General features: G+C 37.4%; 1 protein-coding gene across 1 annotated transcript; it reads right to left on the bottom strand.

Moving 5' to 3' along the window:
* Nucleotides 1-3,903: 3,903 nt before the first annotated feature.
* On the bottom strand, nucleotides 3,904-92,510 carry SGCG (sarcoglycan gamma). Its single transcript, XM_079138879.1, has 8 exons — nucleotides 92,330-92,510; nucleotides 68,319-68,513; nucleotides 54,443-54,544; nucleotides 43,092-43,179; nucleotides 27,668-27,787; nucleotides 14,808-14,880; nucleotides 7,600-7,723; nucleotides 3,904-4,707 (listed from the first exon to the last, which is right to left on the bottom strand). Exons 2-8 carry the CDS (start codon nucleotides 68,511-68,513, stop codon nucleotides 4,534-4,536), a joined length of 876 nt encoding a protein of 291 aa, XP_078995005.1. The 5' UTR covers nucleotides 92,330-92,510; the 3' UTR covers nucleotides 3,904-4,533.
* Between the last annotated feature and the right edge of the window lie 29,386 nt (nucleotides 92,511-121,896).

Below are 121,896 nucleotides of genomic sequence, written 5' to 3'. Positions count from 1 at the left end.
CCACCAGCAATGTATGAGTGTACCTTTTCCTCCACATTTTCACCAACATTTATTGTTACTTGCATTCTATTTAATAATTGCCAGAGAATGTTCATTATATCTGAGGCACAAAGTCAGGCAGATGAGGCCAAGCAGCTCTCTCTTCTGGGGTTACCCAAATTCTGTCAAGCTTTATTTAAAAAGTGCTTGCTGCTTTGAAGCTTAGACTCAGCACTTAGAACATTTTTTGTTGTTTTTCAGTATTAAAAATTATACAGAAAACCTTGTTTGATTTTATTAAGTTGATCTAATTGGATTTTTGTGTTTTTCTAAAATTTAAAAAGCTATACAATATAAGTTCACAATCATGTATATGAAATACTCAGATCCAAATGAGTTTCAGGATTTGATTTTAGAAAGTGAATATGAGGGCATATATGTGTTTATAATGATTACAGGCAGCACACTGTAGTCAAACCTACCAGTATTTCTGCAGAAACCCTATGAATATCCACACTTAAGTTGAATACATAAACCTGACAAATAGCTTCATATAAAGTCAGGTCAGGTTTTGCCACCAGTAGTTTGTAACTGACATATTTGAAAATATTTCATTTTTCAGATATCTTTAGATTTTGAAATGGAGGCTAAGAAATTTTGATCCTGAACTCAATTTATGTATTTTGCTATTTATGCTTTAAAAAATTTCCCCATGTTTTCTTTTTAAAGGACAGTGGAACACGGGTGCCCCTGAGTAGCAGGGGTGGAGTAGTGCCCTGCCATGGGGCAGGGGAGAGGGCATCCCTAGCAAGATGACCAACTTGTACATAGTTTCTGTGCCAAAATGGGCTAGAAACCTGCATGATGCGTTTAGTTAATGAAGCAGGGTTAGGGAGCAGGGACTGCTGTGAGCGCAAGAAAAACTGGGGTAGAATGTTACAGTGTTCAGCGAAACAATGGGAAGTTGTTCACAGGTCTCAATGGGAGGGATTTACTTCTTCCTTGAGTGTCAGTTGACATTTACTCTACCTTGAATGTTTTGTAGGTCTCCAGAATGATGTCTGCAGTGCTGGTAGACCAAATCAGCAGTCATAGATGATTTTAGCCATTTTCAATCCAGATTCTACCAGAGAAACAACCAGTGGGGGAAAAGGAGAGAAAGAGAAAAAGATACTGATTTAGTGCCAAGAATTGTCTTCTAATCGTGGAGCTGGCAAGTTCAAAATCTGTTGTACAGGCCTGCAGGCTAGAAAGGCTTGGACAGGAGCCAAACCTTGAAGTCTATGGGTGGAATTCTTAAAACTTTGGTTTCTTAATTTTGTTTTAATTTCTCTTGTGTTAAGAGACCTGACTTAAAGTAGTGTCATTCAGGTGAAGCAAAATAAAAAGTAAAACACCTGAGCATATTGCAGATATTACATGTGGTAGGTGCTGGGATATGGTAGGCACATTCCCTTCCATGAATCTAACCAGCCTGATGTGATTTATCTATTAACATGAAATTAGTCAACTTATATTCTAAATCCAAATTTGTTAAATTTATTTATTTATTTAAATAATGAGTTTAAAACTTGTGCTTTTTTGGTTTTGTTTTGTATCAGAGGTTGAACCCAGGGGTGCTTAACCACTGAACCATATCCCCAGCCCATTCTTATTTTTTTGTTTTTTAAATTTTGAGACAGCGTCTTGCTAAGTTGCTGAGGCTGGCTTTGAGCTTGTGATTCTCCTGCCTCAGCCTCTCAAGCCACTGGGATTGCAGGTGTGTGCCACTGCACCTGGTTGTCTTTCTCTTTTATAATTGACAAGTGGTTCTGGAAGTACTCTCCTTTACCATGAATACAAAACCTGGCTTCTGAGAAGACAGAATTGAAGTCATGGTGTTTGTTTAGTTGAAAATATGCTTTCTACAAAATTTATTTGACTTCCAAACCACAGCGATATTAAATGGCATTTTAAGTGGCATTTAAAATCCAGAGAAGACTGAGAGCCAAGTAAGAAGCAATGCTATTTTAAATCAGGGAAAAAAGGGGACGAAGAACCATATGAAGCAGACACAAAAACACTAGTGTTCAGGGTTTCAGAACTTCTGCCCTCATTCACTCCTCCCTAAAGAAGTAAGGCTTTCAAACCCAAAAAAACAAAGACCGAATGTTTTCTCTGATATGTGGATGCTAATTCACATAGGGAAGAATAGTTACTTTAGGTAGAGGGGAGTGCAGGGAGGGAAAGGGGTATGGGAGTAGGGAGGATAGTAGAGTGAAACATTATTACTTCATGTACATACATGACTGCATGACCTATGTGATCCTACAGTATGTACAATCAGAAAAATGAGAAATTATACTCCCATTTATGTATGATTTATCAAAATGCAAGAATGCATTCTACTGTCATGTATAACTAATTAGATCAAATAATAAATAAAAAAAAATTAAAAGCAAATGAAAAAAAAAAAAAAAAGAAAGAAAAAAGAAGTAAGGCTTGCCCAGTAGGTGAACTGGGGAGAAGGGCTCTAACTTTTTAGTGTGTTTGGTGGCCTTCAGAAAAGGTGGTCTTTCCCTTCCCTATGTAGGGAACCATGAGCATTAGGAGCCTGCAGTTCTGCCTGTGATTCCAGAGTTCCTTTTATTCATTCCTCCTCTTTGCTGCAAGCTCAATGTCTCCACAATTAAAGTTTATATTTTTATCTTCATCTTTTTGATTCATGTGTCTACATTTTAGCTGGTTCATAAAGGTGTTATATTTGGATCCCTAAAACATCAACACTCCATAGTCTACAACCACTTAATATGAGTCTGTCTATACACCTAATTAGGTGTGTTTATCATTATGTTGGACCTTCAGTGAAAATTTAAATCATCATATAAAATATTAATAATTTTAGGATACAGCCCATCTAAGTTTTTCATTCTAACAAGGGATAAATTCCTTATTGCTCTGGAGAATGCAGCTTGAAGACGTTTGTTTTGTACAGACATGGAACAGGAGAGTAAATATGAAAAAGCAGAATGATTTACTATGACTATAGGAATGTTGTGATAAGAATGCAGTATTAATTTTAAAATTCAGGATTTAACTAAATGGAAAAGGTGGATACCAATTTATAATTAGAAGCATCCCCCCACCCCCCGCAAAACTTTAGGAACATTGCATTTAGAATTTTCTCTTAACTGCTTAAGGAACACCTTATATTTTGCAACTGTATGAGTGTATGTATACTAACTACTTAAAAATCAGGGAGTTGTAAGTGGCTACACTGTTAAATGAGCATCTCATTAAAGCAGCATAGACATAGTTCTTTCTCCTGATTCTGAGACTGGAATATGAACTTGAACTTGGTATACATCCTATAATTAGGATGTTCCAATACTGTTAGTCTTGCTGCATCTTTAGCTGTTTGGGGATTCTTATTATAGCACTGATTATAACAAAACAAAAACAAATCCCATCACTTTCTGTAGTGGGGCACATTTTTCAAAGTGCATGCCAGGCATCCACAAAATGGACCTGCTTTCATAGGTTTGGATCCTCCCAAATGGTTTGATCAACCCACATGACTACTTGTCACATTAAACATACTTTCACCAAAGGTCACAAGGGATTTAGAATGTTGTATCCAGTCTTTGTGGTATAGAGGGAAGCATGCAGCCTGAGCAGGTAGGGTCCCACCCACTCACTCGCTGATCCTGGAAGATGAAAAAAACACTTTGGGCTTCAGTTTCTTTATTTGTCCAATTAGCCCTATCTCATTTGTACAGTTATTATACAGTCTGATGTTTTGGGTAGAATGACAGTGTATCAGTGTTTCCAGAGAAAATAGCTATGCTGGTCATATTGTGGATGAATTCCAGTAGTTCTCTGTGACCTGTGACTTGCCCTGAGTCTTTGTCATCAGTATCTTGAGGGAGAATATTATTAAGTAGGTTGATTTTTATTGCTCATTGATTATATATATATATATATATATATATATATATATATATAAAATAACTAATTTGTTCCCTTGACTACATATTGAAAATCAGATCAATCTAAATTCCCTTTGAAACCTGAAAAGTTTCTTGTGAAGACAGACACACTGCATTAAACTGAAGGGAGAATATGAGTTGCTATAAAGGAGACTCTGTACAGACTTTGGGGCATTTTAGTATTGACCAGCTCTACTTTTGGGGAGAGTTAGATATCCACAGTTGAACAAATTAAATTAATTCCACATCACAATTCAACGTTTCGTTGGACATTGACATGTATGAGAGATGGAGAAGGAGGCTAAGAAAAGTCACAATTGTTGAGCTGAAAATTAATCCAGTGGAATAAACATTCTTCTGACATTTTGGTTTTTGTATCTAACATCCACGTGTCACTTTGAGGTCGCGTCGTCTGTCTGAATACTTCCATGACATTGTTCCTCATGCGTTCCTTTGGAAAGCCTGTCCTCCTCCCACATCTCATCCTCTCAGTGTTGTAGGACATCTCGCTGCTCCCTAAGTGGAAGGGTTCAAGGCCACGCTTCCCAGGGAAATGAGGCAGGTTCTCTGTGGAAGCAGCAGTGGTTCAGAGACAGATGTGGCTGTGTTCCTGGCACGTGGTACCCACGCCAGCCACGGACAGGTACAGCTTCCCATCGGGACACACGCAGATTTCAAAGAGTCCCTGGGAGGCACCAGAGGGACCCCAAGTCCCCTGTACCAGCTTGGGTAAACAAATGGTTTCAGCATCGAGCATCAGCTGTTTGAGAGAAAGTAAGGGATGAGATGTTAAGGAGGAATGAAATGGATCAACAGGAAACTCATTCTCACAATATTTCAAGAAGATTAGTTTCTTCTCATAGAAAATAAAACAGGCACCTGACTTTACTTAAGCCACAACACAATTGTCTGGTTATAGAAAAACCTAGTTCACATTTGCACACAGGCAGGGGCTTGACAATTCCTCCTCCAAATTGCGGGGAGGCCACTCTTTCCTTTACCCATTGAGTTTGTCCAGCTGGGAAAACTGACCACTCATGACACCAATGCTTTGCCCTTACAATTTGTGTGTTCAATAAACTGGATTGCTTTTTGGTACTATGATGCTACACTCCTAAAAATTCCTTTGAGAATTATTTGACAAAACCACAGTTCTTTGCCAATTCACATGTATCTTGGGATCCACTTTGACTTCATGTTAAATCATCTCCTTATTAGGATGACATAGATTTCATAGAAATAGATTCATCTTGATAATTTTTACCTGCTAATGTTGGAATTTATCCTGATATTATTTGATTTTGTTTTCCTTTGAGAGACAATTAAATTCACCATATCAACCATTGCCCTAACATTTTAATATTGTTTGAATTTCCACTTCTCCCAGATGCTGAAAACAATAGACTTACCTGATGAAAGCCAATTCAAATACAATGAAAGTGAGTGGATTGTGTGGTCATATTATAATTTAGTTAAACTGAAATGCAAGCACATAGCCATTGATGGAAGCTTGGAGACATTTTTGATAAGGAAATAAGAATCATCACACTGAGCAGGAGCTGCTAGCTAATCCTGACCCATTCCAGTATGCTCACTTGTTGGAATTAAAATATGTTGTGGGTAGGCATAATTTTCTTTCTTGCTGACAAGGTTAGGTCCTCCCTTTATTTCATATACCTGTAACCCATGAATTTCAGTCTTAATCAACTGGTGTCTGCTTTCTTCATTCTCCCTGAGATGCTGCCCCTGTGTGCATGGTGCTAGCAGCAGGACAGGCAGATCTTGCCTTGCGTGGCCTGGCACGTTGTTAGAGTAGAGGAAATCAAATGGGAGTTATTGTTAGAAACACAGTTGTCCAGTGCCCTTTGGGCACTTGCTTTTCCCCGGTGTGTTTTTAACTTGTTGGCCTCTCCCTTCCCTTTCCTTGTGGTTAATTGAACAATTTTTTTCTACTTGTTTTTTAGCTGTTAATTTTCTCTTTCTACTCCTCTGGCAAACTGTAGCCACTGGCAGCCCACGTACCACTTCCTTGCTCATTTTCATTTGCCCTTAGGGGATAATATTTGGTGGGGGGCTGAAAATCTGCCTCTTCACTTTGAACTAGCTCCTAGTAATAAGAAATATCAACTCTAATTATGGATCTGGTTGTGTGCTATTTGTAAAAAGGATGCCTAATTCATGAAAATAAGTAATATTATTTCAAAATTAAGATCAGTTTAACATTTTTGAGGGTGATATATTAACAGTGGGATTCCAAAATTCTTGCTTTCCATTTCTGTCTTTTTCTGCTCCTTGAAAGCTCCAACTGGGGGCTTCTCCAGGTGACTGCTAGCTATTAGGTGCTGTCCACTCACCCTGAAGCAACCTCTCATGGTCTGCTGGAGGATGGTATCTCCTCCATGTTCATCTCAACTGTGCCTTCCGATTTATATTAATGTCATTTCAAAATATTACATTAATGTCTCCAGACCCTGTAACATAGTTAAGCAAATATTTTCCCTGCTTGATAAATGAGGAGACAGGCCCAGGAGGGCCAGTGAACTTTTCTGAACTTGGGTAATAATTTAGCAGTAGAACTTGGGGCTTTTTGACTGGCAGCTGAATGCTCAGCCCATTGCACTGTGCTATATGTGCAGGGTCTGCACGTTTTCACAGGCGTGATGATGTGGCAGGGCTGGGGAAGGAGTGTGGGGATCCATGTACCCTCCCCTGTACCAACAGCTTCCACAGACTTATTCCAATTCATGCGCTGGAGGCATAACCAACATAACATGCACCATTCACTGCAAATTGTAGTTAAGTTGGAAGTTTTAAAAGAAAATCCATGGACCAGTGCCTGAACACACATGAAAATACCTAGGGACAGGTGAGAGAAGATGAGATCAGATATTTGTGCACATTTGTAAGACTGTATCATGTAATTGGAATCAGGTTTTTTTTTTTTTTTTTTTTTTTTTGCCAAATCCTGGGTTTTTTCCTAGAGCTTTAGGAACATCTCTAGCATACCTGATTTTTCTGGCTGACTGAAATTGTGGCCATTCCTTTTAAAAAATAAACACTATCCAACAAGTGACACTGAGTGACATGTGCTTCATTGTCTCATTGTGATTTTGACTTGTAAGGGTAGTGATTTATTTCTAGACTTGAAGTTCCAGATTGTATCCTTACTGTAGCTGACTTTCAAAAAAACATTCTTATTCTTTCATCTTTCATCTCATTTAAACTTAATCCTGTGTGAGCAGCCGTAGTGCCCTGGGTACTACCAGAGAATGTCTGTCATTCACACGTCACCCCCAGTGGCGGCCAGCCTGAGAGTAGTTGGGTCACTAGGAAACGGTAAATATGTTTTCTGTAAGCCCTGAAAGTTTCTAACGTTTTTACAAAGTTGAAAAAAGAAAAACAAACAAACAAAAACAAAACCACAAGTGATTGGATAGCACAAATGCCAAAGAAAGCGTCCTGACCTAAGGTAGAATACTTCTCACCTTTCTTGACCCTTTCAAAGCTGAAGTGTCTATTGCTTTCCTTTCACTTTGTCTACAATATGCCTTTCGTAATGTTTCATTGAAACAACCAGGAATTTAATATCTGAAACCTCGATGGACATGGCTCAGGAAGATTATCACCAGGACATACAATCGGATGAACTCACCATTCCATCACTGCTCTGAAAAATGATGTCCATTTGAGAAAGTGCCTCGATTTTCCCAGCATGAGCTTTAATATGAACCCCCCTTGGGGCATCCATGCTCAAACTCCGTGTGGGGGATTCTAACCTGAAATGAGAAAAAGAAGCCAAGAAAAGACATTATTTAAAAAGTCAGCTTTGAACCAGGTGTAGTGCCCAGCTGTTTGGGAGGCGGAGCCAGAAGCATCACTTGAACTCAGGGGAAAGGAAAAAACAGTCACCCTAACCATCCCTCAAGCAATAGCTTAGTAGAGAAGATAGAATTAACAAAGGATGCAGAATCTTCAGGTTGTTCCTAAATGCCGACATACTGTGCATTATTAATTGATAAATCAAAAACTAATGTGTAGTAAAGAAATAAATGTGCTAAAATGTGCTATCAACAAGAGCCTATGAAATTAGTGTCCTTTAAAAATTTTAGTCCTAATCCTGTGCAGGGTTCAGCTGGTATAATTAAACAGTGGTATTTCATACCAGAAGAAAAATGCCATTTGTGAATAATTTCATAAAACTATTAGAATATTTATTTAATACACCAACTTATTTGGAAAACAAAAGACTGATTTAAGAACAACACCTGCATTGGACCTATGTTTGGCCTAGGTTTCTTTATCCTTCCTTCTTTTTTTCCTTCTTTCCTCCTTCCTTCCTTTTTTCCTCCCTTGCTCCTTCTCTCCTTCCTCCCTCCCTTTATTTAATTTAGAAAGATTACAGGGCAGATGAAAAAATTTCTTTTGGAAAAACACTGAACTGATAAAGCCAATAGAATGGAGTTGACCTCAGCTGGCTTTGTTTTAGTAAAATTTATCAGAATAAGATCTAGGACTATACAGGGCCAGAAAAATCTTTATTTTCCTCTACCTGGAGAAAAATAAATTTCCACCAGATGGCACAATGTGAGCACTTGAAATATTTTTCAGCTGTTTAGCCCAAAAGTTTGAAAAGCTGATTTCACACTAATGTGTAAAGATCAGTGAGAGGTTCAACAGTCAGAAATGCAATTCAAAATCCTTTGCAATGCAGGGTAGGACTGGATGGGAATAGGGTTAGAAAGGAGAGAGAAAGGGATGTGGTTTAAGGAGAGATACCCTAAGAATGAATTTGATTTTGAATGATATTTATTTGATGGATTTTTTTTTTTTTTTTTTTTTTTTTTTTTTTTAATGCTGGGGTTCCAACTCAGGGCCTCACATGTGGTAGGTAAACACTGCACCACTGAGTTATATCCCTTGGTAGAGTTTTAAATCAGATGGATACTACCTTTAATTGTTAATTATTTTCCCATCATTATTATAGAAGATGAAGTTTCATTTTTGTACAGATATCTGAGCACATAAAATTTTACTTGCCTCACATTTTAAAATCTTGAGTATGAGAAAACTCTTAAAAGATATTTATGGAATTTATTTGTCAAATTAGGTCAGGCTCAACTTATGAGGAAACACTTTGTTGTGTCTAAATGTACTCGCTCTGGTCCAGCCTGCCAGTTTGACCTCTGCTAATTGCTTATACTTTCCTTGTCTGGGCAGAAGGGAAGGCAGAGCACATAGGCAACTCTGAGAGACCTGGTCCGTTTCAGGCCATCCATGCATGCCCTTGAAGATCCTAGTGAGGTCGAATGTTTCCAAGACCAGTCATTAATGGACAACAAAATGAGTTCAAAATGACCATTTACTCCTGCAGGGTGGAAAGATGTGATCCCTTTTCTAACCATCAAAAAGGTCATGGCCAACACATCTCCAACAATAGACAGGTTCACAAGAGAAAAGCATAGCAGATTTGTTTAGTCAAGTTTTACATGGCATGGGTGCATTCAAGAAGGGAGACCCAAGACCCAGGGAGAACTGTCTATTGTATGCTTAGAGTTGATGAAGAATGGACAGCCAGGTAGAAATGTGGCTGGGTGAAAGGGTATGACACAGTGGTCACAGAGTGTACTTATACAAGCTAAGATGGCTATGGCCTCAGCAGGCGATATAATCTTTTCCTCCCCACATTTTTTATTAGTGCATTATAGTTGTACATAATGGTGGGATTTATTACATATTCATACCTGCACACACTATAATAATAGAATTTGGCCAATATCATTCTCCAGCAATCCCCCTTCCTACCCTATTCGTGATATAATCTTCACATATGCAGCCTGCCCTTGACAGAAACATCCTAATGATTGTAAAGAACTATATCCAAATGCTTATATGCACATTTGTGTGTATATATTTTCTTTCCATATCAAATATTTTTGTCACTTCATAGCAGTTTTCTCTTCAGAACATGAGACCTTGACTTTTCTTTCAGAATTTGAGTCTCTTCTTGTTAATTCAACCAAAGATGTCTTTGAAAGAGAAGTTGGCTTTGGGAGACCTCACAGTTGAAGTATTACCAAAAAAAAGAAAAAATAATAATAATCAATTAGTATGATTTCCTTCTAAAGTAGATGAATCTTCAATTATGCTTCTTTTTAAATAAAAATAAAAATAAATAGAATTCAGTAATTTTTCCCAAAACTTTGTTGATATTCACTTTTAGTTGAGGTTTTAGAACATGGCTAGTCAATAATGTATGACCTTAATATGCATTGTTCATGTCATGAAGTGCCATTCAAAAAAAGGACAAAAGTTATGGGAAAATAGGGGTAATATCTCAGTTTTAAACATTTTCAAACTTAGAGTAAGCCAAAATTTGGTAAGTATGATGAGAGACCAGAAAGCACAAGTACAAATATGATAAGGAAATAGCTTTCATTTGGGGACGAGAACTTCATGGGTTTATCAAGAGCTGAAGGATGAGTAATTAATTTATAGACCATACAATAATTTCCAATATTTGAAAAGTTGAAATTTAATAAATATACTTTATAGTAAAGATAAACAACATGAATTTATATTTCTTTAGAAATTTCCTAAAAATAATAAGTGTTTTTGGAAACATCATTTTATTTTCAAATATTACATTTGGGAAAAAAAAAACTTTATACAAAAATAATAACTCCACATTTATAATTTTAGGTATGAAAATGACATTCAAAAATGAAAACTGATTAACACTTCCATACTTACTATGTGTCTTAAAAATCTTTGTAGCGTCAAGTACAATTATTCTTAAACTTTTGTCCCTTTCTAGTTTTTAAAACACCTAACCAACCAGATTTCCTCCTCTGTAAAAAAACCTTGAAACTGAGCAGTGAGCATCTTGAGGTTTTTTTTTTTTTTGTTTTGTTTTGTTTTTTTTTTTTTTTTTATGAATTGGCATTGAGAATGAGAAAGTTAGGGATTACCATGGGACAAAGGGCAGATGTGCTCCTGAGGCTCAACTCATGACCGTGTTACCCATTAAAAGTACCACAAAAACTGGGGGAGCCTGAGCTCTCAATTATGATAGGGACTTAGATTGCCTGTGCTAAAACACACTTGGGCCTGCAGGTGCCCAATGGGTAATTGAAAGAAGGATAATTCCTGGCATCTGTGCCTTCATTTTGTATCAGTCCCCTTTGCCTTCAACTGTGAGTCAGATTTCTGCTCAGTTCTTCATGAAGACATGTTAATCACTCAAGGAGTATCTAAAACCTGGTAATACAAGGTTTTCTAGCCCAAAATTTACCTAATCAGTCTCACCCCACGTTAAGTGGAAGACACCAAGATAAGTTATTTTCAAGATTTGCAGGGTCATTGACCTGCCATCTTTTATAACATTCTGTCCCAGACACCCTGAAGTGGCACCTGGATATCTCCAGTCATTGCCCTAAACCTGCAGTCATCTTGGATTCCAGAATAGCAGAGCCAGACCACCATAATGAGAGTACCGCCCCGACAAGAGGGAGCAGTTCCCTATGACGGAGCTGAGACTGCCCTCAACATCAAGGAAATGATGAATGTTTAAGGAGGTGGAAATGCTAATTAAACTGATGTTGAACATTTTACATTGTGTGTGTGTGTGTGTATATATATATATATACACATATATATAATTATCACATTGAGCCTCAACTAAATATAATTAAAAGAAATAATCATGGTAGAAATAAAAATACTATAAATATTTCAAAATTCTTGTCATTTCTGCTTACTTTTTCATCAGTTATTTAATGAATTCATTTTTAGCTTTTGAACCTTGTTTACTTTTTTCATTATATCTTTCCTATTGATACCTGATTTAACTGATTATGATGGTGACAATGATTTAATTGGTTGTAGACCTAGGACTGCTGGGGATGACTCTATTGGATACACCTGTTTCATAGGACCAGGACTTAGGAGTCATCTCAGCCCAGGCTTTTCATGCACACTGGGCATCTCAGTCCCTGTATCCCCACTAAAGTCCCAGTCCCTAGTCTATGGGATTTCCCATGGGTACCTTGACTCAGTTTCCCCTCTGCTCTGACCATGAGCTTTTTCTTTATTACTGGGACCTGGAAAATATTCTCTTTTAGTTTCTAGTTGAGCTTAATGCTTATAAACTCTTATTAAATAAGTTTCAGTATTTACAAGTATTTGCAAAGGAGCAAATGTTTCCGTGTTTGATCATTTTACGTAGCTGATGAAGAAAGACTCAGTGCTAGACGTTACTCCCAGAAATTTACAAATAATAATTTGGCTATGTGGTTGTAGAGGATTCAAATGTTTTCTTGCCTGGGACGTCACTTCAGATCACCCTAGGAGATTTTATTTCATCCTTCTGTTCCCTTTCATCAGAGCAACTAATTACACTGGTCACTTGTGAGCATGTTTCTTTTTCTAGTTGGTTGTTAACTCATTAAGATCAGAAACAGTGTCTTTGATCCCATACAACTACCATGTATCATAGATTCTGGTGCATAAACGCTTCAATATATTTTTGCTGATTTTTTGGAAAAGAATAAATTATATCATGTATGACTGAAAGCTAGCTTTAAAGTGACATATCAGAGTTCCCACTTACCTGTGAATGATTTCTCCAGAGATCATATAAATTTAGCTTCCATACAAGTTGTTTATTTTTTATTCAAGAAAATAATAACTCTTCCTTCTATGACTAACATTCAACAAATAAACTTTAAATTGTAATAAACCTGTATATTTCAGAGATATATTTATAAAGGCACTGTGATCCAAACCTTCCAAAAATCATACTAAATATTTTCTTAGGTCCATTAGGATATTTTGGAATCTTTTTCATGTACTCAGGTCAGGAATAGTAATGCTACTGGACCCAGAAATAAAAAAGTGAAAGAATTTATGTTAAGAGTTTGCAGAAGAAAATAGGACCATTGGGCAATCAATCAATGAAAACTGAAAGTAAATAAAAGAACAAATCATTCAAGAGTCCACTTGGTGCTGGGGACAGTGATTAGGAGTACACGGCCTCTAGAGTTGGAGATGAATTTGAACTATGGAACAACTACATTTTTAGTTTTGTAACTTAGAACACAGTACTATCTCGATCTCATTTTCCTCCTTTACAAAATGGGGACAATATTGTTTACATTTTAATGCTGGATTGACGATTAAATGAGATATATTTTGTGAAAGCCCCAGGCAGTCACTGGTATTCAGTGAATTGGTTAATACCTTCCATCCTTACCAATGCCTCAAGTAATTCCTTGTGATATCAATATTTACTTGATCTCTTTGGTCATAACACTTGGATTATATAATCCTAAGTAACACCTTTTAGAAAGCAACAGAATATTCTTTTGTCTTCTTTTTAAATAAGAGTCTGTGGTAAAAGCTAGCAGGTTTATGTCCTAATAGGAAAACATAAGATGAATTATTTTTGAGAGCTACATATTTTAAACTTTACTTTTGAAAGTGTTTTAGTATCTCCAGAACTTATATTATTTTGCTCTTTCAAAATGGTGTTAATGGGATTATTTTTAAAGATATTGAATAATTTTTCTGTCTTCAGAATGTAAAATATTTTCTTCCTTATAATAATTCTTTAATATCAATCTTATGGTCCTTTATCAAAATTAATGAACATTAGAGTAATTTAATTATATCCACACTTTATTTTTATGTTACAAATGTTCTGTAAGGGATATGATAAATTGAAGTTCTATTTGCCTTTAATATTGAATTAGATATTAAATAAAATAAAAAAAATGTTTAATTTCCTAACTCCTATTAGTGTGAATATCTATTTAATATAACAATAATAAAAATGACAGGTAGGGACTACTATTAATATTTATAATGCCAATTGGATGAAAAAAAATCTCAAAAAATTAGTTTGACCAAGGTCATCTGGCTGGTCCATGTAAAGCTGGGATCCCTATGGAACCTTGTTTTCCCTGTTATACACAATGCATTATAATACGGTAATTGTCCTATAAACACTTCAACTTTTAAATGTGATTTAAAGTGATATATTCAGACTTTAATATCATGTATTTTAAAGAATATTATTTGTTTTTTGATATAAAACACAAATATCTTATTGGAATTGACAGATACCACTTAGTAACTTAGTAGCCTAGTGATAGGTGAAATATACACAGGCACACAGACTCTGACGAGAGGAAAAAAATCAAAGTAAACTAACATTTTTAAGACTGCCTTTTGCAAATTTCAAAGTTGTATGGGTACCATTCTCTTTCACTAAAAGGTGCAAAGATTTTGCCTTGTCTGCAGATGGGGTAGAGATGGATGGTATAGCAAGAAAGGCCCTCCAGCCAGTTGGAACAACTTGTGCAAAAGTAAGGGGTGGGAGGGCATGGCAGCCACTCAAGCCTGGGAGGGCAGATAAGGAGGAGACAGCTGCCAGTCACAGTCCAGAGCATGAAAGGCCATGAGCACCCACTTTTGGGCTTATGGATTTTCCTATGGCTGATGCAGAATCAATGAAGTATTTTAAACGGTTCTCAATGAGAAAAGTCACTCTGATACCAATGTGGAGAGGAACAAGCTGGAGTGAGGAGTAGGCTGTTAAAATGGTACAGAGTCTGAATAAAGCAGCGGGGACAGGGAGAGTGAAGAGGCATGGTACTCAGAGAAAAGAGTAGTGGATAATCAATAGAACTTTAGTCTTATTTTGGAGTTCAATAAATAATGACTGGTTACATGCAGCAATTCAAGAAAATAAAGCCAACTAATGCAGTAAGAAATAATCTGGCAACAAAAGCTAGCATATTATTGTACCATACCCATTTATCTTCTGTAAGAGTTTGTTTAAATTGGAACAAAAATTCTTACCTAAGGTCTTGAAATGGGTCGGCTCTGACAAGGGGTGTCTCCACCGAGTGTTCAAAAAGAGCTCCTTCAGGCCCTGAATAAAAACCAAAGATGTATCCAGAACCAAAGCAAAATAAGTGGCATGCAAAGAAATAAAACATTCAGTTGACACAGATTGAGCATCCCTTATCTGGAAATCCAAAATGTTCCAAAATCTGAAACTTTTCGAGCACTGACAAGGTGTCACAAGTGGAAAAGTTCACAGCTCACCTAATGGGACAGGTCACAGTCAAAAATGTAATATTACCTTCAGCTACGTGTTTAAGGTACATATGAAACATGAATGACTTTCACCTTCTGACTTGGCTCTCATCCCCAAGATTTCTCATCATCTATTAACATTTTTTAAAAATCTGAAACATTTCTGGTCCAGGCATTTTGGACAAGGGACTCTCAACCTGTAGATTTTGTTGTTTGTTGCTGAATTTGTGCAGATGTTTCAGTCAGAAAAAAAAAAAAAAAAAAGGCACAGATTTTATTGTTTGTTGTTGAATTTGTACAGATGTTTCAGTACAGATGTTTCGTTTAAAAAAAAAAGGCACAACTGCTTGGTTACTTTTCTAGGCTACAACAATATCCTATCAACAAAGTGTGATTTTCAAAATGATTCAAAATCTGCAGGTTTATTTTTAAACTAGAGTACAATATCAGCTATCAAATTGAAAAGAATTCATGCTGAAAGATGCATAGGCCTTTATTTTGTAGGTAACAATAAGTTAACTAATTATCTAGATTTTATGTGTAAAAGTTGTGTTGTGCCACTTGTGTCTAATGCACAGAAAAAAATTAAATATTTAAAATAGACCTTCTAATTCTAGGAATTGGTACATTTGTATTTTCATTAGTCTGAAAACTTAATTAAATGCCAGACATTCTGTCATTTGGGGTAAAGAGATACAGTTGAAAATGACACAGTTTGTTATGTCCTATCTTAATATTTTGACCCTTATGAATAAGATAATATTTTCCCAACAAGGAAACTGAGGAACAGAAAGGTTAATTTGCTTTCCTAGGATAGGACAGCTAACTGCAGAACTGAACTTTGAACCTGGAGCCCACATTTTAATCTATATGCTATTGGGTTTTTCATACACAAATAACCAATGATATATGATGTGCCAGTAGCAAAGTGCAACTCAATTATTTTGGAGGTCATAGGCAGGGAAGAATTACTTTAAGAGAGCTGAGAAGATTTGATATGGAAAAAGGTATTTAGTCTGAACCTTAAAATGTATAGACATTTATGAATGTAGCTCATGGGCAAGTACTGGAAGATAAACCGTAAACCAGGGCAGGAAAGTGTCATGAGTATACATTATGGAAATATAAAGGATCCAACATGGAAATGCAACTTCATTATTCATATTATGTCTAAAATATTTCTCCTCTTGCGTATTATGGATGGACATGCCTGCATGTACCTGTCATGATTTACCTTGGTGGCTGGAGCCTGCCTCAGGCCCCACCCCTAGTTCAGGCCCTGCCTTGTCTCAGGCCTCCTCTGGTTTAGGCCCCTCCCCCTGGTTTAGGGATGTTGCTGTAGTTTACAAGTAATATATATCTCACTCTTGATTCCACAGGGATCTCAGAACTTATCTTCATACTGTGCAGTCTTTCTTCTTTAGGAAACACTGAAATAATTAAAATGTTTATTTTCTAATCTACCATTGTATTGGTTTTGATATCAGACATTCAGAAACAAATGCCCTTGTGAAAGTTTCCTGGACTAGGTTGAGAAATTATCATGCTGGGCTAAAGGTCTCAGAAGCAGCCCTTGCTAATTAAACAATTCCTAATACCTTCACATTCTTTTTTTTTTTTTTTTCCTATGCTGGGGACCAAACCCAGGGCCTTGCACATGCTAGGGAAGTACTCTAAAACTGTGCTACACTTCCAGCCCCGATACCTTTATGCTTTCTTCACAATTTTATGAACTATATTAGTTTTGTTATTATAATTATTATTTTCTTTGTGGTTTTACTTAAATGTCAAGACATGATAAAAAGTCACATTGAAAGTCTTCATTCAAGAAATAATAGCTTTTGGTACATAAGTCAAAGAGACTTAAATAAGCACAAAATGAAAATTTAAAACTACAACCAGATTTAGTAGCATGATTAACATAAAAACTAGCATCAGCTGAAATAAAGGAACACATAAATGAAGGTTAATGGTTCATGAAAATTATAATTCATGCAAATTATATTCAGATGAGAAACAGATCCCAGTATATTCTATAACAAGTCACATCTCCTTAAACTACCACTTAAGCAAACTTAAATGATAATGGGGACCATTATGTAAAGTAAGGCTATACTAAGCATTGGAGTTCCCACAATGAATTGTGCCAATCAAATTTTATAGTACCATGTTTAATTTGCCTGAAGTATAGACAACGTTTTGTGTTTGGCGGAGGCAGGAAATAATTCAACTCAGTAATGATACTTGTATCCTTTTTATTTTTTTTCTTTCCTCTGCTTCTTCTGATTTGCAAAATATAAAAGAAAAAGTAAAAAAGTCACAATTCAATCATTAGGCAGAGATATCCTAAGTATAGTTTTATGTGAGAAGTAGATTTTCTGTGGTTTAAAAATCATTGCTGAGACATGAATAGTGCTTTGGTATGAGGGACCTAGGATAAGCTTTACAAATACAGATGGTCCCCAAACTAGAATGTTTCTTCTTAGAATTGTTTAAATTTATGCTGGTGTGAAAGCAATATGCATGCAGTAAAATCAGTACTTGAATTTGAATCTTCCTGTAATAGCGATATGGGGTGTTAGATGGTGTGGCCCAGCTGTAGGCTAATGTAAGTGTTCTGAGCACTTTTCAGGTAAGTTAAATTAATCTGGGAAGCTCAGTAGGTTAGGTGTGTTGAAAGCATTTAACTTGCAGTATTTCCAATGTATGATGGGTTTATTGGGATATATTGCAAGTCAAGGAACATCTATAATTTAAAAAACAATTTCTTTCCTTAACTAAGTAATAGAAAAAAAAAGGAATGTGGACCTTAAACTTCTGTGTCATTATTTTATCTATTTTTATATAAACAAAATAGTAAGATGACTGAAAAGAAGTGCTAAGACATTTTAATCTCTACAAACACATACCCGTTGTAAAACCAAACTGGAAATTGCAGTGTATTTCAGTTGCACAAGCAATTTTATTTTTCCTGGTGTGGGAACTGAATACAAGGCTTTACCTAACACTGAGCTACACCCTCAGGCAATTTTTATTTGAGGACATCTTCTATTCTTTCCCTGCAATGAGCTGAAATTATTCAGTGTCAGTTGCACTATGTTACAAGGAAATATAACTCAATAATCAGTTTTTACATGCATACTGACTACTTCTGATATGACAATAATTAGTGATATTTTCATGTGATTATGGTAGTGTACATAGAGATAGGTATACAACCTTTAAATAGGAGCAGCAGTTTTTCTATCACTGAAATTGTAAATGCCCACATTATATGATCTTAAATATATCATTACCATTCAGCCTTAAAGTATATATTCCTCAGAACTTATTTGTATATAATAAAATGGATTTTCCTGCATGGTTTCATAAAATGATTCTCAGTAAGTGGTTGTTCATCTTCAATATAAATATATTTCCTTTATTTTTGTACTCCAATTTCAATATTGCCAAACAAAATTTGATAAAAAAATATAATTGGAGAAACATTTGTTCCTTGTGGAAAACAGAATGCATTCATCTGAGGTCGTACAACCTAAATTTTATATAGGAAGAATTCTACTATAAGATAGGTTTCATTAAATAAACCATGAATTAAAATAACCCTGTATAAAATGTGTATTATTAATACAGGAAGTATAACCTAAAAGGAAAAAAAAGACAAAAAGACAAATCCTAGTTTTATAATGCTGACCTTTTTTTTTTTAAGATTATGTACCCAGATTGGACATGATGGTCTGGTCATTTCCACAGTGAAGTATTAGTATTTGTATGACAACATTCTTCTCTTCTGGATCCTAGAACATTTTATGCTAAATGACACTTGTGTGGAGGTCTGTAGTAAGACTGTGGTAGAAGATGGATTGAAATGGTGGCCAGAGCAGGTGAAGTGTTCATGTGATAGCGTCCAACAATCAGGGAGTTCATGGTCAGAACCCAACAACTGGGGGGAAAATGGCTCCTATTTGCTCCATTCTTCCCAACATGCTGCTGTTTCTAGGTTCCTCAGTTATGGAAAAAACCAGAATTCACTATTAATACTTCTGTTCAAACAGGGGGTAATATGCACTCAGATTTTTGTATCTAAACTGATGACTATGGAGGTTAATGTCACACATTCACTGAGCATTTATGGACTGATACGGGCTTTTTGTTTGAAGCAAAGTAATTCCATTCCCCCCCCCCCCCCCATGTGCCAAACTACCTCCCATTCTACTCACATAACCATTTCAAACTGTCTCTGCTCTTTAATGAATATGCTCTTTGTCAAGGTAGCAATGACTTCCATGATGATACGCCCAAGGACAATTTCTGTCATTTTCTTTTGGATCCAAATTCTGGGAGCACGGTCTCTATGGGTACTAGGAAAACGACTACTGAGATATCCCTCCCACCACACTGTCTCCCATTTTTACTTTCCTTCCGTGACTCTCTTCTTCATGTGGCCTGTAATATTGGCATTTTTCAGAGTTCAATTGGTGTAGGAAGTTCGCATTTTTATCTCCAACCTAGACTTCTCTTCTGATCAATAGCCAGATCACATCCCAATAGCTACTAAACTGACACATCCATGTGGCTGTGTCACAGGTATCTTCAAATTACATGTCTAAAATATGAAAAGTTGATGCTTTCTGCTGTGCAAATATATTCCTCCTCAGACTTATCCATTATCCAGAGAATAATCCATTATCCAGCAACAAATATCAATCTTTGATTCTCTCCCTGGACATCTGCGACCTACTTGATCCACTTGCAAGCTCTACATGTTGGATCTTAATTTGGAGTAATTCACTTCTCTCTGTACCACTGCTACCGCATAGTCAGGTCACCATCATTGATCGCTTGTACTGCATTTAATGCCATCCTGTCTTAATGCTTCAATTCTTGCCTCCAAACAATCTATTTGCTCTTGCAATGATTAGATTGATCTTAAAATGTCTGATGAGCATGCTGTTCAAAACAGTTCAATGTCTTTCCATTGCATTTGAACAAATCCCACATCTCCATAATGACCAACAAGCCCTGCCATGATCTGATCCCTTTTTATCTCCCCTCACATCAGGCTTATTTCGAACTCAAACTTCAAAAGATTAAAAACATAAAGACCATGAAATAATTATGATGTAGATAAACCCCAATAGAGCAGTTATCAAAATGAATATGAATGCCTTAAAATTCTTTTAGATTGGGTTAACAAAAATAAAATCAAGCTAAATGCCACTTAGGAAAGCAAGCCATTGAAGATGAGAATTCTAGGCTGGAAGGGTAACTTAGAGGCCATTTCCAGGGGCTACTGAGGTCTTCTTATAGATATTTAGAGTGGAAGTAATTACAAAGGGAGGTGATGCTTGGAATTGACAGATGCATTTTGCATTCACAAGGGGATGTCAAAGTAGTTCCTGAGAGAAAAACATGGAATGAAATATTACTTGGGCCCTAAATTACTTAGCCTGAAGCTACCCTCCTCCAGACTTCTTGAGACAATTATGGCCTTGTCGTTAGAACCAGTTCAGCAGTGGCATGAGGTTCATCAGCCATCCACAGGCTGCCTCTCAAAGTTTCCAGTGATCTTGGGTATGGGCTTGAAGGATATGGTGATCTTTAAGAACTTTCCAGATGTCTGTCTTCATGTCTCTGTATGTGACCTGGACTTACCCTTGCTTATTTTCACTTCTTCAGTTGTTGAAATCTTCCTTCTTTAGGTCTGCTTTTGTCAGCAGTGGAGAATTTGTGGGTGACTCCAGCATTTCTACAAGATCACTCTGACTTAGTATAATCCTGCTTAGCTGCTCAGAAAGGCATAAAGAAGTTGGCCTATCACTAGAGCTTATTAGTGGTAGGAATTGGACACCTATTATTTTTAGATAGGACCCTATTATTTTAAACAATATTGGGGAATAGAATCAAACTAGCAAATTATTACCAAGGAGCTAAAATATATTTGGGTCAGCCTAACTAACAATTTATTATCTGGCAGAAGTCATTTCTGACAATGGTATGGAATAGTTCCTTTTGAAGACAAAAAAAAAATTGATGTTATTCCTATAATATGTTCTGTAACTGGGGTTAAGAAGAGAAACACATTTACCTGGTCACTTGGCAACCAATTCTACTTTGAAGGGGGGATGAGGCCTAGGTTAATCCAACTGAGCTGGTGAAAATATTTAATTTTCTCCCTGCATCTTACTTAAAACTATTCTGTAAACTCCTAGTTGACTAAGTCTATGAAAGGTGTTTAAAAATTAACAAGGAGTTTCATCTTATTCTCTGGCATTATTTGAATAACAGAGGAACACTCAATGGCAAGGAAACATTTCTCTGAGTCCAGTGAGGATTTAGAATGAGTTAAAAGTTCAGAGGACACTGTCTTAAATTAAGAGCACCTCCCCTCTCCTGTAGCCCCATGCTGAGAGTAGCTGTCTCAGCGACCAGTGGGAAGAAGAGCGAAGCACAGTGTTCCATTTCCTTTCTTAGTCCCCAGAGTGAGGCTCTCTCCTCTCCTACTGGTCTTTCCTTGGCTGTCACCTGTTGCTACTTTTGCGGGTCTAAGAAAATCCAAAGGCTATTTAGAGTCAATTCACTTAGATAAGGATCAAAATATCAGAGGAAATAGTGGAGAAAAGGTTTTGTGTGAGTTTATCTTGAGAAACTTAGGTTCATAAAAAACATTCTATTATATTGAACAAAACTTAGTCATAATTGTAGTAACTATGAAATTACCTAAGTAAAGAATGAATCACATTTGGTTCCGTTTGGTGTGGTACTATTTTCCCACCATAGTTGGAATGGCATGATGGCTGTATTTTCTATTTCTGTGTTAATAATTATGACAAACTTAGCTGCTAGAAACCATGTCCATTTGTTAGCCCCCGGTGCTGTAAATCCCAGGTCCTACCCACTGGGTTTGGCAGGGTTTTAAGCTCAGGGTCTCCCTAGGCAGCAGCTGGAAAGGAATCTCACCTGGCTGCTTCGGACAAGAGGCTGCTTCCCAGCTCATTTAGGTAGTTGGCAGAACTCAAGTTCCCTGTGATCGTAGGGCAGAGACTCTGTTTTCTTGCTGTCTGCATTTGCCCTCTTTCAGTTTCCAGAAGCCACAATTACCTTGTCACAGAGCCCCCTCCATCTTCCTGAAAGCAGAGCTTGCTTTTGAACTTCTCTAGCTCCCTTTCTGTTATCAGGCAGAAAATCTCCCTGCTCATGAAGGGTTCATGTGGTCAGATTAGGCCACCCAGATTATTTCCCTCTTGCCATATAAATAACACAATCACAAGAGTGACATACTCACAGATTCCCCCTTCACTCACAGGGGAGGGAATCATAACAAGAGCAAAGGCCATCCTTAGAAGTTTGCACCATGCCACAGTAGCACAATATGGCATTGTTTACTTAATATTTAACACTAGCTGTAAAACAATAATAGCCATATTGAGAGCACCGTCAGTCATCTCAAGAGTGAATATTAATCTGCAATATTAAAATGATCCCTCTTTGAAGTAGTATCTGTGAGGTCATCCTTGTGGTTGATTTGTAACCTACTTCTTCAGGGCTGGTAAGTCTAACTCTCCTGTTCTTTAGTTAGTGGTTTTTCAGTGATCACAGCATTTCTACTCCATTTTTGGCTTCCTGAAATCCTGTATTTTTTGCAAGACTTGCAATTTAATATGACAACCAGTTGTTGTTGGATGCTATACAATATCCTACAATCAGTGACCAGTGGATACCAATGTTTGTAATGTGAAGCACTGAGAGGGGAAGTACTCACTCAAGGTCACATGCCTGCTCACTGCAGCAGCTACGGTTGGACTCAGTCTGATTCTTAAATGTTAACCAGTGCTATTTTTAGCAATTATTTATTAATATCCATTCATGCTCTACATTCTGTGTAGAACAATAACCCTAATTTTTTCTTCTGACAAACTCATACCCATCATTCTAGAACTTCTTTTTCCTTGGGAAATCTCTGACTCACTTGGTCTCTCTTCCCATTACACCGTGGCAGAACTGACCCTTTTCTCTAGGTTGCTCCTGAATTCCTTTGCCCAGACATCTTTTACTGCCCTTAACAGAATATATCCAACAAGTTAGCTTGTGTTTCCATCTCCCTAGCCAAAATGTAAACATTGTGTGAAAGGTATCTTAATTAGGTATTTAGCTTAATTATGGACACATAATAAACACTAAACAAGTGCTAATGAATTCCAGAGAAACTATAGATTTAGGATAGACCACAGGTTCCCAGCTGGGGTTGATTTTACTCCCTTTCTCCCTGGAATTTTTGGCAGTGAATTGAAATATTTTTGGTTGTCCTAAAGGATGCAGTGAAGATGCTATTGGTATCTAGTGTACAGGAGCTAGAAATGCTGTGATGCACAGAACTGTCCCCTTATCCACACCAAAAGCACTATTCAGATTGGAATGTTAATATTGTTATGGTTGAGAAAGGCCGAGCTACACAATATATAGAGTGAGTCAGACATTGTAGACAAACAAGAAAAGTCAGAATTGAAGAATTTTTTTTCTTTAATTACAATTTGGGGAAGCCAAGAACATATTGGAGAACTGAGAAGAGGTAAGATCTGGTTACCCAGGCATTGCTCATGGTTGCCATGGCAACAAGAACTTCTCCTTAGTGTAATGACATAATGACAAGGAAGGCACAGTCAGTAGAGGTGGGGTATATCTCCTTTAGTTCACCTCACTGGGAAAAAAAAAAAAAAGGAGTTTGGGAGAATTTTGTGCCTTAGACCAAAATAAATAAATAAATAAATAAATAAATAAATAAATAAAGACTGTGATTTATTTATTTTTAAAGGATAACTTGAAAGTAAGTGTCTTCATGTTACTTGACCTGTTGCTTTTTCTATTAACTCTGACCAAGTTAGCGTAGGGCAGTTGTTCTCAGTGTGGTGCCCGAAAATGTAGCACCAGTATCACCTAAAGCTTGTTCAATGGCAGATTCTCAAGACCAGTTCCAGACCTACTGAATCAGAAACTCTGCGGGTGAATATAATAAATATGAGTATAACATATCCAGGTGGTTCTCATGCATGCATGCAGGTAATAAATAATATAGTTGCTCTCAGTTTTTTCATCTGCTCCACTATGATGTTATTGCCAGGAATGAACTCTGGGCCAGGGAAAGTAATTTCCTAATTCTCTGTGAAAGATGGCTTGGGGCTGAAGCTGTGTAAGCTGATGTGCAGACTGTTTTCCCTGTGGATTCTTTTGCCCTGTATTGCAGTAATACTCTGCCCAGAACTCTGTTCTCCTTTGCACACAGCAATCCATTTGATCCAGCAGTAGATGAAGAATAAAGCTGCTATTAACAATCCACTCTTGGAAGTGAAGAAACAGCCAACAGAGACGAAGTAACTTCTTGAGGCCATGCAACTACGACTTGTTGAGGTAGGAATAGATTCTAGATCGGCAAAACTTGTATTTCTTATACAGAGGCTCTTTGACTTGTGAGGGGGTTTATCCCAATAAACTCATCACAATTAAAAATATTGCAATTAAAAGTGCCTGTAATACTATTAGGCTATACTGAACATCATAGTGTAGCAACAGAACACACAGTGTTAGTCGATTGCTGACTAGGAGCTGTGGTCACCACTGCTGCTGCCCAGCATCATCAGAGAGGATCTGAACACACGCTGCTTCCCAGGGAGAGGTCCGATTCAAAACTCAAAATGGGGCTTCAACTCAGTGTGCCTGGCTCTCACCCCATCATAAAGCTGAAAACCCGTGAGTAGAACCATGTCGGTCTACCAGGCAATAATCAATTTTCTTTAATATACTTTCTTTTTTTTTTTTCTTTTTTTTCTTTTTTTTTTATTGTAAACAAATGGGATACATGTTGTTTCTCTGTTTGTACATGGCGTAAAGGCATACCATTTGTGTATTCATAAATTTACATAGAGTAATGTTGTTTGATTCATTCTGTCATTTTTTCCCTTCCCCCCCACCCCTCCCACCCCTCTTTACCCTCTATACAGTACTTTCTTCCTCCATACTTGCCCCCCTCCCTAACCCTAACTCTAACCCTAACATTAACCCTTCCCTCCCCCCCTTTATGTGTTATCCTCCACTTATTAGCGATATCATTCGTCCTTTGGCTTTTTGAGATTGGCTTATCTCACTTAGCATGATATTCTTCAATTTCATCCATTTGCCTGCAAATGCCATAATTTTGTCATTCTTTATGCCTGAGTAATATTCCATTGTGTATATATACCGCAGTTTCTTTATCCACTCATCAATTGAAGGGCATCTAGGTTGGTTCCATAGTCTGGCTATTGTGAATTGAGCAGCTATGAACATTGATGTGGCTGTATCTCTGTAGTATGCTGATTTTAAGTCCTTTGGGTATAGGCCAAGGAGTGGGATAGCTGGGTCAAATGGAGGGTCCATTCCAAGTTTTCTAAGGAATCTCCACACTGCTTTCCAGAGTGGCTGCACTAATTTGCAGCCCCACCAGCAATGTATGAGTGTACCTTTTTCCCCACATCCTCGCCAACACCTGTTGTTGCTTGTGTTCTTGATAATTGCCATTCTAATTGGGGTGAGATGGAATCTTAGGGTGGTTTTGATTTGCATTTCTCTTATTACTAGAGATGTTGAACATTTTTTCATATGTTTATTGATTGCTTGTACATCTTCTTCTGTGAAGTGTCTGTTCATTTCCTTAGCCCATTTGTCGACTGGATTATTTGAATTCTTGGAGTAGAGTTTTTTGAGTTCTTTATAGATTCTGGAGATTAGTGCTCTATCTGAAGTATGATTGGCAAAGATATTCTCCCACTCTGTAGGCTCTTTCTTCACATTACTGATAGTTTCCTTTGCTGAGAGAAAGCTTTTTAATTTGAATCTATCCCAGTTATTGATTCTTGCTTTTATTTCTTGTGCTATGGGAGTCCTGTTAAGGAAGTCTGGTCCTAGCCCGACATGTTGAAGATCGGGACCTACTTTTTCTTCTATAATCTGCAGAGTCTCTGGTCTGATTCCAAGGTCCTTGATCCATTTTGAGTTGAGTTTTGTGCAGGGTGAAAGATATGGGTTTAGTTTCATTCTGTTGTATATGGATTTCCAATTCTCCCAGCACCATTTGTTGAAGAGGCTATCTTTTCTCCATTGCATATTTCTGGCGCCTTTGTCTAGTATTAGAAAGTTGTATTTATTTGGGTTTGTGTCCGTGTCCTCTATTCTGTACCATTGATCTACCTGTCTATTTTGGTACCAGTACCATGCCGTCTTTGTTACTATTGCTTTGTAATAAAGTTGAAGTTCGGGTATTGCGATACCCCCTGCTTCATTTTTCCTGCGAAGGATTGCTTTAGCTATTCTGGGTTTCTTATTCTTCCAGATGAATTTCATGATTGCTTGCTCTATTTCTGTAAGGTACGTCATTGGGATTTTAATTGGGATTGCATTGAATCTGCATAGCACTTTTGGTAGTATGGCCATTTTGACAATATTAATTCAGCCTATCCAAGAACATGGGAGATCTTTCCATCTTCTAAGGTGTTCTTTAATATCTTTCTTTAGTGTTCTGTAGTTCTCATTGTAGAGGTCTTTCACCTCTTTTGTGAGATTGATTCCCAAGTATTTTATTTTTTTCGATGCTATTGTGAATGGGGTAGTTTTCATAATTTCTCTTTCTGAGGATTCATCACTTATGTATAAAAATGCATTGGATTTATGAGCATTGATCTTGTAACCTGCCACTTTACTGAATTCACTTATGAGTTCTAACAGTTTTCTGGTGGAATTTCCTGGTTCCTCTAAGTATATAATCATATCATCCGCAAATAGGGATAGTTTGATATACTTTCAAGTGTCATTCATTCTGTAATGATACCAGAGACACTATTGCCTAGAATAGACTGCAATATTATGTTATGAATTTTACAGTTTGTTTTGTTAAGGATAATACAAATTACATAAAACTATGTTAGGGTGGAGTCTACTTTCTAGGTCAAGAAACATCTCATTTTCACTTGAGAATTTGATAATATTGGTGAGAGAATAATGTTGCTATTGGTTTTCAGAATGAAACAGAAAAGTATGGAATAGATTCAACAAGTGTCTGATTGTTTATGCCCTTCTTCTCTTTACAGAAGTTTAGCAAGTGAATTTAGAATATGTCCTGAAAAATTCTTTTCATTAAATTTCATCTTTTTAATGTTAAATATGAGTACTGAGAAGTTTATTCTACTTTTAGTTCACCAAAATTGCTTTTTTTTCTTCTTCTTATTTATTTATTTATTTTTTTTTGTAGAAATGTAGGAAATCCAAATACTTGATATAATGGGAATAAAATTAACTTGAAAAACAGATAATTGAATTACATAAGTGTTAGAGGAATAGATGATAAGCCTTTGGGTTGCACCAGTTGGAAAGAGAGAAAGGGTAAAATATGGTGGAAGAAAGGAATGGGCAGAGATTTCATTTTCCTAGGAGAGTATAACAAGAATTTCAAAAGTTATGCCACCAAGAAAAGTTAACAGATTCATACTACTTTTTCTTATCTGTCTAATAAAGAGTACAGAATAAAGTTACCAAAAATACAAATGCAGAAGCGCACTCCATGAGATATTGTTCTTCTTAAGGTTACTACATACCAGTCACTCGAAGTTTATCTGTGCCAACCACAGCTTCCTTTTCATCAACAGTAAAGAGTGGCTTTCCATCTTTGGAGTTGATCTGAAACTGCTGACTCTGGACTTCTACCATTTTAGGACCTGAAGGATCAATTATAACAGTTTATTATAAAGTATTTACTATAATCTATGTTGAAATCCCTACTTTTTACATATGCCACGTCACCCAGTAGCAAATAACTAAACATATAGAATGTGCTATATCAATAGTTCTATTGATTCTGTGATTAAGGTTTGCAAGTCATAAGTGGAAATCTATAATTAAAATTAATTTGTCAAGCATATGCTAATCTATGTCAAATAGATGTATGACTACATTATTCAAAAGTTTATTTTTTTCATATTTATAACATAATAATATAATTCTTCTATTAATAATTAAATGTGTATTCTTATTAACCAGCTGAGGACTTTGTATTCTCAAGTGCAAGGTTTGTAAAAGACCATCTTACAAACTGCTCACTTAAGGGGTCCAAGTTCACCCAGAAGATGAATCAACCTTGACTCTCTCCTTTCATTGTTCTCAGAAGACAGCCTCCCTTGCTACTCATGGGGAAAACAAACACTGCCATGCAAGAACTCTCTTGCTTTTTTGCCCTTCCCCTGCCTCTAGGAAATTTGTGTCTTCTTCATGCCCTCTTTCTTTCTTTTTCACTTTTGCCTCCAACCTCAATCCCTTCACCTGAGCTCTAGACCCACAAACTTCTGGCTCATTAATTTATTCCATAGATGACTAACAGGAGCCCTCCATATGCTGGGCACTGGAGACACTGTGCCCTCTGGGGCATATTCCCTCATGTTCAGTTTCTTACCCTTCTCATGTCTATGCCCAGCTATGAATGGACCCCAGGCACTCATCCCTGTGTGTGTGTGTGTGTGTGTTCCAGTTTCTGGGCTTCCAGTCTCTTCAACCCATGTAGCAGCATGGATTCATGTCTCCAGAACATACCTTTCATTATTTGCTTAAGAAACTGCAAGAATTCTCCAGTTATTTTATGCCAGCTTCATATTCTTGTCTATAAAGGTAAGTTTATTGAGCAAATGCATTATATCTTATAATTGTTTTTGTGTTATCAAATCCTTCATAGTACTTATCAACATTTGGGGATAGAAATGAAATAAATTTTGTTTGTTTGTCTGTTTTTTTGCAGTTCTGGGGATCAAACTCAGGGCCTTGTGCTTGTGAGGCAAGCACTCTACCAACTGCGCTATCTCCCCAGCCCTGAAATAAATCTTTTAACTTAATGTATTAATTAGTCTTAGACATGATCACCAGAGTATTTTTATATAATTTTATTAATTCCTACTTAAAAACCTCCAGTAATAAATAATAAATAAAGGTTTTGTTGAGAGAAGTAGTCGTAGTTATAATTTAAAGTTTGTTTTCCCCTGTCTCATTTTTCTTAAGGAAGCCTGACTTTAGGTTTTGATAATTGTATTTTTCCTTCACTAAGACTCAAGGTCAGTGTTTCCCATCTCTTGGTTACTGGTATGTCTTACATATTTATTATATAAATATGGATTGGTATTGAATGATAAACATAAACTTATCTGAGATGAATTCTAGGAAAGAACTGGTATAATTTACTCATTACAAGTTCACAGTTTTGTTGATTAGAAGTTCTTATGACAACTCCAGGAGATTTTGTTGAGTGTCAGGGATTAAATTTAATTGACTAATATTTTTCTGAAACAATGATTTCCTGTACATTGATAAATACCCAACAAATGAATCTACCTGCTTATTTACTCAAAGAAAGTGCAAGAAAATCAATCTATTCTATTCAATTCATTTATTGCATACTTTTAAAGATACCAAGCTAAGCACGGAGGATGTATAGATGAATGAGAAATAGCTCACGACTGGTAGGAGTTCTAGGCCACTAAGGAGAAAAGCATTAAGCCTAATTCAGGACAATCTGGTAAGTGCTGTGATACAAGCATGGGCAGTGTTTGATAAGGGCCTTGACAAGGAATTTCTCATTCATCCTCTGAGGTCAGAAATGGCCTCCAGGAAAAGACTATGTCTGTGCTGACCTTGAAGGAGTGAGGAAGGGGCACGGTAGGTAGGAGGAACTGCCTGAGCAAAGGCACTTGGGAGACTAAAATTCCATCTCCATTTCATTAAAAAAAGTTGGCATCAGATGTGTAAATTTAAATGTTTTCCACTTCAGAAGAAAATATATTGTTCTCCAAGTGATAATAAACTCATGATTACTGAGTTTGTAATTAATCTTATAGCGTTCATTACTTTTCTACCAGTTTTTATGAACTCATTGGATATTGATTATATCTGGGCAAGTAATTATCTTTTGCAGAGAGATTCTTAAGAAATAAAATTAAAATTTTACCTTGTTGATGAAAAATAACTACCTAGTATAATATTTTTAATGGAAGACTTGTACAAAGGAGGAAAAGTTAATGGTTATATGATCTGATTAATTTTAGTGAAAATTCTTCTTTCACATTCGAGATGCCTCATTAACAAACTTTTTCCCCTTGCAATACTTTTACTAAGATTGTCATTTAAAAACAAATATCAGAAAGTCCTTTAAAAAAAGAAATGTGTATTCAGTGGCTGCAAATATGGCATTACAGAGAAAGTACTGGACAAACCTATGGTAAAGTTTGCTTTCTACCTTTTTGGCATAATCTTTTTGTATTATTCAGTTTCACTTTATAAGCCTGGCATTAATGATCCTTACCTGCAATAAATAAAATAATACAATAAAGTGAAATAAAGTGGGAACTATCCTTGAGAATTCCTTAAATAGACAAATCACATTGATCCATGCAAGTGAAAATTAACTTAGGCTACTTTTTGTTAATGTATCTGAGAATCATAAATAAAACTTAAGTGGGCTTCCAAAAATGGTGGAAGATGATGACTTTTATCCACCCTCTGCCATCTGGAAACCTGCCTTGTAATAGTCAAGCACTGCATAATGTTAAATGCCATTGTTGCTCTACATACTTAACCTAGCCTACAACACCATGCTTCTGAGCTTACTCTTATTACTTCCCCTTTGAGGTCCCTGGTTTGACAAATGTTTTTCGTATGCACAATATGCTTTTTAAACTTGATCTGATTTATTTTTGACACCTGTTTAGCCTAATTCAATTCTTGAGGCCAATCATTACATCCATGCACCGTGAACTAGGCAGATGCTCCCAAGCTGTTCCCAGGAATTACCTTGGAATAATCCCCTTTCCTTGTTCCTGACTTGCATTGTTGAAGTTTGAATGTCTGTCTTGGTTGCAAAATCTTGGCTGTTTCTCATTCCTTATCCTCTCTATGATTATAAAACCTCTAAAGGCCATGGCTCAGACCTGTACCTGAAACTTTTTCCACTTTGGACCACCTTGGATAGGCCACCTTGCTTCATCTCATCTTTTGGAGTCCTATTCCAAGTTTAGATTCAGTTTATCCATCATTCCTCCATTCATTTACAAATATTTATTGAATACTAAATCTATAACAGTAGCCTGAATTAAGAATTGTGGCATTAGCTAAGTGGAAAAAAGTATGTTCAATATTCAAGTATTGTTTAATCATATTATTATATATGTAAATTCCTTGCAACTTTACAGGGCCATTCACATAATGCTATGAAGATGTTTTCACTAAACTGGAAAATGATGAATTTCTGAATAACTGAAGACAGCAGTGGCTCTGCAATAATCGACCTCCCAAAATCTTTTCCCCAAACTACAGGAATAACTTTCACAGCTAAAAATTCTATACGGACCACACTCTCAGAAGTACTTGAAGCCAAGCTGAAAAATAATGGAATCAAAGGAGAAAAATGTCCAAATGCCAGGACCATAGCTGCTGAAACTCCTGTACCATTCTGGTCCCATCACAGGCTTTGTGGGAGCCCCAGGCTCACTGAGAATTCTATGGGGAAGGCAGATAAACTGCATTTGTGAGGAGCTTATAAGGGATGGACAAAGAAACTGCAGGAAATGGATGCAGAATATGGGATGGAAAATGTGATATCAAAGTACAATTCATGTCAAAAGCATGAAGTATGACAAAAAGGACATTTTCGATGCTAAGATCAGAATCCATACCACAATCAGATTATGTGAGTTAAAAAATAAGGAGATAGAAAGTTTAAAAACATGACCAACAAAGCAACTCTCACAGAGGTATATTGAAGAATGAATGTATTGAGACTACTCTAAGAAGCTAGTTTAACACTGACACTTAAACAAGAAAAAAAAATAGCACAAGAGAAACTATAAAACACTATTACTCATGAAAGTACGGCATTTGAAATAGTACCGTAAGGAAACAGAATCCAACACTACATTAAGAAAGTAATATACTGTGACTCAGTGAGATTCATTCCAGGAATGCAAGATTGGTTGTATAAGGAAATGATTAATATCATAAGATGTTATTAGTAAATCTAACAACAATAAATCACATTATCTCCATAGACGTTGGAAAAGTCTTGGCAAAATTCGACACATGTTTATGATAAAAATCATTCAAGAAAATAAGCACTGAGAGATGTTTTCTTAACATGGTGAAGTATATGTACATTAACATTAAGGTCAATATCTTATTTAACATAGAAATGCTAAAAGTATCTACACTGAGATTGGGAACAAGGCAAGGATATCCATTATGTCCATTACTACTCAACTTTGGACTAACTCTAGTTCAGATGTTGAGTGTTTAGTAAAGGTCCAATATAAAGACTTGTCACCATGCTGGTGGTACAGGTAGGTGCTGGGGACCTTTAAAAAGTGGGGTCTAGTGGGAAGTCCTTAGGTCATGGGGGAACCTGGTCTCTTGGTCTCTACTTACTGGCTCAAAAGTGAATGTGCACTCCAACATGCACTCCCATCATGATGTACCACCTTTACACAGGCCTAGTCCAACAAGGTTGCCTGATTTTGAACTCAAACCTTCAGAACCATGAGTAAAAGTAATCCTCTTTTTACTTCATAAGTATCCTGTGTCAGGTATTTCATTATAGTAATGGAAAACTGATTAGTAATAGAGTTATTAGTCAATGCAATTGACGAAGTAAATCAACTAGAGGCATATGCTTGAGTAGAAAAGTAAAACCGTCTCTACTGGCAGGTGATATGATAGTACACCTGGAAAACCCTAAAGATCCTATTAAAAACAACTAAAACAATTTTTAAAAACTCAGCAAAGTAGCAGGATATAAGAATCAGCATATCTTTTTTTTTTCTGTTCAGCTACCTTTATTTTACTTTTTATTATTACAATTATTCTAATTTATTAGTAGTTATTCTTTTTGCACATTTTTATTGGTGCATTCTAGTTGTACATGTTGATAGAATCTGTTGTTACATATTCATACATGCACACAATATAGCAATATAATTTGGCCAATATCATTCTCCAGCACTTCCCCCCTCCCTACTTGCCTCCCACACCTTGGTCCCTTTCTTCTACTGATCTCCCTTTGATTTCTAGGAGATCCATCCCTATCTTTCTTTCCTTTTTCCTCTCTAGCTTTGGCATATAAAAGAAAACATATGACTCTTAGCCTTTTGAGTTTGACTTAACATGATGGTCTCTAGTTCTATCCATTTTCCTGCAAATGCCATAATTTCATTTTTATTTATGGCTGAATAAAACTCCATTGTTTATATACATATGCCACATTTTCTTTACCCATTCATCCGTCGATGGACACATAGGCTGGTTCCCTAGTTTGGTTTTTGTGAATTGCACTGATATAAACACAGGTATGCATGTATCACTGTAGTAAGATGACTTTAATTCAATACTAAGGAGTGGTAAAATTGGATCATATGGTTATTCCATACCTACTCTTTTGGGGAATCTCATTACTGATTCCCATAGTGGTTATAGTTTATAGTCCCACCAACAGTGTAAAGGTGTTCCTCTTTCCACATCCTCTCCAGCATTTATTATTATTTGCATTCCTGACTATTGCCATTCTGATTGATGTGAAATGAAATCTCAGTGTAATTTTGATTTGCATTTCCCTCATTGCTAATGATGTTTGAAATTTTCCCATGATTTATTGGTCATTTGTATTTCTTCTTTTGAGAAATGTCTGTTTAATTCATTTTCCATTTATTAATTGGGTTATTTGATTTTTTTGGTGTAGTTTTTTGAGCTCTTGATATATTCTAGATATTAACCCTGTGTCAGAAGAGTAGCTAGCAAAGATTTCCTCCTATTCGGTAGGTTCTTTCTTCACATTCCTAATTGTTTCCTTTATCCAATGCTGCTTGGATAATTGGGATTGAACCCAGGATCTCATGCACACTAGGCAAGCACTCTGCCACTGAGCCGTATTCCCAGCCCAATAATTCCAAAATAAATGAAAACACATTCTACTGGGGAGGCTGTCAAGAGACAGGTGTCCTCTTACATTGCTGGTGCAGAATGCCTACAATTGCTACAAACTCCTAGAGGAAACTTTGGCAAAACCTGACAAAAGTAAGTATGCACATATTATCAATCCCACTTCTAGCTACCCTGAAGGTATGCCTCTAAGAAAACAAAATACTTATGCAATGGGTATACTTCGTGGCAATATTTATAATCGAAAAATATAGATGAGTGAATGGTTGAATAACTATGGGTTATCTGTACAATGCAGTACTAGGCAGCTATAAAAGGAAGAATGAGGAAGAGATCTATGAATTGATATAGAGTAATTTCCAGGACATACCGTTAAGTAAAAAAAAAATGTAAAGTGTAAAAATGTATCTATTATATACTACCTTTCATGTAAGTATGAAAGGGATATAAAAAAATACTCATGGATCTGCTGATTTTTACAAAGAAAGGTAAAACCAAAACCAGAGACTACAGGTGTGGAAAGGGGGAGAACTTGGGAAGAAGAGTTGAAAAGGAAGTCACATTGAGTGCAGTGGTGCATGCTGGTAATCCTAGAGGCTTGGAAGCTTGAGGAAAGAGAAGGATGAGTTCAAAGCCAACCTCAGCAACTTAGCAGGACCCTGTGGCAAAGTAAAAAAAAAATAAAAAGGGCTAGGAATGTGGCACAGTGGTTGAGGGTCCCTGGGTTAGATCCCCAGTACCAGAAAAAAAAAAGTCATATTTCTCTGACTATGTCTTATTTAGATATGACTCTGCCAACCCTGGTAATGTGGCACACACTCACTCCTACACCTATCTTTAAAAATAAACATGTTGTCCTTGAAATAAATTCCCTTTTCTCTTTTTTGACTCCAGTTTTCAAAATATAGTGCTTTTGATATTTTAAATGCAAGCAGGCATTTTTGGGTTTATTGATTTTTCAGAGCAATTACACAAATTTGACATTATCCTTGAAGTGAAATATAAGTTCATTCTCTCTCCCTTTCTTCCAAAAGCACACTTCATGCTGCCAGGTGCTTTCTTCTGAAAGAACACCTATTTTTTGATTGGGCATTCTGGGTATAACACATCATCATTAAGTTCTCTTTACTTGTGGAACTGAAAACTTGATTTAATTTGGTTTTCTTCCTTTTCTCCCCTTCTTTTCAATGGGTCTTCCCAGTCACTGCAGTTGCTAGACTTGTTTCCTGTCAGTCCTGAGATTTTTTATGCCAGTGTTCAAAATTCTCAAGTGAAAGTACATGTCCTTTGGTCCATCGACATTATTCATTTCAATGTCTATTTTTCAGTTTGGGGACTTTCCTGGAGCATTCCTGAGTATGTTTCTCAAATGTACTGGGTAGATTTTCTGGAAGTCTTCATGGGTTAGAAACCAAGTAGTGCCGAGGGTGGCGGCCCCTCCATGAACCTGCTGCTCAGCTTTTTGGAAAATCCTTACTGTTCTTCAGGGAAGTGTGCTGCACATCAATCCAACCCTGTGGGCATCCTCCTCCTCCACAACACTGGCACTTTCCCACCCAACTTACCCTTCTCAGTATTCTCTTCCTCTTTTTCAACTTCCAGGATTTCTCCCTTTGTAATGCAATATTTGATATCTAATTCTCATATTTTTGCACTCTTGCTCTACCAAGGTCTTTGTAGGCTTGCCCCAGAATTTCCACCATAACACCTGAGGCTTTGATACTAAGAAGAGCTGAATTCAAGTTTTAGCTGATATCATTGCATGCTTATGTTTGTTTTAGACTGGGACGGTTTTTAGGGGCCTTTAGTCATGGTGAGAGGACATCTAGATGTTATTTCTTTTTAGCATTGATTCTTCCTGTCATGACTTCTCCAGAGATCTTGTCCACAGCAAAATTGTTGGTCATGGTCCTAAGTAATGATATATGGGTGCAGCAAACAGCAGGATCTTGATTACTTCTCCTTGATGGGGATGAGAATTCTCTGCATGAGGGGATCAAAGCTAAAGAAAAATGGCTCATGAATATCCACCAATTTGGAGTCAATGTCAATTAACATCATCCTCACTTCATGCTTTTCCATGGAGCACTATAGTTGCTTTAGTAATTTTTCTGCAGAACCTCACATGGTTAAAAGTTTAGATTCCTTTGCTAGTGTTAATTTTTGTCTCAAATTCTTTCAAAATCTGTTCCAAACTTGTGCTGTGTTTGAACCTCCTCTTTCCCATGGACACTTCACTAGAAGGTCTTTCATTTTTAGATTCTGAGTTGCCATGTTTTCTTGCCTATTTCCCTAGAAAGAATTTCGAAGCAGCAGCCTATATCTTAGTGACTTTAGAGAAATGTACTTGTGATAACACTTGACAGTTCTTGCATTCCAAATGTTTCTTGCATTGAGTTCAACTATTTCACCCAAAGATATCTTTAAAAGTTGTATTATTGTTCTTAACATTATATACATGAAATTCTGCAATACTATATTCACTTTATCATACTGTTTCACATTTGTTTGAGATAAACTGAATATATAGTCTTTCTCAAAAGACTCTCATGACAATTCTTTGAATAGAGAAGTTCAATGAACTCTAACAAACTTAATAGACCAATGAGATTCTTATTTCTCAGTGGGATCAAAACCTTGAAAATGTCATTGAAGTTTTGGATCTAAGACCGTGTGCCTATAGCAGAGCAGATCTTTCAGAACTGAGGAAAGTGACTTAGATTTCTGGGTGGCAGTAACCATTTTGTACTTTTGTGTTAATTTGTCCAGACAGGATCAGTAGGACACACACACACACACACGTGTGTATACATACATAACACAAGTGCAAAGTGATAGGAGGATAAGATAGACATATGAGGAGGAATTTATTAGGGGAGCTAACTTTATGATTACGGAGGCTGAGATCTCTCACAACAGACCATCTGCAGTTGGAGACCCAGGGATGTCAGGAGCATGACTCAGCTCAAGTCCAAGGGCCTCAGAACCAGGGATGCTGATGGTATAATTCTCAGTCTGAGACTGGTTCTGAAACATCAGAGAAGATGCTGGTTATAAGTTCTAGAGTCCAAGACTGAAGATCCTGGGGTTCTAATGTGCAAGGGCCGTAGGATAAGGGCATTCAAGCTCCATGAGAGAGAGTGAATTCATCTTTTCTCTGCCTTTTTTATACTATTCAGGTTTCCAACTGACTGGATGGTGCCTGCCTAAAATAAAGGTGGATCTTTTCCATTTAGTTCATCTAATGGCTTACTATCGCCTCTGGAAACACCCTCATAGATACAACTAGAAAGAATGATTTGCCAGCTATAGAACTATCCTTTAATCCAGTCAAGTTGACATTTAAAATTAACTACCACAAACATAAACACCACTAGATCCCCTACTGTTTTGGTTTGGATAAGTGGTGTCCCCAAAAAGCTCATGTATGAGACAGTAAGGAAATATTCAGAAGCAAAATGATCAGATTATGAGAACTTCAACCTAATCAGTGAAAAATTCATTTGATGGATTATTAATTTGATAGGACTACTATACTGAGTAGTAACTACAGAGAGTTGGGGAAGGCCTGGAGGAAGTAGGTCGTGGTGGGTATGCCCTTAAGAATTATATCTTGTCCTCAGGCTCCTCTCTCTTTCTGCTTCCTGGTTACCATGCGGTGAACAGTCTTCCTCCACCATTCCATTCTGCCATGATGCTCCACATTACCTCAGGCCCAGAGTGATGGAGTTGGCTGACCATGGACTGAAATTGTGAGCTCAAAATAAACTTTCTTCCTCTAAGTTGTTCTTGTCACCATGGTAATAAGCTGACTAACACACAAATTGATGGCAGGCTTGGGGTTGCTGCTGTGATTAACCTGACCATTTGGAACTGGTTTGAAAAAAGAGTTTTTAAAAAGTTAAGAGATGCAGGTTGGGGAGGTCTTAAAATGTTGTAAACAGAGGATAGTAGATGATTCTGGTGAGAATTCAAGACCAAAATGCTGAGAGAAATGTGAACAGTACAGACTGTGCTTGTGAGGTTTCAGAGTGGACCAGGGACTCTACTAAAAATTAAGTTAGAGGCCGTCTGTGTTATATTCTGACAAACTTGTCTATATTTTGCTCATGTACTGAAATTTTCTGTAAATCTAAATTTAAAGGTGATGGACTAAACAATCTGACAGAGAAAATTTAAAGACAATAGGACATTCAGGTGGTGTGTGGGTATTGCTGACAAACCTTTATCCAGTTTACTGTGAGAATCAGGAACAAAAAATTAAAAAAAAAAAAGATTTAAAAACTTGCAGTTTGGACAAAAAAAAATTACATTTAAAACCGGGGCATACTCTCAATTGATGAATGATAAAGAAACTGTGGTATATATATACCATGGAATATTACTCAGCCATAAAGAATAATAAAATTATGGCATTTGCAGGCAAATGGATGCAGTTGGAGAATATCATGCTAAGTGAGATAAGCCAGTCTCAAAAAGCCAAAGGATGAATGATCTCACTGATAAGTAGATGATGACACATATAGGGGATGGGAAGGGGGCAAGAATGAAGGAAGGAGAGATTCTATAGAGGGATAAGAGGGGTGGGAGGGGTGGGGCAGAGAAAAAAATAGAATGAATCAAAAACTATTACCCTAGGTAAATGTATGATTACACAAATGGTATGCCTCTACTTCATGTACAAACAGAGAAACAAGATGTATCCCATTTGTTTACAATAAAAATGAATTTAAAAAAACCCAGGGCATAAAAGGTGAGTTGTTAGAGAGATTACTTCCACTAGAGAAAAACTGATAATGCTTTGAGGGCATCTCAAAAATCAGTAAGGCCACCATCCATCATGGGGTCAAGGGTGTAGAAGAGAAAACTCCTTTGAAAAGAAACTATGTGAGCACTCTGAGGGCCTAAAAAGCTATTTCCTTGGAATCTGAGGTTTTACAGTGCTCAGTCTCTCAGGTATCCACAGGCCACACTGGCTGTCATCCTAGATGGGGGTGTGGGTAGCTACTGCTCAAGCAGGTGACAAACCTTGGTATTGTCCATGTTGTGCTGATTCTGCAGGAAGGAAGGATGCTAGAGTTAGAGCATTATGGAGGCTTCCAGTGAGATTTCAAAGAAAAGGCTCGGGAAGCTAGGCAAATTGTAACAGGGTCAAAAATCCCTGTGGGCTGCTCTGAGAGGGTGATGCATAAAGCAGTCAAGGTAAAGCTGAAGTCAAAGTAGAGGCCCTAGAAATTAACAGATGCCAGTAATAAAAAAGCTGCCAGCTGTAGACAGAGCTAGCCTAAGAGAGAGGTCACGTGGGCTACAACTGGTAGGACCATAGGAGTAGGAGTGCACAGCCCTTTGTAGATCACATCTCACTGCCATGCCCCTGATGTCAAACACGGAGCTGCAGGAACTTAGGTTTGCCTGGCTGGTTTCATTCTTATTTTGGTTCCATTCCTTATTTCTATGCCCCTATTTCTCCCTTTTAAAGTGGAAAAGTTTACTCTGTGCTACTGTATGTTGGATTTTTGTGATATTTTTGACTTTTACGGGGGCTCACAACCAAGAGTCTGCCTTACGGTTCAGTGGCAGCTTTAGACTTGCACTTTTGGGCATCACTGAAACTGTTAAGATGATGGGGACTCAAAGATAGACTAAATGCGTTTTGCATTATGAGATGGACATGCAGTTTTGGGGGACAGGGGTTGAATGTTATGGATTAGATATGAGGGTCCCCCAAAGGCTCATGTATGAGATAATGTTACAATGTTCAGAGGTGAAATGATTATGAGAGCTGTAACCTAATTGGTGGATTAATACATCTAATGGGTTGATAATTTGAAAGTGTGGCTGTACTGGGTAGTAACTATAGGCAAGTGGGGTATGGTTGGAGAAGTAGGTTGCTGGAGACATGCCCTTGGAGATTATATCTTGTCTCCAGGCTCCTCCCCTTCTCTCTCTGTCTCTGCTTCCTGGCTACCATGAGGTGAACAACTTTTCTCTGCCATGCACTTCTTCTAAGATGCTCCACCTCACCATGGGCCCCAGAGCAATGGAGTTGGTTAACCATGAACTGTACCTCTGAAACTGTTAGTTCCAAGTAAACTTTTCCTGCCCTAAGTTGTTCTTGTCAGGTGTTTTGGCAACAGTGATGAAACACTGATTAACACACCTACTGTGTTTATTTCATTGTGATTTGAAGATCTCCACATTGCATTTGTAGTGATTAGACAACTGCAGACACTCATTGAAGTAAAGGTCAGGGATTTTGCTAATCAGATTTTGTACCTGGGGCATGTTTCTACCTAGTCCTGGTGGTTGTTTCTACAGGACACATTGGTTGTAGCCTGGCTCAGTTCTCAGAAAATCCATCTCTTAGCCCTACCAACTGGTCTCAGTGCAGTTTGCACACTTCTTGGTGTGTGTTTTATTTTTAAGATAACCATGATTGATTTCTGTTATTTGAAATGAAAGGAATATTAGTTGTAGTAACCAGAGCTGCATGTATCTGTAGTAAGACCCCCATTGTTGTTGCTTATGATTTGGCATCTTCTAGTTCAAAGATTTGAAATGCTAGTTCCTAGTGTATGCTTTGTAATGTTTGATTTCCTTTGAATTTAATCAGGATTTTTGATTTTGATTTTATTGCATGTCTCCCCCCGCCCCCCAGTGGTTGAGTAGAAAATAGCTATTCCTTTAATTAAATAGGATTAATTTGGCTACTTCCCATAAATTACATCTTAATATCCAAATTGGCTGAAGTTAACATCTTCCAGGAGATGTAAAACTGGAAGGATTGTAACCGTGGGAAGTCATTTACTGAAAAGGCTCTTGAATTTGGTGAGCTGAGTGACACTTCCTATCTCAAGGTTCTTGACATAATAGACTTCTGGACAAAGTTTAAAATAAGTGACAAATTTAGAAATAAACGAGGTATGAGTTCAAAACTAAAGATCTGAGGTTTACAGTTTGGACCAAAGTAATTTCAATGGGTAACTGAAAAAAACAAAACAAAACAAAACAAAACAAAAAACAAAAAAACAAAAACCAACAACTGTGTAACACCTGGTCATTCCTTGGTGACAGAAATGGAAACCATGTTCGTAGCAAATAGAATATAGCTTTTCAGTACTTGCATTTGTCTACCTATAAAATGAGAGGCATGTTTGTATTATCTCTGAGCTCTTTGTATGCTATATGTAAAACCACATTTAATAAAAAGATAAATAAGCAAATGAGTATTTTTGCTAATTAAGTTTTATGAGAGTAAAAGATTCTTCTACTTTTGGTGCTTCTAAGTGAAAACTGCATACTCTTCACATGTTTTGATGTGATAGCATATAGAAACTAGCACACAGGCATTCAATATGCATTTTTGTACGAATGAGACAAATGAGCAAAATCCCTGCAAACACTTAAAAGCTAGTCAGTTAAGAATTTAAAGAAATGATAAAAATCATACTACTATATAACTCATCAAGTTAGTCAGTTAAGAATTTAAAGAAATGATAAAAATCATAATACTATACAACTCATCAAGAAAATAGAATTCAATATTCTCAAGTTTGAAGAATGTGGATATCCTTGGATAAACTTGGTTCCATTTCTAGATCAACTAGAAATTTCACTGGACTGAGTGATCAAACATTTCATTTTTAAGTGAAAGAAAAATGCAATTATTATTCCGAATAAGCTATAAAAATTAAAATAGAACATAAAATATGGAATACCTTGTATCAGTGTAATAAAATTTATTATATGGTAAATATATGCTGTTTCCACTGCAATGGAAGTTGTTTGCTTGTGTTGGCGGTGAACCTTTTACCTATCTCCTGATAATCACAAGGGCCATCTAATTTCCTAGATTTGGCAAATCTGTATAGGGTTGAGGTATAGAGAATGATAGGTTGCTCTTTTGTTATTTCTACCATCTATAGTTGCTTCTCAGAATCCATGAGGAATTGGTTCCAGGATCATCATAGATGCCAAAATTCACAGATGCTCAAGTTCCTTATATAAAATAGCACAGTATTTGTATATAGCCTCACAATACTCCTCTATGCTTTAAATCTTCTCTAGATGACTTAAAATACCTAATACAATGTAAATGCCATGAAAATAATTGCTATAGTATATTGTTTAAAAAATAATGAGAAGAAAATAAAATCTGTACATGTTCAGAATAGATATAATTTAAAAATAATTTCCATTTGTGGTTGGTTGAATCTGAGGATGAGGAGCCCACAGATAAAGAGGGTCAAGGGTATATTCTTTCTTGCTCATCCTTTTCTCCTTCTGTCAGTTTCCATGTTTCCTCATTACTAGGGGATCTTATTCTCTGTCGTTAGTGGATTGGATAGGTGTACATAGCTGACTCAAAGGCAGTTGGTTGAATGACTGAAGTGTGTTAATAAGGGCACTTTGCCAAGATTTTAGATTGCATAATTTGAGACTAGACTGATGCTGAGAATGACAGCCCTGCAGATGAGAACCAGGGAGCCCTGCAGATGAGAACCAGGGAGCCCTGCAGATGAGAACCAGGGAGCCCTGCAGGATCAGTAGAGACAGAAGTGATGCAGCCATACACCCCAAAGGAACTGATGGGTAGAGAGACACTGGAAAGGAGAATGGAGCATATGGGGAGAAGGAGAGAGAGCAGAAGAGAGGAGAGGAGTGAAGAGGAGAAAGAAAGCAGGACGTGAAGAAGGGAGGAAGAGAATGTGTATAAGCTTTTGGTGCTCAGACCCTGGTGTCTCTTCTCTTGAGACAAGTTACTTTGGTTCCTTTACTTTGGTTACTGAGAGGAGGTGTGTGTGTGTGTGTGTGTGTGTGTGTGTGTGCTGTAACAAATATTCTCTTCCTTTCCCTAGGTTGTAAGTTCTTCTATTTCTTGGAAACAAAACAAAACAAACAAACAAAAAAAATAACCATTCTCTGTGGTCAACACAACATGAAATTTAGAAAATTTATGATTTATTACTCATAAATAGGCTTCGCGTTCCTTAGAATAAAAAAAATAGTTTATCTGTGTGGGCCTTGTGCATGCATAGTGCTGAGACAAGTTGGACTCACCCACTTTCAATCTGCCTGTGACTTCCCCTTCTGAGTTGCGTGCATTTACGGTCACATTCTGAGTTGACTGCAGAAGCAGAGACGAGTCCTAGAAAGAGATTTACCAAGTCAGCAAAATATATCATATCTTCATATCTGTAGATAGATTCAGATTTATATAAAGTTTCTCCATTATCACAGATCCTAGGATCCTATAAATTTTTGGATAAAGCTGTTAAAAAATCCTGGATGAGACTCTAGCCAGAGCAATTAGACAAACCAAAGAAATTAAAGGGATATGAATTGGAAAAGAAGAACTCAAACTATCCCTGTTCGCTGATGACATGATTATATATTTAGAGGAACCTGGAAATTCCACCAGAAAACTCTTAGAACTCATAAGTGAATTCAGTAAAGTAGCAGGTTACAAGATCAATGCTCATAAATCCAATGCATTTTTATACATAAGTGATGAATCTTCAGAAAGAGAAATTAGGAAAACTACCCCATTCACAATAGCATTGAAAAAAATAAAATACTTGGGTATCAATCTCACAAAAGAGGTGAAAGACCTCTACAATGAGAACTACAGAACACTAAAGAAAGAAATTAAAGAAATCCTTAGAAGATGGAAAGATCTCCCATGTTCATGGATACGAAGAATTAATATTGTCAAAATGGCCATACTACCAAAAGTGCTATACAGATTCAATGCAATTCCAATTAAAATCCAATTAAATGATGTACCTTACAGAAATAGAGCAAGCAATTATGAAATTCATCTGGAAGAATAAGAAACCCAGAATAGCTAAAGCAATCCTCAGTAGAAAGAGTGAAGCAGGGGGTATCACCATACCAGATCTTCAACTCTATTACAAAGCAATAGTAACAAAAACAGCATGGTATTGGTACCAAAATAGACAGGTAGATCAATGGTACAGAATAGAGGACACGGACACAAAACCAAATAAATACAATTTTCTCATACTAGACAAAGGTGCCCAAAATATGCAATGGAGAAAAGATAGCCTCTTCAACAAATGTTGCTTGGAAAACCATATGCAGCAGAATGAAATTAAACCCCTATCTCTCACCCTGCACAAAACTCAACTCAAAATGGATCAAGGACCTCGGAATCAGACCAGAGACCCTGCATCTTATAGAAGAAAAAGTAGGTCCAAACCTTCAACATGTTGGCTTAGGATCAGACTTCCTTAACAGGACTCCCATAGCCCAAGAAATAAAAGCAAGAATCAACAACTGGGGTAGATTCAAACTAAAAAGCTTTCTCTCAGCAAAGGAAACTATCAGTAATGTGAAGAGAGAGCCTACAGAGTGGGAGAATATCTTTGCCACTCATACTTCAGATAGAGCGCTAATTTCCAGAATGTATAAAGAACTCAAAAAACTCTACTCCAAGAATACAAATAATCCAATCAACAAATGGGCTAAGGAAATGGACACTTCACAGAAGAAGATGTACAAACAATCAACAGATATATGAAAAAGTGTTCAACATCTCTAGTAATAAGAGAAATGCAAATCAAAACTACCCTAAGATTTCATCTCACCCCAATTAGAATGGCGATTATCAAGAACACAAGCAACAATAGGTGTTGGCGAGGATGTGGGGAAAAAGGCACACTCATACGTTGCTGGTGGGGTTGTAAATTAGTTCAGCCACTCTGGAAAGCAGTGTGGAGATTCCTCAGAAAGCTTGGAATGGAACCACCATTTGACCCAGCTATGCCACTCCTTGGCCTATACCCAAACAACTTAAAATCAGCATACTACAGAGATACAGCCACATCAATGTTCATAGCTGCTCAATTCACCATAGCCAGATTGTGGAACTAACCTAGATGTCCTTCAGTTGATGAATGGATAAAGAAACTGTGGCATATATATATACAATGGAATATTACTCCACCATGAAGAATGTTAAAATTATGGCATTTGCAGGCAAATGGATGAAATTGGAGAATATCATGCTAAGTGAGATAAGCCAATCTCAAAAAACTAAAGGACGAATGATCTTGCTGATAAGCGGATGAGGACATATAATGGCGGGTAGGAGGGGTTAGTGTTAGGGTTAGGTTTAGGGTTAGGGATAAGGAGGGTGGTAAGAATGGAGGAAGGAAGGACTGTATAGAGGGAAAAGAGGGGTGGGAGGGGTGGGGAAAAGGGAAAAAATAACAGAATGAATCAAACAACATTGCCCTATGTAAATTTATGATTTTTAATAAAAAAGGAAAAAAGAAAAAAAATTAAATAAAAAAACTCCTGGATTATATTGTGTTAAGGGAATAAATGTATTTTTTTTTCATAAAATATAACAATCTCATGGGTTTATAATGCTATGTGCACTGTTTACAATGTGCCAATCACTTTTCAAGGTAAATGTCTAATCTGATCAAGTTCAAATTAGTCTTTTCCTTTTCCAAGGAATTCAAATATTTTTGTTGTTATTTTCATCCAAAGAAGACATATTTTCAGATGAGAAATTGGAGAATAGATGGAGGGTGAATGGGAAGAGGTTGATCAATGGGTGCCAAGTTAGAATTAGGCAAAAGAAGTTCTGAGTGTTATTGCGCAGTAGGGTGACTACAGACAGCAGTAGTGTACTGTCCATTTTAAAAAGTCGGAAGAAATAAGTTAGAATGTTTTCACCATTAAGAATGATAAACATTTGAGGGGATAGATATATTTAGCCTGAAATATTTATTTATATTTCTGCTTCACACTTAAAATTTTTTATTGGTGCTTTATAATTATACATATTGATGGGATTTGTTTTTACATATTTATACAAGCACACAATACACCAATATAATTTGACCAGGATCATTATCTAGTATTTCCCTTTGAAACCCTATTTAAACATTACATAATGTATAAATGTATCAAACATCACCCAGTACTGCATTAATATAAGTAATGTTTATGGTTTTATGTGTCATTTAAAAATACATTTAATTTTTAAATAAGTTTTAACAATTTGTTGGGTGTCTTCGTTTTTTGAACTTTTTGTTGGGAGTTAAAGTAATGTCATGAGCAAGTAAGTGTTTTCTGGGTTATTGTAATTTTGAATGGTTGCCTATGTTTTATGGAAGACTGCTTGCATTTATGTAAACAATTGCATTTAACAGGCCTGCAGTAATCTGGCTGTTGGACACAAGGGCTAATGTTTCACTCAGAAGAACTGAATATCTTGCAAAATGATAGGAAATTACATGATATTTCAAGTGTCATACATTTTACCCAGTAAGTCTAAGTAATTGATTGTATTATTTAGTTCTAGCCTACCAACTGAGAAAAGCTTAGAACCAGAACCCAACCGAGTTCTACAAGAGCTTCAAAGAAGAATTAACACCAATGCTCCTCAAATTTTTCCATGAAATAGAAAAGGAGGGAACCCTTCCAAACTCATTCTAGTGAGGCTAGTATCACCCTGATACCAAACCCAGACAAAGACACATCAAGGAAAAAAACTTCAGACCAATATGTAATGAACATAGACACAAAACTTCTCAATAAAGTTCTGGCAAATCACATACAAAGGCATATTAAAAAGATAGTGCACCACAATCAAGAGGGGTTCATTCCAGGGATGCAAGGTTGGCTTAATATATGGAAATCAATAAAAGTAATTCATCATATCAATAGACTTAAAGACAAGAATCATGATTATTTCAATAGATGCAGGAAAATCATTTGACAAAATACAGCATCTCTTCATGTTCAAAACACTAGAAAAACTAGGGATAGTAGGAACATATTTCAACATTGTAAAAATTGTCTATGCTAAACCCAAGACCAACATCATTCTAAATGGAGAAAAATTGAAAGCATTCCCTCTAAAAACTGAAACAAGATAGGGATGTCCTCTTTCACTGCTTCTATTCAACATAGTCCTTGGAACTCGAGCCAGAGAAATTAGATGAAAGAAGTTAAAGGAATACCAATAGGAAAAGAAGAACCCAAACTATCACTATTTGCCTACAACATGATTCTATATTTAGAGGAACCAAAAAATATTTCACTAGAAAACTTCTAGAACTAGTAAAGGAATTCAGCAAAGTAGCAGGATATAAAATCAATACCAGTAAATCAAATACATTTCTATACATCAGCGATGAATCCACTGAAAGAGAAATTAGGAAAACTACTCCATTCGCAAGAGCCTCAAAACAAAACAAAACAAAACAAAACAAAACTTGGGAATCAATCTAACAAAAGAGGTGAAAGATCTCTACAAGGAAACTACAGAACACTAAAGAAAGAAATTGAAGAAGACCTTAGAAGATGGAAAGATCTCCCATGCTCTTGGATAGGCAGAATTAATGTTGTCAAAATGGCCACACTGCCAAAAGCATTATAAAGATTTAATGCAATTCCAATTAAAATTACAATGACATTCTTTATAAAACTAGAAAAAGCAATCATGAAATTCATTTGGAAAAATAACAGACCCAGAATAGGCAAAGCAATCCTTAGCAAGAAGAGGGAAGTAGGAGGCATCACAATACCAGAACTTAAACTATAAAGCAGAGCCATAGTAACAAACATGGCATGATACTGGCACCAAAATACACATGTACACCAATGGTACAGAGTAGAAGACACAGAGACAAACCCACATAAATACGGTTATCTCATACTAGACAAAGGCACCGAAGACACACTGGAGAACAGATAGCCTCTTCAACCAATGGTGCTAGGAGTAGTGGAAATCCATATGTAGCAAAGTGAAACTAAACCCCTATATCTCACCCTGCACAAGACTCCACTCAAAGTGGATCAAAGACTTAGGCACTAAAACAGAGACCCTGTTCCTAATAGAAAAAAAAGTTGGCCCCAATCTTCATAATGTCGGCTTAGGACTTGACTTGCTTAAGAAGACTCTTAAACTGAATAAGTAAAAATCCAGGATCAATAAATGGAATGGTAAATGGGGTGGATTCAAACGAAAAAGCTTCTTCTCAGCAAGGGAAACAATCAATAATGTGAAAAGAGAGCCTACAGAATGGGAGAAAATCTTTGCCACACTCACACATTAGAGCACTAATCTCTAGGATATATAAAGAACTCGAAAAACTTAACACCAAAAGACCAAATAACACAATCGATAAATGGGCTAAGGAACTGAACAGATACTTCACAGAAGAAATACAATCAATTAACAAATATATGAAAAAATGTTTGGCATCTCTAGCAATTAGAGAAATGCAAATCAAAACTACTCTAAGATTTCATCTCACTCAAGTCAGAATGGCAATTATCAAGAATACAAGCAACAAGTGTGGAGATTCCTCAGAAAGCTTGGAATGAAACCACCATTTGACCCAGCTATCCCACTCCTTGGCCTATACCCAAAGGACTTAAAATCAGCATACTACAGAGATGCAGCCACTTCAATGTTCATAGCTGCTCAATTCACATTAGCCAGATTGTGGAAACAACCTAGCTGCCCCTCAATTGACGAATGGATAAAGAAACTGTGGTGTGTGTGTGTGTGTGTGTGTGTGTGTGTGTGTGTGTGTGTATATATATATATATATATATATATATATAATGGAATATTATTCAGCCACAAAGAATAATAAAATTATGACATTTGCAGGCAAATGGATGAAATTGGAGAATATCATGCTAAGTGAGAGAAGCCACTCTCAAAAAACCAAAGGAAGAATGATCTCGCTAATAAGCGGATGATGATACATAATGGGGGTGGGAGGGGGCAAGAATGGAGGAAGGAGGGACTGTATAAAGGGAAAAGAGGGGTGGGAGGGGTGGGGGGAAGGGAAAAAATAACAGAATGAATCAAACAACATTACCCTATGTAAATGTATAATTACACAAATGGTATGCCTTTACTCCATGTACAGAGAAACAACATGTATCCCATTTGTTTACAATAAAAATAAATTTAAAAAAATACAAGCAACAATAAGTGTTGGCAAGGATGTAAGGAAAAAGGTACACTCATACGTTGCTGGTGGATTGCAAATTAGTGTGACCACTCTGGAAAGATGTGTGGAGATTCCTCAGAAAACTTGGAATGGTACCACCATTTGACTCAGCTATCCCACTCCTGGGTTTATACCCAAAGGACTAAAAATTACCATACTACAGCCACATCAATATTTATAGCTGCTCTATTCACAATAACTAAACTATGGAATCAACCTAGATACCCTTCAATAGATGAATGGATAAAGAAACTGTGGTATATATACACAATGGAATATTACTCAGCCTTAAGGAAGAATGAAATTATGGCATTTGCCAGTAAATGGATGGAACTGGAGAATACTGTGCTATGTAAAATAAGCCAACTCCCCCCGCCAAACTAAAGACTGAATATTTTCTCTGATAAGTGGATGCTGATCCATAATGTCAGGTGGGGGATTGGAGAACTGGATTGGCCAGAGGGAAGTGAGGGGATGGGAGGGGTTTTTGGGGTGGGAAGGATGGTGGAATAACATGGACATGATTACCCTATATATGTGTATGACTATACCACTGGTATAACTCTGTACCATGTACAGCCAGAGGAATGAGAAGTTAGGCTCTGTTTGTGTACAATGTGTCAAAATGCATTCAACTATCATGTATAACAAATTAGAACAAATTAAAAACAAAAAAACAAAAGGGAAAGAAAAAACTCTTTTAATATCATTAAAAGAGCTAACATGTCACCAAAAAGTTTTAGCTGGGATTCCCTCATTTCATCTTCTACATTATGAAGTAGAACCTAATATAGAGATGAGGTAATTGAGTTCTGAGAGACTACATTACTGCTTATGCAATGTCACACGTAGCAAGGACAATTCCATTATGGAATGCAATCTTTAGATGCCCAGCCTCTTTCCTACTTTCTGTTGGATGGGAGGGCAGGGCCCAGGTTAGAGCTGCAAGGTTCACTGCCTTGCCTACACAAAGTCAGCTCTCCTGGGGCTCACTTCTGGTCCTCTGAACCAACAGGCACTGTCCAACTCTTTTACTGGAAGAGGGTTGCTTTCTACCGGGAAGGCAGGAACAGCTAAGTGCTTGTTTCCCCATAGCTAAGGGTACCCAAGTGACATCTCTGGTCAATGAGATGTGAGCTGCGGTCTGCTGAGGCAGGGTGGGGAGTTTTGAAGCGAGCTCTTGCTTTCCAGATGAAAGGCACTGACATGGCCAATATCTCAGCCATGTGGCTTGGACGTGGTCTGGCAGACGTCTCGTGAGGGGATGAGGGGGAGCAGAGGATGGCAAAGACACGGGAGCCAGCACTGCTGAGTAGCGAACCAGTGCTGTTCTTGCCCCTCCTGCTTCTTGTTAAGTGAGAATAAAGCAGCTCTTGTTAGTTTATGACACTGTTAGCTGAGTACCCTGTTGCTCACAACGCAAAGTGCTCTTAATTGATACAATCACAGGCCAGAAACGACTGTGCATCTGTATTAACAACAAAATGATACAGAGGGATCTCTTGGTGACTGCAGGGGATTGATTCGAGGATCCTGAGGACATCGAAATCCAAGGATGCTCAAGGCCCTCATAGAAGTGGTGTGATATTTGCACAGAACCCATGCACAGCCTCCTGTATACTTTAAATCATCTCTCCATACTTGTAATACCTAGCACAATGTAAATGCTAAGTAAATAGTCATTGTTTGTATTTTTTAAGGACTAATGACTAGAAAAAACTATACCTATTCAGTACAGACATAATTAAAAATATTTTTGATTCATGATTGTTTGAATCAGAGGATTCAGAATTCGATGATGTGGAGAGCTGACTGTATTAATTTCTACGTGAATCCTCTCTTTTTGTGAAGGGCATTTGTTTGGGATGGAGTTTTATTTGTGCATGTTTTATTTGTTTTATTTGTTTCCGTGTTGTGTGACTGCATTTGCCTCTCTCCCTTTCCAGTCTGCCTGAAGTCTTTTACTATTATTTCTGTTTGGACGTCAAGGTCTCTCGTCTTACAATAGTGGCTTTGAGCTTCTGTTCTCAGTGATTCTCCAGTCCTGGCCTTGTGTCTTGCTGGCCTCCGGCCCACAGGCGTCCAGCTTCATTCAGGGATGGGCAGTAGTGACAGCTATTTTCTGCCTTCATCACTGTCTCCTGCAGTGCCTGACTGGAGTCTCATCCATGTAGGAGACGTTTGGATTCTTGTTATTCTGTGGGTTTTAGCTATAAATTATCCTGGCTTCTTTTTAGGTCTGTGAACCTCAAAGATAATTATTTCAAGTAAAGCATTATCACCAGGTGTTGTGGTTTGGTGATGAGATACCCCACAAAGCTCATGTACGATACAGTGGAAGAATTCTCATTTGTGAGATGATTAGATTATGAAATGATTTAATTTGTGTATTAATCTATTGATATGGATTAACTGAGCAGTAACTGTAGGCAGTAGGGTGTTGCTGGAGGAGGTGGGTCACTGGGAGCAGGTCTCTGGTGAGTGGAGCTCTCTCTCTGCTTCCTGCCTGTCTTGTCATGAACTGCTTTCCTCTGCCAGGCCCTCGGCCATGCTGTTCTTCCTCACCCAAGCCCAGAGCTATGGAGTCAGTTGATAGTGGAATGAACCTCTGAAATCATGAGCCAAAATAAACTTTTCTTCCTCTAAGTTGTTCTGGTTGGGCATTTTGGTTACAGTGATGAAAAACCCGACTAAAACCCCAGATATTTCTGTCTCATTTCTGTTTGATCATGGTATTTTTTTTTCTTTTTCTTTTTTATTAAAAATCATAAATTTACATAGGGCAATGTTGTTTGATTCATTCTGTTATATTTTTCCCTTCCCCCACCACGTCCCCTCCCTTCTTTTCCCTCTATACAGTCCTTCCTTCCTCCATTCTTACCACCCTCCTTATCCCTAACCCTAAACCTACCCCTAACCCTAACGCTAACCCCTCCTACCCCTCATTATATGTCCTCATCCGCTTATCAGCGAAACCATTCATCCTTTAGTTTTTTGAGATTGGCTTATCTCACTTAGCTGATATCCTCCAATTTCATCCATTTGCCTGCAAATGCCATAATTTTATCATTTTTCATGGCAGAGTAATATTCCATTGTATATATATATATATATATATATATATGCCACAGTTTCTCCTTTTGGAGAGTGCTCGCCTAGCATGTGCAAGGACTGCAGTTCAAATCCCCTGCCGCTCAAATGGTATATGTTTTTTAATACAGGTTGAGTATTGCTAATTTGAAAATCCAACACCCAAAATGCTCCAAAATGCATTTTTTTAAGCACCAATATGATGCCACAAGTGGAAAAATCCACACCTGATCTCATTTGATGGGTTACAGTTAAAACTCAGGTGAACTATAAATATTGCATACATAACCTTGTGGCTATGTGTATAAGGTGTGTACGAAATATAAGTGAAATTTCATGTTTAGACTTGGGTCCTATTCCTAGGATAGTTCATTATGTTTAGGCAAATAGTCCAAAACATGAAAAAAATCCCAAATCCCAAACAGTCTGGTTATTAGAATTTAGGATAAGGGATACTTAAACCTGTAAACCCTTTTTATTTTATCAGAAATAATTGTTATGTATTTGGATTAATGGACAGAGGTGGATGGGTTTAAGCCATTATTTCAGTATTGCTTTCAAGGGGTTATTGAATATCAGATGTTACAGGCCAGAGCACAATGCTGATTTATATTTATAATGAAGACATTTTTTCAGTCCAGCAATGTAGATAACTGAATTATGTGGCAAATTTTGCAAATTTAAAAAGTAATATTTTTTGTAATTTTATGTAAAATTACTTTCTAGATTTACCTTTGAAAAGAGAACTAATATATCAGTTGGTACAGAAGTTGTGAGGCAGTTTTGTTTGATGGCTGCTACTGTTGGAAGGTCAGATTAGTTACATAATTCTGTACAGCTTCTTTATCACCTACTATTCAAATTGTTTCTGTAATTTTATGTGTTGATTGACATATCCATTAATGCCACATTATGAGACTTTAATATGTGCTTATCTGAAATATTTCTGCAATTTTGCTCCCTGCTTTTTTTTTTTTTTTTAAAGCATACCGGAGATGAAAAAGTCTGATAAAATGTTACTGAAAGTTATTAATTCCAGAATATTACATTCACTTTCATATAGTCACCTGATTTCTATCATCAGGTTAGTCTACCAGTCCCATCTCTTTCAAAATATGGTGAGAGTTCAGCCTAAATAACACTGCAGGTAAAAAGGATATGTTCTAATTTGAATTCTTTATTCATGTCTGACTTAATTTTCCATGTTCCTGTATGACAGGGCTATAACACCCTGAAATGTCATCATGATTAATTGTATTGCCAGAATAAGCTCACAGAATCAGGCTTATACATGTACCATTTGCCTGCTCCTACCTCCAAAAAGTTATTTTTAGAAGGGATATAGTAATGCATAAAACTACTTAGATGCTTTGCATCATCTGGTATCTCACCTTTGTGTTCTGTATTTAAGTGTAAGTTTTATGCTGTGTCATAAACTTGTAGTTACTACTGCAGCTGGTAGTAGAGCTAGGTGAGTAGTCCAATGTCTACATTAGGAGTGTTTTTTCTCAGAAGGCCCCTCTGTTTCTTAGCAGTAAGTCTGTTATTTCCTGTCTAATTTCCCTATAGCAGGTGTATAACCTCTGTAGGCAGGAGATACCAAAATATCCATTCACATTTAGAAATACAGAAGGAAAAGGAAAGCTGTACTCTTCAAATACTATTATTTATCAATAACCTAGCAAAATGTTTATGTCTACAATACAGTTTATGATATCACAGAAGGAAAAATAGACTGTATTACAAAAATCATTTGACTTTTTTGTATTTTATTCTCGACTTTCCTCTTTATGAATTCCTTGGAGATAAATGAAGATAATCTTGATTTACTTTTAAAGTCACACAATTATTTAATGATGATGTTGCATCTAATTATGGATAATTCTATGGGATCATAATCTGTAATTAGAATAACTAATGCTGAACATACTACTATGAAACTAATTTCTCTAAGATAATTTGAATGCTCTGGAATAAGTTCGTTTAAGTTACTTGCACTGATTAAATTTAAATGGTGTTTGTAAAAATCTTCATTTCTAAGATCGTTAGTTAATTATGCCCACATTACTGAGGTCATCACATTCAGATCCAGAGCACATGAAAATAAAATCTTTATAGAACGCAATAACAGTGATTAGTTCCACAACCTAATAGCCAACCTTTTTTTTTTTTTTAATAAAGAGCAGAACATGAACACATGGACATGTATGTTCTACAAAAATTTCTTCCATCAATATTGAATTTCTGTACTTAATCATTATTTATTTTTCACATAGAACAAATTATTTAAATCTTTCATCATTTTCTTACCACTCTGGAGTGTATTTCTTTGGCATATAGTGGTAATAGAAATTCTGATTCTCCTTCCAGGCGAAGTCCATCTTTTGTTACCTGCAAGTGACCCATTCCTGTCTGTTAAAAAATGAAATAAATAGAATTTTTTATTACTTTCTTTTTCACGTCTGGATATTGACACAGATTACACATATATCTCCATAGATTTCCTTCCACATTTTTGGTTATTTACTGTAAATTCCTCATTTGAAATTTTACTTGTTTTTATTCAGTGTTCAAATTTGTAAAAATCTGGTGCAAATACAAAGGACCATTTAGAAGATACATATAAGAGTTGAAGAACGATTTTACAATAAACATCCAAGACCTCACAACCATATAAAAGAAAAAAAGAATTTTACCTTTACTATTTCTTTTTAATTTTAAATAAAGACACAGAAAATAGATTCTCGTGGGGTGTAAAGTTCTAAGAGTTTTAATATATCTGTAGATTTGTGTAACCACAAGCATAATTAGGATACAGAATAGTTCCATCATGTCCCCCAAACACCATAAATACCATCTGAGTTCACTATGTTCACTACATAGTAAATATTTATTGGAGAAAAGTGAGAAGCATTACAGGAGGATGGAGAGCTCTGATCAAGGAAACTCTGATAGTTATGAAGGGTAACCAAGCAGATGACAAAATCCTGGAGGTCACCAGTGACCGCTATGCTATCAAATCTCATGGGCATATTCAGGTTCTTTTCTTGGCCGTCTTAGCAGCTTTTGACATTGGGATTCTTTCTCCATGAAAAACTATCCTCCTCTAGTTTTCACCGTAACATTAGACTTTCTCCCAGCCCCAGAATTGCATTCTCAAGTCTCCTACAGTCTTGTCCTTGCCTATCCAGTCTTTGACAGTGGCTTCCTCAAGCTCAGTCCTATGTCCTTTTTTGTGTTCACTCTGTAACTCCACTTCTAACCATTTCAGTGGAGAAAACAGTGAATTCACCCCAAGTGTCCGTCCACACATAAATGGATAAGCAAAATGTGGCTTGTACACACAATGGGATACTATTCAGACTTAAAAAGGGAAAGAAATTCTGACACATGCTACAACATGAATGAACCTTGAGGACATTGCACTAAGTGAACTAAGCCAGTCACACACAAAAAGTCAAATATTGCACGATCCCACTCTGCTGAGATACTTGTAGTGAGTACGATGCATAGAGACAGAAAATGGAATGGTAGTTGTCAGGGCCTGCGGGAAGTGGAAAGAAGAGCAGTCGTTTAATGGATGTAGCGTGTCAGTTTTGTAAGATAAAAAGTGCTCTGGAGATGGGTGTTGGTGAGGGATGCACGACAGCATGAATACTACTCAACTGTACACTTAAAATTGACTGTAAAGATGGTAAATTTTATGTTATGTGTATTTTACCAGAATACAAAATTGGAAAACATGTCAGAACTTCTCTTCATATCAGAAAACATCCTGACTGGTAGTCCCATATGTTCTTTTGGATGAACAGCATGATAGTGTGCTACCTACTGAGCAGTGATGCATTATGCATCCTAAAGCACTGCACCAAGGTCACTATCATCAGCGCTGTTACGCACATTACCGTAACCGTCAGTCACTGCTACCCGAGAACTGGAACAGATAACCACATTTTTCTGAATGTGCTTCTCAATATATTTCCAATAGTGTAGTGGCACTTGGAGCAGATGATTCCAGAAGAATCTGTTCTGAGATTGAAGTATGACCCATCATGACACCTGAAGAAGTCTACGTTGAATCTATTGGTCCCTATGGTTTTATGCACTTAGCAACTGAGAAATACATTAAAACATAATTAATGTCCTCACCACCAGTCACCTGGACATGAGATACAAAGAAAAGTTAATGTAAGATGATAAATACCTCTCAACAAATTTTGGGAAGCAACAATCAAAAAGAATGTATATATTTTATAGATCAATTTATTTTGTTGCACTTGCAAAGAGATTGAAGAATTTGTGAGGAAATGTTATGGTCCATTAAGTATAATCTTAACAAAATAATAGATTAATGATATTTGGGTAGTAATCCTGGGTCCATCAATCTACTGGAAAAAGCTAGAGAATTTTAACCTGTCAATCTAATATTAAATTTGTGTCATTTCTTCTTGATCATTGCTAACTTTATATATGTATATACAACTGAGAAAGCATCTTTAATTTCTACCTGTGTTTTAGCATAATAAAATATTTACCGTACCTAATTTTGGCTGGGAATTCAAAGAAGTACCATGCTCTGTTGTGAGCTGTGGCACATGCCTATAATCCCAGTGGCTCAGGAGGCTGAGGTAGAAGGACTGTGAGTTCAAAGTCAGCCTCAGCAACTTAGTGAGGCCCTGAGAAACTCAGCAAGGCTCTGTCTCTAAATAAAATACAAAAAAGGGCTGGGGATGTGGCTCAGTGACAGTTTCTTGGGTTCAATCCCTCACTCCAAAAAAAAAAAAAAAAAAAGAAGTACAATGTTCTATTGGATACTTAGTTTCTTTGACATAAATAGACTAATAGTATAGACAACTTCAAGAATTTAGAGTGGGGTTTTGTTAAAGTGTATTGGAGTATTGGAGAATTCTTTTCAGAGGATGTAGGACCAGCACTAAGTCCAGTTAGAAGGGGGAAGTCTTTAGAGAATTTTATTTAATAGAATGTCAGTGACAGACTCTGTCATGGAGGGATTATGCTGAAGAAACATGTTTGAGATTCTAATAGCTTTTGTTGCTAAGAACAGGTAATTATCTTCTATGTATCCAATTTTTTAAGTAGTGTCATTTTGAAATTCTATTTAACATTTTGTGCTGAAATTGGTCTAAGTTCCATATTTGAAAGTTGCATATGATTTCTTCCTCCTCCCACACATTTCTTGTATTAGCAATTGAATTCAGGGATACTCTACTCTGAGCTACATTCCCAGAACTTTTTATTTTTTATTTTGAGGGTCTCACTAAGTTTCCCAGGCTGGCCTTGAACTTGTACTCTTCTTGCCTCAGCCTCTGTCAGCTAGGAATATAGGCATGTGGGTGGCACTGTACCTGGTTGTAGTTCAAATCTTATGGTATGGCAATGGTGACTACTGACAAAGTTGGTCTTGTTTTAGTTATTTCTTAGGCCCACCTCATTATACTATGGGTCCCACTCATAAATCATCTGTGCAGAGATCCATATTTTATAAATGGGGTAGTAGATTTTGTCTGAGTGTGACTACTAACTTTTTTTTTTTTTTTTTTGCACTGAGAAGTTTAATAGGAATGGCAGGTACTTTAATGTCATGTTGGAAATAGACATAGGACTTCATAATTTTATGCCAAGCATAAACTGAGAATTTAATTAGCATAAATACAATCATTCATTGGTATCTGTGGGAATTGGTTCCAGGACCATCCACAGATACCAAAATCCCTAGATGCTTTAAACTTTTTTATATAAAATGTCATGGTATTTGCATAGAACCTATGTACCTCTCCTATGTACTTTAAATCATCTCTGACTTATAATAAATGAGTTACTGATGCAATGTAAGTATTGTGCAAATAATTGTTATGTTGTATTGTTTAAGGAACAAAGACAAGAAAGATGTCTGTACAGGTTCAATATAGATGCAACTTTTTTTTTTTTTCTGAAAATTTGTATTCACAGTTGTTTAAGTCCATAGCTATAGACTCTGCAGATAAAAAGGTCTGACTGTAATCATACATAATTCTTGTTTTTGTCTGTTTATATGTGCCATCAAAGATTCATGCATTGAACATAATCCTAATTAAAACTAATGTCCTTTCTACTCTTTTACAGTATCTCAAAGTAAGTTTTGTTTTAACAAATAAAATCTGAAGCCAATGAGATTTGGTTGATTTCATGACATTATTTTCATTAACATTTGTAAGAGAAAACAATTATGTTAGTGGAAGACATTAACAGTTTTATATTACTGGTGGGAAAGGAAAGAAAGTGAGTAAATTCACATTTGAAGTCCATTACTTTTGTTATAATAATGCTCCACATGACAGGAATGTGAATCACAGTTCTAGTTCAAGCTGATGAATATCACCACTCACTGCAAGAGCCTGTGGCTTATGAGACAATACATGCTTCTGCTTTATTTGTTATAATATGGCTAAATCACTCATATAAAATTATAATAAGAGGAAACATTGAAGGCATAGTTCTAGGATAAAAATTAAAACTATAGTGCTACTTGTATCTTTAGACACTAGTAGTAATAGGATTTGTATCACTGATACCAGTGACAATGAAATTCCTCTGAACTTGGAAGAGCTCTAGGTTTATCTTTCTCCTCCAAACTCAGTCTGAATAATATCTTGTCTTCTTAGAAAGAAAATGCCATTAAGCTAGCACACGTTCCTACCGTCTATGACTTCTGCTTCAATACCTCTCTGCTATGAATAACATATAAATCAAAAATTTCAATTTGGTTTTTAGACTGGAAAGCATGATAGAATATAATACCTTTTAGAAGGATATAAATAATTTGAGCAAAATGCCAAGGTACTGGTTAGAAATGCCCCAGTATCATATTTTTCTATAATCAGGGTTTTCACTAGTCTGAAAAGCATGGAAAGAGAGGCAAGGAGTGTAGAGCATACAGGTCATACCAATGAACACCTGAGGATGGCGAGGGCTGGGTACGGGCAAAGGTGGGAACAGAGGAGAAGAAAAGGGGACAGGCTGCTTCTTGGCACCAGGCACATCCCCACCAACCCAGGGCAAAATGTTGCCCAATGGAGGCGTCACAGAAGTTAGACAGGTACAGTGAAGAAGAATGGCTTCCTTAGTCTCTGAGCCAGATTCTGTTAATTGCCCTCCATTCTTATATGTTGCTTTCCATAAGTAGCAACTGTGTTTCTTTGTATTTTTTTCACAACCAATTTCATTAGAGACCTCTTTCCAGATGAAGAACTACTGTCCCTTCCTCAGGAGACATACTGGAGCCAGCCTCAGAGAGCAGAGCAAAATTACCACCAGACTGCGTTCGACTGTCACTCACAGATGGTGACAGGTAGAAATAGAGGCACCAGGATTTGGTGGTAGCAGTTCTTGTGAAGAAGAGAAGCAAAGGTATCTTAACATATACCACTGTAACAAAGTCACTAAAATTATGATAGCATATTTTTTCCTATAATTACTTTGGTAAGATGTTTTTACAAAATAAAATCACTATTCCAGCAGCCTATTATAAAATATTGAGTAAGTACTTTTGTAGGACTAATTTTGGTTTCAGTTCAGTTTGATCTCCTAAGTTCAATAAATGAACAATGATTGACACAGAGAAGTAGAATTTCAATAGCATAGGTGTCATCTTTTCTTTCATGAAGTAATTTTATAAAATATAATCCTACTCAATATATTTGCTAGTAAGACCACTGCTGAGATATAAGTAATGAAATTGCACCTTTGAGGAAATTTGTGTCTTGATTGTGTGATCTCATTCAGGCACATCCCTTTAATTTCCATTTCCCTGGTGAAGGCCCAGAGTGCCTCTTATACACATCATATCCGCACTGACAGCATAAAACATTATGAATGAGACAACAGAGAAATGAATGAAATCTGGTACTCCATGCAAGTCAGGTTGTTAGTCCTTGAAGGTAATTTAAAGTTTGGGTGACCCTAAGTAGCACTATCCTAAGATAGTACTTACTCTATAGTTCAGATGTCCCTGAGACCCAGATGTCCTTGGGCCCAACCCAGGTAGTCATTGGTTAAAACACGTGCTATTAGATTTGGCTAAAATATTGTTAGCTTTTTGCTGCTTCCCCAGCTACTTAGAATATCAATATTCAACAATTTATCAAAACAAATATTTTTCTTTTAATAGATTTCCAAGAATATGAATCATCTGATAATTTATATAATTTCATATATATTTTTTCCTTTCTGTTAGTCAATGTACATTGGGAGAGAAAATAAACACTTCTTTCAGTAATGTGTTAATTGCTATGTTAATTGCATTTGTTTTCTGTTGACCCGTAACAAATCAGCACAAATTTAGCAGCTTTGAACTGTGTTTGGTTCTTATTTCAACTTTCCTGGGTCAGGCAGAGCTAATCACGCTTATCTGGGTCCTCTCTATTCAGTCTCATGTGACTGCAATTGATTGCCAGCCAGGCTGCTTGTTCAGTTCTGGAGCTTGGGGTTGTTTTCCAGCATGTGTGATAGTTGGTAGAATTCAGTGCCTTGCAGAATAGAGCTGAGGTCTATTGCTTTGCTGGCAGTCAGTAGGCACCACTCTCAGCTGTCAGTGGTCATCACAGCCTGCTGCCAAGCGGCGACACACACCCTCTCAAAACAGGGCAGCCACCTCTTCAAGATCAGGAAGAAAACCTCTTATGAAGGGCACATTCCCCCTTTTAAGGTCTGGTAGGTCAAGCCCACCCAGAATAATCTCCGTTTTGATGAATGAAAAAACTCAAGTGATTCAGAACCTTAGTCACATCTCTGCTAATTTCCTTCACCATGTAATTGGAACCTCACTGAAAGAGGGACACCCTTTCATCTACTATTGGCTGGGAGCAAACCCCAGGTCCCGCACACACTCACAACACAGGGATTCCAAGAACTCAACTCCACTGAACAAAGATCTTGGAGCTTTCTTAGAATTCTGCCTATCACAGACAGAAGCCAAGTAGAGTTTTAAAAATTAAGATTAAAAAAAGACATTTAACACTCTGAAGGCATTTTTAATTGTTATCATGATTGCCATCAAATGTTTTTATAATACAATTATCATGAAGTTAGTATGAAATAGTATATTTGTATTGCTCAAAGCAAAAAATGTTTTATAAGATGATGAATTTTGATATAGAAAAGTGGGATAATATAACTTGCCTAAAATCCATGAGTAATGTATATTGGACATTGATATAATGTCTAATGGACAATGGACAATGATATAAATATATCATTGATATAAATGATATAAATATAAATATATGATATAAATATATAATGGACAATGATATAAATATCATTGATTTTTATATCAGGAAGGACTTGGGAATCATTTATTATAAATCAATATTTTAGACAGGAAGAAAATAAAAGTCTTTGAACTAAACACTGCCCCTTCAGGTTTTCACATGGAGTTTGTACAATTTTGTTTTCAGATTTTGAGAGTTTATAAGATGTAAATGCAGATTTTAGAAAACATCATTACAAAGGTGATATTTTAATGACCCTTCCTGAGGACTGTGCATTCACAGAAAACCTGTCGTCATTTCCCTATTGCATTCTTTTCTGACTGAGATTTTAAATCCTTTTCAGATGATTATATAATCACAGGGCTGAAGTAGAAGTCATTAAGATGCCATCTAATTCATTCCCCCGGCTTCCTATGAGTGATCACTAACTGCTTAATGACAAAACATTTATCTAAGGAAATATCTGCAGAGGTTGTCTAATAAGGCTTTCATTCTCTTGCCAAATGAAAGATTCTTAATGGGATAGGCCTTAATGGAAGGTTTCTAACGACTAGTTTCCAAAATGAATTAATATCAAATCCTTGTTAAGGATACATCCACTTTGGGGTTTTTGACCTCCTAAAAAGGGCATTGCTACTTATTACCAGAGTAAATGAAAATAAACAAAAGTTGCCAACAAAATATTTCATAATACTATAATTATAATATTTAGCCACATTCAGTATTATAACTCTGCTTTCATTATTGATACCCTTTTCCCCAAAGTACTTCCAAAATTTAATTTTCAGGTTTAATATAGTTAGCTTAGAATCATTAATCTTACTTTGCTAAATTATATACTCATTAAGTGCACTACAATATTTTGTTAGCAAATATTAATAACTAAAGTTTTTTTAAAAAGTATTTGTCATTAAAATTAAAGATGTCTTATTTTAACATACTTACAGATATGACTCATATATATTATCCCATAGCCATGAGCACTGTAAGTAAATTAATATGCATATTAGCTTTATGGAAATAAAATATAATAAGGAAAAATACAATATGCCACTTTGTTGTATTGATTTCCACTTGATGTCCATTTTCCTAATTGATATAATAGGATATTCTAGAAACTTTGTGCTCAGCATCAGTTGTAACAATTTCCTAAATATTACTTTATATTCAACAGGTGGTGTTTTTTAGAGATTGTATAAATTTCTCTTACATGAAGTTTTAATTCTAGGAATAGAAGTAGATTTGTTAGGTACCCGTGTTTTGGGTCCTTTATAATTCCAGTTGGGTGGACAAAACCTGGCTCAATCTCATTTGAGTTTCAGTTAGTTTCTTGTCAATATTGTCCTCATGTCTTCTATTCTTTCATCTTTTTGAAGTCTCAGTATCCTATGGTGTCATTATGTTTTCATTTTGCGATGATTTTCTTGATTTCTCTTTGATTTTGGCTTGGTATTGTTGAATATGTCATTGGTAGTCAGCTTTATTGTTTTCTACTGTGAAATATTAAAGCATGATGAGGTGAAGAAAGTGGATTGAATAATGAAAATATTATTACTATACTGTTGGGGATCAAAATAGAAAAAGCCATGCTAAACTTTGCTCATAAAATTATAGTTTTCCTTATGCCTTGACTAATGACTGTGTGGGTGATAAACTTCTATACTGAGTTTAGGTAGAGAACCCCATCTAGTTGGTACATGTTTAAATTTTTACAGCTCTCAGCAAATGCTCAATCCCTTATATAATGTTACCATTTGATAGTCGAGCTCTCCAAAAGGTTCATTTAAAATCTTAATACTTCCTTGGCATGTCTACATTTAAGAAGGGACCTTGGTTTATATATTTCCATTCTTTTAGATAAGTACGCAGAGTGGGTTTTGAAGAAACCTCCATATTGTTTTCCACAGTGGCTGTACCATTTTGCATTCCCACCAGCAGTGTGCCTGGGTTGCAAGTTCTCCACATCCTCACCAAGAATTGTTGTCTTTTTTTTTTTTTTTTTTTAAATGATAATCATCCTGCCAGGTGTGACATCTTATTGCCTTTCTATTTGCCTTTTCCTGATGATTAGTGATGTTGAGCATCCTTTCATATGCTTATTGGCTATTTGCATGGTCTTTTTTGGATGATCCTCTATACAGGATTTTAGTCTTTTAGGTATTGAGTTGCAAGAATTTCTTTATGAATTTTGGAAATTAACCCCTTATTAGATATATGGTTTGCAAATATTTTCTACCATTTCGTAGGTTGTCTTTCATTCTACTATTTTCTTTGCTATGTAGAAGTTTTTAAGTTGGATGTAGTCCAATTTGTCTATTTTTACTTTTGTTTCCTGTGTTTTGGGGGTCATATGAAAGAAATCATCGCCAAGACCAGTATCATGAAGCTTTTTGTCAAATGTTTTTTCCTAAGAATTTGGCAGTTACAGGCCTCCAGTTTAAGTCTTTATTTTGTGTTGATTTCTGTATGTGGCAAAAGAGAAGGGTCCGGTTACATTCTTTGACATGTGTTAATGCAGGAATGTTCAAAGGTGAGACAATTGGATCGTGAGAGCTGTAATCTAATCAGTCCATCCTAGTTTAAATGAACTAACTGGGTGGTAACTGTAGACAGGTAGAGCATGGCTGGAGGCGGGTGGTCACTAGAAGCATGCCCTAGAAGGGTTGTTCTTCCTGTGGGTCCTTCTTCCTTCTCCTCCTCTTCTTTTCTCTCTCTCTCTCTTTCCTTTCTGACCCCTCCATGAGCTGAGCTGCTTTCCTCCACTGAGCCTTTCTTCCATGATGTGCTCCCTCACCTTGGACCCAGAGTCATGGAGTCAGTCAACCAGGGGCTAAATATCTGAAGTCATGAGCCAAAATGAACTCTCCCTCCTCTAAGTTGATCTTATTGTTATTTTGGCCACAGTGATGCAAATCTGACTAACACAGCATGTGAATTTCAATTTTCCCTGCACCATTTCTCCATCATACGCATCATACATACTTGGTACCCTTCTCAAAAGTTGGTCGACCACATATAAATAGATTTATTATTGGGGCCTGAATTTTGTTCCATTGGTCTATATGTGTGTCTTCATGCCAGTACTTTAATTCTTTAATCGCTGTAACTTTTTAACTTATTTTAAAATCAGGGCCTGGGGGGCCTCCAACTTTGTTCTTTCTCAAGACTACAAGACTAATTTGGCTGTTTAGGGTTTTTTTGTGGTTCCACAAGAACTTTTGAATTTTATTTTCTATTTCTGAAGAAAATGCAATTAGGATTTCAATACACCCTGAATATGTAGATAACTCTGTATAGTATGGAAAATTGAAGAGTGCTAAGTCTTCCAGTTAGTGAACATGAGATGTCCTCCCATTTCCTTGTGTAATGGTTAATCTGAATCATCAACTTGATTGTATTAAGAGATGCTGATGATTAAAATGGCTTCTGGGTGTGTCAATAAGTGTGTCTAGGAATGATTGGAAGATGGGAATGTAAACTGAAGTGGAGACCCTCCCTAAGTGAGGGCAGCACTGCCCAATGGGATAGAATAAAAGTTGGAAGAACAAGGAAGCAGATGCAGATGCAAGCTCCACTCTTTTTGAATGGGTTCTTGATTGCTGCTTTGTGACTCTCACTTCTTCACTCTTCCAAAGTGGACTCTCCAAAACCAGTGATTCTCCAGGTAGTTTCCAGAAGACTTGGTCTCTGACTAGAGTAACACTGTTGATCCTTCTTGTTCTGAGGCTTCTGCCTCTTGGACTGCATAGCCTCTTGGACTGCACAGCTGTGGGTTCTTCCAGTTCTCTAGTTGCAGACGGTCATTGTGGACTATCCAGCTTCTGGTTGTGTAAGCCAATCTAATAAATCCTGCTTTTTTAAAATTTATTTTTATTGTAAACAAATGGGGTATATCTTGTTTCTCTGTTTGTACATGGAGTAAAGGCATACCATTTGTGTAATCATACATTTACATAGGGTAATGGTGTTTGATTCATTTTGTTATTTTTTCCTTCCCCCCACCTCACCCACCCCTCTTTTCCCTCTATACAGTCCCTCCTTCCTCCATTCTTGCCTCCCTTCCACCCCCCATTATGTATCATCATCCGCTTATCAGCGAGATCATTCATCCTTTGGTTTTTTGAGATTGGCTTATCTCACTTAGCATGATATTCTCCAATTTCATCCATTTGCCTGCAAATGTCATAATTTTATTGTTCTTTATGACTGAGTAATATTCCATTGTATATATATACACCACAGTTTCTTTATCCATTCGTCAATTGAGGGGCATCTAGGTTGGTTCCACACTCTGGCTATTATGAATTGAGCAGCTATGAACATTGATGTGGCTGTATCTCTGTAGTATGCTGATTTTAAGTCCTTTGGGTACAGGCCAAGGAGTGGAATACCTGGGTCCAATGGTGGTTCCATTCCAAGTTTTCTAAGGAATCTCCACACTGCTTTCCAGATTGGCTATACTAATTTGCAACCCCACCAGCAATGTATGAGTGTACCTTTTTCTCCACATCCTCGCCAACACCTATTGTTGCTTGTGTTCTTGATAATTGCCATTCTAATTGGGGTGAGATGGAATCTTAGGGCAGTTTTGATTTGCATTTCTCTTATTACTAGAGATGTTGAACATTTAATAAATCTCTTTTTATAATCATACTTCCTGTTGATTCTGTTCCTCTAGAGAACCCTAATACATGTTGTATCTTTAATTCCTTTCATTAGTGCTTTGTAGTTTTTGGCATACAAGTCTTTTAACTCCTTAATTAAAAATTTCTCCTAGATATTATGTTGTTTTGGATGCCACTGAAAATGGGATTGCTTTCTTAATTCCATTTTCAGGTACCTTGTTTATCTGAAAGAATGGAAATCAGGATTTGGAAGAGATATCTACACTCTCATATCCATTATAACACCAGTCTTGGTGGAGAAGATATGGAGACAAACTAAATGTCCATGGAGGATGAATAGATAAAAAAAATGCATACAATGAAATATGCAGTATGATACAATATGGATGAAACTTGGGGATCTCATACTAACTGAAATGAGCCAAACGCAGAAGGACAAATACTGTGTGATTACACTTCTATGAGGTCTCTGAAATAGTCGAACTCGTGGAGTCTAAGAGTGGAATCAAATGGTGCTTATAAAGGCCTAAGGAAGTGGGGGGGTAAGTGTGGCATTATTAATAAATGGGCATAAATTTTAGTCAAGCAAAATGAATAAATTCTATAGTTACACTACTGTACAAAGTTATACCATTATTAATGCTATTGTACTATAAACTTAAAAATTGGATAATAAGGTAGATCTTATGTTGTTTACTTATCATAATATAAAAAGATAAAAATTGGTGTATTATTATTTTTTGAGTCAGTAAAAAGCATAAATTAATATGCAATTGCAGTCTTATAGGTATATAATATTTACAAAAGCAATGAATCAAGCTTGTAAACATATGAAAATTAAATCATTTATATCATTCCACTTTGGGAATAATGACCCAAAGTCTATTCAACAATTTTAGATTAAGGCCTGGCACTTTCTGTAGATCAGTGCTTTTGCATATCATGATTCCATAAATGTTAGTGTAGTTTTTCTTATTTTGCTGAAGGGCAGCAGTAGGGAACTCTGCATACTCACTACCAATTAGTAACAAGTCCCTAAGGTTGAAGAAAAGGCCATAGTCAATGTCCACACTCACTAGAAAAGACAGGAATGGCTGCTGATGTCCGTCTGTGGCAAGCTGTTCCACATTGGTGAATGGAGTCCGCTATTGGCACAGTTTAATTTAACCTGAATTTATAATGCCTAAAAGTTATTTTAAGTGCTAAGATATATGATAAAAGCATAAACACACCATCACTTTACATTCATGCAGTTTACAAAGTTAATTCACACATATTTCTAAAACAATGTACATTTTCATTCATTTAAGGTAAAGTCTGGCCTCACCCAGACCTTACTGGGCTGTGAGATGGCTTCTTTCATTTACTAAGTCTCCTGTGGAATGTTGAAGTATGAAGATGAATTTATTGCATATCAAAACAGAGTCTATAAATAATGACAGAGTGGAACTGCTACAGTGTAAATATGGTTTAAGTGTGTCCCACCAAAGGTTCACATGTTGGTGGATTGGTCCTCAAAGGGGCAACCCTGGAAGATGGTGTGGATCTTTAAGAGGTGGGGCCTAGAGGGAGGTCCTCAGCTCAATGGGGACATGCCCTCATTAGAGATGGAGGTGTTTCACTAGGGACCCTGGTTATTTCTCCAGAGAGGATTGTTATGAAAGCCTGAGCTGGGGCCTAGCCAGCCTCTCTACTTCCTGTGTGGCTTCCTGTTTGGGTGTGATTTCTTCTTCCTGTATGAATCCCTACCAACCACAATGAGTTTCTCACTAGAGATGAGCCAATGCAAGTGCCATGCCCTTAAGCCTCCCAAACTGAGATGAATAGACTTTTATTTATAAAGTTAGTCTAAAACAATTCATCACAGTAGTGCAAAATAATAAGACAGGCATCTACATTGTAAATATTTATGAATTAAAGAAATTAAGAAAGCAACCAATTTATATAATTTATTAAAATTGATGAATCTAATAATCATTAAGTCATCTCAACTCAATCAACCACAAATTTAGGATTTCAATTTTCCCACCAAATAGAAATAATAACAGTATCCTTAGCAAATTTTTGTAATGAAAAAATTACAGTAGGAACAAACAAAATGAACACATTATAGTTCACAGTGAGGTAAAAAAGGGAGAAAAATAAATGTTATATACACATTGTGTTAGTGAAAATTCTGGGGCAGACAGGAAAGAAGCAAACTACATTAGAGGAAACTTCTATCAGTACAATATAGATACAGGGATATAGTGTACACAAGAACCTACATGCCAGAAAAATAATAATACTTACTGGAGAAAACCACATCACTCTAAGAATCCAAATCGTAAGAGCAAGATTCACAACAAGGATGATGAGTAAGAGAAGAACGAATAAGTAGAGGCAACGCTTCCTCCAGCCATAAATGCCAATTTTGTAGACACACCGGTTCTCAGGCCTCTCTATGGTGGTGCCTTCTGTGGCGGTGATATACTGTTCCCGCACCATCTGCCATGGGAGGTGTGCAGAGGAGAGAGAAAGGAGGGGGGGGGGGGAGCAGGAGGGGGAGAGAGAGAACTTATTTGTCAATACTGATTTACTACCAGCCAAGAAAATACTTTTTAACCCAGGAAAAATTTCCAGAATTAATAATTTTTCAAAAGGGACCTAAATATTACTTTGAAATGTTTTAACCAGAGGGAGATATTTAATCTGTTACTTAAAATATTTTAGATATGACAAATTCATTTGAAATCCAGTGACCATATTTTCAGATTTTAATCAATAAACACACATATACCTATACAGCTTTAAAAATTCTGCAGGGTAAAACTTGGAATTGAAGCATCAACCTATAATAATCAAGTTATCAAGTTCTTAAAAGATTCAGTGGGAGAAAAATCAAATTAGTATCTTTGTGGTGTGTGTGTGTGTGTGTGTGTGTGTATTTCTGTGTGTTCCAGTTACCCAATTTTATGTCAAGTAATTAAATTGTATCTTCCTTCAGTTACTAAATTACTCAGAATTAGAAGGCTCTTTTCAAGATGTCTACCACACCAAATTTTGCCTAAAGTTCCAAAATGTTTACCAACTTTGACAGATCAGAATACATGTATGTATACAAATGTTTACAAATACTCATTGTTTATGCAAATTAGAGTAAGAGTTTTAGCAACCATTTTAGGTCTATGAAGATATTTTAAAAAATCATTCATTTTTTTCCATTCTTGATGATGATTTCAAAAGAAAGTGCTTATTATCCACAAGGGGGAAATTAGAAATTATGAAGACTTTGTAAATGTGGTGAGTGATGAATCGGAATATAAAATATTCTCCTCTGGGATGCTTTTATGCAGAGCTTATACTTTTGTTTTTAAGGATGATTTGGATGTGTCCTATTGGAAAACAAGTCGTAGTGTAAAATAATTCTTTAAATCTCTTTCCAATTTAACAATAGGCATTTTCTCATCTTATGACTGACTATATAAAATTGTTTCCACTAGTATCTTCAAATTCACAGGACAGACCTTGATGATGATTTCATAAGAACCTTACTTACTCACTCATTTCTTTGATTTCCTTCGTCTTCTCTACATAAGACAGTGTACTGCTCAGTTACTCAAGCTTAGGTCCCTGATGCTAAGTCTTTTTCCCTTCCACCACACCTTGGCAGGTTCTATCAACTAGCCTCCCTTCCACACACATCACTGATGGGTCTACGTCCACATTCCCATTGCTACAGCATTAGTTCAAGCCATGGTGAACTCTAATCTGCATTGCTGCAAAAGACTTCATTCTTTCCTCTGGAAGTCTGTTTTGCAGTGATACAGACCAGGCACTGGCCCTGCTACCCCCACATAATTGTAATTATTAAGCTTCTGTTCTGGTCAACAAGATCTTTATGAAGTGTCAACAGGACTTCACAGGAGTTCTGCACAGAGTTCAATGTGGTTTGTCACTTTCTCTTTGTTGTAAATGCTAGGTGTGCAGACAAAAGTTGTGATAGACTTTGTCTCAAGAGAACTCACTCTCATAGTGTGTGTGTGGGGCAGGTGCAGAGGGGAGTGAGGGGAGAGGTCAGGTGGTGGGGATCGGAAGGATGGTAGAATGAGACAGACATTATGACCCTATATACATGTATGATTACTCTACTGGTGTGACTCTGCACCATGTACAACCAGAGGAATGAAAAGTTGTGCTCCATTTGTGTACAATGTGTCCAAATGCATTCTACTGTCATGTATAACTAATTAGAATAAAAAAATTAAAAAGAACAAAAATAAAACAAAAAGACAGCTTACTGTACAAAAGTTACTTATCTCTGTTTTCCGTGGTAAAAACTTGTCTAGCCTAAAACTATGGGACAAAGAGAATCTGTTGTGTACCACCCACTGTCCTGTAACCACCCCACTGAGCATAAATCTAAAAGAATTTCCAGACCCAGTATCCAGAAATTTTTAGGCATTAGCCCTTCTGGACCACTGCAGCTTAAACTTGCTTCCTGAAAATTCTTCAGGTATCCAGCCTCATCTGTCCTACATCAGCAGTACAGCCATGATTAATAAAAAACTAGCAAAGTTTTCTAAGAGTGTATGTATTTTCTTAATTTTATATATTCCTATTCCTATACATAGTTTCTTATTGTTTGTTGAACAAATTATGTAAAGTTTAGTGGCTTAGCACAATACAATTTTATCTTATTGCCTGAAGTCCCAAAATAGACATCTCTATGACCGAGAATCAAAGTGTGGGCAGGGCTGCATTTCTATGGAGAGTGTAGGTGAGAGTCTGCTCCTTCTTTTTTCCAGCTTCTAGAGGCCGCCTGAAATCCTGGGCTCTAACCTATATCTTTATCAAAGCTCTATCTCTGACTCTGGCTTTCCTGCCCACCACTCATAAGGAACCTCTTGATTACACTGGGCACCCCTAGATAATTTAGGATGATTTCTCAACCCCAAGACCCTTGACATGATTACATCTGCAAAGTCCCATTCACCACGGAAGAATGTACTCACAGGTTCTGAGGGTTAACACGGATATTTTTGGAAGGCATTGTCCTGTCTACCATAAAACACTTTTATTCATACATAAAATTATATATATTAGCATTCACTTAAGACAATTTTGTCTTGGCTTCTAGGAGGGTTGATTGCAATTTTGTTACTCAGGTCCCCTAAGTCAGTGCTGGGAACCTGAACAGTTTCTTTGTTCATTTGTTTGTTTCCTCCCATTTTTCAGAAAGCACTCTCCATGAGAGTATTTTCTGCTTTATTCACCACCAGATATCTAACATAGTACAATAGCAAATAATGGGCACAGAATAAAAACTCTGAATAAATGAATGAATGAAGGAACTGTGGAGTTTGATAGGTATTAACTGAGCTATCTTCCAGGAATGATCCTAGAAAAGTAGGCTAGAGAGATGGGAGTAAATCCTGTGAGGCATATACTACATGAATTATACTTGATTTATGAAGATGGGCAATCTATTAAGAAAAGATTCAGTACTCGTGGACTATTCTTAAGCAATTATTATGAATGACAAGTTGATTTAAAGAAGGACACAGACTGGTAGAGAAAAATAAAACGTCTCTAGTATTTTTAAATATTAAAAGATTTTGAATAAGGATAAAATATATAAGATTAGACAAACAGTTTTAGAAGTCATGAACCACAGTCAATGGCCCCCTGAGCACTGTGGTCATGCTCCACTGCCAAGTGCCCTGGAAAACAGAAGATGCTTCCCGAATGTGTCCAACCCAGCCCCATTTCTTCACTCCTCCTTACAGCAAAATGGCTATGATCAGTTGATTATACTCATTGTCTCTTCAGTTGAATTCTGTGACTTCCATTTTCTCTAGAACCCACATCCAGACCTACCACTTCATTGAACTTGTTCTTGTGAAATCACAGTTGACTTCCACATTGTTAAACAAGATGTTCATGCACATGACCTGGAGCCACTGACTCCTCTTTGAAACACTTTTTATACCTAGGGTCCAGAAACCTCACTTGGCTTTCTTATCTCTGCAACGACTTCTTATTCTCATTGATTACTTCTGCCTCATCGCCTTACCCTGGGCTCAGTTTTGAACTTCTCATTTTCATAGGCATTTGCCCTATTGTAGATGCATATTTAAGCTGAGGATTCCCTTATTATATCCCTAGGCTGGACTCACCTTGAAGTTCAGACTCCAAAATCCAACCAGGGGTCTCAAACTTTGCAAAACTCTTCTCCCTGACCTGTTCCTTGTGAATATTTTCCCCCACGTAATTAAATAGGAACTCATCCTTCAAGCTTCTTGAGCCCAAAATCTTAGAGTTGGTCTTAGTTTCTTTTTCTTTTTCCATAGCACTTGCATTCCATCAGCAAGTCTTCTAAGCACTAATGAGAAGTCCAGAGTGTGATTCCCACTATCTTCATTCACCTGGTCCATTATAATGACCATTGAACTATTCTCAGCCTCCATCCCTAATTCTTCTACTGTCAATTTCCAACATTGAGGCTGGAGTTGTACTTTTAAAACATGATCACACCCCACTTCTGTGAAAACCCCTCCTATATCTTCCAATCTCAGAATAAAAAATCCTTATTGCAACTGGCATGGCTCCTCCTGTCTCCACTCCCTGTCACTTTCCCTGACTCCTATGGCTCCAGTTCACACTGGTCTTACTCTTGTTATGTGCTCCAAGTGTAACCCCACTAGAGGGGATGTAGTCACCACCCCCTCAACATGGAAGGTCTTCTCCCAGATTACTACATGGCTCAACTCCCTCAAATCTCTGCCCCAAGTTCACCTATCAGTAGAACTCTCCCTATCATCTTAGTAACTCCCACCAATACCACCACAGAGCTGGCTATGTTCCTTTCTGCTTAATTTTTCTCCGTGACCCTTAACTCCATATGACACACTATATATTTTGACCCCTCATTTTCCTACAAATGCTCACCTCACCATGTATAAGTCCCAAGAGGGAGGGCTTTTAAACTGATTGTTATTTTGTTATATCTTCAACACATAAAGTACCTGGTGTATAGTATGGGCTCAATAGATACTTGATGAATAAATGGAATAAAAACATTGAATGAACAAACAACCAGATTATTTATATAAATTTAAAGGCAAAACAAATAAGCTGAGAGTTACTTCTGAATTTCCTCGACCTTTTATAATTAGAAAGTGGAAACCTACTCACAATTGGTTGATTACTTGTTTACTGAGAAGGAGACTCAGCAAGTTCCATTACAATCTGGCAAGGTTCTTCCAGGGAAGGGGAAACTGGGGTGCTTCCCCTGGTTTGTAAGTCACCCCACATCTGCACACTTTCTCTGCTGACAGCTTGAGTAAGAGGCTGGACCACTTCCTGGGTAGAACCCACAGACGACATGCTGACTTTTAGGGGGCTCATGATTTGCTTTCTAATCCTACCATTTTGAGTTGTATTTACCAAAACCACTTCTACTTAATCACAAACATGTTTCCTTTTAAATTTCCAGTTTTATTTCTTATTATGTCATGTTTTATGATTGCCTTCTTCAGTTACTATTGTTCTGTTAATCTGCCACCAGTGTTAACTGTGTTGCAATAAAAAGGCCTTAATCTAAGTAAGCAAGAACTAAATGAGTAACTACATTCAATTTAAATTTTTTTTAAAGGTTGGTTTTGTTATTTAATATACCATTTATATTTCTCACAACTCAAAAGTTTTTTTATTAGACCTTATATTAAATGTCTGTTAGAAAGGATTTCTAGACCCTCTCTAGTTTAGTGAGCTTCCTTCAGATATTTATACAGTTATCACTGGGCAGGAGGCCAATTCTTCAGCACTTTGAGGTCATCATATTCATGTTTGCAAGAAATTGTTCTGACTGGAACAATGCATAGCATTTTTGGACCTATTTCTGACTCTTTATGAAAAATAATTACAAAGCAAACATTTTAGAATTTATATTATATACGTTCCATTATAAAGAATTCTGAGACTTAATACATATTGAACAGAATTTGATTTTATAGACTCACTTATTTAAAAAAAATTGTTATCTTTGAAAGATTATATATCTTTCTTTGCTAACTATCCTTCAAAGTATATTGAAGCTATGCTTAACTACAAGTGGATTGAAATGCATCTGTCAAATATAGTTATTAATCTTTTAATGGACAAGGACCAGACAAAAATAATTATGTTTTTGCATGGATAAAAACTTTAATATACTGTGGAAATCATGGTTCTGTATTTGTTATTTAAAAAAAAAATGGTCCTAAGGATAGGCATTCTGCCTTCTACAATTGTTGATTCTTGTCATGGCACATGATATAGTGAATTGAACATAGTTACCTACTAAATAAATGCTGCTAAATGACCTTCTTTATTTCAGCTAACATTTATTGACATGAAGGGGTAGATAAAGAACAAATCAGGTTCACCAGAAATGAGAAATTCAATCATACCTAGGAATTCAAAGAATGAGAAAGGTTAAAGTTATACAATGTGTAGTTTCCCTTATATCTGACAGATTATATATAGCTGTAAAGAGAATTAGTAGATCTTAGAAAACCCCATATAATGATAAAGGTGGAAAATGTAATACAGTCTTAAAGGATGTGATTAATGAATGAGGAGGTCTCAATAGGTCATACTGGAGATCCAGTGTAAAGAACTAGAGGAAATATAGGAAAGATGATGGTTAAAGACATAATTAGTCATCAATCATTTTCTACAATTGAAGACAATTTAGATTGAAAACAGACACTGACTCCTGAGCAGGATACATTAATTCAAATTTGTTAAATAAAATCATCAGAAACTTTTAAAAATCCAATAGAAAAATAAAAGGTGCAATAAACCATTGAAAGTAAAATGGTAGAAACATGTACCAGAAAAACATCGAAACCAAAAGTGGGATACCAAAGTCAACATCAGACAGCACAGCTTTCAAGGTAAAATAGACTTTAAAGTAAAAAAACAAAAACAAAACAGAAAAAAAAAAAAAATCCCACTTGGCATTAAAGCAAGTGAAGCCCATCTTAACATGACAAGTATGGCCCCCGAATTTCAACTTAGTAAAGATGGAGGTGTGAGGCAAAGTTAAGTTCATCAGTCTGGTGAACACATGTAGACCATGGCCCAGAAGTCCAGGATCTCACAGAGGGTTTCAATCCATCCTTTTCCAGCAAGCACTAATGTTTGCATCCCTCTGGGAATGACGTGAAACCTGGAGCTTGCACAGCAATTCTAATAGGAAGTGAAGGAGGTGAAAGGGGCACTATTCTGAGTCTCCTGGTTCATTGGAGCCTATTTCATTAGTCTGTTCTAAGAAGAAGAGTTTAGATTATTGGTGTTAGGGGTCCATCCTAACACCCTCTTTGCAATCATTGATTGTTTCCCATCTGACATGATCCTTATAACATGCCATTTTGAAATCTTTCCCAAAGAAGATGGTAACTTCAGTCACTCCTTTCTCATGGGGCAGAAGCCACCTGTCATTTATGTAATGTCTGGATTCCCATAATTACAGGACACTGTGATGAAGTATTACTATATTACTTAGATATAAAATAAATTCTGCAGGAGGCTATACAAATTCTAGACTTGTATGCACCTAACAACAGCTCCTCATATATCTACATCTATCCATCTACTTGGAGAAATTCATTTTTGTACTGGAAAATTGTCAGAGTGGAGAATTTCAATACCTTTATGAACAGATCAAGTCCACCAAAATGAGTTAGGGTGCAGAAAACACAGTCAACTGACATTGAGAAATTCTCATATTTTCAAGCACACACTGAAAAATTTACAAAAACTAAGAACATTCGAGGTCACAGGAAGTACGAAGAAATGTCAAAACATGTATCTCACATAATCCTTTTCACTAGTCATAATATAGTTAAATTAGAAACTCATAGCAGAATGATGAAGAAAATAAAATAGGGCTGGTGTTGATGTTGGATGATAATGCTCACTGTGGTTTATGCTGTTTTCCTGCCATATTTTGTAACTTAATTTATCAAGGATAACCACCCTGCATGAGGTGGAGAAGGTCCACAGGGTACGACTTCTCCAGTTTCCCTCATGGCTTCTTGGGAAATTCACCTGAGTGTTAGGGATGGAATTCTGCCTGCTTCAGATAAGGTCCTGCAGGCGCAGGGTTTTATGACTGTGGGCTTCAGTATAGTGCTCATAGCACCCATAATGTCAATCTGAAAACTCCCAGAAAATTATTTTTCATGGTTTCAAAAACCGTCTTTCATAAGCCATATCATCTAGCTCTAATGTCAAGAAGAATATTTTCTTACTATCTAACTACTAGCATCGTGTTACATCATTCATCAAAATAGCCAGGCAACTTACACAAGGAGTTAATTACAACTCTGTGACTATATAAGCACACTGAGTGTGGGTTATTTGCACATCATAGATGATCGATGAGCATTTCCAGAATGAATGAAAGTTTTGGGAGTGGGTTTTATGCTACAAAGAAATCTGGAAATTGGTAATGCTAGTTTTCTCCTTATCGTTTACCTTCTTCACTTAAAATAGCATTTCCCAAACGTTTTTCTATATTTTTCCAGACTTATAGAATATATATACCTATGCATATCTTTTATAGTAATAAATTTACCACACTCATGCCAACTTTATGACTCATTTAGGATGACCAAGTAATTTCAAGAACATTTCTGCTCTATGTTTCAAATTAGCCAGCATGATATACCTAAATATAGAAAAGCAAGTAGATCATCATTAAGGATTTTATCCAAAGTTATGATCACATAATTCTCACAATAGCACATAAGCTTATCATGAATGCACACACATATGTGTGCAATGCACCCCCCCATTTTAAAGAGGAAACTGTTCTCTCTTCTTTACAGTAGGACTGATTATTAAAATATGATGAAAAATTCAACTCTTAAAAAGTATGTCAAACCAACAGAGTAAATGATTTTTAAGTTTTTTTAAAACAAACATGAATGAAGAAGAAAGTTTTATTTATAGAGAAAGTGACTAAAAGGAAAGAAAAAGACTCAATCCCATTGGCATAAAAATATTTGTTTATAAAAGTATGGTTTTATTTTTTTAACCACTGCTACAGGCTCCTTTTAAAATAGTATTATATTTACAAAAGTAGGCAATTCAAATATTCTACTTTTTTCCATGTTTTGTCCTGGTTTTTAAGTAAATTTAGAAATTTGAAGCTTTTACATTGTCATTATATAGTACTTGACTAAGGAGTGAAGTTAGCATCTAGTGATTCAGTTGGCAGAAATGATACAGAAGAGCAATGCATGGAGAACAGTACTTAGGTTAACTAGAAGTGCACATATTGAAATAGCATAACAGACAGTGGTGTTTGTATCCCTAGCCTCTTAACCAGAATCAGGTGCTACTTGGTACTGAATTTGCTCCAATTCTTGGCATGATTTCTACTTACCATCCACCTCTGATTTAGTGCACATATATCAAAATGTAGACAGAAAAGTTAGCAGCTGGTTGCAGTGAGAGTAGAGTTAATGCTAACCAAGTTCTCTACTGATGAGCTGCTGGAAGCCCAGATGCAACTCTTTGTCTGCTTCTGTATCATATGACAGCGATGCCTACTGTTTTCTTCTGTATTGATAGTGGCGTCTACTGTTTTCTTCTGTATCACATGATAATGAGTGCTTACTGTTTTTTTGTATCATATGATAGTGGGCACCTACAGTTCTGTTTATTATATTTATTATAGTTTTATTCTATATCATAGTACAGTGGGTATCTGTCTCGTTCCACATTATATGGTGGTGCCTACTGTATTATTCTGTATCATATTATATTTGGTGTCACCTATTTTCTTCTGTATAACAACTTAATCAGCCTCTACTGTTTTCTTCTGTATCATAAGATGGTAGGCACTGACTTTTATTGTCTTCCCCAGGAAAGTCCCTCTTCAGCTCCATGTTGTTATGGTCCACCTATCAGCAAGGTGAACACCTCCAGTATCACAGTTGTGTATATGACACTGGTGGAGCAGGTAGGATGTATCATTAGTGTAGACATGGACAATGGCATTGGGATATCTTGGGATTCAAACAGTCATTCAGAACCAATTGTTCCAAAATTGATTCAGATGCTCTGAAAGGCACTTGCCTCTGGCATCAGAAGCTAATGGCTCATCTAACACCTAGCAGCCAACCCTCCTGTTCCCACCACTTGGAGAGAGCTTGCCAGAGAAGAAACCAGTAGGAAGGGAAGAGAGGGAAAAGAGTACACGAATAAAACTTTAGATAGAAGGACAATTTCCCTGAAAGTTATGTCATCATATTTAGCTTTGGCTAATACTGAAGAGATCATAAGACCTCTTTGTTTCTAGGTCAAATATTCACTTTTCTATGCTCATTTTCCTCATTTTGTTTATTTATCTTATTTTTATTTTATTTTAAATGGTTGGCTATTTCTTCCTTGCAAACACTTCCTCTACCTTCTCAGTTTTTTCATAATCTTCTCTCTCCAGTCTCTAACTGTCGGGTTTTGCCTGAACCTTACTGGGACCATTTGACCCTATTCATAATCCTATCTTTAAATACTACTTATAGGCTGATGATCCCCAAATTCATAACCTATAAAATATCTCTAGACTCACATCTGATAATTGCCTGTTTGACATCTCCACTTGGCACATCAAGTAAAAAAGTAACTTAACTTTCAATAACTTTACTCCCAGCTCCCAAATCTCCTCTTGGCCTTCTCTCATCTCAGCTATTTCCAAATTATTTTCTCAGAAACCCGAGTGCCGTCCTTGATTCCTCTTTGCCACCCGTGTCTACTTCATCAGCAACTCATGTCCACATCTCTGATCCATTCTCCTCCCTGACCCAACCATTCTATCTGTACTGCCACTGGACCCTCTTAATCCAGTTCTGTACATGGCAGCTCAACAGCTGACCTGAGGTGCCCTGCTCAAGGTCACTCAGGAGTTTTCCATTGCACCTAAACCCCATAAGGTACATGTAGGCTCTCCAGCTCCACCTTATCCCATTCTGCTCCTGTCCACATGGCTTCCTTTCACATTGAACAGGCTTTTCCCTCTGTCTGGAGAGCTGATCTGTCCTACATGCCTGCCACTTCTGACTTCCTGATCCCAGCCTTTCATGCTCACTGTTCTGTGTAAATTTTGGGATGGAAAATATGTAATGTGTCCTGTTTCTTTCCTCTATAACTCTTTAGAGGAATTTTAATGATATCTTTGTTTACTTTTTGTTGCTTATTCCTCATTAGGCTCTTCACCAGGAAAGGAAGGGTGTCTCTTTTATTTATTGTATAGATGGAACCCTAGAATAATGTCTGGTGCACAGTCGGCTTCAAATTGTAAGTATTTACTGAAGACAGGTAGAACAAAGCATATTCTTATCTGTGATGCATTTATGGAATAAATTTCCAATGTTAGGCTATAACATTATATTTAAATACCTGAATCATTCCATCTTATATTTTATTTCTCTCTCATCCTGTTCTTTTACAGAGACCCTACAAACTTCAATAGCAACTACATTAACAGCTGGGAAAAGAACTGGGACTCACTGAACCAAAGGGGGAAATGATAGATTTACATATTATTATTTTCCAGATCCTTTTGTTGCTCTAATGGTGTGATAGATGCCTGGATGCCTATGTGTCGATTCATAGACTGAAACTTCCCTCATTTCACATTTCAGTGGTCAAGTACACTGTTCTATTAACGTTCATGAATGTTAATCCCATAAGCATTCTTTGTCTTTGAACTGTGCATTTAAAGCTCAAGATCAAAGAAAGTTCTACCTTCATAAGATGAAATGGGTTGGATCTAAGAGGAAGATTAGCATCTGAAAAGCACTGTTTCTACTTCTACTTTTCAAATCTCAGGCATTTCTCTTTTGGTTTCATATATAAGCCAGGTTAAATTTTAAAGACCTATTAATGATAAAAGCATGCTGATCAATTCTATCAGCTGATCAACCCAAATGGCTTGTCCAGCTCTTCCTCACAGTTGGGGTTCTGACCACCCCAATTCTAGGATGCATCCTGATACTGGGTTGAATACCTTGGAAGTGCTCTGCTGAAGAGTTCTGTGTTTTTGACCCCCTGGTCCTGACCCCAAGAAGTGGTGCAAGGAGCGATGTTTCCTTCTTATCTCTGAACTCGATAGCTCGACATTCGGAGTTCTCCTTGCTCTTTCTCCTTTTCCTTTCCTTCTTCAGACTAGCATTTCTTTCCCAAGCTACTCAAGTTGAGGTCTTAGTAGAGCTTTGGGAAAGATGGTGAAGATTTACTAAGGGACTCACAGTCTTTTAACATTAAGACCCTCACAACAAAAGGGGCAGATTAAAGGCATAGTATTATTTGATCCTGGCTAATCTGTTTGTTTTTAAAGCATATACTTCTTTGATTTAGGTGTCAGATGAACAAGATGGCTTATTTCTTGATTTCATATGCAGCCTTTAAAAAAACATGTACTTTCTAAGGTTTTGTTGTGGATTTTGAGTTTTGAGTACAAAAAGTATCTTCAAATTGCTCAGAAATGACCTCTAAAGATGTGGAATATTTGGTTGTATAGGTGTTCTGAAAGGTACATCAACAAAATAACTTTACCAAATAGAGTTTCCAATTATTCAGTTGTTCAAGAATATGAGCATTTCATAGGCCTGTGGCTTAATATCATAAAGGGTTTTTTCCCAATATTGTGAGTGATATAATAGTTTTCTTCTAAATTACATGATTCTGCAAAGGAGACTTGCAGCTGTGACTATCAAAATTCTTAAGTTCGATTTTTCTGTACCTGATGACTATCTTTCTTGAAGCAGATGAATTGTAAAACTTCCTGGTAAATTACAGTATTTAACATCTCAAGAACTATAAGTTTCATAAAGGCTATTATGCCTTTAGTTATTATAAATCCTTCAAAGTCACTTTATTATCACTGGTCATTGACATTCAAAACCAATCTAGTTAACTTTGTAAAGGTCACATGTGTTAATATCCCTTAATATATTTAGGCATCTTTCACATCTGGAAGCCTGTACTTCCTTAACTCCAAATGCAAAATACAATGCTCCTAAAATAATGTTTAACATAGGGAAAGCATTATGCTTGCTATTATTGCATAGTAAGTATGAAATTCATAGTTTCTGATGCTAGGTCATCTTAATGTTTCAAAGACTATATATTTAAAGAATGTGGTGATGCTACTTCTTGACAAAGTTCTGGAAAATATTACTACAGACATTACATCAAATCAGAAGAGCTATATAATGTCATTAATAAAACTAATCAAGGACATCTGGGCAAGGATATTTTGAATAAGATGCTAAAGTATTAGTAACAACAGCAAAAGTAGACAAATGGGATTGTATCAAATTAAAAAGGAAAAGCTTCTGCACAGCAAAGGAAACATGCAACAGAGAGAAGAGACAATCAACAGAATGGGAGAAACTATTTGCAAGCTATACATCTGACAAGAGTTAATATCCAGAGAATATAAGAAATACAAATAATCAAATAGCAATAAATTAATTAATAAGCTGATTTAAAAATGGTCAAAAGACCTGAATAGGCATTTTTCAAGGAAAAACATACAAATAGCAAACAGGTATATAAAAATATACTCAACATTACTAATCATTGGAGAAATGCAAATCAAAATCACAATGATATAGCACCTCACACCTGACTAGAATGGCTATAATAAAATAGACAAGTTTTAGTGAGTGTGAGTAGAAATTTAAATCCTTTCATACTGTTGGTGATTTACTAATGTAAATTAGTACGAACATTATGGGAAAAAATATGGTAGCATCCTCAAAAATGATCAAGTAATTTTGCTGCTGGGTACATATCCAAAGGAAATAGAATCAGTATCTATGGTAGGTAAGCTTTGGCTGTGAATATATCCTGAAAGGCTCATGTGTTAGGGAATGTAGGAATGTTCAGAGGTTAAATGATTAGATTATGAGAACTGTAACCTCATCTGTGAATTAGGCCATTTGATGGATTGATAATTTGAAAGAACTGAAGTACTGGGTTGTAACTGCAGGCGAGTGAGGTGGGACTGGAGGAAGTAGGTCACTGGGGCCATGGCCTGGACTACATCTGCCCATGGCTCCTTCCCCACTCCCCTTTCTCCCCACTTCCCACCTGCCATGAGCTGAGCAGCTTCCTTCACTAAGTCCTTCTGCCTTAATGTTCTGCCTCACTTCATGCCCAGAGCAATGGAGTTAGGTGACCATGGACTGAGACCTCTGAAACCTTGAGCCCAAAATAAGCTTTTCTTCCTGCAAGTTGTTCTTGTCCGGTATTTTAGTCACAGTAATGCAAAGGTGACCAACACAGCATTCCCATGTTTGTAGCTGCATTATTCACAACAGCCAAGATATGAGATCAACCTAAAATATCCCTCAGTTGACAAAGGATAAAGAAAATATTGTATCTATACAGGATGGAATACTCCTTGGTCATAAAAAAGGATGAAATCCTGTCATTTATGATGCATGGATGGAACTGGAGATCATTATGTTATTTGAGATAAGCCAGGCACAGAAAGACAAGTACCATAGGATCTCACTCATATGTGGAAGGTAAAGAAGTTGATTTATGGAAGTTGAGAGTAGAATCATGGTTATCAGGGGCTGAACAGAGTGAAGAGGAGATGGGAAGAGGTTTATTAGCAGACAATATTATAGTTAGGAGAAATAGGATCTTCCTATCTCACAGTAGGGTGAATACAGTTAATAATAATTCTTTCTGGATTTCAAAATACCTAGAAGAAAGGATTTTGAATGCCACAAAGAAATAATAAATGTTAAAGTGATAGGCTAATAAACCTAATTTGATCACAATACAATGCACACAGGTATTGAAACTTCACACTGCACCCATAACTATGTACAATCATTTTGTCTTCAAGGTAAAGATGTTTAAACACCAAATTGCTAAAATTATTATGTAAATGACTTACATGTAGATCTACTTTCTATGTATAGTAATACTAAAATATTTTAAATAGAGCAATTATATAAAATTCTTTTTATAAATCAAAGTAACCACCAAAATAATAAAGACCTCTAATTTATCTATGTGGAGAATAAGGAGACTGATATTTAGTTGTCCTTTGACATGTCCCTTTGAGTATAATTATGATTTAAAACAGATTTTGTGCAGGGTTAGGCTGGGAGGTTGGAGTTGGGGGCACTCAGTTATGTTAGTAGCTCTAACCTGTTTACCTACTTCTGAATCCAGGAAAATTACTTGCTTTGTTTTGTTTTATTTTCTATTATTTGGGAGTGAACCTACAGCTGAAATTATTCTGACAGCATTTTCTTCCCCAATCTCCTGTTTCCTGGATAATTCAACATCCAAAACCAAACCAAACCAAATCAAACCAAAACAAAAAACCCCAAATATTGCATCTATGTTCCCCTATCATGTGTTTACCTCTGTGAAAGCAAGATGAATTTTTTTCCTGTTTGACCAATCTCAGAGTCTAGAACTCCTACCAATACTGGTTGATTACATGTGTGAATATAACGCAACAAGGAAACTGCCATCAAATACTATTTTTAATTATCCTATGAGATTGCACTTTGGTCATATCCATACAGATAAAACAAGTCAGGAAAGAAAATTATTTCCTAAAAAATTTCAGAAAAAATTATAAAGACAGAAATCCTTAAAAATATTGCTGTAGCAGCTGCTATAATGTGCTACCCAGTTCTTCCCTCTTCACCTCAACTTTGCTTCCATTATCAGCTTAATGCATTCACCCAGCTGTTAGGGCTGTTCCCTGCTCAGCGGTCATACCTGAGACCGTCTTCTGGACCTGAACAGATCTGACTCACCCAAAGTGAGCTCTCTGGGCAGCCAATACTGGCCAATACTGAGAACAAGGGCTTGGCTCCTGCCTTAATCCCGGACATCCTGAAGGGCCAGTCTACCTTAGAAAGCACCCCCAAAAGCCCTGCAGGGTCAGCTGGGGCCTCTGTTGTCACCACACCACAATTCAGCTTCCTTTTCTGTTCAACCTGGATTCCTCAAAGTTATTCTTCCTAAGAGCTTTTCTCAATTAACTTCCCACATGCAAATGCTAGTCTTCTGTGTTTCTCAGGGAAACTGATGTAACAGGGCTAGTGGCCAGAAAAATCTGGGAATTAAGTTGAAAGCACTATCTTGGAACAGGATCATCCATCGATGACTGATAATAAGGATCATTTCCTGGCAGTAGGTAGAATAGGGAAAGTCCATGACATAAAATATGGCACCACTGCTCAAACTGTCACTGTGGTGAACTGGGAAGAGATCAGTTTCCTCATGAGATCAGTGGAGTGCCAGGGAAGATAGAGTTGTCAGTTCAGGACTGTCCGCTCCGTCAGGATGGCTCTCACAGGGTAGGAGTGGGCCCTGAGACTTGGGTTGAAACATCTTGGATAAAGCACTCAAGAAACTGGAAACTCCTGATTCCCTAGAGGAGAATGATCCACTCTGCTCTCTTCTTCCCATGTTAAGAAGATGTGACAACATGTTCACCACTTCCCCTTCTGGTCACTCAGGGAATAATTAAGGCTAAATAACAACACAACCCAACTGGGGAAGTTCAGTTCTAGAGCAGGGAGACCGATATCCAGTCCAGCACATTGAGGAACATTCTCTGAGGATACAGGATTTATCATTTGGAAGGATCTTAGATGGATCTAGGTCAGCTGTCAAAGGATTGGAGACAGTCATGGCTGATGCTTAGTGAAAGAGAAAAGTCAGAAAGGCAAGACTGTCTCTGAAGGGTAAAGAGAGGGATCAACATCCCACAAGGGGGTAATTCAATCTATCAAGCAAAAGAAATCAGCTGGGTGTGGTGGTGCATGCCTATAACCCTAGCGCCTTGGGAGGCTGAGGCAGGAGGATCACAAGTTCAAAGCCAGACTCAGCAACTTAGATAGGCTCTGTCTCAAATAAATAAATAAATAAATAAATAAATAAAAATAAAAAATAAAAAGGGGTGGGGATGTGGCTCAGTGGAAAAGTACTCCTAGATTAATCCCCAGTGCTATTAAAAAAAAAAAAAAAAAAAGAAGAAAATCAATGAGGTTTCCCAGGTTTCCAGGTAGGCCTAAGGCTATTGCCCCCATAAAAATCACAACTCTTTGTTTGATTTCCAGATTAATTCAGTCTCCAGACCTAGCAACCCTTGACTGAGGAGAGGCCAGGTCACCAGAGGGGAGTGCCTTGCCACATAAGAGAAAGTAAGCATGGCAATGACTGCCATCTTCCCCGGGTCTTTCCCAAGGGAGCCAAAACCCATTTAATTGGGTTATAGTACACTGTAGAAAAGGCAATACTCAACAATTTGAGTATGCTGGACATAAAATCTAGCTTGACCATTAATACTAGGGACTTGAAGTGCCATCATGGTGAGGACACATGGGAATCAGGTGACAAATAGAATCTTGGCCCTAGTTTGTATCATATTTGGTCCTTGGAACTACAGAATGGTCATTTCCCTGACAAACATATAAAATTGGGATGTACATATTTGGTAGTTGGTAGAACTACCAATGTAGGGAGTTTCCTTGGGAGAGGATCTTTGATAGTGGGGAAAACCAAGAGAAAACTCCAAGACTGCACTTCACTCCCTGTGTATCCCAGGAAGAATGGCAGAGAAAAGTGCCCATATCACAGGACATGAGCTTATCAGTTAAAACCAAATTCCTACTTCATTCACCAGTCTGGCTCCTAGAAAAAACAGATATTTCCCAGAAGACAACAGAGGTCTGCCTCAAGTCTAACCCGGTAGTTGTTTCTGGAGCTGATGTGCAGGGGTGTCATTCTCACTGATGCAGATTAATTTAGCCCCAGTGCAAAGCCACCGGGTTGGCAAATGCATTCCCCCCACTTATCTCACAGATGAGGACAAGAAGTAGTTCACATCCACATGGGCTTGACTACAGTATTTACTTGCTCCATGATGATGCTTAACTCTGTTACCCTCTGTCTTCATGTACTCAGAAGGGCTTGGGCCATCTTGAACATTTCTGGAACACAATTGTTTGCTAGATTCATGGTACTATGTTAATTAGGTTAGGGGAGTGCTTTTGAAACATATGTTGGAGTATTCAGTAAAACACTCATTGGGAAAGTATGAGATAAATCCTACCAATATTTTGGGACTTGACAAGTTAGTGAATGTCATAGAAGTCCATTGCTTCAGAACATTCAAGAAAATCCCCTGAAAAGTAAAGAGTAAATGATTGTAGCTTGCACCTACCATTACTGTAAAGGAAAAAAAAAAAAAAAAAAAGGCTTTTAATCCATATCGGGTTCTGAAGCTAGCCTATTCTACTGTTATAACGAAAGCTGATAGCATTGAGAGGAGCCCAGAACAGGACTTGGCAGCAGGTACAGGTTGCATTCCTGATAATTAGGCCATATATCCTGGCACCCCTATGGGATGATAGAAAAGGATACAATGTGATATTTATGGCAAGCAGCAGTGGAAAAATCACAACATAGACCTCTTCCTGGGATTTTGGAATAAGGCCATAGCATCTGCAGCAAAGAATTATATGTCATTTGAAAAGCATTTTCCTAAGTTCTACTTGGGCTTAGTGAAGATAAAGTACTGACCATGGGACATCAAGTAACCAGGAATTCGTGTAGCCAGGAATTCCTATCACAACCCAATGTCTGTGAGGCCTACCATGATATAATGTCAGGAGGCCCAGCAGCAACCCTTGTAAGCTAGAAGTGGTGTACCAGGGACTGGAGCAGACCGAGGATACAGCAGGCTACATGTGCAGGTGATTTGGAATCCATGTCACCACTAATGCACCAGCACCCTTCCCAGCTTATCCTGCTTTATGGCTACCTGGGGATGTCCCTCATCACCAGCGTATGGGGAAGAAAAAGGCCAAGTTTGGGTTAAGGGTGGATTGGTTCATAGTGTTGGTGCAAACCATCAAAGGCCTGCTGCTTCCCTAGAGCCCCAATTGGGGTGACCCTGAAAGATGACCATGAAATGAAACTTCCTCAAGGAAAAGACTGCAAGTAGTACATTGGCTCAGCCACTTCTTGTAGAAATAGAAATCACATGAGGTTAGAATACACACGGTCCATGGATGGTAGTGAATGATTAGGCTGGTTCGTTGAGGCCTGGAAGAGGGGAATTTGGAAGGGGAAGGACAGAGAATCCTGAGGAAGAGGTTTGTGGATGAACCTATTGGTCACAAAGGGAAGGTCTTTGTGTCCTCCTTTTGTACCTTTGTCAATATCCTCTGGAGTGTTCACTGCAGAGGCGGCACCAAAAAAATCAGAATGACTCAGTCAGTTGATACCACCCAGGCCCTCATCACTCACTCCAGTACCCCCACAATAAACTCTCAAAGAGTATCCCTAAAGGGTTGTAGGGATGAAGGTCATGCATGGGCAAGGGCTTCCCTCAGCAAGACAGATCTAAACTACCCATGACAGGTGCTGAAATTGGAGACAGTACCATCCTTCAAAAAGACCAAGCAGCCACTCAGTGACCAGTTGACCACATCATCTTGACTGGAACAGATTCCTAGGCTGGGGGTAGAATTTTCTACCTGTAGGACCTCAGCAAGCATCTCTGTCCAAGGACTCATAGAGCATTTACTCTACTGATGTGGGACTCTACAGACAATGGACCTAATGACCCATTGTTCTTATCCTTTATTATACTTCCAAGGAACTGCCAGACAGAAATATCTTTTAAAGTTGCTGTTGAGGTCCTCATTGGAGACCTCTAAGAGGATAAGGAATGCTTTAGGATATTAAATCAAAGCCTTCATGGTGCTGCTTCATAGTGGAGAAAAAAATCTGTCTTGGAGTGAAGGCTGAATGTAGAAGTGATTGTGTTTTCTAGCACCACTTTTTACGACCAGTTGGAACATATGTGCTTCCCATCCCCATTACCATGGGTTCTGTGTGTCTGAAGTCTGTTTTCAAACCAATGCTTCTCCTCGGGGGCACAACATGAGTTCCATTAATCCTCAAGCTGCTATTTCAGTCCTTTGGCTCCATGGCAAGATTCACTAGGAAGAACAGGATGCACTATTCTGACAATAGCTGGCTAGGAAGAATATCTTTGTTACTTAGGTAGACCAACAGGGCATTCCTGGGTGTTTCCCTGGCTATTCTGACCATAAATGAACATGAACTACAAGTTCACTGGGCTGATAAAGATGGTGATAAGCTCATACCTCTCAGAGCTAACTGTCAGAGTCACCTCACCAGGTTGGCTACCTACACCAGCAAAGGTGTCATCTGACAGTGAGGGGAATCTTGAGTGGGTAGTTGCAGGTGGAAGTTGAGAGAGAGAAATGATAAGTATCAGTTGCAGTCCTGAGGAACAATTCACAAGTAGAGACTGTAGTTCATCCCATTAGCCTTCTTCTAGTAGTCTTCTCAGGAAAAGAGACCAATCAGAATCCTGGAGGAGCTATTCCCAAAATAGGTATATGAAACGAGAGAATCTGAGTGATGGGCTCCAACAGTTTACTACCATGGTCACTCTTGAGAACAAGACACTCACTTCTTAGCTGTCAGAAGTAATAGCAAGTGACAAGAATGATTTTGGACTGCCTCACCTGGGCTACATTTATCTAATGTCAGAACAAGGCACAGGTGCAAAATTCCAGCCTTTCCTTCAATTCGGGATGTAGTCTGGAGGTCTAGTCCAGCTCTGTCACATCTGCATTGCTATTCAGCATCTCCTTTGGTCCAATTTCACTGCCTTCATTTTCTTGCAGGTGTTTTTACTGAAGGTGTGCTTCAATAACTGGACATCCAGCTCAGCCTGTTTCCTGGGGATCCTGTCTAAGCAATTGCTCTTGGAAAGATAGGGATTTTAAAAAGTGATCAGACACACTGATGGATTTCTCAATAGGACACTGTTCAGCTTTATCTCTCTTAAGCCAGGTTACCAGAAGCAGAGCCTCAGATGTGGATTTTTGTACAGGTGATTTATTAGGGAAATGGCCTCAAGAGAAAGTTAATCAGCAACCAGTAAAGCAGGCTAGGGCATGAGAGAGACCTAGACACAGACATGGCCTGGAGCCCAGGGCAAATCTCTAGAGAAATTACTGGCCATTCAGTAGCCAGTTAATATACCATCCCTGTGAAGGAGACCAGTATTATGGTAGTGCCATTTATCCTGTAAGTGTGTGACCTTTAAGCTTGACTATAACGAAAGAGTTTAGAATAGCCTTAAATTAAAATTACACATGAAAGCTGTACTTAATCAAACAGAGACTAAATTAGCCTATTAACTAATTTATCACCTCTTTTGTTTTTTATACCAAATGTGAAATTTTCAGGCAAACCAACCCAATTCTCCCCTTAGAAAACAAAACAAAATAAACCCTTACTTTGGGTAGGCCCTAAATACAAAATTAAGAACAAATTTTAAGAAAACTAAGTTGTTTGAATGTATCAACTAAGCTGAACTTTTTAGTTGCAAGACTCTAAATGAAAGATTTAAAGCCAAGAGAAATTCTTGAGGTAAACATAGTTAAGGTTCTTATCAAAAGTGCATATGCAATTTTCCAATTGCCTTGACAGTTCATTTAAAAAGTTTCAGAGGGCTTCAGGGCCATGATTCACTTCTACCCTTATTGTTACCTTTTCTTCAAAATTGGAATGGATGATTTAATGTGACGTTCAAATGGTGCCAAAATATTCACATGCAAAATGCATTCTATGTTTCACCAAGATTAACATTTCAGAATATTTGATAAAAAGTTTTCATTAAGACATAAAATGTTTAATGAAAGGAAAATTTTCATAGGAAATCTAAACAGTTATTTGGTTTTCTTTTTTGTTGTTGTTGTTGTTGATGTGGCTAAATTTTACCATTAGAGATTGTCAGCTGCAGAAAACTCAAGCAGGATTTGCTATTTGCATCCTGGAATGTGCACACCACTCCTCAGTGGCTGTCTCTGCATGAGGAGAACATTCTCAGCTGGAGCAGAAATAGCCTCAGCCTGGAATCTCCTGCCTGGTTAGGGATTATTCATGGGGCTGTTTTAGAGGATCAGAGAAGCAGGCTAGCCATTTTAACCATTCACAGCTATTCTCTGAGGTTCTTCCCTCACTTCCTGTCAGTGGGGATCAAGATAATAGATTATATGTTTTAAATGATGAGAATGATGATATGGATGACTATTTCCTCAGAAGTTAGAAACTTTCCAAGTGCCTTTTATGGACTTAATCCCCCCTTTTACAAATGAGGAAACAGGCATTAGAAATTAAGTAATCCACAGGAGATCGTGTAGTCAGAACACAACAATCTGATGCTACAATCTAGACTTTTCACCATTTATTGTTATAAAAGTGTTACACTTTTCAAAGATGTTTCCCAAGTAAAAGTGAAAATTTAAAAATTGAGTTAAAATAGTCATAAAGGTGAAGCTAGATATTAAGGTATCCCTCACTTCCTCCTCCACTGCCATAATTTATTTTCCATGGCAAAGAGGGTGGTTCTTCCAAAGAATAAAGAGGACTGCACAGTTCTTATGTTGTAAATGTTCCAGGGACTCCTTTCTACAGTAGGACCAAGAGCAAATACCTTCGAATGCAATCGAGCCCTCCCTAAGCCCCCAGCCTCACAGATCCTTGATGGTGTGCTACAAACGAGGCATCCCCAAGTTCAGTAGACTTGGATATTTTGAGGGATTCTGAGAGGTCTGGAGACCTTTCTTTGCAAAGTCACACATTACTAAATACTCCTGTACAATCTTCCCATAAAATTCTCTACAGCATAACACATAAAATTAAACAGGCAGTCCACAGGGCAAATATGGTGGGAGATGGATTCTACAGTACTCATGAAAACATCATAGAATTTTTTGGCCCTGTGGCAGGTCCAGAGAAGAATAAAGCCAGAGAAACGTTGATAAGGCTGAGAGAAAAGGAGGAAGGATAGAAAGAAACACGTGGGGAGGCTCAGGCAGTTCTGAAGCAAGGCAGTCATCTTCAGGCTCTGCTCTTTTTAACTGCCCCCCCTGGGAAGCCACAGCAATGGTGGGCAGGACTGGGAAGCAGCAGGGAAGCCACGATGGGCCATGGAGTGTACAGCAGAGGAAGAATCGCAGCCCTTCCGAGATACACAGTGCTGAACAGATTGGACACGTCTCATAATTCACAATTAGCATTTAATTTCCGCATTCCTTCCAATAGCAATTTAGTTAATGACCAGAAAGTGTTCTCTTTATAGGACAATATATGACAAATTTCTTTTCAGTAGATTACATGCAAGCTTAGCCAGCATTATGTGGAAACTCATACTTGTGTATCTTTAGATATATATCTAACTGTACTGAAATACTCCTTTTCATTTGGGTTTGAAAGAATATCTCAAATTCTAGAACCTATAAAACTAACCCCAACTTGAACCGTTAGTTTTGAAATTCCTTAAGTATGCCTCTTCGTACCTCGCGTTGCAAAATGTTTTCAAGAAAAAGAGCAAAAAGTAAATGTGGTACATTTTGAAGTTTCTTTTGTACTAGTGAGTTACTCCATCCTGTTGCTGAATCATTCAGGCAGTTGAGTTATATTTTCCCTTATTATCTTGCTTTATTACTTTCTTTAAAAATTTGTTTTCCAAGTGCCACATATTAGGAAACAGAAGGGACCCACAACTTTAGTAAGCAAAAGCGCTAGCACATCTTTTCTTTCACTCAACTTACTTTACTTTTTCATATATTTTGAGCAGCACTTAAGTTTTTTTCAGATTTTGGGAGAGAAACATTCCTCCCATTTTTAGTCCAAGAACAATTAGGGAACCAGGTTGATATTTTGCTCTTATCTTGCTTATCCCCACATTATAAACCACTTGACTTTTGTTCCCATTAACTTTAGTCTATTTCTTAATATCTAACAAAACTATCAATAAACTCTAAAACAAATATAATTTTATCACAAAAATTTAGAGTAGAATTGGAAGAAGGTGATCATAAAGATTATACTTTGCCTAAATTAACTACAGTATACAATTTAATGCCCAATATTATGGTAATGCTATCATATTTTACAAAATGAAAATATGAGAAATATATGATTATGCTAAAATATACAGCATTTTAGAAATCAGAATAAACTAAACAGCTGAAATGAGTAGCTAACTTAATTTTGTTATTAATTGAAACATTTATTAGAAATAATTTATGAGTTTAAATTTCATTTAAATTCACCAAGTATTTTTCTACGTAGGAAGAAAAAAAAATTAAGAACCATATAACTCTTTGTTTTTTAAGTTACAGTTTTAATTATACAAAATCCAACCTGAACCGGTTACTTACCTTAGAAATTTTGAAAAACACCCTTGAATTAGCGACAGCTGGCCTGAGCTCTACTGGAGAGTGTTTCAAACTTTTCCATTACTTACAGGATGCGAAGGAAGGAGCTGGGCTTCACCAACTAGCCAGGGAGAAAAGGCTCTCACGTGTTTGACTTCGGCTCGGGTTTCAGCCGCTGGTACTAGCAACAGCACATCTAATTTTACTCAGTGACATAAACAGCTCAGGCCACACTTGAAATTGTTCGGGAACCACTTCCAGCATGCAGTTCTCAGTGTGTCCAAAACAAAACAAGTCCAAACCATTCTTACAAAACCAACATTCCAACATTTAAACCCTGAATCATGACTGTCTTATTTAATTATAACTTTCTAAAATAAGCTTTACCTTAAATGAATAAGAAGAAACTTCTGAGACTAGTTCCTGGCAGAGTCTAATGTTGGTAAAATATCATGAACAATCACTTCCAGTTAACATGCAACATTTAGAAGTTGGGACTTTATTAGTATTGTATGTGTACTAGAATCATCCAAAAAAAGCTGCAAATTATTAAACAATAGTCTTTAAAGATCACTTCCCTTGCTGGGCACAGTGGAGCACGCCTGTGATCCTGGTGATGAAGGAGGCTGAGGCAGGAGGATTGCAAGTTTGATGTCAGCCTCAGCAACTTAGTGAGACCCTGTCTCAAAGTAAAATAAAACAAAACAAAAAAAGTTCTGGGGATGTAGTTCGGTGATAGAGTTCCCCTGGGTTTACTCTCCAGTAACACAGACACACATCATTGCCTTTAGACTTTTTCTAAGTGAAAAAAGGTAGATATTTGAAGAGAAAAATGCAAATAGTGATTATCATAAATAAATAGAAGGTAAACAAAATTTGTGCTAAAATTGTGACACTTATTCTCCAGTACACTAACATTTATATTATATTTAACAAAGTATGTGAATGTAATTATGTGATCTTAAATCGTCTTTAAAAACAATTAAATCCAATTTTTAAAAGGGGCAAATAAAATAAATATCAAACTTTTGAGTAAGCTTAATCTTTTATTTTGCATTATCTTTATGGAGCCTAGTTTGTAGCATGAACTGAAACAATCTAAATTATATATTTGAAATTTACCTTTTAGCACTAAAACTTGAATATAAGCAGCAATGCAATGATCATTCACATGCTTAATTTTTATTTTATTTTCTTCTCAGGGGACTTTTCCTTTAGTTTATTCATACTCTAACGTCTCTTGAAATTTGATGCTTCTATCATACCAACAGCTGCAGGCCTTAAGTTAAAAGCTGGCATAGCTTTAACTAATCATATATTTATAAGGTGTTTAAAAGTCTTTCATGAATTCTCTGCACATTATTATCTCTTCTCCCAGGGCAAATCAGTTAGACACAAATTTGTAGCATAAGTGTAAATTCTTAACAAAAAAAATAATGTATTTAACAACAATATGAGATATAAGTTTGTATTAGTACGTGTCTGAAAAGTAAAAATTTGAACTCTGTATTCTGATATTTGAACTCAAAATTCTAACTCTATATTCTGATTGAAATGCCACTTATTTAAAAGTTACATATCGAGGGACCTTTTCATCAGTGAACTGGGTTTGTAACAATGAACTTTTTGAATGTTTTGGGGACTGTGCTATAAAAACAATTAAGATTTATTATGTGTGATTTCCACTCTCATTTACAGATTCGCTGAATTCTACCAACATCTACTTTTGGTATTATAGGAGAATAATTTAAAGGAGGTTTTTATTTTATGGATATATTAGTCAGCTCTTTGTCTCTATGGCAAAATACCTGAGAAAAACAACTTAGGAAAGATTTATTTTGGCTCACAGTTTCAAGTCCAAGGTTAGCTGGTTCCGTTGCTTCGGGTCAGAGGTGAAGTAGAACATAATGGCCTTAAGGGCATTAAGGAGGGAAACCTCACCTCATAGCAAACAGGGAACACACACACACACACATATACACAAACACACACACACACAGATCCCACCTTCTAAGTTACCATCACCTCCCAATAATGCCATCAAATTATGAATCCAACAGGTCAATCTATCTGATGAGATTAAAGATCTCATGATTCAATCACCTTCTCCAAAGCCCCACTTCTAAGCATGGCTGTATCGGGGACCAAGTCTTAAGTACGTGAGCTCTTTCAGGGAAGATTCCAGATTCAAACTATAAACACAGGTAAGTTTAAATGATTACAACAGGATTTTCAAAGTTTTAATGTAGGTCTAGCTTACATTTGAAACTCACATACACATATTAGATACGTTTTCAATGAAATCCTAACATTTTGAGCTTCAAGTGATCTTAAAGAAAACCCAGTCTAACACTCACCTAGGTACAAATAATATGTTCTATGTTACAAAGGTAATAAAGCATGGGTAGAAGTGGCTTCATGTACCTCTTGGGTATTTGGTGTTCCACTACCACTGGCTTCCAGGCACAGCCACCATACCTCTGAGGTCCATTCTAGGCTTCACCTCCTTTTCCCTCTGCTCCTGTTCCTGATACTACACTACAGCCCTTGGGGAGCTCCTAGATCTTCCTTTCCAGTCTCTCATCTGCTTGTTCATAGGTAATATAATATAAAGCTGCTCCCCCCACCCCACTTTACACTGCAGTCATTTCCCCGCCTCCCAAACTTACAACCTAGCTTGTCAGTCTGTGAACATCCTAGCTAGCTATTGGTTCATCAGTCAGCTTGCAAGAATCCTTCTCCGTTATTGGTCCCCTGTTAGCCCACGGAATTCGGCTGCTTTAAGAATAGCTCCCCTGCCATTTTCACTCTCTCCTCCTCACTTTCATGCTCTCTCCTCCTGGTTTTTCACTCTCTCTTGCATGTTCTCTCTGTCTCTTTTTTCCCCTCATTTTCTCTCTTACCCCGCAGGGAGACACTCTGCCTGTTTGTATAATAAATTCTCTTATGTGAGTTCCCATGTCCAGAGTGGTTTCTAGATTCTTACAGGTAACCATGCTGCTGGCTGAATGGCTTAGGAGGTTTGGTTGGGGAGTTCATTTTCAGAACTAATGAAAATAGGGAACTTTTGTAGTGATGTGGTAAGTTTTGAACCAATCCCTTCTACTTTTAACATGAAGTAGGAGGCAAAGTCCTCTGTGGAGAAAGTGTGACAGTAGGGGACGAGATAGTTTAAATCTTGAAAAAAAAAAAAAAAAAAAAAAACTGTAGGAGTTTAAAGTAGTTTCTGTGAAAAGGCAGGTCTTAAATTCACTAGTAAAACTTGCCAGATAAGCTAAAGTTGAATACAGATGCTCCTCCACCTAGGATGAGATTGCATCCCAATAAACTCATGGTAACTTGAAAATATGGTAGGTCGAACCTACTGACCATTCTATATTTTTAGCAACAGAGGGCACTGCAGTGTGGGTTGCTTTAAGAACAGCTCATGTTCACACGGCTGACTGGGAACTGTGCTTGCTGCCATTGACCAAGACAGTGAGGGGGAATCAGACCACACATAGCTGGCCTGGAAAAAAATCCGAATTCAAAATTCCATACACAGTTTCTAAGGAAGGCAAGGCACTTTTCCCACTATTGTAAAGTTAAAAAAAAAAATCCTAAATTGAACCATTGTCAGATTGAGAACCATCAAGTTGAGTATTCTTTATACATGGGAACCATGATTTAATCATTTTCATAACATTATATAGGTTGCATGTCCCTAATCCAAAATCCAACATGCTTCAAAGTGCTCTTTGAGCACTGGATCGTCAGAGTAAGGATGCTCAATTAGTAAAGTCTATGCAAATATTCCCAAATCTGAAAAAATTCTAAAATCTGAAACACTTTCCATCCAAAGCATTGAGATCAGGGATGCTCAAACTGTATGATAATTGCAGCAATAAATTCTTATGATGAAAGTCCCCCAAACCACTTCAGACTTTCCTCCAAAATAAAATTCCTGGTTTGCCCAAACCTGCTCTTCTGTCTATCTTTCCCTTCTTGGCCCCCCACAATGTCAGAGAAGATAGACTTGGGAGTCTCCTTTATTCCCCAGGCTGCCAGTCACTAAGTCCTGGGAATTCCCTCCCCTTATCTTCTGCTCCGCCTCCCCTTTCTACTCTGTGTCCCTGCCTGGCTGTGGGGACTCATCATCTCAGGTTTCATTTGTTGGTCTAGCCACATGCTTGCCGCTTTGGCTTTCAGGATTCCTGCCTCACTCCACCTTATACTCCTGGGAGCTGCAGGAATAGGCAATTTTGTCCACATCAGTTTTCTGCTTAAAGTCCTTCAGCATGTCTCCAGAATATGGTACCAAGTTCCTGACCTGTCACACGTGCCTTGAGGATTGAAGTCCATTTCTGGTGCTCCTTGTCCTCTAGATTCTGTGAGACAAAATCACACTGCTGTATTATGCTTGACTTTATCTCTAAGGGTACTGCCCACCTCTTTCGGTTGGTGAACTACTGATGTACTATTTAACTTTTCAAAGCCTTAGATTTCACTATCAGCTTTCTATATGTCTTTTCAAATGCAAATATAATTATTTGTGTTTACATTGCCATCACTTGTTTATGTACCTGTCCCCCCTCAACTAGACCAGCAGCCATCTGCTGAGGGGCTACACACAGTGAGCCCTCAATGGGCCAAACTCTGAATAGTTACATCAGCCTTGCCAGTGTTCTTTATGAATTTCATAGTGCAATTAAAAAAAACAGAGCTCAAACTGGGTAATTGCAGCAGTAAATTCTTGATGAACTCCCCCCAGACTACTTCAGACTTCCCTCCAAAACAAAATTTCTGGTCTCCCCAAACCTGCTCTTCTGTTGATCTTTCTCTTCTTGGCCCCCCACAGGGTCAGAGAAGATAGTCTTGGGAGTCTATGTGATCCAGAGGACATTACAGGAATTATCCAGAAGAGGTCAGTAAACAGTTGTGAAAGTATGTTTTTTAGGATAAATTAAATGTGAAATCAAAATTAGTTATTGTTATGGTTTGGATGTGGGGTGTCCCCCATAAGCTCACATGTGAGACAGTGCAAATCAGTTCAGAGAATAAACGATTGGGTTATGACAGCCTTAACCTAATCAGTGAATTGATCACCTGATGGGACTGAGTGGTAACTGAAGGCAGGCGGGTATGGCAGGAGGTGGGGCATTGGGCGTCTTTGGGTATATATCTGTATTTGGCAAGTAGAGATCTCTCTCTCTGCTTCTTGAGCTGCTTTCCTTGGCTACACTCTTCTGCCATGATGTTCTGCCTCACCTCAAGCCCTGAGGAATGGAGCCTGCTATCTGTGGATTGAGACCTTTGAAACTGTGAGCCCCCAAATAAATTTTTCCTCCCCTAAAATTGTTCTGGTCAGAACTTAAGTCATAGCAGTGAAAAAGTTGACTAAAACAATTATTTTGTAATTGGTAAACTAAGATTGAAAAAATATCATCTCAAGTATTTCTTCTTCATTGAAGTTACAATTCCTCAAAATGAAGAGACTAAATGACTCTGTATATGACAGAAAACTATGAGTCTTCATTTGGTTGTCATTAGATGGATGATTCTCATCCACGTTCTCTATTTTAAAACAAGATCAGCAAACATACACATTTTAACAAAGAAAATTCCGATTCCCTTTAGAATAGCCATATCGATAAAAAGTTAGACTATTGACTAAATTACTAAATATGTGTGTTTTATGGTTTTCTTGGTATTTTGAGAGAATTCAGGGCTTATTGCTTAGTATAATGGGCTAATTTAATGTTCTTAGAAAAGGCAGAGGGGAAAAACACATGGAATCTTATTATAGAGAAATAAGAGGTGTAAGAAAGATCAAAAGAAAAAGAAAACTTAGATTTCAGAAGAGAAAATAGAGTACTACCTGAAATTTCAAAATATTATGCCTTATTCATTGGTAATTGCTGAATTGGGTCATAATATTTGGAAAGTATTTCTCCATGAACACATGACTTTGCATAATTTATAGGTAGCAGATGTTACAGCTCCACTAAGTGTTGACTTCTTGGGCAGTGATTCTCATTTTAGGCAGGGAATGGAAGTGTGGCATGTGCGTATTAGAACCACAGGAAATACATTAAAAATAATGATCAAAGTAGAACTTGCACATGTTAAGGAGGAAATTGATCAGAAGGGCTCATAATAAAAACCCTGCTGTCTCTGCTTCTGCCCAGACCACCTCCATCTGCACTTGTGTGAGGTTCCTGCTTAGATCTTCCTTTATATAACCTTTAAAAGACTTCTTATTGCTGTATCTCAGTGTCCTAACTTTAGGCATTATATTTATCCATCAGTTTAGTTCATGTTCATTATCACCTAGTGCTAAATATGCCTTCCTCAGCATATCCTAGCTATATGTCAGCTTTTATTAATTGAATCTACTATTTGGAATCAATTCCATTTTTCTTCATGAAATTCTCTTGCCTTCATTTTCTAATTCATATGTTTTCTGTTATGCTTGGATTCTGGCTTTCTTATGTGACCAAACTCCATCTCCCTTATTTTCTAATTGTCTTCCTTTTTACTTCTTGAATTAATCACCTCTATCATATCCTCAAGTTCTTGACCGATTTCTTATAATAATACCCATTGTCCACAATATCCTTTTTTTAAAAAAGATTTTTTTTAGTTGCCGATGAACCTTTATTTTTATTTACTTATATGTGGTGCTGAGTATCAAACCCAGTGGCTCATACATGACAGGCAAGTCTCTACCACTGAGCCACACCCCCAGCCCCACGATATCCTTTTTATCCAGCATTCATGTGCTTGGGGTTTTCCTGGTGGACTCAGTCTGGTGGACTGAGCCCCTGCAGAGATGCAATCTCCACTGGCGTCACTACTCTCCTGAGCTGAGCTAATTGCTCCCTGAACTTTCCTGCATGCTTTTGCATTTATTCCCTTGCCATGATGAAGTCCACCTTCAAGTAATTATTCAGAAAGAGTGTTTGAGGAGTAGATTGTTTGAGTCTTGTTATGATTAGAAATTTATTCTGCTCTCTAAAAGAGGTTAATATCAGTTTCAGTTAGTATAGAATTCTGGATTGAAGTAACTTCCTACTGAAGTCGGTGATCCACTAACATCTATCAACAAGACCCCTGCAAATGTTTTTTTTTTTTTTTATTGTAAACAAATGGGATACATGTTGTTTCTCTGTTTGTACATGGCGTAAAGGCATACCATTTGTGTATTCATAAATTTACATAGAGTAATGTTGTTTGATTCATTCTGTTATTTTTTCCCTTCCCCCCACCCCTCCCACCCCTCTTTACCCTCTATACAGTACTTTCTTCCTCCATACTTGCCCCCCTCCCTAACCCTAACTCTAACCCTAACATTAACCCTTCCCTCCCCCCCTTTATGTGTCATCCTCCACTTATTAGCGATATCATTTGTCCTTTGGCTTTTTGAGATTGGCTTATCTCACTTAGCATGATATTCTCCAATTTCATCCATTTGCCTGCAAATGCCATAATTTTGTCATTCTTTATGGCTGAGTAATATTCCATTGTGTATATATACCACAGTTTCTTTATCCACTCATCAATTGAAGGGCATCTAGGTTGGTTCCAAGAGAAGTAAAAACATGTACGCTGTTAACTTATGTTAATAGCATAATTCATAATAGCCAAAAGGTGGAAGCAACCCAAATGTACGGCAGTAGATGAATGGTTAAACAAAACGTTTTATGTCTATATGGTGAAATATTATTCAATAATTAAAAGGAATGAGTACTTACATTTGCTACAATACAGAGGAACTCTGAAAAGATGTTAAATGAAAGAAGCCAGTTCCCAAAGACCAGATACTGTACAAGTCCATTCATATGAAAGTCTAGAATAAGAAAATATGTGGAGATAGAAAGTACCTGGTTGCTTAGTACTGGGGATGAGGTGGAGGTAGACGCAGGAGTGATAGCTAATGGGTATAGAATTTCTTCTTGAAAAGATTCTAAAATTGACTCTGGTGATGGTAGCACAACCTGCAGTACTAAACGCCATCAATTATGTAGTTTTAAATGGGTAAATTGTATGATATGTGAATTATAGTTCAATAAAGTCATTTAAAAACAGAAAAAAAAAAAAAAAAAAAAAAAACCCCTGCAAAACCTGGCACCATAGTGCAAGCCTGTATCCCAGCAACTTGAGACGCTGAAGCAGGAGGATCACAAGTTTGAAGCCAGCCTCAGCATCTTAGCAAGGGCCTAAGAAACTTAGCAAGACCCTGTCTAAAAATAAAAAAAATAAAACAGATTGGGAATGTAGCTTAGTGATTAAGTGCCCCTGGGTTCAATCCCCAGTACAAAATAAATAAATAAATAAATAAAAATAAATAAATAAATAAAATATAAATAAATAAAAATAAAAAAAAATTCTGCAAAGAAGTCTAGTATTAGTCTGATTTGCCTTTCTAGTTTATACCAAGTAAAATACATTACTGCTTAAATATACTTCTGCTTATATTTTGGTAAAATTAACATTCTCCTTATTAGATCCAAAGCTTAACATCTCTGCAACCATATTAAATCCTTACTATCATTTTATAAAATATGTTTCACTTCCCTGACCTAAGAGGGGGGCTTGCAGAGGAAAGAAAAGTTAGCAGAGATCTTCCATCCCCCCACCACTTGTTAACCAACTTAACTAAAATATCTCTCTGTCCTTCCAAATGCACCCCCTTCCCTGCAAGGTTTTACAAAGCAGTTACTAGGAATAGCTAAACAGCAAGGCTTCACATAGGCAATTCATAGGAATAGCCCACCCAAAGAGGCCTTACTAGGAAAAGCCCACTGCAAAGCTTTGCATAGACAACTCATGCAAGCTTATGCAAATAGTCCTATAAAATAACCCCAGAGTTAGATTTTCCTGCCTGCTCTCACCTTTTTGAGTGATGGCCTTTGTCAGACCCTAACTGACAAACTTCCTGCATGTGAATCTCTGCCTGGTCTCTGAGTTGCTTGCCTGCGTTTCACTTTCCTTTCACTCCTCAATTTATTTCCCTTTACATTCATCTGGTATTTCATATATCTAAATGTGATCAAAGAGGACATAACATGTATTTAGAAAACATAAGTACATTTATTCTTATTGCAGAGTAGCAAGGATCAATAATACTCAAGTTATAGTTCATAGATGTTCCTAAACTTTCTTTACTGTGATCAGACATTTCTGATCAAGGATTACAAAATGATGGTAGAACCTTTGAAAAGAAGAAAAGGTAGTATAAAATAAGTTTGAAGGAAGAGAGTAGGATCAACAAAGAGAATATTGGAAGTCTGGATACGGAGGAGGTCTGAAAAATGGGTGGGGGATCTGTACCCAAGGACTTTGAAGAATGCTGGCCATTGAAAAATTGTGAGAGTGCTGCTCATTTACATGAGGGAAACTTACTCTTTTTCTGAGACTGCTCCTTCCATTGTACAACATTCCCCGACCTTTCTACAATGTTTACTTATTTCTTCCCAGGGAAAGTGGAGGTATGCCTCTCATCACTGAACTGGAATGGGAAAGTGTGCCTGCATGGCACAGCTCCTGCCTCTTCATGCTCGCAGAGGGCACACATTTTGCATGGATCCTTCATGCTGGAAGCTGAAAACGCAATCCTTTAGAGAGGATCTGTGAGCCTCCAGCTGCCTGAGGTCAGTGAGTCCTTGCACACAATGTACCCTTAGAAGTCTATTACTGCTGCACACCCAGGATACATTCTTTAACAGCTCTCTTTGTAACAAAGTCAGAGCCTCATTTGCCACATTCCTCTGTGTGTCTTAGAATATGGGCAGTAAATAGAAATATGATTTGACTCAATCCTAGGAAACTAAACAAAACAAACCCCAAAAGCAGCATTTAGCACCCACATACATTTTGTAGAGGATCTGTTATGTAGTAGGGACTATTCTATATTAGTACGTAGCCTTCTCCAACCTTCTCTGTCATTCTCACCCAGCATCCTGCTTTCTTGCAAGGTTGGTGCTGTCCTACTAGCACCTCCATGGTACTCGTGGAATTCTGTTTACTTGTCTCTGTCCTGCTTATTGTCACTTGAGCTTAAGTTTGACTTTAGGGATTGAGGCTTGATGCTTATATTTCCTTTGCCTCTAGATACTCATTAAATATTAGTTAAATGAATGAATTGATAAATAAGCTGTCTCCTCTACTCCAGTAGTTTCTTTCCAGCTGAGAAAATAGCTAAATAATTACTCAATAATATGGTTAGTATCACTCAAGATATAATCCAGTGGTTCTGAAGCACAGAAAGAAAACCTTAATTCTACTTGAAGAGACCAAGTGGTAGTTTTTTGATAGCACAAACCATCATTAACTCATCAACCTAAATTTCCAATTTTTGTATGTTTTAAATGTATTTAATATATTGATTTGCATTTCCCTAATTGTTAATGATGCTGAACATTTTTAATGTATTTATTGGCCATTTGCATTTCTTCCATATACTACATAGATATAACTTATAACTATAAAAGTCAACACATACTGAGAGATGTGACATTCTCCTAAGTGCTATGATTTTTACTAACTCATCAATAAATTCAGAGACCACACACCCAAACCTGAAAATGGATCTACCAACTTTACTCCTTGAAAAGAAGACAGCATACAAGAGGGAAAAGAAATGCCACGTACTTAGACTTGTTGGACACCTCCCTGGTGGCCCCTTGAAATACAAACTTGAAGTCATGCAATTCTGAAATGCAACACTGCACATGCTTTAGGGAATGGAGGTAGAGATGAGGTGGGGTTAATCCATGAGCAAGAGCTGGGAGAGAGAATTTGAGGTAGATATTCCAGTTCAAAGACAATCTTCCCTCCACAGGAAATCTGATTCCCTTCAATTTTATACTATAAGCCACAACCTTGACCTTCCTACTTCTGAATTTTATCCTTATGTCAGTGACTTGGGCTCAGCCTCTTAGATCTGATGGCTTTTTCTGTTTGACAGCTTGGCTATAACCTGTATTCTGATTCTGATAAAAACTACATGGATATTAGTTTAAAAATTTTTTTTCTTATTTTCTTTTTCCCTAGAGATCATAAAAACAAATGTCTCAGCATCCCAGGCTTTGGAGTCAGCTGAGCTTTAAATAGCTTCTTCACTTCTCTTAATGTACATAATGTTAGATAAGTTATTTATTTTTTTAATGATCAATTTTCTCCTATTACTGTGGGGGAATCATACCCCCTCCCATTTAAGTTTAGTAAAATAATTAAGTGAGATAATGTATAAAAGGTGCTTGAACATAGTAAGAAATATATTAAATGATTAGCTATTATTACAGTTATTTTTCAATGCTTACATTTTCAAAGAAAATGACAGATTATAATATAGTAGCCTTTATGATAATGATATTTTCACTTGCTTACTTACTGATATACCTAATATGATAATGGAAGTTTGACTTAATGTTATACCTGATACTTCATGTGCTCAATTAGTAATTAACTCTCGTAGGCAGACTATAGGATAGCATTTTTATAAAATCAAACTAAGTTATCTTTTTTTCCTCTCATAGTTCAGCTTTTGAATCAAAATCATTTGTCAACAGCTGCTCTTGGTATGATGTTTGCAGGTTGACAACCTTGAGCAACACACAGGGTTGTCTTTATACTCTGGAAGATAAAGATGCTGGAATTCCCATGTAGCTAAACCTGTCTTGCTTCTGAACTTTGTCCTATTCAAGTCACCTCTGAGAGTCCCTGTACTCCTGACCTCTCTTCCTCATCTACTGAAAGTCTTCAGAATTCTCTTATCTCAAAAGATGGTTTACACTGAACATGAGTACTTGGATTCTAGAGGGATCATGACAACAGAAATGCTGTGCTATGAGGTCATAGAGTGATGGCAAAGTAATGATGTTAAGACATGGGGGAAAGGCAACAGTGACAAAGTGACAATCAGAAGAGAAGAAACAATAAATTGACTTCAGATCCCTCACGTTTGAGGACTTTTAAGTATGGACATTTAAAGTCATCATGTTGAAGCTCAGTATATTTTCATCATCTCTTTCACTTCTCTCCAAACCTTTTCCTCTTCTTGGCTGATGACACTGCTGTTTGTTATTTGGCCATACCAGACATCTTACATAGTTTAATTTAAATCATTTCAAGTAATGTGTGTATTATTCCTACAATAAACAAATGAGCGTGATGTACACTTATTCAATTGGAACTGAAGAATCGGAATCAAAGGGGAAAAGAAGAAGAGTGTCGGCCTAAGCACATCACAGCCATGATCCAACCCAGTCCCTTAACGTGAAAGTCGTGTGATATCAAGCACTGATTTTGTATTGTAGAATTTCAGCAATATGAAAGTATTGCAATTTCACAAATTTCTACACATAGTATAAACATTGTGTCCACTAATATTTAGAAAAGAGAGAAATAGTTTCATTTAAATGTGGGAGATTAAAAGCTTCAGAATGGCTTTCCAATGAACACGTTGATTCAAAAAGCATTTATAAGAATGTGCTTACTCATTTATTTCCCAACATCCATTAACTCCACTTCTGATAATGACACTTGGATTTTCTTGGTGAATCACCACTGCACCTACTTTTATTCTACATATTTGGTTTAAGTTAGATCAATACCATTTCCAGGTGAGTGGGAGATCACGTGACTTAGGCCTGGCCAATCAGAACATGGCATTCTTTGGATCACAGCCGTTATTTTAGAAGACCTCAATCCAAGCCAATTAGGCTCAAGCAGAGCACTCTCACTACTTTTGTTTCAGTAATTGGGAAGATGCACTTTCTTTTCTGTTAGACTCGAATTTGGTAGTGTTCTAAAACTGAGTTTCTTAGCTGCTCTTTGAATAAGCCAACACAGCAGAGGCAGAGATGAGAGATGGAGAAACATATTTGAGGCCATGGATCAAGACATATCTAAGCCAGCCCTAATCTTGCACTTTCTACTTACACTAGTCAATAAATTGTCTTTTGTGTTCAAAATGGTGTAGTTGGTGTTTGATCATTTTTAACATAATCTAATGCAAGTTTTATCTAAACCAGAGCAATAATCTAAAGAAGATGCCTATTAATTAATTAATTAATTAATTGATTTTTGTATAGATGGAGTTGCTGTAGGAATGCACTCAGTTTCAAACAAATGGAAGAATGAAGGAAAATGTATCAAAGAAAAGAAAGGAGTATTGAAAATGAGGTGGTGAACGCCAATGTTCATGACTCCCCGCCATTAACTATGCAGAAAAAAACTTGTAAATTATGGAAATCCACAATCTTTATATTAGCACATAGAATTGAGGGGAACTGGGATAGTCGGAGATGAGGATGGAGAAAGCTTTGGCAAGGAAAGACCAGTGAGGAAATTTAAGACTTACACAAACTATAGACATGTTAATGATTCCAGAAACTTCATGGAAAAGCCTTTGACTTTGTCACGTCTCACAGCTCAAATCTAAGACTGTAAGAAAACCATTGTTTTTATGTTACTATGAAAGGAAATACTTCTGTAATGAAAGGAAATACTTCTATAAGTTATAGTATGCCACTGATCATAATATACATCCCAATTTCAGAGCTATTAAATTGTAAGAAAAATTGGCATCTGAGTTTTGGTGAAATGGAAAAATAGCACACTGGACTGCATAGTAATAGCTGCCAATCATTGCTCTACTTAGATAATCTTCATCAATGATTATCTCTGGCATATACCTGAATTGCTTTTGTTTGCCAATTTTTAGTGTTTGTTGCTCATATTTAAAAATGAAGAAAAAGACAATTTCTCAGCGAGAAGTTCCTTATAAAAAAGGTGATCAGTAGAATATTTTAAATAAAATAGTCAAAGAAGGTCTTTCTGGAGTGACACATGAGCTGACACCCAATTAATGAGAATGAACCAATCATGGCGGGAGTGGTAGGGAACCAGAGCAGACTTCAGCTCCCCATGCTGCATGCATGGAACTTGGAAATCACCACTCTATCCTAACAAAATCTGAACAGAAAAACCAGCAGCTCTTCTTGAATCTAAAAGAAGAACAAGGTCACAGGGCAAAGTGCTACTCTCCAATTGGACAGACAGGCAAATACAAGGAAGCACAGTCAGAACTTACTGGAACAGAACCCTCTGCAGGAAGCAGTGCTGGGACAGGAAGATCTGAACTGCAACCGAACTGCTGTTAGAGGATCAACATGTACAACTCAGAGTCAAAACTCCAGGGGACCCAGTCGTAGGGGCAGCCCCCACAGTTTTGTGAGTTTTACATCCAGGAGCTTAGCTAGAATCTCACAATGAATATTGGAGAAAATTTTTTTGATGCTTCTGACAGTGGAAGGAGGCAGAGCAGCCACTTGAAAATATGCTAGAGCACTCTGTCCTTCTTAAGGCCTGGCCTCAGGGGAAACTAGTTAACCAGAACCTAAATCTGTCCAGGTATCACCAATAACTAACTGAGCTGGGGGAAGGGAAATACCCAACTACAGCCCACTTTAGCCATCCTGTCCCACATAAGGTGGGGAGGGACTGAGAAATATTAAGTAGTTCACATGCCAGAAATACAAAGTTCACCCGCAGACTGAGACCTAATCAAAGGCTAAGGAGACTTACTATAACATTACCAAAGGACTGTTTTACACAGCATATCATAACTGATTATCAAGAAAAATTACAAGGCATACTAAGAGGCCAAAAACACAGCTTAGAGAGACAGTGAGCATCATAACTAGATTTATGGAAGGAAGTGAACTAGATTTATTGAAGTGATCAGACCTGGAATCTTAAACAACTGTGATTAACATATTAAGGTCTATAATGAATGGAGTAAGACAGAATGCCAGAGCAGATGGGCAAAGTAAGCAGAGAGATGAAAATTGAAGGAAAGAACTAAGAAAAAAAAATTAGAGATAAAAAACATTGTAACTGAAATGAAGAATGCCTTTGACAGGCTTATTTGTAGATTGGGATGGCTAAGGAAAGAATCTCCGAGTTTGTGTATATCTCAGCAGAAACCTCTGAACTGATTGATGGGACACAACAGAGGGCTCATCAAAGGATTCACATAAATACAGTTAACGATATTTCACAAAGGCAATACAATGGAGAAAAAACAGTCTCTTCAACAAATGGTGCTGGAACAACTGGACACCCACACACAAAAATAGTGACTCTAGACACAGACCTTACATCCTCCATAAAAATTAACCCTACATAGATCACAATATAAGCATAAAATACAAAACTGTGAAACTCCTAGAAGATAATGTAGGAGAGAATCTAGACATCTTGAGTTTGGTTATGAATTTTTTAGATATAATAACAAAGACACAAAGGAAAAATTCATGAAAGAATGTCTGGGATAAGCTGAAAAGCATTAAAAATTAAAAATATTGTGTACATAAAAGATACTGTCAGGAAAATGAAAAAAACAAGTTACAGACTTGGACAAAATATCTGTAAAAAAGACTGACAAAAACTGCTATCCAAAATATACAAAGAGCTCATAAAACCCAATTATAACCAAATTAACAACTCACTTAGAAAAGATGCTAAAGGCTTTAAGAGACACCTCAAAAAATAAGACATACAGAAAGCAAACAAGCATATGAAAAAGTGAAGTGCCTAGCATTGTATTTTATTAGGGAAATGAAAATTAGAACAAGGAGATACCACTACATATCTATTAGAATAGCTGAAATCCAGAACACTGATTCCACAAAAATCTAGCAGGATACAGAGCAACGGGGACTCCCATTCATTGCTAGTGGAAATGCAAAAGGTAGAGCCATCTCAGAAGACACTTAGCAGTTTCTTACAAAACTAACCGTTCTCTTCCATCACTTGAACCAGAAATCATGCTTCTTAGTAATTACCCACAGGAGCTGAAAATTTGTGTCATGCAAAAACCTGCACATGGATGTTTACAGTAGTTTTATTCATAATTATCAAACTTGAAAGTAATCAAGATATTCTTCTACAGGAAGATAGATGAATAAACTGTCATCACCCATCAGTGGAATATTATTCAGCACTAGAACAATAGAAATGAGTGTTCAAACCACAAAAAGGACATGAAGGCATCTTAAATGTATATTACTGGTACCAGTCTTGGAGATCAGGACTGGATCCTTGTTTTCTGGTGTTGAAGACTAAACACCCAAGAAATGCCGAGACAAGTGTGGAAAGCAAGTTTTATTTAAGAAAGTGAATAGTAACAGACTTCACCAAAGAGAAGGGGCCCCAGAGCTGGGTGTCCGTGAGAGGGTGTGTCTTGCTCTTTTATAGACCCCAGAACCTTTTAATTATTGCCTTCTCTTTCTTCTCTACACACATGCCGAAGACATGGAGGTAATTGTTAGCAACCAGAGTGCCCCAGGAGCCCAATCACAGAGGTTAACAGTCTATGGTCCTTTCTGTTTGATAACCAGTCATCATCCTCTCTTGACCCCCAACATTCCTTACCTACTCTGACTGCCTGACTTCACTCCCTGCCTCAGTATGCTGAGGAATGTGACAGATTTGTCAACTCAGGCCAGGCAGGCAGATGGCTTTTTGGCAAAGAAATCAGGTGGCAGGTCAGCACAGTGGGCCCATTTTATAGAATTATTCTCTAAACTTTGTGTTCCCACCAATCTCATCTCTGCCTCTCCTTACATTTCTTAGCGGAAGAAGCCAAGCTGAAAGGCTGCATATTGTAGAATTTCAAGTATAAGACATGACGGAAAAATGCAAAACTATGGAGACAGTAAAACACATTTGCCAGGGGATGGGGGAACAGAGGGATATTTATGAAGCACAAAGGCTTTTAAGACAACTATTCAACGTGATACTATAATAGTGGGCACATGTCATTTTACATTTGTCCAAACTCACAGAATATACAATACCTTAATGTAAACTATGGAGTCTGGGTGATAACCTATCATTGTAGTTTCATCTATTGTAACAACTGGGCATTCCAGTGGCCCATGTTGATAATGGGGGAGGTTTGCATGTTTGAGGAATGGAGCCTATGAGAAGTCTCTGTACTGTCTGCTCAACTTTGCTGTAAACCTCAAACTGCTCTAAAAAATAAACTCTTAGGAAGAAAACCAAGGCAAAGTGTGATTCAAGCAGGGAATGGGAATGCAGGGCTGAGGTAGGAATGATCTTTGTATGTTTAAGAAACATAATAAATGGACTGGGGTTGTGGCTTGGTGATAGAGCGCTTGCCTAGTAGGAGGCCTGGTCATGAAGAGTGGTTAGTGGTCTCACTCTTGGGTGAGTATTGAAGTCACCCTGGGAGATGCATCAGATACCCCTGTCTAGGATCCCCACCAGAAATTCTGTTACTTGGTATTGATGTCATCCAGATATCAGGATTCTTTAAAGTTCCCCAGGCAGTCCTAATGGGCAGCCAGGGTTGACAATTGCTACTGCAAAACACCGTAGTCTGTTATAAAAGGACTAAGACTTTATTCAAATACTAGACACAGTAACAAACTGGAAAGGGTCTACATTACCAGAAAGGATGAAAGCTCCTGTTGCTTTATACCCTTTCACTTAGTAATATGTAGGTAAGGATTCTCCACATCTTTTGTGGCTTGATACCTCATTTCTTTGTAGTGCTGAATAATATTCCATTGTCTCCATGTCCATTTTTTTCCTAATGACTCCATTGTCTGAATTGGTACTTTCTGTCTCTCTTCCTCTCCTTCTCTCCCTCCTCTCAGCAGCTATTTTAGGTTTGTGACAGGTAGAGATATGTTATGATCCCACTGGAACTTTCTTTGTGATGGACAGTTATTGTGTGTGCCCAGTCTTCACTTCTCAGTCTGCCATTTTCTTTCTTCCCTTAGCAATGCAAACCCTGTCCCATGCTTGAGTGTTTGGACAGACTGCCTCTTGGATCTGTGTGGCTCCTAATTTACCCACTTCCTGTGCATCCTGCATCATTGTGTGCATCTCATGCTCAGCATCATAAATATGATGCTCAGACCTTGCACTGAAGCCCTGAGGTCCTCTCACTTTTCCTCTGAGACACATGCCTGCTCATTCCCTACTCTTTTCACAATTCTCCATCTATTCTGTGGTTTGGGGTTTCAATGATCTCCTAGTTTTGCCAAAAAATAGAATTTCAATTAGTTTTTCCTTCTCCATGTTGCTTTGGAGTTTTTTCTGGAAATCAATGTGCACATACTAACTTCACATTACATCTTCACAGTGGAAATGTCACCCCCATATTTCATCACAAGTGGCAAATGGGATCATTAGGTATTCGTTAAGACTGTAACCACTATGTGTATCCTTTTCTCAATGCTTCCTCCTGGAAGAATTCTGATCTTTCACAAACTAGGTAATTAAGAAAGAGGGTGCTATAGGGTGGCCTACACACAATAGAAATCTACTCCTCACAGTTCTGGAAGCTGAGATCAGGGTGTCCGCATGGTCAAGTTCTGATGGGAGCCCTCATCTGGGCTGCAGAAAGCCAGTTCCTCATACTGTCTCTGGACATGGTATAAAGAGGGCAAGAGGGCATTCTGAGGTTCCTTTCTAAAGGACTCTGATCTTATTCACGAGGGCTGCACGCTCATGACTTAGTTGCCTTTCTCAAGTCCCACCATCCAGGGCAATCACATCATGAGTTGGGTAGAATTTCAGCATATGAGTCTTGGGAGAACATAAACATTCAGCCCACTGCAGAGAGAAACTGTGAATTCAGCGATGGTGAAGTGAAGTCTTAACCACGGCACAGAATTGAGGGTGAAAATAAAGGTGACCATTTGTCCAGTTAGGCTAAACCAGACTTCTGGGATTCCTGATTCCTTTCCAGATCTCATCCTGTTTTAAATGCCAGGCAGTTCAGTTGCCCTCTATTGGAATGACACATTTCTTTTCAGTTTTCCTCTATGCCTGGAAGCATGACTGAAGGCTTAGTCATTTTTGACAGTTGGTTTAAACCCAATAGAATGTAGTAATTGCTTTAGGTTCCCAAAGTGACACTCTTTCGGGGGGTGTATTTCAAAGAAATTGTTATTTTTTTCCCCACATCTAGGTTGTGATGTACAAACATATAGCCATATAAATGACACAGGAAAGACTTTTGTTCAGGTGGGCAAGTTAGTGTCCACCCACAGACCATGACCTTTAGGGTGGGAAGAATCTCCTTCTCTCATCAGGACCATGCTAAGTTCCTTCCTATCAAGACAGTCATCCACTTATTTTCTCAGGAAAGGGTCCTTATTCCTTGGACCAATCTGAGCATAACATTTTCTGATAAATCCTTGGTGTTAAGAACTGAAACAGAGACATTATGCTATAAATAACGTTTAGGTTCTAGGAAACAAGGGATCTGAACATTATTATCTAGCTACATTAGGGTTAAAATATTTGCAAATTATCCTTAGAATTTAACAATTATGATACATTCTTGAGAAAATATATTCAGATTTGAAAACAAACTTCTAAAACATAGGCAATTTTGGGGAAGCAAAACATACATTTGGAGGAATTTAATTTCCAGTTTTTTTTTTTTTAATTTTTGTGTCATAAATAAAAATAAAACATTTGGCTCCTGTTGAATGGTTTTAGGAAGGGAGAACATATTTTTGCATTAAAAAAATTCACTGTTTATCCCTCAAATGTGCTTCTGTTCTTTACTTCATCCCAATAGTTGTACTCTGAAATTTAGTCCAGGAGATGTCAGGCTGAATTTCATAAACAATATGACTATTTGAGGCTAAGTAACCATGTACCTTTTGTTTATGCTTATTCAGATTTCAATAAAAAGTTGTCTCAAATATTCTTTGCTCAAATATTTTAATGTGATAATAAAATAAGTTGATGAACATTTTAAAACAAAAGTGCATCAAAATGGGCACCAAATAATATTGATTTAAATAATCTAGTTTGTGGCTAGGCTGGTACTTTTCAATTTGTTAATGGCTTGGTCACTAAGTTGTGGTACTATTTGGAGATGGTGAAAACTTTTATCCTAGTGGGAGGGAGGAAGTTAGGCCATTGAAGGCAAGCTCTTAAAGGGTATATTGGGACTACACCCCCTTTCTCTCTCTCTTAATTTCCTAGTTACAATGGGGTAAGCAGCTTCTTCCATGGGTCTCTACCATGATGTGCTGCGTTGTCATGGGCCTGAAGCAATGGGCGATGGACTAAAACCTCTCCTTATAAGTTGTTATCTCAGGTATTTTGTTACAGTGATGGAAAACTGGTGAGCACACTACATAAACTTTGTGTCATAAACACGATTATTAAAAATGTTATACTAGGGCTGGGATTGTGGCTCAGTGGTGGAGCACTTGCCTAGCATGCATGAGACACTGGGTTCGATCCTCAGCACCACATACAAAAACTAAATAAATTAAAGTTATTAAAAATGTTATATTAAAATATGTTCAGGCCATGTCTATGAGATGTATATGGAATACAAATGGATTTCTTGTTTACAATTGGGTGCCATACACAAGGTGTCTCATTAGGTCTATTTAAATATTAAAAAAATTTTTAAAATCTGAAATAGTTTTGATCCCATACATTCTGGATAAAGGGTATTCAATATGCAATAATTTTTCTGTTTTTTTTTTGTCTTTATTAAACTATTCATGTGTATAGTAACCATCTCTCTCAAAATGTCTTCCTTTTAGGTAATTCTCAAATATGTATCTAATTATAAATTAACTGGAAGGTGCCAGTGGAAGAAGTTAATGGAAAAGGCAATAGTTGATTAAAGTGAAAGAGAAACAGGGGGAAGGGCAGAAAAGGTCACCTTGAGAGGGGAGAAGTGGCCATGCACAGGGGTTAAGGGAGCAGTCAGGGAGAGCAGGAAGTTGAGGCAATTCTCACCTGTGTCCCAAGCTTCCGCAGAACAGGTGGGAGACTACCTTGGATGAATGGCATGGAGCAGGGCATGGTAGAAAGATAGAGAAGAGCAGTGGAGGTCTGTAATGGCTTCCAGTGGGAATGGGAGATGAAACCAGTACAAGTAATCTGATGGCCAGGGGCACTAGAGGTGGCTTTAGCTGAGGCTGGAAACAGTAAACATGCAACACTGTCAATCTACAGATTCATGAGACTAAAAAATTGGTGGGGTGATAAGAAAAGGAAAAACATATTCTAGAACTAATGCATAGCTGGACTTCTCACAGAGGATAGAGCAGAAACATGGGTAGGTGGAAGCTGAAGGTGCTAGTGTCAAGGAAGTTCAAGGTATTAATGTGGATCCAGCAAAGGAGATGAGAACAGGAAAGGAGGTGGTGGACCGGAGTCTGTGGAAAACAGAGACGAGGCACCAGGCTTCTCTACAATGTTCCAGAAGTGAAAAGAGACTGGGGCAATGAAAGTTCTAAGACAGACTTTTATGCTCACAGCTTGAGGGGATGGAGAACTTTACGCTGAGTCATCCAAGATGGTGGTGAATTCTACCTTACTGTGTAAAGCATCATGCAGGCAGAGGCCACTGGACAACATACTGGGGGATGTGTGGAGCAAGACTGGATGAAATAATAATAAACTAGATTGTTTTAGTCACATTCTATCACTCTGGCAAAATGCCTCAGATAATCAACTTGTAAGGAAGGGTTATTTTGGCTCCCTGTTTTGAAGGTTTCTGTCAATGGTTGTTTGCCCTCTTACTTTTGGGCCTATGATAGGGCCCAAGTCCATGGCAAGAGCTCATGGTAGACTAACTGCTCACCTCACAGCAGGCAGTTTGGAGAGAGGAGAGAGGAGAAAGGAGAGAGGAGAGGAAGGGGCTAAGGTCTCTATATCTCCTTCAATGGCATGCCCCAGTGACCTAACTTCTTTATACTAGGGCCCACCTCTTAAAAGTGTTACCACCTCCCAGTAGCACCACAGACTGGAGACCAAGCCATTAACACATGAGACTTTGGGGGCAAAATGAGATCCAAACTATAGCATGTGTGAAGAGTGCACAGACAAGATTTTATCCCAGAGTGTGAGAGGATAAGAGTGGAATGAACAGCAAAATGAACCAATCAGAGTCAGAATGGTTTGGAATGAAGGATGACACACTTCATTGTGGACACAGGAAGGATATGGGATGTAGGAAATGGCTGTATGGAGATGTGCAATAGGCAGCTTGAGGTTAGGGGCAGCGTGCTTGATGAATATTAAGGTACATCACGATGATTGTCAGTGAAAGATCTGGGCTCCCTTTTCTGAATGCAGGGGATTTGTCTGTATAATGGAGGCCAGGAATGATAAATGATGTCAGCCCAATTTTGGATATAACATAGGAACTGTGTCAAAAACTTATCATAAGGAAAATTTTCCTCTGCTCAGTTTTTATGGTACATTATCACCTCCCTAATAAGCACATAAGTAATTGTCACATAGTGACAGTTTCTCATCAACCACCAGGTCTGAATTAATTTGTGCTTGGAACAAATAGTCTCCACACTGTACTTGGAGAACTGTGCACACCTACCCTACTTCTACAACTTGGATTCACTTTCTAAATCTAACGAAAATGTTAGACTATTGAAAAATGTTCATTATCAGGGAACCACTTTTAACAAATATATGTAGTAAAGAAAAACAATGCTGACAAAAACAAAACCCTTTCCTGTCCTTACCTTTGGGCTGTTTGTTATTTTATGTGAAAACAAATTTACAAATAACCCAAATCTGCAAATTAAAAACAAATATACCCCAACTATTTATGGGCAGCAAATAAAGAATAACACCCCTTTTCAATATGTAGTTACTGGTTTTAAAGTTAGGCAACCAAGGGAAATCTTCACCTCTTTCCACTTTGAAATTAAGAATATTTAGTCAAGTGAAATTGTGAAAGCTTTCAAATGTCAGAAGAGGCATGTTTTATAAAATATTCTGTTTTATTTCCATATCTCTAATTCATATAAACCCTACTAATTCTTTTAAGAAAATCATCCTGCTCATCTTGATTAATGAAAGCTGTAATAGAATTATAAAATAATAACTATACATTCAAGAGTGGTTGCACCCATTTGCAATCTCACCAGCAATATGAGTGTACACTTTTCCCCACATTCTCATATATTGTTTCTCATGTTGTTGATGACTGCCACTCTAACTGGAGTGAGATGAAGTCCCAGTGTCGTTTTAATTTTCATTTCTCTAATTGCCAGTAATGTTGAGCATTTTTTCATACATCTGTTGGCTATTAATACTTCTGTGAAGTGCCTGTTCAGTTTCTTTGCCCATTTATTAATTGGGTTATTCCTTTTCTTGGTGTTAAGTTTTTTGAGTTCTTTATCCTAGAGATTAATGCTTTATCTCAGGTGCAGGTGGCAAAGATTTTCTCCCATTCTGTAGGCTCTGTCTTTACATTCTTGATTGTTTCCTTTGCTGTGAAGAAGCTTTTTAGTTTGAGTCCATCCTATTTGTTGATTCTTGATTTTACTTCTTGTGCTTTAGGAGTCTGTTGAGAAAGTCAGTTTCTAAGACAACATGATATAGATTTGGACCTACTTTTTCTTTTATTAGGCACAGGGTCTCTGGTCTAATGTCTAAGTCTTTGATTCAGTTAGAGTTGAGTTTTGTGCAGGGTGAGAGATAGGGGTTTAATTTCATTTTGCTGCAGTTATTGCTGATGGGACTGCAAATTGGTGCCACTAGTATGGAAAAGCAGTATGGAGATTCCTCAGAAAACTTGGAATGGAATCATCATTTGACCCAGCTATCCCACTCCTCAGTTAATACCCCAAGAACTTAGAATTAGCATACTACAGTAATGCAGCCACATCAAGGTTTATAGCAGCTCAATTCACAATAGCTAAACTATGGACCAGACTAGGTGCCCTTCAATAGATGAATGGATAAAAAAATGTGGTATATACACACAATGGAATACTACTCAACCATAAAGAGAAATGAAATTATGGCATTTGCCAGTAAATGGATGGAACTGGAGACTATCATGCCAAGTGAAATAAGCCAATCTCCCAAACCAAAGGCTGATGTTCTCCATGATATGTGAATGCTAACTCACAGTGGGGGTGGGTAGGGAAGAAGTACTTTGGATAGACAAAGGGGAATGAGGGAAGGGAGGGGAAATGGGAGTAGGAAAGATAATAAAATGAATTGCACATTACTATGTGCATATATGATTACATGACCAATGTAATTCTACATCATGTACAACCAGAAGAATGAGAAGTTATACTCCATATATGTATAATAAGTCAAAATATTTTCTACAGTCATGTATAAAAAAATAAGAACAAATAAAAAACTTTTTATCCATATCCATGAGAAAAAATAAAACAATAACTATGTAAATTATCAAGGTTTACTGACCACATAATTTCCACATTTAAAATATGGGTTACACATATACATTTCTCTAATTCTTTACATTTCAGGTTGCTACAAAATTTGGTATAATGATAAAATGGAAGAATATTCTTAATGCATTGCAATGTGTAAAACATTCAATGATATATACATAAAATATTAATTTTCCAAAATAAGGAGAACACTTCTTTGTATCGATTTTTACAAATTATATTTGGTTTACAAACATAACCTTATTCATCTTGAAGTTCTATTATGGAGAGGAAAGTAATATCTTTTAAAGTTTGTGACTAATATTTTCAGAAGCTTTAGAGTAGGAAATAAGACAGAGAAGATAAAGTTGGACTAATTCTTTTTTTGTTAAATCTTCTGAGTATGATTGTAGCCCTATTTTATATATAGGGGATTCTCAAAATATAACGTCCATGTATATTCCAAAATGCGTGGAGAATATTTCACAATTCAGTTTTTATTTCTTTACTGAGGATTGCTTTCATCAATATAGAACAGTGTTTGGCAAATGATGGCCTCTGGGTCAAATAAGGCCTGTCACCTTGTTTTGGAAGAGGATTATTATTGGGATACAGTCATGCTTACTTCTGTAAACATCTGTATGGCCTTTACCATGCCAGACATGAGTATTTGTGACACTGACATTATGGCCCGCAGAACCTAAAATATTTACTGTCTGGCCCTTTACACAAACGTCTGCCAGTCTCTGATACAGATCCCTGGAAATAAACCATTTTGTAAGACATACAAGATAGGTTTTAATATTTTAAGAATAAATTTCTCGGGTCTATTATTATTAGCCAAATAGGTCAATCTGATAATTATATTCTTATATCTCCTCTGTTCTTCCTAAAACTAAAATCAATTGTATTTACCGAGAAACTATTCTGATCACAAATTCATACTACGCTGAGTTTTTATATCATAAGAAAAAATGAAGGGGAGAGGTTTCAAGATGGTGGACTAGAGGGTGGCTGCACTTCATGTTGCTCCAGGACTCAAGATTCAAAAGAGGAGATATTGAGAGACTTGGGACCAACTCAAAGCAGCCGGGTGAGTCTCTCCTGTAGGGGAGGCGTCCCGGATGGGGCAGTAGTCCCAGAACGCAGGGAATTTTGTGAAGTAGAGCTGCTGGTGAGACACCCCTTCCCCCGCTGGAGCAGTGAACCCGGACAACTGGGAGCATCGTAGAGGAGGCCGCTCAGCACAGCACTGGGACTCGGATCAACCACTGGGGCTCGGGTCGGCGGCCCAGAGGAGGGGCTGCGAGGAGAGCTGTCTGGACTCAGAGCGACCACTCCTGACGCCGGGGCCTGCCTGGAGGAGGAGGAGGAGCAGTGCGGCGAGGCGCTTGGACTCAGAGCAGCTGCACCAGAGCTACAGGCGGTTGCCAGAGGAGGAGCTGCATGGCAAGCTGTTTGGACTCAGAGCAACCACTCCTGAACGCCGGGGCCTGCCCGGAGAAGGAGGAGGAGGAGGAGGAGGAGGAGGAGCGTAGCCACTTGGATTCGGAGTGACTATACCAGAGCTACGGGCTGTTGCCAGAGGAGGAGCTGTGTGGCGAGCTGTTTGGACTCAAAGCGACCGCTCCTGAACACCGGGGGGGGGGGCTGCCTGGAGGAGGAGGAGGAGGAGTGCAGCAGGTCGCATGGACTCGCAGTGACTCCGTTGGAGCTCCAGGCGGCTGCTCAGAGGAGGAGGCGAGTGGTGAGTTGTTTGGACAAAAAGTTACCGCTCCTGAACACCCGGGCGGCTACCTGGAGGAGGAGGACGAACGGGGAGGGTCACTTGGACTCGGAGTGACTGCCCAGGGCTATGGGCGGTTGGCGGGAGGAGGAGGCGCGCTGCGAGTTGTTTGGACTCCTGGTGACCGCACCAGAACACCGGGCGGCTGTCTGGAGGAAGAGGCGAGCGGCGGGTCTCTGGGACTCGGAGCGAATTTACGGGGCTCCAGGTGGCTGCTCAGAAGAGGGGCCCCATAGCCAGGCGATTAGGTGCAGAACAGGGTCCCAGGACCTAGGAGGCTTCTTGGTGGAAGAGCCGCACAGAGACACGCTTAGGGGCGGAGCAAAGGTTCCAGGACTGCGGGCAGATTCTCTGAGGAGAAGCAGCCTAAGGAGACTCACTGTGAAGGGTGAGGCTCCAAGGCCCATGAGGTAGGGCCGGGCCCCTGGGAACATTGCAGAGGAAGGCAGCCCAGCCCAAGCAGTAGCTGTAGATTGAGGGGAACCTCTAGGAGGGGAACTGACCAGCGAGGCCTCCCCATCAGGTGAGTCTTCCCTGGCGGGTGAGGTTTTCCCACAAGGACGGTAAAATCAGAGACACAGGCCCAAACAGGCCTTGCCTCAGCCCGCAGCCTAGTTCCCCTTTGGATGACCATTGGTCAACAAGTGGAGGTACCTCTGCCCACTAGCAGGGATTATACCCCACCTGAAGGCCACCACTCCTAGAGAGGCAGCTTCCTTGTGGAGCACCACATTATCAACTTCCTCCAAGACTTCAGCCTACTGAAGGCTAAGAGGGGATATACTAGAAATCTTCAGGGACATTACAAGTCAATAGAGGAAATCTGCAATATCTCAGCGATCCACTGATACCTGAACAATATGAGAAAACAAGGAAAGAAAATGCTGCAAACAAATCTAGATGTTACATCAATAAAACCCAATGACAGCATGGCAGAAGAAATGAGAGAAAAGGAGTTCAGAATGTACATAAGTAAAATGATCAGGGAAGCAAACAATGAGAAGAAAGAGCAAATGCAGGCATTGAATGATCGCACCAATCGACAGTTAAAAGAGCAAATACAGGAAGCAAAAGATCATTTCAATAAAGAGTTAGAGATATTGAAAAAAAACCAAACAGAAATCCTTGAAATGAAGGAAACAATAAACCAAATTAAGAACTCCATAGAAAGCATATCCAATAGGATAGAACACCTGGAAGACAGAACCTCAGACATTGAAGACAAAATATTTAACCTTGAAAACAAAGTTGAACAAACAGAGAAGATGGTAAGAAATCATGAACAGAATCTACAAGAACTGTGGGATATCATGAAAAGGCCAAATTTAAGAATTATTGGGATTGAGGAAGGCTTAGAGAAACAAACCAAAGGAATGAACAATCTATTCAATGAAATAATATCAGAAAATTTCCCAAATCTGAAGAATGAAATGGAAAATCAAGTTCAAGAGGCTTATAGGACTCCAAATACACAAAATTACAACAGACCCACACCAAGGCACATTATTATGAAAATACCTAACATACCAAATAAAGACAGAATTTTAAAGGCTGTGAGAGAAAAGAACCAAATTACATTCAGGGGGAAACCAATACGGATATCAGCAGATTTTTCAATCCAGACCCTAAAAGCTAGAAGGGCCTGGAACAACATTTACCAAGCCCTGAAAGAAAATGGATGCCAACCAAGAATCTTATACCCAGCAAAACTTACCTTCAGATTTGACGATGAAATAAAATCCTTCCATGATAAACAAAAGCTAAAAGAATTTACAAAAAGAAAGCCAGCATTACAGAACATTCTCAGCAAAATATTCCATGAAGAAGAGATGAAAAACAAAGAAGCAAATCAGCAAAGGGAGGAATTATCCTAAAGGAATTGTCAAATAAAGGAGGAACCAAGTTGTGTCAAATAAATAAATAAAAAAATAAATAAAATTTAAAAAATGAACCAAATGACTGGGAATATAAATCATATCTCAATAATAACCCTGAATGTCAATGGCCTAAATTCATCAATCAAAAGACATAGACTGGCACATTGGATTAAAAAGAAAGATCCAACAATATGTTGCCTGCAAGAGACTCACCTCATCGAAAAAGATACCCATAGACTAAAGGTGAAAGGATGGGGAAAAACATACCATGCACATGGACTCAGCAAAAAAGCTGGAGTGTCCATCCTCATTCAGAAAATGTGGACTTCAAGCCAAAGTTAGACAGAAGGGATAAAGAAGGACATTTCATACTGCTTAAGGGAAGCATAAATCAGCGAGATATAACAATCATAAACATCTATGCCCCAAACAGTGGCTCATCCATGTATGTCAAACAAATCCTTCTCAATTTCAGAAACCAAATAGACCATAACACAATAATACTAGGGAACTTTAACACACCTCTCTCACCACTGGACAGATCTTCCAAACAAAAATTGAACAAAGAAACCATAGATCTCAATAACACAATCAATAATTTAGAAACGATTCCAACATCTGGATATTAAACAATATGCTATTATATGATGAACGGATAACAGAAGATATTAGGAAGGAAATTAAAAAATTCTTAGAGGTAAATGAGAACAAACACACATCATATCAAAATCTCTGGGACACTATGAAAGCAGTACTTAGAGGAAAATTTATTTCATGGAGCGCATTTAATAAAAGAAGTAAAACTCAACAAATAAACGACCTAACACTACAGTTCAAAGCCCTAGAAAAAGAAGAAGAGAACAGCACCAAAAGTAATAGAAGATAGGAAATAGTTAAACTCAGAGCTGAAATCAACGAAATTGAAACAGAAGAAACAATACAAAAATTTGACAAAATAAATAGATGGTTCTTTGAAAAAATAAACAAAATTGATAAACCTTCAACCACACTAATGAAGAGAAGAGGAGAGAAAACCCAAATCACTAAAATTCGGAATGAACAAGGAAATATCACAACAGACAGGATTGAAATACAAAACATAATTAGAAGCTATTTTGAAAATCCATACTCCAACAAAATAGAAAATTTTGAAGACATCAACAGATTTCTAGAGACATATGAATTGCCTAAACTGAACGAGGAGGATATAAACAATTTAAATAGACCAATTTCAAGTAATGAAATAGAAGAAGTCATCAAAAGCCTACCAACAAAGAAAAGTCCGGGACCAGATGGGTTCTTACCCGAGTTCTACAAAACCTTTAAAGAAGAGCTCATTCCAATACTTCTCAAAGTATTTCATGAAATAGAAGAGGAGGGAACCCTCCCAAACTCATTCTATGAAGCCAATATCACCCTGATACCTAAACCAGACAGAGACACATCAAGGAAAGAAAATTTCAGACCAATATCCTTAATGAACATCGACGCAAAAATTCTCAACAAAATTTTAGCAAATCGCATACAAAACATATTAAAAAGATAGTGCACCACGATCAAGTGGTTTCATCCCAGGGATGCAAGGTTGGTTCAACATCCAGAAATCAATAAATGTCATTCACCATATCAATAGACTTAAAGTCAAGAATCCCATGATTATTTCAATAGATGCAGAAAAAGCAT

This window comes from Sciurus vulgaris (genome assembly GCF_902686455.1).
Source record: "Sciurus vulgaris genome assembly, chromosome: 4".
Classification (NCBI taxonomy): Eukaryota; Metazoa; Chordata; class Mammalia; order Rodentia; family Sciuridae; genus Sciurus; species Sciurus vulgaris.
Note: the sequence above shows the minus strand (reverse complement) of the source record. Positions and strands in the feature narration are given on the sequence as shown.

Coding starts and splice junctions, on each gene's coding strand:
- SGCG (XM_079138879.1), bottom strand. CDS start 68,513: ATGGTGCGGGAACAGTATATCACCGCCACAGAAGGCACCACCATAGAG. Junction 43,180..54,442: donor AAGAAATACACTCCAGAGTG/GTAAGAAAATGA, acceptor ATCTCTTTCTAG/GACTCGTCTCTGCTTCTGCA. Junction 14,881..27,667: donor AGATAAACTTCGAGTGACTG/GTATGTAGTAAC, acceptor GTTTTTATTCAG/GGCCTGAAGGAGCTCTTTTT.